Raw genomic sequence first — 139476 nt, 5'->3', positions numbered from 1 at the left:
GTCTAGTGTCCGTGCCATCTCAAGATCTCAATCCCCGATCTATCGTTGAGTTCAATTCCGAATCCAAATCCTTCCAAATCATTTTCCTTCGTAAAAGTCTATTTTGCCTCCCCCGGGGTCGATGGGCCGATTCCCTCTCGGCCCATCTCCCCCTCCCCTCCCCTGGCGCGCTCCCTCTCCCCCTTTCCCTCCGCTCCGCCCGCGCGTCCCACGCGCGAGCGCGAGAGCCGCTCGCGCCGAGCCGAGCCCTCCTTTCCGCCCCTTCGCTGCCGCTCCCCGCGCGTCGTTCGCGCGCGCGCCCGCGTGGTCCTCGCCCGCGTCGCGTTTGCGCCGCCCGGCCCCGCTGCCCTGCCGCGCCTGCAGCCGCTTGGCCCCACAGCCAGCGCGCGTGCTCGAGCCGCGCCTCTCCATCCGCCGCGCCCTCCCGTTGCAAGCCGCGCGCGCATGCCGAGTGGCCGACCGTCTGGTCGCCGCCGCCGTCACCCTCTGCCGCGCCAGCCCACGCCTGTCGCCCATGTCATCGCGCCGCTCCAAACCGCCCCGCCGTCATCGCCGTCGTCATCGCCTCGGCCCCACCACTCCGCGCGCAAGCCGCCAAGGGACGGAGGTCGAGCCCTCCTCCCTCTGCCGCGACGCCCCCGCTCTCCTCCCCCCTTTTCCCAAAGAAGAAAGGGGCGAGCCCCCCTTTCTCTCCCTCCTTTTTCCCCTTTTCCTCCCGCCGGCGTCATCCTCCCTCCCTCCTGTCGCCGTTTTGGCCGCTAGCCGGAGCGCCAGCTCGCGCCTTGACCGCCAAAGTCGGTTTCCAAACCGACATTGCCGCCCCCTATAAACCCAGGCGCCCTCCCTTCCCTTTTCTCCCATTCTTCCCTGTTTCTCGCCCGCGCCATTGCCGTCCCTCTCGCCGACCGCAGCCGTCGCGTGTGTGCCGGAGGAGCCAGTGCGCACTAGGACGCGGAAGGGGACTCCGGGCGCTCGTCTTCCTCCTCTTCCCCGGCCCGAGGCCGAAGAGATCCCTCCCGCGCCGTCGGCCTCTCGTCACAGCGCCCCTCCTCACCTCGGTGATGCCTCCCTCCGTTCTTCCTCCTCGCTCCATCTCCCCCCCCTTAGTTTTCGGTGGTAGCACGAGTAGCCTCCCCGTAGCTAGCCGGCGCCGCCCCGACCGTTGCCGTCGCCCGCCGTGTGCTCGCCGCCGTCGCCGCTCGAGCTCCGTTGCACCCGCTCGTCGCCAGCCTCGCTCGGCGTAGCTCCGCCCAATCCGACGCTAGCATCGGATTCCCGTGGCCGCGTAGATGCTCTCACCGCCGGGAATCGGCCCCTTGTGACCTCGTCGCCGTTTCCCTCTTCCCTCCCCGCCGGTTGCCGCCGCCGCGATTCGTCGCCGTCAAGCTTCCTCCGGCGAATCCGAGCCGTTGGCTCGTCTCCCCTCGTCTCGTGCAACCACCCGGTGTGCTCGCTTTCGCCGGTATCGCCGTGGTTCGCTCCGCCGCTCGCCGCTGTTGTCCGCCGTCCGTTCCGGCCGGCGTCGTCGTCTACCTACCGCCGGCCCGCGTGGCAGCCACGTAGGCGCCACGTCGGCGCCAGCTCAGCCGAGGTCGGGACGGGCCGACCCCGGTCAGCCCCTCCCGTGCGCGCGTTCCACCGCGAGCCGTGAGGCTGCGCGTGGGCCCGCCGCATCCGTTCCTCCGCAGACCGCGCGCGTGCACCGCGTCCCTCCCCCGCCCGCGCGCGTGCGCCGCGTGCTCCCTCCGCACGGTGAGCCGAGCCGCTGACAAGCGGGTCCCACCCGGGACCGCGCACGGTGAGCCCGGTCCACCGGCACTCTCTCTCCTCCCCTCCCGCGCGCGCGCACTTGGGCCGCCTTGGGCCGGCCGGCCCATTTAGCTCGGCCGGTCCGCTCCTTTTCCCTTGGGCCGCGCCCTAGCCGCCCGAGGAGAAGTCTATAATCCCTCCCTCTTTCCCTTTTCTTTTCTTTTTCTTTTCCAAAAAGGATTTAATTAAATCCTTTTCCTTTAGACCAAAAATCCAATAATCTTAGAAATTCAATATCTTCCCAACCGTAGATCCGTTTGACTCCGTTCAACTTCCAAAATTCCTCAAATCTCGAGATCTATCTAATGGCATGCTTAGAGGTCATTATTAGGGCTTCATTTTCGCCGTTTGTTGAGTTGTCCCGTTTCGCGTGTAGTTCCGGAGCCCGAAGACCCGCAGTGCGAGGATTTCGAGGATCAAGCTCCAGATCTCGAGCAAGGCAAGCCACCTTTGAACATCTTGAGCCTATACTTGAAATTTAATTATGTTGCTTGCAAAATATTATGCATTGATAGGATCGCACTTAATCTGTTGTCCCGTCTGGAAGGCAGATTGGCGGATCTACCTAGTTTGTTGCATTTCATCCTTCCTTTGTTAATTGTTATACCATGTTCCCTTGTAACCACCCAGTTGCGCCTCGGAAATCGTGCAATCTGTGCGAGTACCGAAGGGCGCCTTCAAATTTAAAATCTGAGCAACTTCTTGGGTAAAACTTGAGTTTTACAAAAGACTTGGAAAACCCGACACCTGGGTCGGTGCTTGTGAACTAAATGTGACGGAGCGTGGGGCTCCTCACCGGGAGACCGCGCAGGCCCCCCTTTGCCGATTCGGCCGGGGGCCCTGGGTGAGATTCTAAGCCCCTAGTCTGTGTGTGGAAGGTTCGCGAGAATGGAAACACACAAGACACGGGCGATGTATACAGGTTCGGGCCGCTGAGAAGCGTAATACCCTACTCCTGTGTTTTGGTGGATCTATGTATGAAGAAGCTACAAAAGAGCTGGAGAACCAGAGAGCTCTTACTCTCTCCCTCTCTGATCGTTCTGGATCCGAAAAAAAAATCTCCTTCCAATCATCCCCCCTTCTAAGTGGGCAAGGTCCTCCTTTTATACCTCAAGGGGATACCACATGCACCATCTCTCTCTTTTTGTGGGGACTTATCCTATCTTTTCATAAACAGACGGAGACTTGTATGGTTGCCGTCCGAATGACCTTCTGATGGGACGGCCCATACCTACCTCCACTTCCGCCGGAAGCAGGCGCGACGTGGGAACATGGCTGTCTGCTGACGACATGACCAGTGTCAGACCGGTCACAAATCGGTCATTCTTGTCCACCACGCGTCAGTTTATCAATCTGCATGTTCGCCCCCCTTCATACAATGTCTTGCTTGTAATGGTTAGGATGAAGCCTGGTATATATCTGACCAGGACCAACGTGCCATCTCCAGGAGCTAACACGCCGGCTCCGGCTAGGGACGAGTGCTTGGAGGCTCTCATCCTGACGGGATGGGGCGAGGCGTGCGTCAGACCGCCTGTCGCCACCTAACCCACGATCTGATCGGTCTGTGACTGGTCACAGACCGGATAAACGAGCGCGCTGCACTGCGTTACATGCGGCGTGACGTGCTCGTCCAAACCGCAATAAATGTGGTTAGGTGAGCCCCGCTATGCTCACCTACCCCATATACGCGGCGCAAAACCCACAAGGGGTCGGGGCGCCTCGGCCCTCGGGGCCGAGACGGGAGCGGTCCGACCCCTCGGGGAGACAAAGAGAAGGGCGGCCGTATCACCCTCGGGCCCGACCCCCCCCCGAGGGGGTTAGGCCACGTGGGTGATCGTGTCTGCCTCAAGTCTCTAAGTCATGATACTCCCGGTCCCATGTCACCGACAGTAGCCCCCGGCGTTATGCCAGGGCGATCGCCCTCCTTGAGGGAAGCGGTCGGGCGTGACGCCACTTCCTAAGGCCTGGTGACAGGTGGGGCCGGTCTAAAAATCGGGACAAGCCGGTTCGTTTTTCCTGGAGATATGGTGATGGCGCTTCGGTCGGCGAGCGTAATTAACGCGCGCACGAGATGTCCCAACTCGACTGCCACAGCCGCATATCCACCTCATGCACCGCAAACGGGCGAATGGGATTAGTGGAAGCGTGGGCGCGAGAAACGAGGGGGCAAGATAGGTGGCGCGAGAAACGAGGAGCCGGGCACAGCGTTAGCAAGGGTATAAAGTCGCCGAGGAAGAGATTTGCTTCCTTCCTCTCGCCATTATACCCCTTGTCTTCGCCGCTTGCGCCCTAACTCCTTGTTTCCTGTGCCCTACCTTCGCCACACGCGCTCGCTCTCAAACATCTCTTCTTCCGGCGTCATGGCACGGGGCTCCGCTCCGCTTGACGGTAGCGTGCTGCCGCCTTCCCGCATCGTGAGCGAGAGACAGGCCGGGCTGCCGCGCCGCTTCATGCCGGAATCTGCCACCGGCCGGGAGATAGTCTCGCTGGGCGAGGGATGCCCGGCGCCACGCTACCCGGGGCGGTCCGTCTTCTTCCTCCCTTTTGCTATGGCAGGGCTGGTTCCGCCATTTTCTTCTTTCTTCATGGATGTTCTGGAGTTTTACGATCTCCAGATGGCGCACCTCACCCCCAACGCGGTAATGACATTGGCCATCTTCGCGCACCTGTGCGAGATGTTCATCGGGGTGCGCCCATCCCTTCGGCTGTTCCGGTGGTTCTTCACCGTACAGCCGGTGTCACCGCCGTCGGTGATTGGTGGTTGCTACTTCCAGCCGCGGGGGCCGGTGCTGAACCGCTACATTCCCTGCGTCCTCCGCAAGAAGTGGGATGACTGGAAGAGCGACTGGTTCAACACCCCCCTCGCCGACGAAGCGCGCCTCCGACTTCCGAGCCAGCCTCCAGCGCAGGCCTCCAACTGGCGGGCGCCGGTAGATCTGGGAGATGGCTACGACGCCGTCCTCGACCGCCTGGCGGGCCTGCGATCCCAGGGGCTCACAGGGGCCATGGTGTTCGGCGACTATCTTCGTCGCCGGATCGCGCCACTCCAGCGGCGCGCCCGGGGCGCCTGGGAGTACACCGGGTCCGAGGATTGTATGAGGACCCACCAGGGGGTCAGATGGGACTGGGCTCCTGAGGACTTCAAGATAGTGGTCCAACGGGTGCTGAATCTCAGCTCCGTGGAGGCATCCCTCATTCCTCAAGGAGTCCTCCCCCTCTGCAGTGATCCAGACCGCGCCTCCATCCTGACCATCATGCAGGCGGTCGGGGCGTCGGAAGAGCGGGCTCCTCGAGGCCACGATGGCGCGGGCGGGAGCCGCAGGGGGGAACAATCTACCCCGGGAGGGGTCGTGCTTCTAGGCCCCGCGACGGGGGCCCGGGGAGCGGCCGCCCTGCCGACGCCCGGGGGAAGAGGAAGCAGGAAGGAACCCCTCCCCCATCTCCTCCCCGAGGGGGCGGGGCGGCGCGTGCCAGCAGCAGGCGCCCGGAGGGGGCCACGCCGACGTCGCAGCCCGAGGGGGAGCGGAAGAAGAAACGGCTCCGCAAGATGGGGGGGACAGAACCATCCCGGGGAAACCTCATTTCCCCTCCAAGGTGGTCGTTTAACCGACCCCCTCGCAGGTTCGTCCCACTCCCATCGTGGCCGTATTCATTCTCTCAACGCGAGTTTTCACTCATCCATCTTGTTTGTCTTCTGGTCTTTCTTCTGTTTCAGCGAGATCCCGTCGCGTCCCTCCCGCCATTCCAAGTCCGGCCAGTCTGAGGCCGAGGACCCGGCGACCACAGAGGCCCGGAGGCGGGAATCTGACCGGCGAGAAGCCGCGGATCGCCTTCGGGAAGCCGAGGAGGCCGCTCGGGAGGCCGCCCGGGCTCGCCAGACCGAGGAAGCCGCTCGGGAGGAGGCCGGACTCCGCCAGGCCGAGGCGACGACATCCTCCGAGGCGACCCGTGAAACTGACCGGCAAGAGGCCGCGGATCGCCTTCGAGAAGCCGAGGAAGCTGCCCAGGTGGCCGTCCGAGCTCGCCAAGCTGAAGAAGCCGCTCGGGAGGAGGCCAGACTTCGCCAGGCCGAGGCGACGACGACTTCCGAGGCAACTCGCGACGAGGCCGCGGGCGCATCGCTTGGGCCCACTCCCTCGTGCGACGCTCAGGACAAACCAGGTCCGGGGGACATCCCCGAGTCCGGCACGTCCATCGGCGGGCCAAGCCGCGCGGCATCCTCTTCGAGGCGGCTCTTCCCCACGCCTTCCGTTGCTCCACTGAGCGCAGAACCCCTTCTGCAGGCCTTGGCCGTCGCAAACACCACGGTGTTGGACGGGTTAAGTGCCCAGGTGGAGGCCCTGCAAGCAGAGCGGGCGGAGCTTGACGCCACATGGGCGCGTGTCGAAGAGGGGCGACGCTCGGTGGAGGCCATGGTGGAGGTGGGCCGCAAGGCACACCGCCGGCACGTCTCAGAGCTCGAAGCCCGTCGGAAGGTGCTGGGGGAGATCGCCAAGGACGTGGAGGAGGAGCGGGGGGCTGCCCTCATCGCCACCACCATGATGAACGAGGCGCAGGACACCCTCCGCCTTCAATACGGGAGCTGGGAGGCGGAGCTAGGGAAAAAGCTCGACGCCGCCCGGGGGGTCCTTGACGCTGCCGCTGCCCGAGAACGGCGGGCGGCGGAGACCGAGGTGGCATCTCGGCGGCGCGAAGAAGCCCTTGAGGCCCATGCCATGGCGCTGGAAGAGCGTGCCTGCGCCGTGGAGAGGGACCTGGCGGATCGCGAGGCCGCCGTTGCTATTCGGGAGGTCACACTGGCGGTGCACGAAGCCGCCTGTGCCGAAGAAGAGTCCGCGCTCCGCCTCCGCGAGGACGCGCTCATCGAGCGGGAGCGAGCTCTCGAGGAGGCCGAGGCCACGGCGCAACGGCTGGCGGACAGCCTGTCCCTCCGCGAGGCTGCGCAAGAGGAACAAGCGCGTCGCAATCTGGAAAGTGCCCGCGCCGAGAGGGCCGCACTGAACCAGCGGGCCGCTGAACTCGAGGCGCAGGCAAGGGAGCTGGATGCAAGGGCGCGTAGCGGCAGGGTGGCCACGGGCGACAGCGACTTAGCCGCCCGCCTCGCAGCTGCCGAACACACCATCGCGGATCTGCAGGGCGCGCTGGATTCGTCCACCGGGGAGGTCGAGGCCCTTCGCCTGGCAGGCGAGATAGGGCCCAGCATGCTTCGCGACGCCGTGTCCCGTTTAGACCACGCCGGGCGGCAGGCGGGTCTCTGGGGCGGGCGGACTGTGAAGTACGCCGCCAACCAGGGGGGCCTCGCCCAGCGCCTCTCGGAGATGGCCGGGACTCTCCAGCGGCTCCCCGAGGAGCTCGAGGGGACGATTAAGTCATCCTCGAGGGACCTCGCCCGAGGAGCGGTGGAGCTCGTACTGGCGAGTTACCAGGCCAGGGACCCCGACTTCTCCCCATGGACGGCGCTGGACGAGTTCCCTCCCGGGACCGAGGACGGCGCGCGCGCGCAGGTCCGGGATGCCGCCGACCATATCGTCCACAGCTTCGAGGGTTCGGCCCCTCGGCTCGCGTTCGCCCTCAACCCCGACGAGGAGGGCGATGACGGCGGTGTGGGCGACAGTGGCGACGAGGCTGGCGACCCGGGTGCATCGGAGTGAGCCCCAGGCCCCCGCCAATCTTTAAATAGTTTCTTCTTTTCTTCTTCCGAGGCCTTCGAGCCCCCTTCTTGTATAGACTAATTTAATCTGCAATCAAATAAAGAGGAAATTTTTTGTCAATTCTATTTGTTGTGTGTATGAGACGAGGATGTCTGTGCCGCGGTCCTTTTGTGTCTTGGCTTGAACAAGGGCTCGTGCCCAGGTCCTAGTCCTCAAATGGCTCGGGTCGGGGCTAGTGCCTGGGGAGATCCACATGTCGAGACTGGCCAGGCCGGGAGCGTGGTGACCGAGGGTTATGGGTGACCCGATTGTGGGTTTTTGCCGATTCCCCCCCGGAGTTCACTACGCCCCGGGGCACGGCTCGGTTCTGGGCCCCGTTTGGCGATTTTAGCCGACCCGAGCCCCCGAGGGCAGGATTGAACACGAGTGACCTATTTCAAGTCAAGATCCTTCAAAAGGAAACAACAGCACAGATACAACCTTTAGGAAATCGAAAATGCTTTTATTGAAATATAGATATAAGAGAAATAAGAATATGCATATGTGGTAGCCCCCGGCCAACCCTGCACGCCCGAGGGGGGTGCGGGGTTGGCCCGAGCCCGAAACCTGACACCCGATCCCCCTTTAGGGGTAGAAGCGATGAAGGTGTTCGATGTTCCACGGGTTAGGCAGCTCTGTGCCGTCGCCCGTGGCCAGCCGAACGGAGCCCGGCCGGGGGACGCCGATCACTCGATACGGACCCTCCCACATTGGTGAGAGCTTGCTCAATCCAGCACGCGTTTGGACGCGGCGTAGGACGAGGTCGTCGACGCAGAGTGATCGGGCCCGGACGTGGCGCTGATGGTAGCGCCGCAGGCTCTGCTGGTAGCGCGCGGCTCGGAGGGCCGTGTGCCGCCTTCGCTCTTCCAAGTAGTCGAGGTCATCTCTGCGAAGCTGATCTTGATCAGCCTTACAGTACATGGTGGCCCGAGGGGACCTCAGGGTGAGCTCGGATGGGAGAACCGCTTCCGCGCCGTAGACGAGGAAGAAAGGCGTTTCCCCGGTTGCTCGGCTTGGCGTGGTTCGGTTCGCCCAGAGCACCGCTGGCAACTCCTCGATCCACGAATCGCCGTGCTTCTTGAGGATGTTGAAGGTCTTGGTTTTAAGGCCTCTGAGGATTTCCGCATTGGCGCGCTCCACTTGGCCGTTGCTTCTGGGGTGGGCAGGTGAGGCGAAGCAGAGCTTGATGCCCATGTCTTCGCAGTAATCGCCGAAAAGTTCACTAGTGAATTGGGTGCCGTTATCCGTAATAATACGGTTAGGCACTCCAAACCGGGCTGTGATGCCCTTAATGAATTTAAGTGCGGAGTGCTTATCGATCTTGACGACCGGATAAGCCTCGGGCCACTTAGTGAACTTGTTGATCGCGACATACAGATACTCAAACCCGCCCGGGGCCCGCCTAAACGGTCCCAGGATATCGAGCCCCCAGACAGCAAATGGCCATGAAAGTGGTATGATCTGCAGGGCCTGGGCCGGCTGATGGATTTGCTTGGCGTGGAATTGACACGCTCTGCATCGCCGGACCAGGTCGACCGCATCATTGAGAGCTGTTGGCCAATAGAAACCTTGACGAAAGGCTTTGCCAACCAAGGTGCGCGAGGCGGAGTGGGCTCCGCATTCGCCTTCATGGATATCGGCAAGAAGCTCGACGCCTTGTTCCCGAGGAATGCACTTCAGGAGGATTCCGTTAGCCGCGCGCCGATAGAGGGTCCCTTCTACCAGCACGTAGCGTTTGGAGATGCGCTGGACGCGTTCACTCCCTTCGCGGTCCTCGGGTAGAGTCTTATCTGTGAGGTATGCTTGGATCTCAGCGATCCAAGCAATCAATCTAAGGGAGCTGGGAGCGCTCCCCTCGGGTCCCGAGGCCTGGACTCCGACGGGCCTCGGGGGCCTGTCAGGCGCGTCCGTCTCCCCTAAGGGGTCGGGTCGCGCCGACGGCTGGGCAAGCCTTTCTTCAAAGGCGCCCGGTGGGGTCTGGGCTCGCGAGGAAGCGAGCCGTGAGAGTTCGTCGGCAACCGTGTTATCCCGTCTGGACACGTGCCGAAGCTCTATCCCGTCAAAATGGCGCTCCATACGCCGTACTTGGCGCACGTAAGCGTCCATCTGCGGGTCAGAGCACCGGTACTCCTTACAGACCTGGTTAACGACCAGCTGGGAGTCGCCTAACACCAGGAGGCGGCGGATCCCCAGTCCAGCTGCCACCCTGAGTCCCGCAAGGAGTCCCTCGTACTCTGCCATATTATTGGTCGCCCGAAAGTCAAGGCGAACCAAATATCTGAGGACGTCTCCGCTCGGCGAGGTCAACGTGACCCCCGCACCGGCGCCCTGAAGAGACAGGGAGCCGTCGAACTGCATCACCCAGTGGGCGGTGTGAGGCAGCTGCGAGGGGCCCGAGCTGGCCTAGGGGACTGAGACAGGCTCGGGAGCTGGGGTCCACTCTGCCACAAAATCGGCGAGGGCCTGGCTCTTGATACCGTGGCGTGGTTCAAAGTGCAAATCAAACTCAGAAAGTTCGATTACCCATTTCACCACCCGTCCAGTACCCTCTCGATTATGCAAGATTTGGCCGAGGGGGTAAGACGTAACCACCGTGACCCGATGCGCCTGGAAATAATGGCGCAGTTTCCTCGAAGCCATCAGAATAGCGTAAAGCATCTTCTGGGCCTGAGGGTATCGGGTCTTGGCGTCCCGGAGGGCCTCACTAACAAAGTAGACGGGCCGCTGCACCTTTCGGTGGGGCCGATCCTCTTCGCTAGGGGCCACATCCCTGGGGCGCTCTTTGTCCAAGCGGCCTCGCGGGGTGCACTCGTCTTCTGTGCCGACGACCTCGGGGTCGGAGGACGACAGGGGCGGCCTTCCCACAGTGGCCTCGGGGCCGTCCTGGGGGTCGGGGGCTCCTGGCGTCGTCGGACAAGCGGGCAAAGGGCCAACTCCGGTCGTCAGGGGCCTTAGGCCACCGTTCGGCTCGGGGGCCTCTTCTCCCTGCTCTCTCCTGGGTCGAGTCGGCACAGGGTTAGCCTCGGGGTCAGAGGGCGATAGGTGCGGCCTTCCCGCAGTGGCCCTCGGGCCATCCTGGGGGTCGGGGGCACCTGGCACCGTCTGACAAGCGGGCAGAGGGCCTGCTCCGGTCGTCGGGGGCCTTGGGCCACCGTTCGGCTCGGGGGCCTCTCCTCCCTGCTCTCTCCCGGGCCAAGCCAGCACAGGGTGGGGGTGCGCGGAATGAGGATTGTCCTCATCGCGCTCCACAACCAACGCCGCACTAACCACTTGCGGGGTCGCCGCTAAGTAGAGTAGCAAGGGTTCATTTGGCTCCGGGGCGACCAGAACTGGGGGAGAGCTGAGATACGCCTTCAACTGAGTGAGGGCACGTTCAGCTTCCTCCGTCCAAGTAAACGGCCCGGAGCGTTTAAGGAGCTTAAATAAGGGTAGCGCCTTCTCTCCCAGCCTCGATATGAACCGACTTAGGGCGGCCATGCAACCGGTGACGCATTGCACATCCCTAAGCTTGCTGGGGGGGGCGCATCCGCCCTATAGCTCGTATCTTCTCGGGGTTGGCCTCGATGCCTCGGGCAGAGACCAAAAACCCGAGAAGCTTGCCCGCAGGTACACCGAACACGCACTTATCGGGGTTCAGTTTTATGCGGGCGGAGCGGAGACTCTCAAAAGCTTCCGCTAGATCCGAGAGTAAGGTCTCTTGGTTGCGCGTCTTTACAACCAAGTCATCGACATAAGCCTCAACATTACGTCCTATTTGGCTACCCAAAGAAATTCGAGTAGTACGTTGAAAAGTAGGACCTGCATTCTTTAACCCGAAGGGCATTGTCGTATAACAATAAGTTCCTATGGGGGTAATGAATGCAGTTTTTTCCTCATCCTCCCTAGCCATGCGAATCTGATGGTAACCAGAGTATGCATCTAGAAAACACAAAAGGTCGCACCCCGCTGTGGAGTCGACAATCTGATCTATGCGAGGCAGGGGGTAAGGGTCCTTAGGACATGCCTTGTTAAGGTCGGTGTAGTCGATGCACATCCGAAGCTTGCCGTTCGCCTTGGGAACGACCACCGGGTTCGCCAGCCACTCCGGATGGATGACCTCGCGGATGAATCCGGCCTCCAGAAGTCGCGCCACCTCCTCGCGGATGAAGGCTTGACGTTCCGGGGCCTGCCGCCGTACTTTCTGCCGGACCGGCCTTGCGCCCGACCGCACGGCGAGACGGTGCTCAATCACCTCCCTGGGGACCCCGGGCATATCCGCCGGTCTCCATGCGAAGACGTCAGCGTTTGCCCGCAGGAAAGAGACGAGCGCGTCTTCCTATTTGCCATCCAGAAGACCACCGATTCGTGTGGTCTTGGACGGGCCGTCGCCCAGGGCAACCTCCTTGACCGGGACCTCGTCGCACGTGACTATCCGCTGCCTCGGGGCGGCGGGGGCGGAGGTGCCAAGCCTCTCGTCGCCTCCCTCGGGCTTGGACACGGCGGTGAGGTGGTCCGCGCGCTGCTCCATACAAGCAAGCGCGACTTTGAGGTCGCCATGGACAGAGATGGGGCCACCGGGGCCCGGCATCTTCATCTGGAGGTAGGCGTAGTGGACTGCCACCATGAACTTCACCAACGCGGGCCTCCCTAGGACCGCGTTGTAGGGCAGACTGAGGTCCGCCACATCAAAGTTCACCCGCTCCGTGCGGAAGTTGGCGGATCCACCGAAGGTGACCGGGAGGTCGATATGACCTAGCGGCCAAGTGTGACCCGGCGTCACACCGATAATCGGCTGGGACGGCCGGAGCACCATCCCTGGGGCCTTGATAGCGTCAAAGGCTGCGGGGGAAAGGATGTTGAGGGCTGCTCCCCCATCAATGAGGACACGCCCCAGCTTCACATTGCAAACAGTGGGGGAAACCACCATTGCGATCTGTCCTCCCCGGGCAACGCATGGTGGGTGGTCGGTCTGGTCGAAGGTGAGGGCAACCTCCGACCACCGCGCCCGGCGCGTCGCCTCATGAGTAGGGGCCGCGGCCAGAAGCTCTCGCTTCATGGCCTTGAGGCTCCGGCGAGAAACGTGAGCACACGCTCCCCCATCGACAGTGGCAATGGTGGCCCCAGGCTCTTGGAAACCTAGGTCATCATCGCCGTCATCGATGTCCTCGGCGGGGGCCTTCTGCTTGGCCTCACTTCGCCGATTGCCGGAAGGAACCGCCGGGGACTTGCCCTCTCGGCGCTCCTGCCTCCTCTCCTCCTCCCACTTCCTCGTCCGCTCAGCCAAACTTTTGACTGCGCGGCAGTCCGCGAGGTCGTGAAGGGAGGTGTTGTGGACGATGCACCACTTGCCGGTTGGGCGCTCCCTACTGGGAGCGCCGGCCTCCTTCTTTTTGTCGCTCGCAGGCCTCCCCTTTCGGGTGGCCCGCGAAGCGCCCTCGACGGCGAGGACATGACCCTCGTCGTCGGAATGGGCTGACCTCTTCTTCCTCCTCCTGTCACGCCGCCCTGTCCGAGCAGCGGATCCGGGGGCGGCCGAAGCTGCCACACCGGAACCGGAGGGGTTCCAGGTCCATGCCTCTTCCTTACGAGCCACTCGGTCCGCGAGCTGAAAAAGCTCCGCGGTAGTCTGGGGCTCTTTGGAGGCGATCTTTTCGAGCATGCGGTTGTGCCGCACACCCCCCCTGAACGCGTAGATCACCGCGTGTGTAGGGATGCATGGTATGGTGTTGCGGACTTGACAGATCCGCTGAATGTATGAGCGAAGTGACTCATCATCCCTTCGCTGGACTGCATGTAAGTCCGCTTCTTCACCTGGGCGCGGATATGTGCCTTGAAAGTTCATGGTGAACTGTTGGCACAAATCCTCCCAAGAGTGGACGGACGCGGGTGGCAAGTTCATTAGCCAACCCCGTGCCTGTCCCTTCAGGGCCATGGGAAAGAAATTCGCCATGACCCTGTCGTCACCCCCGGCGGCCTCGATCCCGGTCGTGTAGACCTGGAGAAACTCGGCGGGGTTGACGCTCCCGTCATATTTTTCGGCGATGGTGGGCCGGAACCTTGGGGGCCAACGGACGTTCCGAAGGCTCGTCACAAAGGCTCTACAGCCGACACCACCAACCGGGGGCACGGAGGGCTGATCCCCGCGTCCGTGTTGATGTGACACTCCGGACGAGGAGGCGCCCTCCGTTGCGTGGGCAGCACGTCGGCCATTACGCCGGCGCTCGATACTGATGCGGGCATCCGGCCCCCCACGCAGATCTTTCTGGGTCGGAAGCACTGACGAAGGAGTGGCGGCCGAATGGCGAGCAACAGCCGCCGCTCGCCGCGCCCTCCGCCTTGACGATACGGAGCCGGTGGTAGCAGCGTCAGAGGTCTTGGTGGCGGAGGACCGCCCACCAGCACCTAGGCGCTGCCGTGCCGTCATGACCAAGTTGGCCACGTCGTCCAGCCAACGTTGGGCTGGAGACTCCGGGTCAGGGACAATGGGCGGGTGACGTAGGAGCGCGCCCGCAGCTTGGAGCGCGCCCTGGGGCGTGCTGCCGTCGCCGTAGACGAGGAGGCGACGCTCCCCATCTCGCCGCCCTTCCCCATCACCCGTGGATGTCGAAGTCGCGGATCCTTCGACCCTCTCGAGCGCCTCCTCCCGCCTAGGACTTTGGCGTGGAGGGGGCGGTGGAGTACGAGCTCGACGGCGTGGGTTTGGCTCCCCGTCGTCACCGCTAACACTCGGAGAGAGGTTGTGCGCCTTTGCTTGTTCAGCCATTGGGCTGAACAGGAAAAGCTTGGCGCACACGAAAGAGTGCGAGAGCTTAGAAGAACACACGCAGAACCCCCTACCTGGCGCGCCAGATGACGGAGCGTGGGGCTCCTCACCGGGAGACCGCGCAGGCCCCCCTTTGCCGGTTCGGCCGGGGGCCCTGGGTGAGATTCTAAGCCCCTAGTCTGTGTGTGGAAGGTTCGCGAGAATGGAAACACACAAGACACGGGCGATGTATACAGGTTCGGGCCGCTGAGAAGCGTAATACCCTACTCCTGTGTTTTGGTGGATCTATGTATGAAGAAGCTACAAAAGAGCTGGAGAACCAGAGAGCTCTTACTCTCTCCCTCTCTGATCGTTCTGGATCCGAAAAAAAAAATCTCCTTCCAATCATCCCCCCTTCTAAGTGGGCAAGGTCCTCCTTTTATACCTCAAGGGGATACCACATGCGCCATCTCTCTCTTTTTGTGGGGACTTATCCTATCTTTTCATAAACAGACGGAGACTTGTATGGTTGCCGTCCGAATGACCTTCTGATGGGACGGCCCATACCTACCTCCACTTCCGCCGGAAGCAGGCGCGACGTGGGAACATGGCTGTCTGCTGACGACATGACCAGTGTCAGACCGGTCACAAATCGGTCATTCTTGTCCACCACGTGTCAGTTTATCAATCTGCATGTTCGCCCCCCTTCATACAATGTCTTGCTTGTAATGGTTAGGATGAAGCCTGGTATATATCTGACCAGGACCAACGTGCCATCTCCAGGAGCTAACACGCCGGCTCCGGCTAGGGACGAGTGCTTGGAGGCTCTCATCCTGACGGGATGGGGCGAGGCGTGCGTCAGACCGCCTGTCGCCACCTAACCCACGATCTGATCGGTCTGTGACTGGTCACAGACCGGATAAACGAGCGCGCTGCACTGCGTTACATGCGGCGTGACGTGCTCGTCCAAACCGCAATAAATGTGGTTAGGTGAGCCCCGCTATGCTCACCTACCCCATATACGCGGCGCAAAACCCACAAGGGGTCGGGGCGCCTCGGCCCTCGGGGCCGAGACGGGAGCGGTCCGACCCCTCGGGGAGACAAAGAGAAGGGCGGCCGTATCACCCTCGGGCCCGACCCCCCCGAGGGGGTTAGGTCACGTGGGTGATCGTGTCTGCCTCAAGTCTCTAAGTCATGATACTCCCGGTCCCATGTCACCAACAAAATGAATTTCCAAAACCGCGGACCGGGGAACGTACCGGGTGTACGGTTTTCCCGCTCTCGCACTTAAGGACCGATTCCTTAGAATTTCATCCAAACATAAGACAAGTACGACCACATGGGTGGAATGGGACACCCCTGGCTGAGTAACTAGCTTATCAGGGGAGCCTTGATGTCGAGAGACATGTGGATTCGCCGGGGTGGTGTCGGGGAGGACCCCTGGGCTTCCTGGCACAGTATGGTCTGGAACCTAACCTGTTGTTGGTCTGGGACCCCTCTCGTCGGCATATGGTAAACCTGTATCGGCTTTGGAAATGCCTTGTCATGAAAGCTTGGAGGTCTCCCGACGTGGCTGATCCCCACGGGCTGGGTGATCCGGGTTAGTAATGTCGTGTGGTTAAAGTGTACCCTCTCTGCAGAGGTTAACAAACTGTTCGAACAGCCGTGCCCACGGTCATGGGCGGATGTGAGGTGATTCCTAGCGTAGTTTTGTTTGACTACTGCTTGTGAAATTGCTGTTGTGGAAAGGGGTTCGATGTTTGAAAAATCTGCAGCTGATGGGATCAGCTAGGCCCGGGTGGCCGTTTGAAAGTTGTAGGCCCGGGTGGCCGTTTGAAAAGCTGTTGGCCGGGTGCCAACCCTGAATCAAGTCTAAAGACCGATACATTGCACATACTCCGACCGGACGAGACGCACTGTCTCAACCGTGTCGTTTGGGAAGCACTCACTTAGTTGTTTTCAGAAAAGAGTTCAACTAAAATCAATTGCAAAAACAACGGCCTTTCCTTGAAGCCTGCATTAAACACTTATTTCCCTTGGCTTGCTGAGTACTCCCTGATGAGGACATCCCAACCGTGCATGCTACTTCAAGTACCAAGCAACCATCATCAAACACAAAGGATACAATTCAAGGTCCACTTACAAGAAGTCGTGCCAAGAAACTACAAGTTCAGGTGAATTCATTCCTAACTGATTTTAATTTCAGTACTTCTGAGAATGTTATACTACCTAAGTGTTCTACTTTAGTTGTGCTTAGGAACATACAACATGAGGAGGATGAAAGTGGATCGGTGGATTCTATCACTGGAGTACAGAACGGACCAGTGAAGCAAAACGGACCAACTGCAGTGCAAAACGGACCAGTTCAAAGAACTGCTCATAACTCTCAATTTACAGAAGCTATGGAAGTAAATGAGGACTCTTTGGAAAGCTTATCAAGTCAGCTTTCCAATGCCACCAATACCAAGTACTTTGGACTTCACACCAATGAGAACCAAGTACGTTTGTGAAGACTGCTCTGAAGGCCAGGAGTCTGCTGAGTCAGCACGTTGGTACAAGTTCATGTTCAAAACTGTACCAATCTACAATGTTTCGTGGTGCATGTGATACATGGTTCAAAACATAGTGAAGTTAACTTTCCAATGCAACTGACGGTGCATCATTTGGACTTCCCAAGTTGGAGTTATTGCCAAATTACTGAACACCACTCCAGAAGACCAACAGCCTCGCGAACCCACTTCAGAAGCCATTTCGTGGAGGCCCTTTCACATTCTTAGTATTTTCATTTCCATCTCGAATTCACACCTATCTAGCAGGGCTGTTGCTAGTATAAATAACCCCTAAGACCATTGCAAACTGAGACTTTTGATAATCCAATTCGGAACCCTTTGTTCAGCTGTGTGCTAACAAACCCCAGAGAGAGATTCTCTACCCCTTTGCTCTTGTGTTTTCCTTCGCGGAGATTACAGAAGCGGCCGCGTCATCGGCACCCAATCCGTGCTCCTGATCCTCGAGTTCAGGTTGCGTAGGTTGGTTCTTTGAGAGTGTGGTTGGGCGAATCCTTGGTTCAGGCTGTCGTATAGAGACGGTGGTTGGCTCCTTGTGCGTGTCGTCAGGTTGCACTAGTTATCGCTGCTTGCAGCAAGTTATCGGTCGTTCTTCGGCTAGTTATCAAGATCGATCCTACGTCGTGAAGATCGGGACAACAACCTCATCATCTGGTATCAGAGCCTCGGTTGCAACGGTAGGATTTTTACCCTTAGCTACATATATATTTGTGTTCGTCCTATCCACTGAAAAAGCCATAAAAATATTCTGCTATAGCCCTTTGTTTCAATCCGTTATTCTTGTGAGTTTAGTTAATTTTCAGTCCATTAGAGTCTTGTTTTAGTTGCTGATCATATTCTCCTTTGCGTGTCCTTTGAGCTTCTTTCATACATCTGCAAATCCATATATATATAAAAAAAATTCAGAAACCGGTATCATCCTTCGCGTAAACTTTGATCCTATCAAGTTAGAACGCTGACGGTCGTGTCTTGTTTCTACAAAAAGAAAAGTGTATAAGTTTCATATCTGTTCTTGTTCTTAGTTATATATATAAAAAAAAAGTTTATCAAAAAAAAAGAGAAGAAAGAAAAGTTACAAAAAAAAGAGAGAAGAAAAAGAGTTGAGGAAAGTTTGAGAAAGAAAAGTTGAAAGATCAGTTTGTTTATGTGCACATGTTCTGAATTTTATATCAAGTTGCACAATCAGTTTGTTATCTATCTTTTGGTGCAAAATTTTGCTTAGGTCTGATTGCAACACTTGCATCCTAAGCATACTCCTTGTTTGCATCAAAACTGAATTATCTTTGCGTGTGTGTTTGATCTATTTACGTTACTCATATCTTGTGGTCAGCACTAAGCATTTTGGACTGTGATTTAACTTTACAATAGCGAGAATTCAGATTGCATTCCTTGTAAAATATATCCCCACCAAGCTCCACAAGTAATCCACCGTCATAGGAACGCTGATCTTGCATTCTCCCAACCATCATTCTCAAGTTACCACCTCGCATTGGTCCTCTGTAATCTGCAGGGAACTCACTTGAGCTTCGGTAGAGAGGTGAGGTTGTGTGATTGCACATATATTTTCCTATTCCACATATTCCACAAATATTTGTTGCAAGCCATCACTAACTTGACAGGAAGATGGGTTCTAATGTTGAGATTGAGGATTGTGTCACCATGGCACAATTCAATGAGATGAAGCAAAGCATGGAGGCACTAACAGCCAATGTTCAAGCACTTATGAATCGATTGCCAGAGCCTCCTCCTGAAGATGCAAATGCAAGTCACCATGGAGAAGAAGATGAAGAATCCGAAGGAGAAGCTGCTGCTCGCCTTGCAAGAGAACAACGAAGAAGACGGAGAGATCGTGTTGTTGCAAATGCAAGAAGACCTCCACATCCTGGTCGTGGAAATGGTGGTAGAGGTGCTGATCGTGGAAGAGAACATGGACTAGAAGAAAGTGGGACTGACGAAGAGGTTGAACAGCCTCATCGTGATGATCGTCGTCACCGAGGAAATCGTGGGCGAAATCAGCCCAATGAAGAGAGATTTGGCAAATTAAAATTCATCATGCCCAAGTTTGAAGGAGGATCTGATCCTGAAGTCTATCTTACATGGGAGTTGAAGGTGGATAAAATCTTTCGTTTGCATAATTATTCTGAGCGGAAGAAAGTTGCCATGGCTGCTCTAGAGTTTGATGGCTATGCTCTAATCTGGTGGGAGCAAATGCTAAATGAAAGAGAAGAAGCTGGCCAAGGCGATGTGCGTTCATGGGCTGAAATGAAGAGAGAAATGAGGGCAAGATTTGTCCCTAAACATTATCGCCGTGATCTTTTTGACAAGCTGCAGAATTTGAAGCAAGGAAGCCTCAGTGTTGATGAATATTATAAAGAGATGGAGAAGGCAATGATTAGAGCCAATGTTTATGAAGATGAAGAGCAATCAATTGCACGTTTTATGTCAGGACTGCACCGCAACATTCAGCGTATTGTTGAATTTCAGCAGTACCGCAATCTTATTGAATTGGTGCATCAAGCTAGCAAAGCTGAACGTCAATTGCAGCAAGACATGAAGTCCAATAGAGGAGTGTCTTTCAGCACAAAGAATGCAGCAAGTGGAAGCAAATTCACATCAAGAGGTAGTGGAAATAGAGGTGCATTTTCTAGCTCAAGTGGTGGTGCACGATCTAGCAATTATGGTACTTCCAGTGGGAAAGATTTGGCTGCTCCAAATGAGAGGAAAAATGCAGCAAACACATCATCTACTTCAGTGGGTTCTTCCACCAAGAGTAGTGGAATTCAATGCTTCAAATGTGGTGGTCGTGGTCATGTTGCTAGAGAGTGTCCAAACAATAGAACCATCGTTGTGAATGATCAAGGAGAGTATGAATCTACTAGTGAGGAAGAACAAGAAGATAGTGAAGAGGAGAATAATCTTGAGAAGGATATCTGTGAATTTGAATCTGGTGCTGCTCTTGTTGTAACTCAAATTTTGAGTGTACAAATGAGTGATGCTGAAAATGGACAGCGGCACAATCTTTTTCAAACTAGAGCTAAAGTGCAAGATAAAGTTGTCAAGGTGATCATTGATGGTGGAAGTTGCCACAATCTTGCTAGCAAAGAAATGGTTGAAAAGCTTGGTTTGAAGCTGCTAAAACATCCTCATCCATATCATGTGCAATGGCTTAATAATTCAGGTTCTATTAAGATTGCACAAAGAGTAAAAGTTCCTTTCAAGATTGGTGAATATATTGACACCATGGAGTGTGATGTGGCACCTATGACAGTGTGTCACATGCTGTTGGGAAGACCATGGCAATATGATCGGTCATCTCTACATTGTGGTAGAACCAATCAATACACCATCAAGTGGAAGGGCAAGGAGTTGATTCTTAAACCCATGACACCGCAGCAAATTCTAGCTGAGCACTTGCAAAAGAGCTCTGAAGTGAGGAATGAGAGTGCAAAAGAAGGACAGAAAAATAATTTGAGTGCCCTCCACAAATCGGTGAGTGAGAGCCACAAGCCAAACATGAGAGACAACAAGAAAAGAGAGTGAGAGAACTTAGTGATGATAGCCACCAAATCTGAAATGAGAGATGTGAGGAGAAACCCAGAACAAGTATTATTCATACTTGTGTGCAAGGACACATTACTTTCAGCTAACGACTTAACCTCTGTTCCTAGTGTTGTTGCACGTGTTTTACAGGAATATGAAGATGTCTTTCCAGAGGAAACACCTGTTGGACTTCCTCCATTGCGTGGCATTGAACATCAAATTGATCTCATCCCTGGAGCTACACTTCCAAACCGTCCAGCATACCGCACCAACCCTGAAGAAACTAAGGAAATTCAAAGGCAAGTACAAGCACTTTTAGATAAAGGTTATGTTCGAGAAAGTTTAAGTCCTTGTGCTGTCCCTGTGATTTTGGTGCCAAAGAAAGATGGTTCATGGAGGATGTGTGTAGATTGTAGAGCCATAAATAACATCACAGTTCGCTATCGTCATCCTATTCCTAGGCTAGATGATATGCTAGATGAATTGAGTGGGTCTATGATATTTTCGAAAATTGATTTGAGAAGTGGTTACCATCAAATTAGAATGAAAATTGGAGACGAATGGAAAACTGCTTTTAAAACAAAGTTTGGGTTGTATGAATGGTTAGTTATGCCTTTTGGTTTGACTAATGCACCTAGTACATTCATGAGATTAATGAACCATGTCTTAAGAGCATTTATTGGAAAATTTGTTGTTGTGTACTTTGATGATATCCTAATTTACAGCAAGACATTGGAGGAACATGTTGCTCATATTCAGCAAGTTTTGGATGTACTCAGGAAAGAACAATTATATGCTAACCTTGAGAAGTGCACATTTTGTACAGATCAGGTTGTGTTTCTTGGTTTTGTTGTTTCAGGTTTAGGAATTCAGGTTGATGAATCAAAGGTGAAAGCAATAAAGGATTGGCCAACTCCTGAAAATGTAAGCCAGGTGAGAAGTTTTCATGGACTTGCTGGTTTTTACAGGAGATTTGTCAGAGGTTTCAGCACCATAGCTGCACCATTGAACGAGTTGACAAAGAAAGGTGTTGCCTTCCAATGGGGAGAACCGCAAGAGAAAGCTTTCCAAGAATTGAAGAAAAGATTGTCCGAAGGCCCCTTGCTTGTGTTGCCAGATTTCACTAAAACCTTCGAGGTTGAATGTGATGCAAGTGGGATTGGTATTGGAGGCGTTCTCATGCAAAATGGACAGCCCGTTGCATATTTCAGTGAGAAGTTGGGAGGAGCACAACTGAACTACTCGGTGTATGACAAAGAGTTGTATGCTTTGGTAAGAGCACTTGAAACTTGGCAACATTATTTGTGGCCAAAAGAATTTGTTATTCATTCAGATCATGAGGCTTTGAAGTATTTAAAGGGCCAAGCAAAACTGAACCGTAGACATGCCAAATGGGTTGAATTCATTGAAACTTTTCCATATGTTGTAAAATACAAGAAAGGTAAGGAAAACATTGTTGCTGATGCTTTATCTCGTAAAAATGTTTTGCTAAATCAACTTGAAGTAAAAGTGCCTGGAATTGAAAGCATAAAAGAATTATACCCTGCTGATCTTGATTTTTCAGAACCATATGCAAAATGTACAGCTGGAAAAGGATGGGAAAAATATCATATACATGATGGATTTTTGTTTAGAGCTAACAAATTGTGTGTTCCACATTGCTCTGTTAGACTCTTGTTATTACAGGAAACACATGCAGGTGGTCTGATGGGTCACTTTGGATGGAGAAAGACTTATGACATGCTAGCTGATCACTTCTATTGGCCTAAGATGAGAAGAGATGTTCAACGACTTGTGCAAAGATGTGTCACCTGTCACAAAGCTAAGTCAAAACTGAACCCTCATGGATTATATACTCCCTTACCTGTTCCTAGTGCTCCTTGGGAAGATATTAGCATGGATTTTGTTTTGGGATTACCTAGGACAAAGAGGGGGAGGGATTCGATTTTTGTTGTTGTTGATCGATTCTCTAAAATGGCACATTTTATACCTTGTCATAAAAGCGATGATGCTTCCCACATAGCTTCTCTATTTTTCAGTGAAATTGTGAGGTTGCATGGCATGCCCAAGACGATTGTTTCAGATCGTGACACCAAGTTTTTGAGCTATTTTTGGAAGACCTTATGGGCAAAGCTTGGAACAAGGCTGCTGTTTTCCACCACTTGCCACCCTCAAACGGATGGGCAAACTGAAGTTGTGAATAGAACACTCTCTATGCTGCTGCGAGCCTTGATAAAGAAGAACCTGAAGGAATGGGAAGAGTGCTTGCCACACGTGGAATTCGCTTACAACAGGGCAGTACACTCTACAACTAACATGTGTCCATTTGAAGTTGTATATGGTTTCAAACCACTTGCTCCCATCGATTTGTTGCCTCTACCATTGCAGGAAAGGAGTGACATGGAAGCGTCCAAGCATGCAACTTACGTTAAGAAGATTCATGAGAAGACCAAAGAAGCAATTGAGAAGAGGTCCAAGTACTATGCTGCATGGGCAAACAAGGATCGCAAGAAGGTGACATTTGAGCCTGGAGATTTGGTTTGGGTACATCTTCGCAAAGACCGCTTCCCACAGAAGCGCAAATCCAAGTTGATGCCACGAGGAGATGGACCATTCAGAGTGCTGTCCAAGATCAATGACAATGCTTACAAGATTGAGCTACCTGAAGATTATGGTGTTAGTCCAACCTTCAATGTTGCTGACTTAACACCATTCTTTGGACTAGAAGATTCAGAGTCGTCGAGGTCGACTCCTTTTCAAGAGGGGGAGGATGATGAGGACATCCCAACCGTGCATGCTACTTCAAGTACCAAGCAACCATCATCAAACACAAAGGATACAATTCAAGGTCCACTTACAAGAAGTCGTGCCAAGAAACTACAAGTTCAGGTGAATTCATTCCTAACTGATTTTAATTTCAGTACTTCTGAGAATGTTATACTACCTAAGTGTTCTACTTTAGTTGTGCTTAGGAACATACAACATGAGGAGGATGAAAGTGGATCGGTGGATTCTATCACTGGAGTACAGAACGGACCAGTGAAGCAAAACGGACCAACTGCAGTGCAAAACGGACCAGTTCAAAGAACTACTCATAACTCTCAATTTACAGAAGCTATGGAAGTAAATGAGGACTCTTTGGAAAGCTTATCAAGTCAGCTTTCCAATGCCACCAATACCAAGTACTTTGGACTTCACACCAATGAGAACCAAGTACGTTTGTGAAGACTGCTCTGAAGGCCAGGAGTCTGCTGAGTCAGCACGTTGGTACAAGTTCATGTTCAAAACTGTACCAATCTACAATGTTTCGTGGTGCATGTGATACATGGTTCAAAACATAGTGAAGTTAACTTTCCAATGCAACTGACGGTGCATCATTTGGACTTCCCAAGTTGGAGTTATTGCCAAATTACTGAACACCACTCCAGAAGACCAACAGCCTCGCGAACCCACTTCAGAAGCCATTTCGTGGAGGCCCTTTCACATTCTTAGTATTTTCATTTCCATCTCGAATTCACACCTATCTAGCAGGGCTGTTGCTAGTATAAATAACCCCTAAGACCATTGCAAACTGAGACTTTTGATAATCCAATTCGGAACCCTTTGTTCAGCTGTGTGCTAACAAACCCCAGAGAGAGATTCTCTACCCCTTTGCTCTTGTGTTTTCCTTCGCGGAGATTACAGAAGCGGCCGCGTCATCGGCACCCAATCCGTGCTCCTGATCCTCGAGTTCAGGTTGCGTAGGTTGGTTCTTTGAGAGTGTGGTTGGGCGAATCCTTGGTTCAGGCTGCCGTATAGAGACGGTGGTTGGCTCCTTGTGCGTGTCGTCAGGTTGCACTAGTTATCGCTGCTTGCAGCAAGTTATCGGTCGTTCTTCGGCTAGTTATCAAGATCGATCCTACGTCGTGAAGATCGGGACAACAACCTCATCACTCCCCGTACTCACCCTTGCTCTATATAAATAATCCCCCCTAGTCGCTGAAGAAGACGAAGCGGATCCTGCTGATGAGGAGTACTTCCAGGAGCAAGCCGGCTACGATGAGTTTTAGGGTTTCGGCCTAGTTCCCAAGTCGCGCCTGTGTTGTTTGGTCCAAGTCCCGGCTTCCGTTTCCCTTTTGTAATGCAGTTGTGAACTCGGGATCTGTCCGCAGCCCAACATGACTGTACATCTACTCTATAATAAAGAGACCTCTGTTGCTGTGATAATCTGTCTTCCTGTGATACCAGCACTGTGTCCTGGGACTGGTATCGATTAACAGGTTAAATTGGAGCGTCACGGGCTAGTTCCGGTCGGTACTAGTTCGGGGCGTGACAGAACGGCTGCCTGCAAAAATCATTTTAGCAGGCGGGGCTTTTGTCCGCCTGCAAAAATTGGGGATTTTTACCGTCGTTTGGGTACATGCGGAAGGTTTTGTCGCCTGCGAAAATATGTTTTGGCAGCCGGGAAAAAATGTTTTTCCAGTAGTGGTTATACCGGGGGTCATCGAATTCTAAAATTAATTTAGAAGTTTCAAAAGATATATTTTTTTTCAAAATTTGTGTAGTTTTTGCTAAATTTGAATAACTTTCTCTAAATTGGAATAGAAATTTCCCCATAATTTTTAATCACGCGTCCATCCTGTGGTGAGATTTACTAGGATGGAAGAAGAGAATAGGAGGCTACGCGGGCACATGTTAGAGCATGAAAAGAAAGAAAAAAGGAGTATGAAAAGAAAAAAAAAACAGAGAGAAGAGCCAACTTTCGAAATCTAGGGATCAATTCAAATAGTCGATCTGATGGTTTAAGGAAAGCTACATACGACGGTATACGATATATATGTCTGGATGAGCTTTTCAGTTTTTCATTTGGCTTCTGAAAGATACTAAAATCTTAGGGAACCAGATTATCCAGATTCTCAAAAGTTGGTTAATTAACCATCCGTAGCTTTTTAAAATCTTAAACTCATCAAAACACAACCATATATTCGTCAAAACACAACCATATATTCGACAAGCTTAACGAAGCCCATATTAATACACGCATGTATATCGATAAGGAGTATATATACATCCAGATGCGAATGGCACGACCCATTCGTCAAACGCATGCAGTCTCGCTAGGGACTCTCGGCGTTAATTACCAGTGCATCAGGTGCATGCACGCGTTGTCGCGGTCTGTGGAACAGTGCACGTGTACTCGTCGTGTACTATATATATATATATATATATATATATATATATATATATATATATATATATGGCGCGCGGTATGGCCCCTGGATACGGATGTACTTCGTACGTGGACTACTGTGTGGAAGGCATGGTCACGCCGGCCTCTCCTTGACCCGCCTCTCTCTCCGGCGAGCGACACTAATTAATTAACAAATAGTGTTCGTGTCCTTCGTCAAACACTCACTCATCGCCACACGTACACACGCGTACATATCCATCCGATCCTATCGATCGAATTATTGAGGTCTGTTTGAATCCAGACTAGAAACTTTGTCTCCTACTATTTTGATCCAGGAGAGCTAAGGTGGTCTTTGGTTGGAGGGACTGAGGCCCTGTTTCTTTCAGCTTGGGATTATATTGAAGTAGCTTATTATAATCTGGAGTCCAGCTTATTATAATCTGATAAGCTCATTTAGGTGAGCTTTTTCCAGATTATTGGGTGAAAAATTACCTACCATACCACCCCACTCCCTTTTTAGACTTACAAACCCAATAATCTAGGCTCTAATAATCTAGGAAAGAAACAACTAACCGCTTATTCTACTACATATTATAACAATCTAGCTTATAGTAATCTGGTTCAATAATCTAGATTATAATAATCTAAGCTGAAAGAAACAGGGTCTAAAGTGAGGCTAAACTTTAATCCCTCTCTCAAAAACATAAGTCGCCCCTCTCTTCCAAACACCCCCTAAATACACGTAAACTGAGAAAGAGAGAAAAGAGAAGATATCATTTTAATACCTTCAAGAGGGACTTTGCTGCATTCTTTGCTCAATGTTCCCAACACCTCTCCCTCGTGTTCCGCACGCACGTTTTTCAAACTGCTAAACAGTGTGTTTTTTGTAAAATAATTCTATACAAAAGTTGCTTAAAAAAAATCACATTGATCCATTTTTAAAAAAAAAGAATAACTAATATTTAATTAATCACGCGCTAATTGACCACTCTGTTTTCCGTAAAAAGGGAAGAAGTTCCCAACCCAATAAAAAGAACGCAGCTTAATAAATTTTAGTCTCAATATATACTTTTGGTCTCTTTAAATCATCTCTGTTAAGATTCTTAAGAGACTAAAATGAAGAGGGCTAATGATCCATCGTCCATGCATACATGCAGGTTAGGTCAAACAACGCGGCCTCTTGTCTCCTTCCGCGACCCCGGCCGCGGCCATCTCTATTCCGTGGTCTGTTGCGGCGCCCGCGCCGCGCAGTGCAGTGCACCAGCCATGCACCATCTATTCCGCCATGTGAAGCTGCGTACGTACGTACGTGGCCGGCCCGGCCGCGCGCTCGCGCCCATGGCTGACACACTAAATGCAACGCGCGCGCCCGCGCGGCGGCCGGCCGGTGGCGGTTGGGAAGACGACGGCCCGCGGATCCATCGATCGCCCACGCGCGCGCGCCGCGATTTTTACTGGTAGCTGGCTACTAGCTAGCCGTGTGCGCGCCCCGCCCGCAGCGCACCTACCACCAAGTCGTCCACACCAGCGACGACAAGCTAGCTAGGCGCGGGACACACGACGCGCGCGGCCGCAGCTGCTATACGACGATCCACGACGACGTACGCTGACCCCGCGCGTACGCGCACGACGACGCGCGCCCGCGGGATGCGCGCGGATGCGCCCCCCGGTCCCGTGGCCGTGGACGACTCGTTACACAGCGCGCGAGCGAGGGCGCGAGTAGAACGGTTGTTTTGTTCCGAGCCGCGCGCGTGACGCGTCACGCATGCACGTATCGTACGTATGGCGCGTCGTCATCACCTTGCTGCTGATGTGTGCTCTGATCAGTGTGCACGTGAAGAAGCGAAAACACGCGCGGATGATGAGCTAGTAGTACTTACTACGATCCATAATTTACCTCCGCACGGACCACGGGGGAGTACGACAGCGGAAGTCAAGCGATACGTACATATGTCGCGCTCAGGCGCGTGTGGTATACGTGGAGAGGGGCCGATCGAGAGGGTGAGGATTCTCTGAGGACGTACGTACGTACGCGAGGTGTCCATCGATCGAGGGATTCTAGAAGCAAAGCCCAGGATTACGTGCCTAACAACAACGGTAACACATGGCCGGCCGGAAACTCGATCGAGACGGATTAATTGGCTACAGGCCTGTTTATAATTTTATATCCCACCCTATGTCACATCAAACGTTTTAACACATATGAATATATTAAATATAGACAAAAAAAATACTCGTAACTAATTACACAGATTGCGACTAATTTGCGAGACGAATCTTTTAAGCCTAATTGCTCCATGATTTAACAATGTGGTACTTCAGTAAACATTTGCTAATGATAGATTAATTATGTTTAATAAATTCATCTTGTGGTTTACTGATGGAATCAGTAATTAATTTTTTAATTAGTGTCCAAACATCCTATACAACATCCAATATAATACTTAATGTAACACGTTAAAACTTTACACCACACACCCCCTACGATCACCCCATTGAAGCGATTCACTGAGTACATTATTGAGTGTTCCCGCTGCCTTGGATGAATTTCATGATGGCGATATTTGCTGTTCGTACCACGTGCGGGCGGCGGTGTGGGGTGCTGGGCTGGGCGCCTGGGCCTGATGACGGGAACGTTTGTGGGAATCAGCCGCTTAAGCAGTTTCAAGATGTCTTTTTGCCACGCTGGAGCTAGCATAGGATGCAGGAGTCGCCGCTTTTCACCGATTTTGCAGAAAGATGTGTTCAACATAACTCGATCAAACCAACGAACAGATGATTGGAAGCACAGCCATAACCCATTAGTGCTATAAGCTGCATGCCTAATCAACGGTTTAATGATCTGTCATCAATATTGCTACTTCCTCCGTTTCATAATGTAAGACTTTCTAGCATTGCCCACATTTACTTAGATGTTAATGAATCTAGAGACAGTATGAGAGCAATGCTAGAAAGTCTTACATTGTGAAACGGAGAGAGAGTAGTTTTTATAATATGCTTATGGGTTTATTAGTTGTTTTTAGGGCAAATAGCTAGTAATACGTTATATGAAGTTTCTCTTCGGGCTCAGTTTAGTCATTGAGGTTTTAAATCGTCCAAACAAATCTAAATTAATCATTTGGGTTAATATAGTCCTTAGACCTAAAAAAGTGTCACGTGAGTATGCCAAGTCATCCTTGCATGCAGTGGTATGAATGAAATGACAATTCTACCCTCATATATCATATAGAAAAGAAAGAAAGAAAAAGTTAAACATGTATGATCGTTTTAATTGTCACTTATGATTGCTGCAGCTAAGTATTGATCGCGTAAATTCCTTTATCGGCCAGTTATCCGCAACAATTCTAGGCCTAGGTTGGCCTGTCATTTTTTTTTTATTTTTTTAGGACATGTTCAGATTGTAGCCAAAATAAACCTTACAAAATTTTGGCAAGATGACAATATTACTAAAATTTTGACAGGATTTTTTTTGTATTTATCAAATTTGGCAACAAACTAAACGTATCCAAAATTTACAATTTTACTAAAAAAGAAATAGTATGGTTGAAACTGGTATCAAAGTGAACAGGCTCTTAGTTAAAGTGGGCCGACGGTAACTATCCTAATGTGTATTGGTTTTGACTTCCTGGAACCGAAGTAAAAGCGGCGTCGCTGGGGTGATCGAGCTGCCAATCAGCGGCGTCGGCGCTGCAGATTTTTTTTTTTTTTTTTTTTTTTACCGACGGAGGTCGCGTACTTGATCCACGAGACGCGCGTGCAGCCGCCGGCGAAGCAGCGCGCGCTGGGCGATGGCAGCACACGGTGGCTGGCTGATCGATCTCGCGCGTCGTCTCCCTGCTCGGCTACGTGCGTTCCACGTGTTTTTGTTCCTTCCTGCGCCAGTCTCTCCAAATTCGTGTAGTTTAGTCCGGCGAAAAAAAAACAAATTCGTTTGTTTTATGGCCGATTTTCTTTTTTTAAAATAAAATGGATCGCGGCATTGGATGCTAATCTTGTTCTTGTCTTCGCTCGATTTGATTAATTAATTTCATTGAAGACTTGGACGCACTGTACAAGTGCACTGCACATATCTCAGGAAATTTTTAACCGGGAGATCGACCGGAGATGGCGTCGCCGGCGCCGCCGCGCGTGTGCGTCACCGGAGGCGGCGGGTTCATCGCCTCCTGGCTCGTCAAGCTGCTCCTCTCCCGTGGCTACGCCGTCCACGCCACCCTCCGCGACCCATGTATAGTAACTGTTCATCACCAAATTATTCACCAATATATTGGCACCATTACCGCTCTCTTGGCCTCTTGCTACATCCATTTCCAACCTGAAGATTGAACAGTTCAGCCAAGAAAATTGGAGTGATTCATTCATGGCCAAACAGGAGAGTGACGCATTTGCATAGTGTCCTTGATTAATTAATGGCGTAATGCTCTCTGATTTCCCGTCAGGTGATCCCAAGAACGCCAATCTGGAGCGGCTTCAGGACGCGTCCCAGGCGGCCCCGGCGAATCTGCGGCTGTTCACCGCCGACGTGCTCGACCTCGACGCGCTAACGCACGCGGTTCAGGGCTGCGACGGCGTCTTCCACCTCGCGACTCCGGTGCCCGAGGATAAGATTGTCGATCCGGAGGCAAGTTTGATGCTAATCAATCTGCTACTGCTAATGCATCTTCAGTGTACTCTTAACTCAATATTAGAAAACTATCATTGATCGGTCGATCCAAATCCACAATAGTCCCGGTTTCATTAAAAACCAGGACTAAAAATAATTTTTTAATCCCGGTTTATAAGAGGAATATGACTAGTTGATCTTTAGTCCCTGTTGATTCCATGACAGACCGTGTCAGGGCCCTAAAATCTTTAGTCCCAGTTAGTAACATCAACCGGGACTAAAAACCTATTTTTAAGTCTCGGTTGATGTTACTAACCGGGAATAAAAATCAAAACGCTCTATATAATCCCTAATCCCTAGTACTTATCCTATTTTCCCGTCCACACAACAAACTCCTCCCTCTATCTCTATTTTCCTCTCTAACTTCTTATCTTTTTCCTTATCTCTAACTCCAAGCCTTCTCTTTCCTTTTTGTAACAGTGGAGAAGGTGGAGCGGCATGAGGAAGAGGGCGGGCCGGCCGGGCGGCGGCCTACGCGGCGGCGTGGGGGCCGCACGGAGACGGCCTGTGCGGCGGCGGCCAGCCAGCGCGGAGGGGAGGAGGGGAGGCGGCAGTGGCTGGCCGACTTCTTTTTTTTTTTACAATTTATGATTTATCCTGCAATGAATTTAATTTGTGTGTGATGAGAATTTGTGATGTATTTTTTAGAAATTGTGATGTAATGTTTTTAAGAGTTTGTGATGTATTTGGAGATGATCTATTTGAGGATTTGGAGATGTTATGTGATACGTGATGATTTGGATTTGGGATTTTTTGGTATAATTTAAGGATGGGGTGAAATCAATATTTAATGTTAAAAACAATGAAAAAGAGAAAAATAAAAGGAAAAAGATCTTTAGTCCCAGTTGGTAACAATCCCGGTTGGTAACTAAAGATCGATCTTTACTCCGGTTATTTACCGGGACTAAAGATAGTGATGGGCTACCAACCGGAACTACAGAGCATTTCTCCACCAGCATGTGTTACAGTACGGAATATTGTTCTGATAGCTCAACTGAAGCTTGTCCTGATTGCTCAACTAAGTTGCTGAAACTCTGAACTCACAATGTTTTGAATGTGCTTTAAAAAAAACAATGTTTTGAATGCATCCGTTGCAGTCAGAAGTGATTGATCCTGCTGTGAAGGGAACCTTGAATGTGCTGAAGGCTTGCTCGGTTGCTAAGGTTCAGAAAGTTGTTGTGATGTCCTCCAATGCTGCTGTTGATGTTAACCCGGACTGGCCGCCAAATAGACTCAAATATGAGAGTTGCTGGTCAGACCTAGCGCTCTGCGAAAAGAATGAGGTTATATATTTTGTTAGTACTTTTCTTACAAATAACTTATACTACCTCGGTTTAAATATATGATGTTGTTGACTTATATATATATATATATATATATATATATATATATATATATATATATATATATATATATATATATATATATATATATATATATATATATATATATATATATATATATATATATATATATATATATATATATATATATATATATACCTTTCATCTTATTAAAAAAAATCTATGTAAGAATTATTTATTTTATTGTGCTTTTTTATCATTAAATGTTCTTTAAACATGACTTATATTTTTAGCATATTTACACTAGATCTTTTAATAAGACGAATAGTCCAATATTATATTAAGAGTAAAATGTATGGCCGGTCCTTAAAGTTGAGCGCGGGTGTCACTTAGGTCCATAATCTTGTAAATTGCACATCTAGGTCCACCATCTTGTTTAAGTGACTCATTGAGATCCAAACCCCACATGACCAGCCCTGACCACCGACGTGGCACACCACGCAAGCACCAATTTTGCAAACAAACCCCTCCGCAACAGTAGCGCCAAGGACAACACAAAAAACCCCAAATCCTTCGTCGTAGTCATGCCACGCCGCCGCCGCTACCGACGGCGCCGCAAGCGCCAGTAGCAAGCAGCACATTAACACGACACACACGCTCGAGTGGAGACAGCGGTGGCGCACGAGAGACGACGAGGCCGAGGCCGAGCAAAATGCCTCTCCGTCTCCTCCTTCTCCTCGCGCGTTCGCCATTAGCCACCCCCCTCCTCCTTCTCCATGTGCGCTCGCCACCGGACACCCCCCTCATCGCGCACCACGGCTACGGGCGGCGGTGAGCAAGCGCGGCGGAGGGTAGAGCAGCGGTGGGCGAGCACACGGGGGCGGGCGGTGGACAGCAGTGTCACGGCGACGCCGGGATCCATAACATCGCGGCGGCGTTGGGATCCTGCTGCCGCGCTGCCCCTCACCAGCTCACCACCATGGCGGCATTGAGAAATGGCGACAGAGGAGTGGAGGACGACGACGAGGACGACGCTCGGGCGCTGGCGGCGGCGGAGGTTGCTCGGGCGGCCGTCGACGGAGCGGAGGAGGAGGTAGCGCTCCGCGTAAGCCATGTAAGCCAAACAACCCGGTCGGAGGTCCTTTAGACCTCAATGAGTCACTTAAACAAGATGGTGGAACTAGATGTGCAATTTACAAGATTATGGACCTAAGTAACACCCGCGCTCAACTTTAAGGACCGGCCGTGTATTTTACTCTTATATTAAAAAGTCAATTGTGCCATATCTTTAAAAACAGAGGAAGTAATACTTTCTTACTGCAACTGATTGCCACTTTGCCAGAACAATAAATATAAATCACTTTCAAGCAGCCGATTGTAAATGACTAGGTTCTGTCCATACAGATGTCTGATTCCTCGTTGGTTTTGCAACTTCAGCCTGCCCTTTTCATAGAGAATTTACACGATGACTAAACTGTGATATTTACTGCTTCCTGTTTGCAGGATTGGTATCCCTGTTGCGAAGATTATGGGCCTGTTCACTTTGATAAAAAAAAACTTACCAAAATTTAGCATTGCCAAAATTTTGGCAACTTACAAAAATTTTGGCAGGATTTCTTATATAGTTATCAAAATTTGGCAGTAAATTAAATGTAGCCACTTTTTTTTTGATAACTTTACTAAAGTTTGGTAAGGTTGAAAATGACGTCAAAGTGAATAGGCCCTATTGCTGAATAAGCGGCTTTCGAATATGCGAAGAACAATGGACTGAATGTTGTAACACTCTGCCCTCCGTTGGTTTTTGGTCCGATGTTGCAGCCTACGGTGAATATCAGCAGCAAATTCCTCATCTATGTGATGAAAGGTCCCTTGTTGGTGACTCCTCCATTTATTTCTTCTCGTTTATTGCCTGAATTGTTGCTTTTCTGATGAATACCCTGACAATGCAAGTTAGTTATGCTCCCTAACAATTAGTCAACTTGTGTTAATGCAAACCCTGTTACTAGTGTTGAAATGCATTTATTTGGTCCAGCCCAATGCTTTAGATGTGATTGCTTAGTTATTTCCTGTGGTTAGATACTTAGATGCACTTTATTACAACTCAATCAAGAAAAAAAATCCAAATAATGTGGTATGGCCATTATCTAGAATCTGTCTTGTGAGTGATCACTTATTTCTTTGCCTGCCCCATGTTTATCCTTGTATTCTTCAGATATAGCTGCTTGACCTTTTTCAGATGCTCTACAGTGTATAGTTGCAAGATGGGAATAATCATCCTGAGGCAGATTCTCTACAATCTACTTATTCATCTATTGCATGTGATTCCCCACTTAGCTCATTAATGTTCATAACTTGATATTACACGCTTAATATTGAATGGCAATGGACAAAGCAGTGTACAGCTCTACTTAATATAGCACCAGCGTTTGCTGGCTCGGTTTTTTTTTTTAAAAAAAAAACCAACAACAACAACAACAAGAAGCAGTGTACAGCGAATTCTGTGCTAAAACTGATGAATCGTGAAAGAAAAGCACTCTTACGTGTCACTGAAAGTTTTTAAAAATGTTTTGTGTAGTGCTGTAAATGTAAGAAGTGATAATTGTCTTGTCATGTTCTTGCCATTGTGCAAGCCATCATGCTACATTGCTATTAGCCTACTAGTTCTGACAATTTGTTTACTTCATTCATGGTGCTACACTTGACTCATCCCGATGCATAGATTCTATGCAATCTATTGCATGTGATTCCTACACTTGGCTCATTTATTGTAGATATTTCACGCCTGAATGTGATTGTGGTGGCACTGTCAGATTACAACCAACATTCAATGTGCCACTAAATCTTTAGGAAAATGAGTACGCAGTACTGAAAGAAACCTTACAGTTGTCTTGTTACTGTTGCAACCACGAATATTGCTAGTTACTAATACTTGGCAAAATTATTTTGTTTCACTGTAGTTTTGACCCTGTTAATTAGATTCCAGGAGGCCCTGATGTGATGAACAACAAACTGTGGCACATAGTCGATGTCCGTGATGTGGCCGATGCCTTACTTTTGCTGTACGAAAAACCAGAATCATCTGGGAGATACATTTGCTCATCAGATCACATCTGCACAAGGGATTTGGTGAACTTGCTGAAGATGTACCCAAAGTACAACTATCCCGAGGCCGAGTTTAGTTCCAAACTATTTCTTCAAACTTTTAACTTTTTCATCACATCAAAATTTTTCTACACACAAACTTTCAACTTTTCCGTCACATCATTCCAATTTCAACCAAAGTTTTAATTTTAGCGTGAACTAAACACACCCTAAATAAGTAGGTTAAATTTCCCTCATACCAGTTTCTGTCAAGACTCAAGACTTAGAACAACATGGAATAATCCTCATTGTGTCTTCAGTATTTGCATGGCTTGAACAAATCTTTAATTTGCTTCTACAGCATCCCTGATGTGGAGCATAAAGCGTCATTGACATCGCAGAAGCTGATGAGCCTGGGCTGGGCGCCAAGGAGGCTGGAGGAGACGCTCTCGGACAGCGTCGATTGCTACGAAAATGCAGGCATTCTGAAGATTTTGGATGGGCATCCTTGCCGACTTCCCCATCTCTTCAGGTTGTCTGCTGACAATTGAACCAGCTGCAGTGGCATATGCAGTGCTTCATATCGTTATGGTCTCGTCCTCGCAGAGCCTCAAAGTCCGGCAATATAATTAATGAAGGATCATCATGTAGTGATGATTTTCATGGTTCCAACTCCCAGCTGTTCCATTTATATGTCTTTTAGTATGGAACCTTTGATTCTGTGTGCATATGTTAATGATAATCACGACCTCTTGTTGTGTCCTTGTAGATGCCATGACGGCTGCGCTTGTCTTTTCCTTCTCTTCTGGCCCCCTTTTCTATTTCATTATTATTTTTCGAATAAGGGGGCAGGAGGACTGCCTCTTTTTCATTAATATTGGAGGAGAGAAATGGTTTATTTACATTCTTATCTATTTCAGTATGGGTTCTTCGTGATGGGCTTATATATGATTCCTGTTACAGGCATCCAATACCAGGGGCTCCTAACGCGTGCAGCTTCGCCGAGGACGCAAGTAGCATAACGTTTTATAATGAAATAATAAACAAATTATTAAGTTTAATATTGTAAATTTAGAGTTGACAGTTTTAAAAGTGGAACGGAAATATTAAGATTTGAGTTGAAATTACAATTTTTTTAGGTACAAAGTTTATTCTAAATTTACAATTTTGAAATAAAATTTCAGTTGAAAAGTCTATAAAATATTATCTTACTCAAATTTAAAAGTACTTAAAATTGTTTTTTTAAAAATAAAATCAAAATATACAAAAATAATTTTCAAATAAAAATTTCGAACAAGGGAAAATTTCATCTATAGTACAAACATTTTGCTAATACCAATAAATACCCCAAGATTCTCCTAACTTCCAAAATTACCACAAACGTCAGGTACCATTGACCGAAATAGACTCCGTGACTTTCCGAGACAAAGTTTCCTGCGCCTCCTTCCTCTTGTTATGCATCTTCTCTCTCACCAGTTGTCCCTTACCCTAAAATCGATTCAAGTATCCACAGCGACACCATAAATCCATCCCCAAGCCCGAAACCCATCCCCAAGCATCACCTTGCGCCATTGCCATAGATGTGGACTCAAGGCTCGAACAGAAAACTGGTGAACAACGAGGAAAAAGGGAGAAGATACGACAGATTAAAGAAAAGGGCGAAAAGACAACTCAGTCTTTGGAAAGTAGCGTCGTATCCCTCCCATTAATTTCGTTGAGATTTGTGGTATTATTTTGGAAAGAATAGGGTTTCGTTGTGGTATTTCTAGAAAGTGAAAGAATTTTGTTATATTTATTGGTATTGACAAAATGTTTGTGCCATAGATACAAATTTCTCTTGGAACAACTAGTTCAGTTTTTGACAAAAGATCGGTTGAACTAGGGAATTTGAATTCAATTCTTGGTTCGTGAAATTTGTTTGAAATCTGATGATTTTCAACTATATTTCACGAAAACCGATATACTACCCGCGCCCGGCATGGGAGACCATTTCGGAATTGTGATCCCGGAATTCTACAAGTGATGTAGAGAGAGGGACATTTAATTATTTACCACTCTTAAGACATGCGAGTTAATGATTTGTCACTCGATGTCTATGACATATGGGCCTTTATATGTTTATGATATGTGTTCAGTGGCAAAATCTTCTAGAACCACTCGTAAGAGTGGTAAATAATTAATTATTCCGTAGATAGAAGTGTTGAACCGTCTAATCTGTGCCATGCGATAGTATGAGCATTTGGGCTATATGACATGCAAATGCAATCCACATTACGAATGTGTTGGCCCGTTACAGTTTCACGTGAGGCCATGTGCTTTTTATGGCCGGTGAGGCCCAAGGGCTAGGATCTCATCAGACGATTCTGGGCGCCAAAAACATTTCATTTTTTAAGTAGCAGAGAGCCAGAGAAACATTTCATTGTACTGTTTTTTTTTCTAAGAAACTGTTTTTTTAGAAACTTCATTGTACTAAGGGTTTTTTAGACCTTCATTGTACTGTTTTGATCACCGACGGTGGCTCAATGAAGTTTCTAAAAAAAACAGTTTCATTGAAAAACCTCAAATTGGCCATATCGTTCCGTTCGAATCAGGGATTAAGCTAATGGCACGTAAAATGAGACAAGTCATTAACTAACTCACAATTAATTAACCAGAAAATAGAAACTTTATGTTAACTAGGAGTAGAAATTTGGCGCACCTGTTGGTGAGCCTGTCAAATTTAGCCCGTTTTGTATTACTTAGAATTATCATATAAATACCACACTTATCCTTTGTATTACTTAGCCAATTTAGCCCGTTTTGTAATTAATTTCAGAAAATATCTTATATTTGTGTGCCATTTTTTGTTGTTAAAAATATATTTGTTTTTCTTTCAAACTATAAATACCATACCTTCCACTGTGTTTGTAATTCTACTTTGTGATTATAACTCCCATTGTACTTTCACTGTGCTTTTTATGGAATTAGTTCAACTCCCATTAAATTTCTTCTAAGACTTGGAAGGAACACTTGATGGGTTATTAATTTGTAACTTAACACGTAATAGTAGATTTCTTTAATTGAAAAACCTCAAAATTCCCTTCACTAGCTCTCGTGAATCTAAATATTGGGGTTGGATCGATTGGGGCACCTTCCATATTCTTATTGGAGCTAGTGACATTCTTCCACATCGCATTTGTTCCCATTCTATTTATGTAAATCTCCTTCAGAATACAATAACGGAACACTAAGCAGTAAAATAATTAGTGAAGGGAATTTAGCTTCCAACTTTAACCTATATGATATATCGAGGTTTTCTTATTATTCTTGGAACCAGAAATCTTGACATTTCCCCTATTCAATATATTCTATTTTTTCGCATGAAAGATACAGTATAATTTTCAATAGATTTTTTAGTGATGTATGGAAGATAGAGAGTTTAATTTCTCTTCAAACATACTCAGGCCCCCTTTTATTCAAAGGAATTTCATAGGAATTTTAGAGGATTTCATTTCTATAGGAATTTTTACTACAAAGCCCTTTGAATCAAAGAAATGGACCCTATGGAATCCTATGAAATTCCTATGGAATGCCTCTTCCCATACAAGTTTTGAAGGAATTTTATCAAGAGGTAGAACCTCATAGAAAAAATCCTTTGAGTCTTTATCTCTCCTTAAATTCCTGTGTTTTTCCTGTGGTCCAATCAAACGGTCATTCCTACGTTTTTCCTGTGTTTTGCAATCCTCTGTTTTACACTTACATTCCTGTCAAAATCCTATGTTTTTCCTATTCCTCCGTTTTTTCATTTCTGTGATTCAAAGGGGCCCTCAGTGTTGGACTCATTTTGTTTTTTTTCATCATCTCAAACATAGAGACGTAGATAAAAATACTTGCTATATGTATGTGATTTATTAGATGTGATATTAGTAATTTTCAAGCAATTCAAAACGAAATACAAGCACTATATTTCTTTTCTTTTGATATTATTTTGTCGACTTCAATTGGGAACTTTTAGTAGAAGTTGATGGAGATATATTGTTGTTGTTGAAGCGCAAAGGAAACAATGCAAGAGAAGAGTATTTGGGACTTGTAGCCTAGAAGACTACAGAAGTCTGTGCTCTCAAAAGTTTTTTTTTTTCATATGACCTTTTTTTTTTACCTTAGTAGAATCCAAGATTTATCTCCAAGGTAAGCATGCCACGTGGTCCAATCATTTTGAGGGCAAGGCGCCGGCTTGAGAATGTTAGCTTTCAATTTCCCTGCAAACCGGACGTCCCTGTCGATGATGCAGTGTTTTACATCGTTTTGGCCTTTGGCTTTGGACTTTGGCCCTGTTTAGATACCACTAGAAAATTTTACACACTGTCACATCAAATATTTGAACACCTATATAAAGTATATTAAATATAGTCTAAAAAAATACTCCCTCTGTCCCAAAATATAAGAGATTTTAGAGGGATGTGACACCTTATAGTACTACGGATCTGGACAGGCTTTTTATCCATATTCCTAGTACTAGGAAGTGTCATATCCCTTTAAAATCCCTTGTGTTTTGGGATAGAGAGAGTAACTAATTGCACAGATTGCGACTAATTTACGAGACGAATCTTTTGAGCCTAATTGCTCCATGATTTGACAATGTGGTGCTACAGTAAATATTTATTAATGACAGATTTATTAAGCTTAATAAATTTGTCTCGCGGTTTACTGACGGATTATGGATTATATAATTAGTTTTTTATTAGTATCCAAACACCTCATACGACATCTTATATAATATCTGATGTGACACTTTAAAATTTTACACATCCCTACATGTAAACACCCCTTTATTGTGGAAAAATTGAGTGGCTGCCAAATGAGTCATCCTTTGCCGATGATATCTTCGTCAAATTAACCACCTTGTGGCAATGGACATGTTGCAACCAAACTCAGTACGTGCCTGCGTACGAAGCGACCTAGATTTTGACATGGCGGGGCAGCAGGAGCAACCGGAGATGGCGCCGCCTCCGCCGCGGCGGCGCGTCGTGTGCGTCACCGGCGCCGGCGGGTTCGTCGGCTCGTGGCTCGTCGAGCTCCTCCTCTCCCGCGGCTACGCCGTCCATGCCACGGTCCGTGACCCAGGTATATGTATAAGCTGTTCATCTCTTGCTCATTTTTTTTTCTCTTTTCCCAATCTTTGTACTGCATCTTTCTCGTCGGTTTCGGGGTTTCCTAGAGCGGTAACGGTGCAAAATGGAGAAAAAATGGACAAATTTTATCAAGTTATAATTTTTTAAGAAAAATTAGTTGATATGTCTGCCCCTGTTCTGCTGCTATACTGCTGCAGCTGCTGACTCTATTGCAGTCACGTTGGCTACTTACAGCCGTCAAATCAAGTTTGATGCCGAGATCAATCGCTACAGTAATTCCAATAAAGTAACTCGGTGATTTTTCGCTGTTTGCTAGTGTAGCAATGGCAAAACACTGTAGCACTACTCACAATTCACTGTTCCCCTCTGCCATTTACCCCCTGATGCGAACCCACCAAACAGACCCTCTGGTGGTTACCATTACTGTACACAAACAGTAAACCCAATTACCGTGGGTAACCGACGGTAAGAAAACTCATCATCTATTGCAAAAGATCAAAGAGCAAAGGAGGTGTTTTTTGACGGCTTAATCATCTGCACAATATGGGTGGAATTTGGCTTCAAAGATATCGAGTTTTCAATGGTGCATATGGTTCAGTGCAACAAGTAGTAAATTCCATCATCGCCATGTGCAAAGCCTACCAGGAAGCAAAGTTTGGTTAGATGTCTTTACAACTGTCTGATACTGTTAGTTACTTTGCATTTTCTCAAATTACTTATGCCCCTCACCTCTTTTAGTGGCATCTCTTTGTGTCACCCTGTTGGTTTGTTGGAACCATGTATGTTGAAATTTTGTTTTCTCTTGTATAATTAAGATTAAATTTCACTTCAGGCCACCTTTTGTTACCGATGTTTCACTTTGGACCACCCTTTAAGCAATATTTTCATTTTGAACTGGGTAAAATTGCCTTTGTTTCACTTTGGACCACCCAACTCTCTTCTCAAGCATATGAACGATCTCGATTACGCCGTCTCCTACTCGTCAATGAACTGCCACAGCTATATGTAAGACTATTTCTTCGACATATTACAAGTTGGATGTAGATGGATAAAAGAGTGAAGGTGGTCCAATGTGAAATAAAGGTAAAAATACACGGACCAAAGTGAAAACATTGGTCCTAAGGTGGTCCAAAGCGAAACATCGGTAATAAAAGATGGTCCAAATAAAATTAACTCTATAATTAAAATGGCAGAGCTGCCCGTTCCCTCAGAAAACAGAACTCATCTTTAGGTGCTCATTTTTCTTGTTCCCCTTTTGGATTGTGTTTCTCTTTTTCTTGTTTCAGACGATCCCAAGAACGCGTTTCTGAAGCAACTGGAGAATGCTCCGGAGAATCTGCAACTGTTCGAGGCCGACGTGCTCGACTGCGGCTCACTGACGGCGGCGTTCGCCGGCTGCGAGGGTGTCTTCCATCTGGCCACTCCGGTGCCGGAAGAAAAGATCGTTGATCCACAGGCAAGTAATCTATCTCAACAACCCAAAATCCTCTCGTGTTTTTGTCCCTCTGCAATCTGCATCTCTGCTTATCTTGTGTGCTAAACACGAGTATATATTCAGAAGGAGATGATGGCTCCTACCGTGGAAGGCACCAGAAATGTACTCGAGGCTTGCTCAGCTGCGAGCGTTCAGAAACTCGTCGTGGCCTCCTCCATTGCTACTGTTTGCCTTAACCCGAGCTGGCCTCAAGATATGCCGAAAGATGAGACTTCCTGGTCAGACAAGAAGCTCTGCATTGAAAATGAGGTTAGAAATCGCCAAATTAAGCACCAGGCATCCATGATCCATCCCAGAACACATGTTAACACCAGTGATTGCAACTTCGGTTCGAAATTTTTGTAATTTTGGACCCCACCAGCAAATCTATGTATGAACCGAAATTTTTTTTCAGTGCTACCGAAATCACCCAAATCGAAAGTGTAAACCCTGGTTAACACGTGAATGTGCACCTGAAATTGTTTAGATGTATCTAATCCTTTTATCCATGTAGTACTAATTAGTTCTTCAGCTCTTTTTATTTTGTGAGAAGCATTAAATAATTAAGTACTCCATCCGTTTCACAATGTAAGTTATTCTAGCATTCCCCACATTCATATTGATATTCTAGGCATACATCAATATGAATGTGGGGAATGCTAGAATGACTTATATTGTGAAACGGAGGAAGTACTTCTTGCTTCTTTGGACTAATATACTACTCTTCACTTGGTGTGTTGGCACTTGGCAGGATTGGTACTCTGTTGCCAAAATCGAAGCTGAAGAGATGGCCCTGGAATACGGAAAGAAAAATGGGCTTCATGTACTTACGATTTGTCCTGGAATTGTTTTTGGCCCAATGTTGCAGACAGTGGAAATCAACACAAGCAGCAAAGTGCTCCTCTATATGATTAAGGGTTCACCATTTTAATTCTTTGTTCTTTACAGATGATTGGACATATTATGGTCAAATATGTAAAAAGGGGCGAATTAAACTTTTATATGTTGCAAACTAAAAAATAGCAGATACAGAAATTTTTAGAGAAATTGTAGTTTGAAAATTCATGGAACGCAAAATCCATAACTCCATAATCTCCATGGGACAGATTCTTATACATGATAGTTTCTATAGCATTCCCTCCCCGCTGCTAACTATTTCATCCGTTTTAAATTATTTATCGTTTTATCTTTATCATGAGTCAAACATTTTTAACTTTAATCATAATTTTTTAGAAATTTATATAGTTTAAAAATATCATAATATTTATGTATTTAGATTCACCATAAGAAATACTTTCATAATACATAATTTTATATGCTGAAAACTATATAAACTTCTAAAGAAAATAATCGTCAAAGTTAAAAATATTTGACTTTGGACATAGCTAAAACGACAAATAATTTAAACGGGGAAGCACCAAGGATCTAAGAGCAAGTATAAATACTTCAACCTTCCAAGTTGATTTTAAATCTTGGACTTTGGTTTTAAGATTAATTAGTTTGATTGGAATGCAGGAGGAGACGGCCCTCACGTTATGAACAACAAATTCTGGCCCATGGTAGATGTCCGTGATGTTGCTGATGCTTTACTTCTAGCATACCACAAGGCAGGGCCATCTGAGCGGTACTTATGCACTCTAGAACAGATGGACCTGAAACATTTATTGGATCTGATGAAGAACATGTACCCTAACTACAATTATGCAGACAAGTAAGTGAAATCTCCTTATCATTGTGATCAGCATCATCCTATATATAATACCAGAGTTAGTCTCAACTCTCAAGGGTGTTTTGTGCAATTGTGCTCACGACATGAACAAGATTAGTTTGAGCAGCAGCTTTGTTGTTTGACAGGATGGTTGATGTGGATTACAAGGTCGAAGTGACATCAGAGAAACTGAAGAATCTGGGCTGGAACCCAAGGAAACGGGAGGAGACACTTGCGGACAGCATCGAGTTCTTTGAGAAGGCAGGCCTTCTAGATGGGCGACCTTGCCGGCTTCCCTATTTCGCTGTCCAGGAATGAACTGAAGATGGCCTTGGTCCCAATTCTCAGCTAATTAATCTTCCCCATTTACTAGTATGGATGCACCTTGTAAAAAAAGTTAATGCATGTTTTTTTTATGTATCTTGTACTGATACTTAGGAGGCCGGTATCATGTATACTTACAAAAAGTTGATCATAGCTACAGTTAATACCGATTTTTCTTTCATGCAGCCATGTCATATTAACAGTCCCATTAATTGCCCTAATAAATCAAAGCTAAAGTTAAAATTTAACTTTTCAAATTTAATTTGAAGTTAATTTTAAGATATTTTTAATGTGGTTTCTTTTTTACATTGATCTTTAAGTCATTAAAAACATATATATATATATAAGTTTTACCTATAAATTAATGTTTATTCGTAATAAACCGTTTTGACTTATCAGATAATATGAGTACCCGATGAGACCTAAATTATAACAACCGTTGGATGTTACTTTTGCATCTGGCTGTAATTAGCATGTACTGAATCACCAAGTTGCGGGCTTGCGGCTATCTTTAAGCCCTATCACCGTCAGTGGCAAGGTTTGCACCCCGGCGTCGTATCCTGCCCAGAAGCATCATTGATTAATCCACCTTAAGATATATCGGGCAGCATTCTTGGATAATATATTATGACTCCTCAGGAAAAAAAAATCTAGAAAAAAATGTGACCCCTTCATAACAAATCTGGATAAAGTGTTGTTTAAATTCGTTGTACTAGGAAGAGACAATCCGAGACGATCCTCTAGATTGTCTTTTTTTTTAATGGAGAGAGTATGTGTGAGGGACAAGTAGATATTTCTTCTCTTGCCCTCTTACTGTACAACCCTTCGCCCCGGTGAAGTCTGGGAGCCTATGGGTGTTCATATGTTTGGAGACGGAGGTAAGTGGTACGTTTGCGGGTCTATCATAGATTTTGGTGATGATCGGTCACACATAGTGACGATCGACCCAGTGCCATTTCTTTTCTCTGTTATATGTGTAGGCACCATTAGTGCATGGTGATGGGGAATATATCATCTAAATTAACAAATTCCCAATGAAATATTATATGCAGGTACTATTTAGGACAACTACAAATGTGTGATGAGAACAAGGAATCTAGAGACAATTAATGGTCATACAGACATCTGTCAACTTCAGATGGAGGTTTACAAATAGACTTGAATAAATGTTTATCTATTTTGTGTTGGTATTATTATTTCTTGTATAGTCCTTGATGTTTTTTATGCTCTCCGTTCAGTGAATTATGTAATAAGTTGCTGTAACTTGTTTGAAGCAAAGACGGAAAATCTTTTCATCATCTAAAAAATTAAAATAATTGACAAGATAGATTAATATTTGGTATATCACTTCACAACATGTAAATTCAAATTAAACTCTAGCTAGTATGTGTATATTCACATACATATGAGTATTTTGTTTTTTTTTTGCAATATAAGGATGTTAAATTTATACGTGTATATTTAATTTGTGAAGTGATATATCACATATTAATTATCTTATTAGAACTTATTTAAATTTTTATAATTATTTAGATGACATATATACAGCAAGAAACAAGGGAACATCTTCTGCAAGGATAAAAGCTTTTTTTTCCCCCACGATGGTGTGCTCTTTTTTTCTTGATTATAACCTTCCGGGGTAGTTTTATATATCCTTTTTATGCCATATCCATATGAAAGATCGCATCGTGCAAATTGGACATCCTTGTGGATGTACATAGTTTATGGCCAATTGGACATCCGTGTCCTGGTGGCATTGGACTTGAAACAAATTCTGTGGCTGCAAATTAGAAATGTCCTAGTCGATGATGTGTGTACATTCGTACACTTCATATACCCCCGTGGCGATGGACTTTGTTGCAACTTGCAACCAAATTCTGTGGCTGCGTGCGTACGAAGGGGCTTCGATTCCAATCTGATCAGAGCGGCAAAGTTCAACCGGAGATGCCGCCGCGGCGCGTGTGCGTCACCGGCGCCGGCGGGTTCATCGGCTCGTGGCTCGTCAATCTCCTCCTCTCCTGCGGCTACTTCTTCCACGGCACCGTCCGCAACCCAGGTTTGCTGCATCTTGCTTTAAACTAGGAAGTATATCATCTTGGTGTGATTAATTAGATGTGTTTTTCTTTTTAATCTCCTCTTGTTTTGCTGTTCCAGATGATCCCAAGAACGCGTTTCTGAAGCAGCTAGAGAATGCCACGGAGAATCTGCAGCTGTTCAAGGCCGACGTGCTCGACGGCGGCTCGCTGACGGCGGCGTTCGCCGGCTGCGAGGGCGTCTTCCATCCGGCCACTCCGGTGCCGGAAGAACAGATGGTTGATCCAGAGGCAAGTATATATCTATGCACACACCATCTGAACAACCAGAAACCTCTCGTGATTTTGCTTTCTGCAAATCTGCATATCTCTGCTGCTGCTGATGATGATGATGATGATTCTAAACACGATTTCGAATTCAGAAGGAGATGATGGCTCCTGCTGTGAAAGGCACCAGGAATATGCTGGAGGCTTGCTCTGCCGCAGGTGTTCAGAAACTCGTCGTGGTCTCCTCCATTGCTGCTGTATTCTTTAACCCGAGCTGGCCTCATGACAGGCCAAAAGATGAGACTTCTTGGTCAGACAAGAAGCTCTGCATGGAAACTGAGGTCAGAAATTAATTTGCCAGATTAAGCAACTTAAGGCATCCATCAAATGATCAAATCCCCATGTTAACACATGAATGTCACCTGAAATTCTTTAGTTAGACATGTCCAGTCCTCTCTTCATGTCACCTTCATCATACTCTCTTCTCTTCTTCGTAATTATAAGTCATTTTGATATTTTTCTTAGTTAAGCTTTGTTAAGTTTGATCAAATTTATAGAAAAATTTAGCAATACATAAAACACCAAATTAGTTTCATTAAATCTATCATTTGGATGTATTTTGATAATATGTTTGTTTTGTGTTGAAAATTATAGCATAGCTTCTTATAAATTTGATCGAGCGTTGTTACAGTACAGCGGTCGGTACCGGTACCGCCCGATACCAAAATCCTGACCGTTGGATCTGGCCCGATCCAACGGCTGGTAGAGTTTGGTACCGGGCTGTACCAATTCTGTCCCTGTGCAGTATCACGCGGAGAACTGAGGTGGAAGGGCAAAAACGTAACTTTGCGTATAATAACCGGATCGGGAGGGATGGACGGGCAGCTCGAACCCTAGAAGCGTTGGGATTCTCGATCGATCGACGCCGCCGCCGCCTCCTGGATCGACGCCGCCGACTCTTGGAGGTGAACTCAGCCGTCTCTGGGAACGACGACATCGACGCCGCCGCCTCCGGGAAGGACGACATCGACGCCGCCACCGCCGCCGGGAACGACGAGTTCGCTGCTGCCGTCGACTGCTTCAACGTCGCCGCCGCTACCGCCGCAGGGAAGGACGACATCGACGCCGCTGCCGCCGAGAAGGACGACATCGACGCCGCCGCCACCGGGAACGACGAGTTCGCTACCGCCGCCGCTTGCTTCAACGCCGCTGCCGCTGGGAAGGACGAGTTCGATGCCGCCGCAGCGGCCTACTTCAACGCATGCCGGAATCCGCCGCTCGCCGCCACTTGATTGCTTCAACGCATGGCCGGCGCCACTCTCTTCCGATCCTACCCATGCCGAAACGAACGGCAGATGCGTACTGGTACCGAGCAGTACCAGTACCGAGCGGTACAATTTGCTGGACCATAAAAAATCTTAATTTGATCAAACTTTAATAAGTTTGAGTAAAAAAAAATCAAAACGACTCATAATATGTAACAGAGGAGGGTGTATTTGTTTTTTGGCGAGCATTATTAATCAGTTCTTAATTAGGACTAATACTCTCTTGCCAAAACTACATGTGTTTTTTGGCGAGCATTAATTAATCAGTTCTCTACATGTGTTGGCAGAACTGGTACTCTCTTGCCAAAACTGAAGGTGAAGAGATGGCCCTAGAATACGGAAACAGGAATGGTCTGCATGTTGTTACGGTTTGCCCTGGAATTGTTTTTGGCCCAATGTTGCAGACTGTGCAACTCAACACTACCACCAAAGCTCTCCTCTATATCATCCAAGGTTGCATGATTCTCGTTTTTTTTTCTACTGATAGTAGAACTCATAAATCAGTAATCAAGATTATTTTCGTTGATGATAATACTAGTAGTAGAATACGACTAACAAACATAACAGTGCAGGAGGCCATGGCCCTGATACAATGAACAACAAATTCTTGTCCATGGTGGATGTCCGTGATGTCGCTGATGCTCTACTTCTGCATATGAAGAGGTAGGGCCATCTGAGCGATACATCTGCGCACTAGAACAAATGGACCTGAAGGATTTGTTGAGTTTGATGAAGACCATGTACCCTAACTACAATTATGTAGACAAGTAAGTCATTATCTAAAGAAAATGTACAAAAGTAGGTGCAATATTCCTATATATGGCTGTGTCAACATCAACCTATTATTCCAGAGCTTATCTTAATTTGTACTGGTGTTTTCTACTGCAAACATGAACACGGTTAATTTGAACAGCTCATCTATCGTTCGACAGAATGGTTGATTTGGATTACAAGGCCGAAGTGACATCGGAGAAACTGAAGAATCTGGGCTGGAAACCAAGGAAACGGGAGGAGACATTCGCGGACAGCATCGAGTTCTTCGAGAAGGCAGGCCTTCTGGATGGACAACCTTTCCGGCTTCCCTATCTCTACCGTATGGCTGCCTAGGAATGAACTGAAAATATGTGTAATAATAAGTTGGCATCAGGCCCGATTATCAGCTACTTCCTCCGTTTCATAATATAAGTCTTTCTAGCATTGTCCACATTAATATAGATGTTAATAAATCTAGGCATATATGTGTCTAGATTCATTAACATCTATACGAATATGAGCAATGCTAGAAAGTCTTATATTATGAAACGGAGGGACAAATTAATACATCCTCTGTTTCACATTATTTTTTTTATTTTGAATAAATTAATATATAGATTCACGTATGTGCTTTGTATATTTGTCTAAAATTCATATAAATACTAGTGAATTTAGATGAGGGATGAAGAGACCAGAACATAAGTGTTATCACTCACCACCAGCTAGCACTACTCCTTTTTAAAGAAGTACAGATGGTACATCCACCAACTCTACTTATTGTGGGAAGGAAAAAAAAAAGACAACGTACTAGAGAGCTCACATATTAGTAACAAATTTATGTAATAACAGGCTAATGATATTTTTTATTAATTAAAATCCCGTTGCAACGTGCAGGCAATATCCTAACGTTTAAAAAATAAGAATGCAGCGTGCATGTTTTTTACGTACTAGCAATATCAAATGGGGCTGGATTAGGCATTCCTATACTATCTACTATGTTTTCTTAGTAACTCCCCTAGTTCAGGATGGGAACGATGAAGATGCAAGCCCTGATAATACAGCATATTAATGAATTACATAAAATCAAACTATGTAATTGGCAACCGATGTTTATTGAGAAAATGACCAATGTTGGCACAAACGGTAGGAGAAGGGGAGACGGCACCCCTCGCGTGGGAGGGGACAGGGGAAAGGCAAAGCAGCAATGCGGCGAAGAAACTAGCGGCATCGGCCAAGCATGAGTGTAGGACGAGATGCATTTGTTTGTGCCAAATGCCTCGCCTTATCCTGTCATCCATCAATACGACCTCACATTCATCCATCCCTTATCTTACAATGATAAATGACAGTCTTACCCTTTCATCTCCCCTTCATTAAGAAACATCACTTAGGCCTTGTTTGGCTAATGGGATAGGGAAATAATTTCCCACCCATCAGAAGACATCTTTAAATCATAATCATCCATTCTCCCTCTTCCCATTATCCAATCTCAATCCCACCCGCATTTTCCATTATCCAAACACATCCTCAAAGAATTAAGTGGTACTCCGTAGCTCAATGTACATACCTTTGCCAACTGTTGAATCCAAAGCAACAAATGACCACGATTTTTTACCTCCTCACCCTACTAGACTGTAAGAAAACTCATTTTTTATACATGTATTATGCATGAGTATGATGGCCAAACAAATAATTTAGGCATGAATGTGAGGTTCTATGAAACATTTTTCTCTAAAACTTGGGGTTTCTTAAACCAGGTTACAAAACCTAGAGTTTTGTTTCACAAATGCCCCAAAACAGTAAAAACCTATGGTTTGTTGAAATTTGCATCAGAAACACCCTGACTTCTCCAGAGTTGCTGGCGACTGCCGATTGACTTCATGCTCCACTCACCACCACATTTTTTTTTCCAAAAAATCCGAACGGAAACAACCACCTATCTATCTCATAAACGCGCCAAAGCAGATAAAATACGGTTTGCGATGATTTCTAGGGAGGAATTTACTTGGCCGGCCGGGATCCGGTCATGGTTTTCTTGTCGACTTGCGCATTAGAGATTAGTGGTGTGGTTTTCTTATCGATTTGTGCATTGGACACCATCCGGTCGGCCGGCGCCATTGGAGGAGGAACATGGCGGCGATGGCGTCGCCGCCGCCGCCGACGAGAGTGTGCGTCACCGGCGCCGGCGGGTTCATCGGCTCGTGGCTCGTCAAGCTCCTCCTCTCCCGTGGCTACGCCGTGCACGCCACCCTCCGCGACCCGTGTAAATCAAAGCTGCTACCCATTCCGATCGATTCGCGTGTATATACATCGTCGTTGCTGTGATTGAGCTGAGGGAATTTGGTTGTGTGCTGCTGTGTTTTGTGGTTCAGGTGATCCCAAGAACGCTCATCTGAAGCAGCTGGACGGGGCGTCGGAGATGCTGAGCCTGTTCAAGGCCGACGTGCTCGACGCCGGCGAGCTGTCCGCCGCCATTGCCGGCTGCGAGGGGGTTTTCCATGTCGCCTCTCCCGTGCCCGGAGACAAGATCGTCGATCCTGAGGTAAAGATCTCATCATTCATCAATCATCACCCCTGTGCTTCAGTTCAGGCTTTCAATTAAAGTGTAGTAGGATCAGTAAATTAGTGTAAGAAGACTATTAATAATTGTATTAATTTAAAATTAATTTGCTATAGCATTTGAAATGGCATTAACTCCAAAAGAATCAAAATTACTGTCAAGACTTGTCTGCCCAATCTGCTCACTTCCTTTTAGAAGGGTTTTTTTTTTTTTTTTTTTGCTTTCCACTTCCTTTTAGAAGTTGACTGCCATAAGCCACTGGCAGACTGGCTCACTGTTTATATTGATGTCCTGCTAACTGTTTGAGCACCAGTGATTCTTCATGGTTTAATCATAACATATCAGTGCAAATATCCAAATCATGCAGTTAGAAGTAATGGCTCCTGCTGTAAAGGGAACACTGAATGTTCTTGAAGTTTGTTCGTCGTCTAAGAAGGTTCAGAAAGTTGTGGTGGTGTCATCTACTGCTGCAGTTCATTACAACCCCAATTGGCCTCCAGGTAAGCCCAAAGATGAGAGCTGCTGGTCGGACAGAAAGATATGCATGGAGAAGAAGGTTAGTAATGTCAGAAATTAGAGCTTCATGTTGTTGAACATTTGTTTTCTTATTTTACTGAGGGAGGAACTAAAGTTCATCATTTTACAAAAATTTTTTTTTGAAATTTTCATTTTTACAATTTCTGTGTTTCAGGAGTGGTATAGTGCTTCCAAGGTTATCGCTGAAAAGATGGCTTTGGAATATGCAGAGAAAAAAGGTCTAAACGTTGTTACAGTCTGCCCTTGTTTAGTTTTTGGTCCACAGTTGCAACCAACTGTCAATACCAGCAATGAACTCCTCATCTATATAACAAAAGGTTTCCACATTATCTCTCCATTTGTTACTGTTTACTCTGAGGATTACCACTTACCAGATGAAAATTGTTTCATGCCCTTAATTGGGAAGTTTTCTGTTTTTGTGCACCACTTTATTTTATACAATTCATCCTTTTGACAGCAAGTTCAGACTTCAGACTGAAACATTTTCCTTGCCTCTGTTCAAACTGCGACAAATTTCATTTCAGGAGGTCCAAACGTAATGAGGAACATGTTGTTGCACATAGTAGATGTCCGTGATGTGGCTGAAGCTTTGATTCTGGTATACGAGAAACCAGAATCATCTGGCAGATATCTTTGCGCACCGTATCACATCAGCCCAAAGGCTACTGTGGAGTTTCTCAAGAACATTTACCCCAACTACAATTATGTAAAGTGGTAGGTCTCTGATCACTTCTGCTAATATCGTACTCCCTCCATTTCATATTATAAGTCATTTGAATTTTTTCTTAGTTAAAAGTTTGTATAAAATATATAGTAATATTTTACATAAAATAAACATATTATCAAAATATATATTCAATGTTAAATTTAGTGAAACTAATTTAATGTTATAGAGTTTGCTAATTTTTTCTATAAACTTAGTTAAACCTAAAGAATTTTGACTAGAGAAAATATCAAACGATTTATACTATGAAATGGAGGGAATACTCTTATGTTGCATTGGCATGGCTGTTTTTAAGAAACTTTCTTTGCTTATGCAGTAGTGCTGAAGTGAATGGCAAGACTGAAATATTTACACCAATTTCGTCAGAGAAATTGAAGAGCCTGGGCTGGAAGCCAAGGAAATTGGAGGAGACACTCACAGACAGCATTGAGTACTATGAAAAGACAGGAATTTTGCAGGATGCTGGTGGAAGACCTTGCGTTCTGCCTTACCTTTTTCACTTTCTTGTTGAGAACTGAGCACTTCAGGAGCTGTGTTTTCTCTGTATGCTTGAGACACTAGCACTGAATATGTGTGTGTGGGAATAACACAAAAGGCCTATCTTGGCACGACATATAACTTCCATCAATCCTTCAGTTCTGCGGTGACAGTATATCTTTCAGTACAAAGTAACGTGTTGTCGCCAATTAAGCTTATCCTGTTGTGCTCCTATGCTAAATGCGTACACCTTTCATCTCATAAAAAATAAACTTCTGGTTACTAATTTGAACATAAATTATATCTAGATTTGTAGCTAGAAGTTTTTTTCTTTTTAATAAAGAAAGTATTCACCTCTGAACATTGTCTGCTGGTTGAGATTGTCATTTTGTGTGTAATTTTGACTGAAAAAATATTACTTTGACAGTTGGTCCTCTATAAACCATCCTGCCTTCATTGGAAACTGTTACTTTTTTTCACTTATTTATGTTAAAATCCTTTTCTTGTGTTTCTCAATAATGCTTTTTTTCTGTGTGCAGTAAAATAGTGGTTTTGAAACTTTTCCATGTCTCCAAATTCCATAGAAACAAATATAACATTTATTATTACCTTTGTTTCATATTGTAAGTTGTTGTGACTTTTTTTTTCTAAATCAAACTTTTTTTAGTTTTGATCAAGTGTATAGAAAAATGAGTAAAGTGTATTGGCGGTTCTTAAACTTGTAGGGTTGTGTCATATAGGTCCCTAAACTCTCAGAATGTATTTCCAGGTCCCATAATTTGTCAAAGTGTATCATCTAGGTTCCAAATTAACACATCCCCTCTAGAATCCTACGTGGCGCTGATGTGGCAATGCCACATGGACGTGACGTGACCTTTTCTCTTTTTTTCTTCTTTTCTTTTTCTTTTTCGTTTTCTTCTCATTCTTCTTTTTTCCCTTTCTTCTGCACGGGTCACAGAGGAAGGGAAAAAAGAGAAGAAAAAAAAGAAAAAGGAAAAAAATTAAATGGGTCCTATTTGTCAGTCAAAATAATGTCACGTCGTGTCCATGTGGCATGCCACATCAACGCCACGTAGGATCCTGAAGGGGTTGTGGCAATTTAGGACCTAGATGACACACTATGATAAGTTCTTTGAAAGTTTAGGGACCGTCCGTACACTTTACTCAAAAAGAGTATTTTGATACTTTTAACACAAAACAAAAGAAACTATTATAATATGTTTAATGTTAGATATAGTGAAACTAAGTTAGTGCTATAAATATTACTATAAACTCAATTAAACTTATAAGAATTTTGACTTGAAAAAATCAAAATGGCTTATAATATAAAACGGTGGGAGTGCTACGTTTTACCTAATCCTATGTACACGTTTCTACTCGTTAGATGTTGTAGTACTAGAAACTCAGCGTGCCAATGATATAGCTTGTGCATATCTTTTTCATATGTTATTAATAATTAGGAGTTTAGAAAATATTTTAAATTTTATCTTTTTTGTTAATACTATTTAGGGTTCTTTTGTTGTGTAAAATTATAATTGAATTTTGTATTGAATGATAAAATATGTGATTATATTTGTAACGGTGTTATAGGTTTTGTTTGCAAATGTATAGAAATCTTGCTATAAACAAATACTAGAATTTAGGACTTCTTTGGTACAACTCTAGATCTAAAATTTTCAGATTTGGGTATTCGCAGCTCCACAAATCAATAGATTTGGATCTATGATTGAGTTCATAATATTTGGATAAGTCATTTTGTTTCTATTTTAGATTAAATTTAAAATTTTAAACCACTATAATTTAACATACAAACTTCAAATATGTCGTGTATCTAAGATCTAAAACTGTACCAAACAAAACCTTAGTACCGGTATCTATGCCGTACAGGGGCGGATCTACAGTATAATCATCGGTGTCAGGTGACACCGACGACTTTCGGCAAAAGCTATAGCAAAACTGTTTATCCATATATTATAACATTATGTTCTAAGCATAATTAGCATACCATGACACCGATAGACACGTTATAACACTAACGAACCAATTTTCTGGATCCGCCACTGATGCCGTAACAAAATCTATATTTGATGGTACCATAGTCTCACCAGCTCCACTGATAATTGCTCCTCTATTGAAAATATTTTAAGACCCCATCGATTCTTCTAAATTGGGAATTCCCATTGTTGGTTTGCAATTATCTCCTTTGTGTGTACGATAGATCGAGTGATGTATTATAGTGGCCCAATTCTCCTTTTCTATTGTTTTTCTTGACAGATCTTTTTTTCTTTCTCCATCAAGCCGAGTGTGGGAGTCTGGAGATGGTTTGGCAAAGTGACCACATCTCGGTGTCATTTTTTTCTCTCAATAAATCCCGATATTTATTTGCAAAATGAAAGGCACCACGTTGCCCGATCAAAACTTGCAAACACTGTCAGCATTAGAGCAGGTGCAATAGCAGACTATAAGTCAGCTATAAACACATACTCTCTCCGTCAAAAAAAAGTAAATCTAGGACTGTATGTGACACATTAATTCTAGTACAATATGTTACATCCACATTCTAGTACACATTCTAGACATGTTCATATTCGTAGTACTAGAATATGTAACATTCAGTACTAAGTTGGTTTTTTATGGGACGGAGGGAGTATTGAGAGGATAAATGAAGAGAGATAAGAGCATCAAGTAGTCAGCTGAATGTAACATCCTGAAAATTTACTGTTTTCTAATTATGCATCATGCCAATTCTTATGTTCTTAATAACCTTTTTAAACCTAGGAAAATATAATTAGAGAGACCTCCAAAAATTAACTTGCGTAGAATCTCTCTTTGCTATTTAAAATATTTCGTGGTTTTTATTCTAAAAATTGATCTTATTAAACCGAGGTATTTACTTTGATTTGATTTTGCACCTTAAACCTTCTTTTGTAAAATTCCTCTATTTCAATTCAATTAAAAACCCTTTTATGAATTATGGTCCAAGAAACCTTCTTATATTACCCTTGAACCTAAACCACCGAAATTCTATTTCTATTGGAATTAATTGTTAACCCATCCTTTGATCTTAAACCTATCCTTTGATTCTCGATCAAAATATCCAAATTCCTCCTTTTGATCTAGCCGCCAATTTAATTCATGTGGCTTGATTTTCTTTTCGGCACAAGAATAATATTATTATAAATATTGTGAATAATTGCTCTTGTGCTAAGAAAATAGATTTTATCCTTCTCATTCAAACTTTCTATTAGCCACAAAATATTTCTCTAAACCCATACCACCCATTGTGGGGATAAAATCCTATTTATTTTCTCTCTTTATTTTATTACCATACTCCTAGAAATATATTCAAATTTAGAGCCATATTATTTATGGTGTTGAATTCCTATTTGAGTGCTTCCAAATAAATTCCCTTAAACTCCACCCCTAAAAATATTGCACTCAAATAAACTAGAAAATATCTCTTTTAGAGATTATATCCAAATATAATTTCCTTTCAATTTTTCCAATTCAAATTCTATTAAAAACTCACAACACAATTCTTTTGGGCCGGAATTCCCTCCTCAGCCCACCTTCCTTCTCAGCCCAACCAACACAAGTCCATATTGCCTCCCTCCTTCTTCCTCCTGTGGGCGCGTATGCCGGCCACAGTGCCGCTACCGCCCACAGTATGCACGCCGCCGCCGCCAACTTGTGCCGACGGCGACGCCGTGCCGTGTTCGTCCTCCTCCGCCGCCCAAATCCGTCGCAGCCGGCCGCGTCTTCCCGTCGCCGTCGCCGTACTCTATTCCTCCACGCCGCCGTAGCCATATCCTCCTTCGCCTCCTCCTCTGCGAACCGCCATCGGCAACCGACCTTCACACCCTATAAAAGGACGACGAGGCCGCCCTTTTCCTACACACCCATCCGAGCTTTCTCTCTCCTCCCATGGCCGATCGTCGACACCGTCGGTCGATCTCCCCATCCATAGCTCCTCCTCCCCTCTCCTCGCACCACCGGCTTTGCCTCCTTCCGGCGAGTCCATTTCACCCTTTTCCCCCTTCTCTTCCACCTTGAATCAACCCATATCTCCTAAACCGTAGATCCGATTCCGATGAAACTTGGGCCTAAATTTATCTAAATTCAAAATCTACATTTTGATACCAAATTTGCTATTTTAAGATTTTATTTGAATTTCCTTAATTTATTCAAATTTAATTTGAATAAATATTTGATTTAAACTTATATATGCCTTTCAAATATTTCCTTTTATTTTCAAAATACCCCTTTAGCCACTAAAAGCTGCCGGTTAGAACTTTACACCTTCTATGTGGACGTCAGTGCGATCTACCAGTCCCGACGTTGAACAGTTGGTTGTAAAGCCCGACAAAACCTAAACCTAAGGTCGAAGTGCTGCTCCTGGCACCTTACTCCTTAATACGCATAATGGTTGGAGCTTCACTATTCCCTCGATTTCTATAACACTTCCACGAAACCTACACCCACATCATATTCCTCTAGCCGATATACTGTCTATCGACACCGGCTAGAAAAGATATCAAATCTAATCGTTATGCTCCAGCAACGACGAGCAACCAAACCCTAGCCAATACCTTCCTAGTTAATTCCAGTCATCACCCAAATTCCAAACTCGCCTATCCACCACTTACCTAGAATTTATATATATAATATAGAGTTAGCTAATATGTTACCCTACTCCACATTCAACTCAAATATAACCAAACCCTAGGTATTATACTACCTAAACCTACCACTAGCCATATACCAACTAAACCAGTTCAATTATCCAATATACATTCTATCCCCTCACCAGTCAAAGTCTTCACATAAAGTATAAGCAACCTTAGTTGCTTAAACCCCTCTCCACCTTAGCCTCCGATCTACACATGAAATATTAGCTTATACCTTATAGAAGAGATAGATTATATCCTAAACCCTAGCCCTCCTAACCGTTTTTCTCTTTCTTGCTATTTTATGGCGTTTATTGAATTTGGTTCTTCCTCTTCTTCAGTAGAGTCTATTATATTTGGATGGTAACCTGTGGTATTTCGAGCATCGGATAATCAGGTTGCCTATCTCGGATTTATTTGCGCTGGAGCAAGACAAGTTATTATTCCTCTCCTTTGAGCATAAATGCCCTATATTCTATATCTTTATTCTATGCATTAGTCATTCATGATTTCGAATGCATAACCTGAACATAGGAAATCAGATATGATAGCTTTTGCTTAGCCCTGCCTAACTAGACTGCATAAAATATAATGAACTTAGATTGGAACAGTATGGTAGAAAATGGTTGATTTCCGGGTGGCTAGTACTGTTTCAACCGACATAAGACTGCCCAAATACTTATGAAGAACGAACGGATACGACCACAGCTCTAAGTGTGGGTATAGATCTAGTATTATGTTATTAACAAGGTGGTACCTATATATAGTGGTTCTTTTTAAGTCCTTGCGCAGGAGGAAAACTTATGCCGAGCAGGGCAATATTGTGATATTTACCGAGGCGTAGGTAAATATTTGTTTGAGATAATTTATGATGACTAGTCTGTTTGTGAACCCTGATTGCGATGACATGGTGTCATACAATCAGTCCTCTCTAAATACCCCGGGAATGCCAGAGCTCCTCTCGCTGCTGATAACGTCACGTTCAGAGCGTATGGGGACTAGAGTTCATGGAACAGGTACCACAATTGTTAGTAATCTAATACTAGGCCATGATGAAACTGATGATTATCAGCAAGTCGTGGGCTATGGGTAAAGCGTACATTTACTGCAATAAAGTATAAATGAATCTATTTGAATAGCCGTACTCACGGATTGAGTATCGAGACTCATATTGTATTTGGTTAGAAACTTAATTCCAAACTTTATTAAATAATGTTGCATCTAAAACATTACAGGCTTTCTTCCTCTATATTCTCAGCCTTCTGCAAGTAAACTTAATTCTACTCATATATTACCATTCCATTCATTCATTATTGATTAATATAATAGCTTGTTGAGTACGTTGTACTCACCCTTACTTCAACCCCCTTTTTCATAGTCCATTTGATGTTCTTGCCGAAGCCGGGAGTTCAATCATATAAGTTAGTCTCATTCTAACTTAGTTCTCAAGCATATATTAGATAGATGGTTTAAGTCTATAGCAAAACATTAGAGTTGGCTCATCCTGTAGCTTCTACTGTGATAGTTAGCCACAATCATGTAAATATCCTATTATTTTATAATTACATCTCCTTTGGAGCCTTATCAAAATGTATGCAATGAAGATCCAGATTGTTGAACCTATATCAATCTACTGATCCAGGGCTTGATACAGTCTAAACATGTTGGTTACCGAATCATTAGTTTTGGGACCCGACACTGAACCACAGACTACAAGATATAATATGCGTATGACATGTGGGGCAAGGTACTATTTGTGTAGCATATGTTTATATGTAACTATTATATAAATTGGCTATTAAATTGTCTATAAATGATTTAGAGCTAGTAGTTGGCTATACTATTAAACTTGCTCTTAGAATATACTTTCTCTATCCAAAAATCTAAGACTTATTTCTTTTTTCACCAAGACTAAAGAGCAATTAATTTATTCACCATGATAAAACTAATGAACATGAAAACCATTAAGTACTAAACTGACTTTTTGGTTCCAATAAAAAAATAATTTTTTATTTAGATTTTTGGAAAAATCAAAAGGATGAAACAAGTGATAGACTTTTGGATGGATGGAGTACGGCACACCATCAGCCGCCCATCAATTATTAGTAATCTGCTCATCGTGGCGGCTGCGCGCGAGTTTCCTAATCTAGTCATCTGCCGAGTAAACAAACGCTTGCACAGTTGCAGCAGTGGACTTAATTTGCTGCAGCCTGCAGCTGACGCTGCATACGGAGGTGCAGTGGTGGCAACCGGAGATGACGCCTCCTCCGCCGCCGCCGCGGCGCCTCGTGTGCGTCACCGGCGCCGGCGGGTTCATCGGCTCGTGGCTCGTCAAGCTCCTCCTCTCCCGCGGCTACGCCGTCCACGCCACCGTCCGCGACCCACGTATTCTTGATTTCTTGTTCTGTTCTTCTTGTCAGTTACAGTAGCACCTTGTGCTGCGTCTTCTTATATGTGGTTTAATTTCTTTATCCATTTTCTTGTTCCAGATGATCCCAAGAACGCGTTTCTGAAGCAGCTGGAGAACGCCCCGGAGAACCTGCGCCTGTTCAAGGCCGACGTGCTCGACGGCGGCTCGCTGACGGCGGCGTTCGCCGGCTGCGAGGGCGTCTTCCATCCGGCCACTCCGGTGCCGGAAGAAAAGACGGTTGATCCGGAGGCAAGTATCTATTCATAGACACAAACACACACACTGTCTGAACATTCAACTCTTCTGCAATCTGCAATTTTGCTGATACTGCAATATCTGCTAAACACGGTTATATATTCAGAAGGAGATGCTGGATCCTGCTGTGAAAGGCACCAGAAATGTGCTCGAGGCTTGCTCTGCTGCGGGTGTTCAGAAACTCGTCGTGGTCTCATCCATCGGTGCTGTTTGCTTTAACCCGAGCTTGCCTCGAGACAGGATCATAGATGAGACTTGCTGGTCAGACAAGAAGTCATGCAAGGAAAATGAGGTCAGCAATTGCCAATCTTTTCTCCATCCAATAGTATTTCCTTAATCATCAGTTCGTTTAAAAAATTTCTAGGAAGTACTAGCTAAGAACAATTTATTTGTTGAGAATTATGTTGCCAAACTTAATTAAGAATAGGCATATAGCAAGAGGAGAAGTAGAGTTCTGCAGCTAACAGAAAGAAGGTAAAAATACAGTCCGCTTAGTTACAGCTTAACACTTCAGAGTTCAGAAAACTGCAAAAAGAAAAAAAATACTCTTTAGTCCTGCATTGACCACGCTAAGTCTACTTAATTAAGCTCCTGCACTACTAGGGTAGCTAGGATTAATTTATGAACCTCCCCAATTCTTCTGTTGGCAGAACTGGTACTGTCTTGCCAAGACAGAAGCTGAAGAGATGGCCCTGGAATATTCAGAGAAAAATGGGCTGCATGTCATCACAGTTTGCCCTGCCCTTGTTCTTGGGCCCACTGTTGCAGACTGTGCTACTCAGCACCAGCAGCAAAGTTCTCCTCTATGTCATGAAAGGTTCACCTCACCCTCTAATGCACTATAGTCTCTGCAGTTTTTGTTTGTTCTGGTGGCTGGTGCACTGATTCCATCAGTTTTGGTTGCAATCCAGGAGGCCCTGATGCAATAGGCAACACATTCTTTCCCATAGTCGATGTCCGCGATGTCGCCGATGCTTTACTTCTGGTGTACGACAAGGCAGGGCCATCTGAGCGATACATCTGTTCTCAAGAACAAATGGACACGAAAGATTTTTTGGATTTGATGAAGAGCATGTACCCTAACTACAGCTACACATTCAAGTAATTTCCATCCTATCATTGTACCACTACCATCGTCAACTAATTAGCAACTAATTATTCATGTCAGAGAAACTGAAATGACATCAGGTTCGTTGCATCAGCATCACAAGATGAACACAATTATTTTTTGCAGAGTGGTTGATGTGGATACGAGGGTTGGATTGACATCAGAGAAGCTGAAGAAGCTGGGCTGGAAGCCTAGGAAACTCGAGGAGACGCTTGTCGACAGCGTTGAATCCCACGAGAAGGCAGGCTTAGTAGATGACGAACCTTGCCGGCTTCCCTATCTTTACCGTGTACCAGATGCTCAGGAGTGAACAGCCGCGGCGCTGTCTTGCTGCTACTGTTCTTGATCTAATTGTCACTGAAAAGAAAAATGTTTCCAATAATACTGTAATAGATGGGGGATCAGGTGTTCCTGTCCAGTGTCCACATTATCATCTGCTCTGTTCCATTAATGAATTGATTCAGCCTGTGATCAATGACACAGTTTACGCCTGGCAAAAATTGAATACACCTGTAATGTAATTATTTAATCCACCCTGCGCCCGATTAAGCAATGTTTGATGCTAGTAGCAGAGCAGCAGCAGCGGACTTTTGTAGTTTTTTTTTTTTAGAGAAGGATGGACTTTTAGTTTCCTGTTGCAGCCGAAGCGGCATATATACGGAGGGCATCTGTTGGCGGCAGGCAGGGCAGGACGGATCGGGAGGGAGACGAGACGACCACCGGAGATGACGACGTCGACGTCTCCGCCGCGGCGGCGCGTCGTGTGCGTCACCGGTGCCGGCGGGTTCGTCGGCTCGTGGCTCTGTGTTTTGAACGGTGTTTCCTCACCTGTGGTCATGCCATAACCTGTTGGCACTTGCCCCATGTTACCCTTGTTGCAAGGTCATTCTCCAAGCTCTTCAAAGTGCATTGTTGATAGTCCACATCCTATTCCAAACTAACACATCCCACAGGTTCGGGCCGCTGAGAAACGTAATACCCTACTCCTATACTTGATTGATCGACTAAGGAATATAGGCGCTTGAAACACAGAACTAAGCGTGAGTTAGCCAAGGAATCGATCCCCCCTCACCAGGCCTGGACTTCCTTTTATATCTCAAGGGGCTGCCATATGGGCCTAGAAGTCTGTCTAGGGGTGAGAGAGGACACTCTTTACATTAAATGCCTTTTTTTTAGCTTGACTTGGAAGCTACACGCACGGGCGCCGCAGTATGGGGCCCATCAAATCTAACCGGCTGGCACGAGGGACACTCGTTTCATTCATCATTTAATGGGTGAAGACTTTTGGGTCCTTACTTGCGCCAAGAAACGAAAACCTTGCTCTAACCGGGCAGACGAATCGACTCCGGCTGATGATGAGGGGCTAAAAACCCTCTCATCATCACGATGTGACAGGGATGCCTGACATGCAACCAGGCACACTACCCTGGTCCCATCGGTCATTCAACCGGTCACAGACCGGTCAGCGCACCACGCGCCGCACTTAATGCGGCGTGGCGCGCTCGCTCATGCCGCTTAAATGTGGTTAGGTGGGCGTTGGGGACGCCCACCTAACCCTGCACATGCGGCGTCATAGAGAGGGGGTCGGGCAACTTGACCTTTAGGCATGGAGGGGACGGCTGCCTCCTTACCTCGGGCCCGACCCTCCTTCGAGGGAGTGCCACGTGGTTACTGGGGGAGCCTCCTCCATATGGTCCTGATACCCCCGGACCTATATCACCGACATTGTTCTTTGTTTGTTTCGCATGTTCTTTGTTTCAGATGATCCCAGGGACGCGTTTCTTAAGCAGTTGGACATGGATCTGGGGAACCTGCACCTGTTCAAGGCCGACGAGCTCGACGGCGACGCTATGACAGTGGCGTTTGCCGGCTGCGAGGGGGTCTTCCATATCGGCACTCCGGTGCCAAAATACGAGAGGGTTGATCCACAGGCAATAGGTGTCACTGACATGTGAACCCTGTTATGTTTTATTTTTGAATGAATCGACAAGCTGCCAATTTCATTGAAAAGAGCAGGAGTAAACTTTACAAGTGTGAAAAAAAATCAAGGCTCAGGACCTTCGGTCAGAGCAATTAAAAAGAAAGCCAACTACCATGATCTCTCGCGCTTGTCAAGGACCACGATTCGGGGCCTCCTCTTTGATTTTAGCCAGAAGCCTACCCATCGATAGCTCCTTTTGCTAAAAGGTTTTGCGGTTCCTTTCATTCCAGATTTCCCAGGCTACCAGAAGCGTTATTGTGCGCAGGGCTTTCTTTGGAGCGTCTTTTGTATTTGCGGTAGCCTCCCACTGCTCCGACACCGTCGAAGCTTGGTGCCACAGGCTAGGGTTCAGTGAACCCCGATATGTGTAACGTGCGTCATTGACACGTAGGTCACTAGGTCTTGGTCTGGTGCAAGACTCACGTGTTAGTTACACCTACTGCATATGCAGCAATGGAGAGGATACGTGTCCGGCAAGTTTATATTTGTGCAATCACTCTTCTACTATTCTAAAATCTTACAATCTAGCTGTAGCTGGTGATCATATATACATGCAGAAGGAGATGATGGTTCATGCTGTGAAAAGCACCACCAATGTGCAAGTGTGGTGTGGGATCCTCTATAATACTACATATGTATGTAGTAGGTACATGTCACTTATATGTGAACCCTAATATGTGTAACGTGTGCCATTGACATGTGGGTCACTAGGTCTGGGTCTGGTGCAAGCATGACTCAGATGTCAGTTATACCAAATGGCGGCTTTCCTCCTCCCCTCCCCCACCCCCACCAGCAGTGCCGCTGCTCCCGCTCCCCCTCCGCCACAGCTCACGGCGCCCTACCCCCGGCCAGCGGAGCTCCTTCCCCGGCGGGCAGCGCCCTCACCCTCATCTCCGGAAGTGGCTTGGTGACAACATCCTCCTCGTGGCACATGGCGGCGCGCCCCGCCAGCCGCGACGGCCTCAGGGCAGCGGCCTGCTTGGCCTCCGATGAGCAGTGGCCCTAGTGATTTAGTTCTTGTGATTTAATTTTTTTTGGAATGATTTTGATTCATTGTTATTGAATTTATGATTTTGTGATCCAGTTTCTTTCGTTTCCGTGCATATTTCTTGGCTCAGATGGATCGGATTTGATCTCCTGTACGTGCGTACGGGACGGGAGTGACGAGATCTCTCCGGACTGACGAACCAAAAATTTGGGAGGGACGGATCGCACACAGAAGAGTAAAAGAAATCATGCGTACGGTCGAAAATTATGTGACAAAAGGAAAGTTACTGTTTTTTAACTAGTTAAGATAATAATAAAAATACTAATCATATTTTTTTAAATAAAGACAGGCTATCAAGAGCTGGACACAGAAACCCAAACTATAGTTATATTGGGACGGCGGAGGTAGTAAACGGTATCAGGTCGCCCAATCAAAGCTTGCAAGCACTGTCAGCATTAGAATATAAGATTTGTTCAGCACTCAGCACACTACCAGCCGCCCTTCTACCAGCCGCCCTTCAATTATTAGATCAAGTTTAATAATATAGCCCTCTACTAGCTCCAAAATTTAAAACATCATCTATAGTCAATTTAATAACTCGCTCATACAATAGTTAGCTGTAGAAACATACTACTCCCTCCATCCACAAAAGTTACACATATTACTTTCGACACCAAGACCAAGAAAAAATTAAATCACCTTGGATGTTACAAAATCAAGTAGTGAATGCAAGCATGCAACCAATGAGTATTTAGATGACTTCTTGGGTTCTAATAAAACATTTAATTTATCTCTTCATTTAAGTCTTTAATGCATAAAGACTACAAATAGGAACAACTTATTTGGAAAAACTAGAATGTGAAATAGGTGTAACTTTTGTAGATGGAGGGAGTAAATCATTAATGTATAATCCACCCACCTCTTTCACATAGCTGGCTACAAATCTATAGCCCACTTCTCTCCTCTCATCTCTCTTCCACACAAGCACAAATTTAATGTGGCAACTTGTATAGCCCGCTTATATCACCTTATTGTACTCACTCTTAGAGCAAGTACAATTAGAGTAAGTACAATAGCAGCCTATAAGTCAGTTACATATTTTGAGGAGATATAAGAGGAAAGAGAGGAGCAACATGCTACAGATTTGTAGCCAGCTGCAGCACGAACTCAAAGATACATGTGTATGAGAGCAGGTACAATAGCAGACTATTAGCCAGCTGTAAACATATTTTAATGAGATAAAAAGATGAGAGAGAAGAGCAGCGGGCTACAGATCTGTAGCCAGCTGTAGCGCGGACTCTAAGACGCAATATGTGTATGACTGGTGGGACCATATATTAATAGTATAGTAAGCAACTATTGTATGAATTGATTATTAGATTGGCTATAAATGAATTGGATCTAGTAGTGGGCTATACTATTAAACTTGCTCTGATATGTGGAAACATGTATTAGTTGTATAGTATATGTTTATAGGCAACTATTATATAAATTGGCTATTAAATTGGCTATAGATAATTTGGAGCCAGTGGTTGGCTATCCTATTAAACTTGCTCTTAGTAATATGCTCGTCGTGGCGGCTACGCGCGAGTTTTGGCTATGTTCGGGAGGTGAGGTTGGGAACTCATTTTCTACCCACGCAAAATGAAGCGACACAATTTTTTTTATGATTAATTTATTATTTTTTTAAAAAAATAAATTAATATGATTTTTTAAAGCAATTTTCGCATATAAACATTTTTTAAAAAATACATCATTTAACCGTTAAAAAAAGTACGTGCTGAACACGAGGAACATCGTCGGAAAGGTGGGGGAAAAGCAGTCTGCTGATTAAACAAGTGCTTAGAGCAGGTACAATAACAAACTATAAGCCGGCTATAAAGGAGGTAAAAGAGGAGAGATAAGAGTAGCGGCCAACAAATTTATAGCCAGCTGCAGCACGGACTCTAATATACATGAGTGTATGATAGGTGGGACCAGACATTAATTATGTAGAATATATTTATTGATAATTATTGTATAAATTGACTATTAAATTGAATATAGCCTGATTTAGATTCATACTTGGCTGTACCATTAAACTTGCTCTTAATGGACACATCGAAGCACAGTTGCAGGCTTGCAGCAGTGGTCCAGTGGATACGGAGGTGGTGGCAACCGGAGATGACGCCTCCGCCTCCGCCGCCGCGGCGCCCCGTGTGCGTGACCGGCGCCGGCGGGTTCACCGGCTCGTGGCTCGTCAAGCTCCTCCTCTCCCGTGGCTACGCCGTCCACGCCACCCTCCGCGACCCAGGTCTCTTCTTGAGTTCTTATTTTTTCTGTTCTTTCCTAGTATCCTCTTGTGCTGCATCTTCTTGTATGTGGGTTTCTTTATCCTTTTCCTGGTTTCAGATGATCCCAAGAACGCGTTTCTGAAGCAGCTGGAGAACGCTCCGGAGAACCTGCGCCTGTTCAAGGCCGACGTGCTCGACGGCGGCTCGCTGACGGCGGCGTTCGCCGGCTGCGAGGGGGTCTTCCATCCGGCCACTCCCGTGCCGGAACACAAGACGGTCGATCCGGAGGTAAATACTCCATTTACACACACACTTCTCTGCAATCTGCAGTTCTTCTGCTGATCCTATGTTTGCTAAACACGATTGTTCAGAAGGAGATGCTGGCTCCTGCTGTGAAAGGCACCAGAAATGTGCTCGAGGCTTGCTCTGCTGCGAGCGTTCAGAAACTCGTCGTGGTCTCATCCATCTGTGCTGTTTGCTTTAACCCGAGCTTGCCTCGAGACAGGCTCATAGATGAGACTTGCTGGTCAGACAAGAAGTCATGCAAAGAAAATGAGGTCAGAAATTGGCCTCTCTTGCTTTTCTCTATCGTTAGTTTTTCCTTGATTCATCAGTTAGTTATTAGGGATGATTGCTAGAAAGTAGCTAGGATTAATTTATTTTGAGCAAAATGTTGCCAAACTAGTGTTCTACAGATAGCAGCTTAACACTTCAGAGTTCAGACAACTGCAAAAAGAAAAGGGGGAAAAAAAGCTCTTTTAGCCTTTCGTTGGATTTCCTGGTTAATAGTAGCTAGGATTAATTTATGAACCTCAAATTCTTGTGTTGGCAGAACTGGTACTGTCTTGCCAAGACCGAAGCTGAAGAGATGGCCCTGGAATATTCAGAGAAAAATGGACTGCATGTCATTACGGTTTGCCCTGGCGTTATCTTTGGGCCACTGTTGCAGACTGTGCTACTCAACACCAGCAGCAAAGTTCTGCTCTACATCATGAAAGGTTCACCTCACCCTCTTTTCTCAATGGAGAGAAACTAGAGCACGCTATCCCGTCCGAACGGCATAGTTAGACCTTGTTTAGTTCCCAAAATAAAAACTTTTCACCCATCACATCGAATGTTTGGATATATGCATAGAGTATTAAATGTGGATTAACAAAAACCAATTACACAATTAGCCAGGAAATTGCGATACGAATCTTTTAAGCCTAATTGCGCCATGATTTGACAATGTGGTGCTACAGTAAACATTTGCTAATGACGGATTAATTAGGCTTAATAAATTCGTCTCGCGGTTTACTGACGAATTCTATAATTAGTTTTTTTATTAGTGCCCGAACACCCCATGCGACACCCTATATAATACCCGATGTGACACGCCAAAACTTTACACCCCTGAATCTAAACACTCCCTAACTTTCAAGCTTCATGTATAATTTTGATAGATGGGACGACTACAGAGCTAGGCCACATGCTCTGACATGCCTATGTGCTAGGTGGCTTGGATGGAGTCGGGCCAATATGTAATGGATAGATGCTCTTCGTTATTTCTTTTTTTTTATAAAATAGGGAATGAGAGCTAGGCTGACCAATTAGGTTGAGTCACCTAGATTGATACATGTGATGATACTAATATTTGGAGATACATATCATGTCTATTTGTATCAAACTTGTTGGTGCTCATGGGTATCTGACATGGTAATTATGTCCTAGATATGGTACCGTATTGGACTTGGTTACTAGGTATCGGAAATGGTATCCATAGGTATCAGACCTGAGGTCTCAAATATGGTACCATAAGTACTATTAGACTTGGTTACTAGGTATCAGATATGGTACCATAGGTATCAGACCTGAGGTCTCAAATATGGTACCATAAGTATGGGACTTGGTTACTAGGTATCGGATATGGTACCATAGGTATCAGACCTGATACCTAGGTACCGGATATGGTATCCACGAATACTAGACTTGATACCTAAGTATCGGATGTGATACCCACGAGTATCAGACCAAGTACGTAGGTATTGAACATGGTACCAATAGGTATCAAACATGGCACTTATTGTATCGGATATGATACTTATGGGTCTCAGACTAGGTACCTAGATATATATCAAAGATAGTAATATAGGTATAGTATCATGTTTGGTACCTAGGTACCGATTAATTGAGATGAAAATTAGAAGGTTTCATCTTAAAAAAACAAAATCAAAAAATAAGAAAGAAAAGGGGACAATTTAGTGACTTTCCCCTCATCGGTGCTGCTTCAATAGTACAACGTAACAAATTTCTAAAAAATTTTGTAGCTGCATGCCAAGCTAGGGTCCATTTTATATGTGGACATCAATGGAAATCCGGAGGGCCCATGTCATCTCATCCGCACATATTCAACATGGACCCTACTTCTCGTCATTTTTTATCTTCCCGAGCTATCCGTATGAGAAGTGGAAAGTTGCTTGTGATTTGTGAGAATGCATGTGTCAGATCATATGCAAGCAGGGAGCAGGTTCTATTAAGGCCCTGTTTAGTTCTCGAAAAGAAAATTTTTAGGAATTACATCGGACGTTTGACCGGATGTTGGAAGGGGTTTTCGGACATGAATGAAAAAACTAATTTCATAATTCGTCTGGAAACCGCGAGACGAATCTCTTGAGCCTAATTAATTCATCATTAGCACATGTGGGTTACTATAGCACTTATGGCTAATTATGGATTAATTAGGCTTAAAATATTCGTCTCGCGATTTTCATGCAAACTGTGCAATTAGTTTTTCTTTAATCTATGCATGTGTCTAAAGATTTGATCTGATGTTTTTGGGAAAAAAAATTGGGGAACTAAACCGGGCCTAACTATACCGTGCAAACGGTATCTGTTTTCTAGCTTTTCTCAATGGTTTATAGTTTCTACAGTTTTTGTTTGTTCTGGTGATTGGTGCACTGATTCCATCAGTTTTGGTTGCAACGCAGGAGGCCCTGATGCACTAAGCAACAAATTCTTTCCCATAGTCGATGTCCGCGATGTCGCCGATGCTTTACTTCTAGTGTACGACAAGGCAGGGCCATCTGAGCGATACATCTGTTCTCAAGAACAAATGGACATGAGGGATTTGTTGGATTTGATGAAGAGCATGTACCCTAACTACAGCTACACAGCCAAGTAATTTGCCTTGTATCATTATCATCATCAACTATCCTATTCATGACAGAGAAACTGAAATGACATCAGGTTATTGCATCAGTATCACAAGATGAACACAATTATTTTTGCAGAGTGGTTGATGTGGATATGACTACGAGTGTTGAATTGACATCAGAGAAGCTGAAGAAGCTGGGCTGGAAACCTAGGAAACTCGAGGAGACGCTTGTCGACAGCGTTGAATCCTACAAGAAGGCAGGCTTTGTAGATGACGAACCTTGCCGGCTTCCCCATCTTTACCGTGCACCAGATGCTCAGGAGTGAACAGCCGGCGCCGTCTTGCTGCTACTGTTCTTGATCTAATTGTCACTGAAAAAAAAAGTTTCCAATAATACTGTAATAGATGAGGGATCAGGTGTTCCTGTCCAGTGTCCACATTATCATCTGCTCTGTTCCATTAGTGAATTGATTCAGCCTGTGATCAATGACACAATTTATGCCTGGCAATAATTGAATATTGTCTACTGATTAAGATGGACAATTGTGTGTGTAATTTTAATATATCCGCCACCCGATTAAACAAATGTTTGATGCTACTAGCAGAGCAGTAGCAATGGACTTTTGTAGTTTTGTGTTGCAGCCGACCCAGGCATGGACCTCTCGATCGACTTCTTGCTGATGTTCATCTTTTTCGGCTTTTTGCAAACGCGCAAAAAGAATTGCACGTCAGTATATTTGCTTATGTTCATCGATCTTTTCCTTTGTTGTCAGGTCAGGTATGGTGATTATACGTGTTCTTGTTTCAGATGATCCCAGGGACGCGTTTCTGAAGCAGCTGGACATTGGCTCCGGGGAACCTGCACCTGTTCAAGGCCGACGAGCTCAACGGCGACGCTCTGACGGTGGCGTTCACCGGCTGCGAGGGGGTCTTCCATACCGGCACTTCGGTGCCGGAAGACGAGACGGTTGATCCATAGGCAAGTGTGGAGTGGGATCCTCTACAACACTACATATGCAGTGGGTGTCACTGATATGTGATATGTGAACCCTGATATGCGTAACATGCGTCATTGACATGTGGGTCACTGGGTCTGGGTTTGGTGCAAGTACGACCCACGTGTCAGTTACAACTACTGCATATGCAGCACCGAATAGGATACGTGTCCGATAAGTATATATTTGTACAATTGTGAAAGGACATGTAGTCTAATGGTTACAGTGACCTGAGTGGCGCTCTAAGGTTCTGAGTTCAAATCTCCATATAAACGAATTTTAAATTGGGTTATTTGAGGGGCTAAGTTTCCAATTTAAAAAAAAAGCTTTTAGATTTGGTTATTTAAGGGGCTAAGTAACTAAATAATGCATATATCCGATTGTATGTAGATGCTGGATAAAAAATACCCTTCTCTAAAGAAATATATATTTGTACAATAACTCTTCTACAATCTTACAATCTAGCTGGTGATCATATATACATGCAGAAGGAGATGATGGTTCCTGCTGTGAAAGGCACCAAAAATGTGCTCGAGGCTTGCTCAGCTTCCGGTGTTCAGAAACTCGTCATGGTCTCCTCCATTGGTGCTGTGTGCTTTACCCGAGCTGGCCTCAAGACAGGGTGAGAGATGAGACTTGCTGGTCAGACAAGGAGTTCTGCAGAGAAAATAAGGTCAGATATTGCAAATTAAACTGTTCTTCGTGCAGCATTAATTTATCTTTCGGGGACTAATTTATTGACCTCCAAATATATTCTTGTGTTGGCAGAACTGGTACAGCTTTGCCAAGACCGAAGCTGAAGAGATAGCCCTGGAATATTCAGAGAAAAATGGACTGCATGTCATTACAGTTTGCCCTGCCCTTGTCTTTGGCCCACTGTTGCATACCATGCAACTCAACACCAGCAGCAGAGTTCTCCTCTACATCATGAAAGGTTCACCCTCAAAGGCACCCTCCTCCCTTCGTCCTATGATAAATCAATTTGTGTAAAGGAATATGAATGTATCCTATGTTTAGATTCGTGTACAAAAGTCAATTAATTTTAGGACGGAGGGAGTAGTTTCTAGCTTTCTAATACGTATTTCCTCTTGTACGCTGACTAAATTAGTTTTGGATTTTTGGTTGCAATCCAGGACGCCCTGATGTTATGAACAACAATTTTTGGCCCATAGTGGATGTCCGTGATGTCACTGATTCTTTACTTCTAGTGTATCATGTATGACAAGTCAGGGCCATGTGAGAGGTACATATGTGCTCAAGACCAAATGGACATGAAGGATTTGGTGGATTTGATGAAGAGCATGTACCCTAACTGCAGCTACTCGTTTAAGTAACTGCAGCTACTTGCCAAATTTTGCCAAAACCTCAGGCCATACACCACCTAACTTTAACTTACCAAAATTTGGTATTACCATAGTTTTGTAAGTTGTTTTTTTCTCAACGAAGGGAACAAGCCCTAAGTGTTTTGTGCTCAAAACATGAACACGATTTGAGCAGCTCCTCTCTCTCTGTTTTTTTTTTCCTTGGTCAGATTGGTTGATGTGGGCAACAAGGTCGAATTGACATCGGAGAAACCGACAAAGTTGGGCTGGAAACCTAGGAAACTTGAGGAGACGCTCGCCGACAGCGTCGAATCCTACAAGAAGGCAGGCCTTGTAGACGATGAACCTTGCCGGCTTCCCCATGTTTACCGTATGCCTGATACCCAGGAGTGAACACTGAACTTGTCACTGAAACACATTTTTTCAGTAAATGTGTTTTCTGTCCTCATTCTCAGCTGCTCTGCTCCATTCAGGATTCAGATGCAGCTTTGTGCTCAGTGTATATGCATCCGTTTCAGGCTTTCATCTCAACCTGTTGATCCGTGGAAAACTGCTTGTGATTTATAGCAGTCATTTCTGATGCTCTATGCAGCAGCAGGTAGCACTTCTTCAAGAGAAGTGTTAATTCCTATGGTCTTAAAACTCCAGCACGGTAACTAACGGATGGAGAGTTTATTTCTGAGAAACAGTTTGATAAATAGCTTATGAGATTTTGAAAGAGCTAGTTTCTAGTTCATTTTCTGAATTCTATAGCTGCAGAGTAATTTGGGTGAGATTTGCTTCTATCCAACAAAAGGTACCTCGAGGTACCAAATCGTTTTCGATCGTTGGATCTAACAATGTCCTGTCCAGGTAGATCCAATGATCGGAAACGATTTATTAGCGTGAGGTACCGTATCTCGAGATATTTTTTATTGGACCAGAGCAAATCTTGTTTGGAAAAGCTTCTAACAATCACAACTTCTTTCATAATCTTCAGCTTTCCAAACAGACCCTCGAATGCTGGTAAACAAAAATTCAGTTAGAGAAGAGAGGGTTTGGAGGCCTCAGAAAGCAGAGGTTCATCTCGTGTGCCTTGCAAGTGAGCACAAGAAAGTCGGCCATAGTGAGATGGATCATGGAATTTATGGGCCAAATGTTGAGCTGGGCCTAGGAGATTTAATGGGCTGCATTGCTTGAAATCTTCATCATTGGGCAAATGTAATAGAGCTCGGAATTTTCATGCTATTCGATTCGGTGAGAGCATCCAAAAAAAATGTATTTTTTTTCAAAAAAAAAAATCAACTTTCTACCGATCTGACCCTAAGCGGCTAGACCCGAATTCGGTATAACCTGATCAGGGTATTCTTTCAGTTCTTCCGTAATATCTGCGGATTGAAATCAAACTTCGCTAGATGCATTTGATTTGTTTTGTTGCATTCTTCATCAAGAAAAACACTACTACCAGTATTCCTTCGCAAGAAGAAAAAACAAATTCAAACAATTATTCTGACTTCGCCACCTATCGAGAGCTAAGATGCGGTCTAGAACCTTCTCCCCACGACCCCCGACCCCCGGGCCCACCGTCAGTCACACAACCCGACCCCACCGAAATGACGGAAATGCCCCTGGCCGCGCCTTTCTTTCCCCTCCTGCAAGCCAGAGCCGCATCCCGCGAGGGGTTTAAGAGCGAAGCCCTCGCCGCCACCCCGCCTAGGGTTTTTCCGGATCTCGCCGCCGCCTCCTCCTCCTCCTCTCCACCTCCGCCGCCACCACCGCCGCCGCCATGGCCATCGGATCTCTCATCGCGTCGAGGCTGGCCAGGTCCACCGGCCACGCCCTCGCCTCCGCCGCCTCTCAGGTTCCACCCCTCTCTGCTCTTCTTTCTTTTCTTGGTGAAGTGGTAATATTATTTTGGGATCTGTAGTGTTGATTTGCCTGCGTGCGATGGTTGAGGTGATCTCATGTAATGTATTTTGTTTGTTTGATTGATCTGACCAGGCTCCGATGGCCCGTCACGCGGCGGCGTCTCCTCTGTTGTCCAGGCTTGGATCAGTGGCTCGTGCGTTCAGGTAATTTAGTAGTCGTCTTTTGTGTCGATCTCAACTGCTCTTCTTTGTGCTTGATGGGTGGTTGATTGGATTCGCTCTGTGTACAGCTCAAAGCCTGCCGCCGCGGATGTTATTGGGATCGATTTGGGAACGACCAACTCGTGTGTCTCCGTTATGGAAGGGAAGGTGTGGTCTTTTTTTTCTTTCCCTGTTCCATTCGAAATTTGTTATCTTTTCTTGTTTGTAAAACAGTTGGTGCCTGATTGGTGCCTGATTCAGTAGCATATCTTGAATTGGTGCCTGATTCAGTAGCATATCTTGAACTGCAATATAGTTGTTGAATTGGAACAATTTGTGATTAATAGGATATTCTGAATTGGATCAATTTGTGATTAATAGGATATTCTGACTAGTCATGATATTCTTTTAATTGGATAGTGATACATTCAGTTATTAGTGAATTATGGATGCTTTAGTATAGTAGTGATGAATATAGTTGTTGTGTGGAATTAATTTGTGATTAACAGGATGTTCTGACTTACTGTTACATTCTTTTAGTTTGGTATCTATATATTCGGTTAATATTGAACTAGCCATGCTTTGTTATAGAAGTAATGAATCTGTTTGTGCAGACACCACGAGTGATTGAGAATGCGGAAGGCGCAAGGACGACACCCTCCATTGTTGCCAAGAACCAGAATGGTGATCTTTTGGTTGGCATAACCGCGAGTCGGCAGGCAGTGACCAATGCCCAGAACACGGTCCGTGGGTCTAAGCGCTTGATTGGTAGAACTTTTGATGACCCACAGACTCAGAAGGAAATGAAGATGGTGCCTTACAAGATTGTCAGGGGACCTAATGGTGATGCTTGGGTGGAGATGGGTGGGCAGCAGTACTCCCCAAGCCAGATTGGTGCATTTGTTCTCACCAAGATGAAGGAAACTGCAGAGGCTTTCCTTGGCAAAACTGTCTCCAAGGCTGTTATCACTGTCCCAGCTTATTTCAATGATGCTCAGCGCCAGGCTACCAAGGATGCTGGTAGGATTGCCGGGCTAGAGGTGATGAGGATTATCAATGAACCCACTGCCGCAGCTCTGTCATATGGGATGAACAACAAGGAGGGTCTGATTGCTGTATTTGACTTGGGTGGTGGCACATTTGATGTATCAATCCTTGAGATCTCCAATGGAGTTTTTGAGGTAATTTTCTTTCTCATTGCATGTTCATATACTCTAAACCTAAGCATATCTGTTGAACATGTGTGCTGATCATAACTTTTTGTACCACATGTGTGCTGATCATAACTTTTTGTACCATTTTCAGGTCAAGGCAACCAATGGAGATACTTTCCTTGGTGGTGAGGACTTTGATGGTGCATTGCTTGACTACCTGGTTAGTGAGTTTAAGAAGTCTGACAACATTGATCTGAGCAAGGATAAGTTGGCCTTGCAAAGGCTCAGGGAAGCTGCAGAGAAGGCCAAGGTCGAGCTTTCCTCAACCATGCAGACTGAAATCAACCTCCCCTTTATTACTGCTGATGCCACTGGTGCAAAACACTTCAATATTACCTTGACCAGATCAAAGTTCGAGTCTCTTGTGCAGTCTCTCATTGAGAGAACTCGCATCCCCTGTGTGAACTGCCTGAAGGATGCAGGCGTATCTGCAAAAGACATTGATGAGGTTCTACTGGTTGGTGGTATGACGAGGGTGCCAAAGGTTCAGGATATTGTTTCTCAGATATTCAACAAGACACCAAGCAAGGGTGTCAATCCTGATGAGGCTGTTGCCATGGGAGCTGCCATTCAGGGTGGCATCTTGAGGGGTGATGTGAAGGAGCTCCTTTTGCTGGATGTCACTCCCCTCTCCCTTGGTATTGAGACTCTTGGAGGCATCTTCACAAGGCTAATTAATCGGAACACAACCATTCCAACCAAGAAGAGTCAGGTCTTCTCCACTGCTGCAGACAACCAGACCCAGGTTGGAATCAAGGTGCTCCAGGGTGAGAGGGAGATGGCCACAGACAACAAGCTTCTTGGTGAGTTCCAGCTTGAAGGTATTCCACCAGCCCCAAGAGGTATGCCTCAGATTGAGGTCACATTCGACATCGATGCCAATGGTATTGTCAAGGTGTCAGCCAAGGACAAGTCCACTGGCAAAGAGCAAGAAATCACTATAAAGTCTTCAGGCGGTTTGTCTGAAAGTGATATCGAGAAGATGGTGAGGGAGGCTGAGCTACATTCTCAGAAGGATCAGGAAAGGAAATCATTGATTGATCTGAAGAACTCTGCAGACACCACGATCTACAGCATTGAGAAGAGTGTCAGTGAGTACAAGGACAAGGTTCCTGCTGAAGTCACCAATGAGATTCAGTCTGCTGTATCTGATCTAAGAGCAGCAATGGCTGAGGATGATTTGGAGAAGATCAAGCAGAAGCTTGAGGCTGCAAACAAGGCAGTTTCAAAGATTGGAGAGCACATGCAACAAGGTGGCGGTGGCGGCAGTGGCGGCGGCAGCAGCAGCAGCAGTGGTGGTGACCAGACTCCTGAGGCTGAATACCAGGATGCTGCTAAGGAAGCTAAGATGTAGATTTGATCTACATCTAGTTTCTACCTTTTTTTGTTCATGTAATAGGAAGTTGACATCTTACCCACCCCTGGTTTCTTAGGTTTCTAAGAGGGTTGCTATACCTGTAGCTTTTTTGGGCGGAGAATCGCTGATAAATTGTGAGCGGGAACAAACTCATTGGTTAATTGAGCCATCCACGAAATATTTCATTATGTTTCGTCAGATGTCCAGCTTGCTCAGTATTTGCAGTGCTGTTAATCTGTTGTGCATGCTTGTGCTCCCTGATTTCTTTCTCATGTTCCTTTTGTTCATGATTTTTCTTTTTCCTTTTCCTGTCATCTGTTATCGAGCTCTTTCGTTCAGATGATTGTTATTTGCAGTAGATGTCTTCTTTGTGGGTTCTTCGGTTGTCTGAGATATGAGAAATAGGCAATATATCCTATCAGTGGAACAATCAGTTGTAGGAAACATATACTGGTATCATGGACGAGGCCGCTGCTAGCTTGCTCCTAGTCGCTGAAGATGTGTAGTTCGGCAGTGTATCATAACAACTCACGGTGCTAAAATATGCGAAACATAAGTTCAGAGGTTACAAATGAAAAGATCCGAAATATCAGAAAATTCAGAAATATAGCTGGTACGTCGCTCTTCCCACCTGCATCTTAGTTTTACCTGCACTGATGCAACATACTGAAACGTCTGAATGATCAACTACTACATCTGAATGATAACTTAAAATGATCTCACCTGTAAATCATTTCATCTCACTAACAGGTGCTAAAAGATGCAACGTGCTGAAACCTCTGAATGAAAACAAAAAACAATTGGTGCTCCAAGCTGCAATTATCATTACAAGTCAACAAATTCTACTGCAGCTAGACCTGATCACATGCACAATAGCATACTACCGAATGGGGAATGCATTGTGGATCGTGATCACTCGAGATTTACTCAACCATTCAGCTAGTCCTGACCACATGCACAAAAACATACCGAATGCTGAACAAAACCGAAAGCACACAACCATCAGTACAAATATAATTTAACACCAAATAGGTTCAGTTAACACATGCATCTGACAGAAAATTCAAGTTCAGTAAGGAAAATCTCGAGTACATCCAAGCTCAGATCATTAAGATAAGATATGATGCTAATTTAATCTAGGGCTACCAGTACAAGATGAGAAACATGGGCCATTGCAAACAGCAACTAATCCAGAGATCACACTTGTGCAGCCTCCCTTTCACGGTTCCACTGCTCAATTTGAGCTCTCCTCTCCTCGCTACCATCCCTGACAGGACTCCTAGTCCTGGACCTGTGCCGCCGCCTGCTGCCATCGCTGTCGTAGCTGCTGCGGTGCCTCTCGCTGCTCCTCCGGCTACCTCCACGGTAGTAATCGTGGCTACCTCCACGGTAGTAATCGTCGTGGTCCCTGGACCGCGATGAGCTCCTCCGATCATAGTCCCTCCGGTAATGGTACGGGCTCGGGCTGCGGCTCCGGCCATGGCTATGGCTTCTCCGGGACCTATGCAGGTGCCCAAACAACCTCTTCCTCAGGTCTCTGCCGATCTCCTTGACGTGCATGAAGTTGCAGTACCCACCACGGTTGCAGCTGTTCTCTTCATATTGCCGGCAGGTGGCCTCCCGGAAATCGGACACCGGCGAGAACTCGACAATGATAGGACGGCCGGAGTAGTACCGCCCCGTCAGCGCCTGCAGCGCTCTGGCGGCCTGATCCTCCTCCCTGAATTGAACATACACATTGCCGATCATGTGGTCGGCGAAGTTGTCACACACGTGGAGGCTCTCGATCTCGCCGTACTTGCTGAGTTCCTCAAAGATGTCCTCGTAGAAATCCTCGAAGTCGGCCTGGATCTTCTCAGGGTCGATGGGGTTGCCCTGAGCATCAATTCCAGGGGTGATCATGTCCGGACGCAGGTACATGTTGGAGAGCAGCAGCGTCGGCGAGACCGACGGCTTGTTGTGCAGGCGGGAGCATCGGTCGCCATGGCGGCACGCGCCGATCTTGAAGTAGAAGGGGCAGTTCACGCGGTCCTTCTCCGTGCCAAAGATGGAAGCGAGGTGCTCGGCCATGGATTCGCTTCGCCGCTGAAAAAGCTAGAGATTTCTCTGTTGATATACACCACCACAAAAGGGTCAGAAATTGCACACGCAACACACAAGCAGCTAGGGATTAGGATTAGCCAAGAAACACATCGAGTATTTGAAGCCAAGGACAAGAACTTGATTTATAAAGGCATCCACTGCTACTGCAATTCCGAATTCCGGTTCCGAAACCTTCAAAATAACAGCACTTAAAATTTTCGTATTCGGATCAATATTGACAGAACGATAAATCAATTGGAAGGAGAGCTAATCCATATCTTATTTTCGCTTCGGTACAGTTTGATTTCGGCATGATTTTGTGTCAAGATGAACACCCTAACTTCCAACCTGATAAGAATCGATAGATAGATAATAAGACACGCAAAAATACAACATCAATCAATCCATCCATCACAACCGAGAGAGGAACAGTCAATCCAAATCCGAATCAAATCTACCACTACTACGCTAACCGCTGTGACATACGCAATCGGACGCGGGAAACGGAGACGGAGGAGGCTTACCGGAGATCTGCGCCGCCGTCGCCGGAGGGGAAGCAGGAGGAGGAGTACGGACGAATTCGGTGGTGGGTTTCCTGCTTCGAGTAGCGTCTGGAAGCGCATATAAAGGCCTTCCAGGGAAATCCAGCCGTCGGTTGTCGTATGGACGGTCCAGATGCGCTGGACGGGAGAATACTAGAAGGTTCCTGCTGTTGTGGGCTTTTTGGGTTAAGCTCGTGGGCTGGGCCGGTTCTGAAAGATTCGGGGTAGAAGTTTTGGGCTTTGACATGTTCAGGCTTTGTAGCCCATTAAAGCCAAAGTAGTTATACTTCTTGTGAGTATTATTCGGAGAGAGCTACAAATCGGACGCCCGATGATATAAAAAAAATAGGACGGTCAAATGTTTCAGTTGACCGTTGGTGCAACATTACGTTATACATGGTGAAACAAAAAAATCAACCTCTGAAACATATAAAAATTTTGTGAAACACAATTAGAATACATGGTGAAACATATTGCTATCACGTATGAAACATTAAGTTCTTATTGTTTGAAACATATGTTTTTCTTTCATCAAAATATAGTCATGTGATATCTTATTGTAAAGATTTAATTATAACAAATTCAACGGTATGATCAAATCACTCATCGCATAAATAGTTTGGAAGAAAAAGTATTTTTAAGATCACTAAATACATGCATACATGTATGGTGTGGGGAGAAAGCCAATCGAATGGCATGAGAGAGTAGTGGCGTAAACATCCCATACTTTTTCTCGGTCATTTATGAAACATTAGGTTATATATGGTGAAATAAAAAATTCAGTTATCAAAACATTTAAAATTTTTTTATGAAACATAATGAAAACATGTGTTGAAACATATTGCTATCGTGTCTGAAACATTAAATTTTAACGGATTGAAACATATACTTTTCTTTCATCGGAATGTAATGATGTGATATCTTGTTGTAAAGATTTAATTATAAAAAATATAATAGTGTGATCATATCATCGATTGGATAAGTAGTTTAGGAGAAAAAAATATTTTAAAGATCATTATGTCATGTAATGGATATATGAAGTGGATATGGGGATAGTAGTTTGTCCATCCGATTTTTCACGATACGTCAGACGTCCGATACTAAGCGTTTCTGGTATTATTCAAACTTTCTCCATTGGAAACTTCTTTTTTTTTAGTTCGTTGTATTATTATATTTTTGCACCCTAGCATGTATAATTCTATATCATAGTATTATACAATTTAAAATATTCGAAGGTTTATTGATGAAATAATATTTCCTTTGTTCGCTTGAGTAGCTTTGTGATCCTGCTTGATGAATCTCTATTCGAAGATTCTTGTGTTTTCATGTTCTGTATATGTATTCATAGCATAGTTTTGTGTTAATGATATTCTTATGTTTTTTCAAACTTGCATTTCGAATGAGCACTTAGTCATTCATTTTATTCAAAGAAAATATATAATAAGAATATAAGTCATATGTAAAATACATTTAATTATAAAACAAGTCACAACAAAATAGACAGTACTCTCTGTCCCAAAAATAACTTAGCATCTACGCTTTGTCCCAAAATAAGTTTGCTCTCGTCCCTTTAATCTACCCTTGACTAGTAAATCGATAAATTTTATTCTTTCAGGACACCCTTACCTATCACTTAGCTACCAGAGACAATTTTTTTACTCTATCTTATTTTTGAACACCTATGATTAAAGATAAAATTATTATTTTTTTGGACAAATAGAGTATTTACATTGTTCTTTTGTACTACTATCTTTGTCTCTAAATAATATAATTTTAGTCCAATAACTTAAGTTTCTCATTTTCTCTTCGTATTACATATATATAGTATTTTTTAATCTCTTTCTTAATATAACTTTGACTAGCTAAAAACGGAAGGAGTAATAATAAGACGCAAATGGACAAACCTCATATGAAAAAAAGTCAACAATATCAATACTAATAAAAGACAAAACATGACAAGATATCAAGATAATAATCACCTGTATCAGATAAGCCGAACCCTCCTTGAGTCACCGGCACGCATACACGGCACGTTTCTGCGGAGATCGATCCCACACTTCAAGACAAGCTTCGACGACTTTGAACTCGAACGAGCAATATATATATAATCTTCAGTGAGAAAAGCCTCAGAACCACACCCTCGAGAGCCCGAGCTGGAGAAGAAGAGAAGAAAAGGCGGCCACGGAATCGTCGGCCGCCGCCACCTCCGCCGCCGGCGCAGAGCTCCGCCGGTATCGGCCAGGTGGCTCTTCTCCTCTCTCGGAATCGAAGGCGAGCGCGCGCTTTAATTTCTTCATCTCCCTCCATCTTCTTCATTGGCGGCGGCGGCGGCGGTTTTGCGGCGGCGCGTGCAGGCCAGCAAGAACGAAGCTAAGGTACGCGTTCCAAGCCCTCCTCCCGTCGTCGACCTCCTCCTCGGCCGCATGATCCCGGAGGAGATCTCGATTCCGACGTGTGCCCGCGCGCGTTGCTATCTCCTATCTGCATCTGTTTTTTTTTTAAAAAAAAAAAGAAGAAGAAGAAGAAGAAAAATTGTTCTTCAGTCAAAGCTATAGTACTCTCCCTATTGGAGTGTGCTCATTCGATCAGTCATCAGTCAGAGCTAGATGATTGGCAGATGTAAGCTACAGTTTAGTTTGTCAGTAAATAGTATAGTACAGTGCAAGCTCCATCGTCGGCGACGATCAGATCAGGCTACTGATGGCATTTGCTGCACGGCTGTGCGAATGAGCTGCATGCACTTGGAGTTGATGTTAGAGTTTGTTAAAATTAAGTTTCCATATGAATTAGGCTAGGAATTTAGGATTCCTCCCTATTCTCCCGATTCTGTTTCTGTAAGTCGTTTAGAGATAAGGTAGTCGAGCTCTAGTATTTTGTACAGTTGACTGACTCCTTGGAGTTGTTTTGATCTTGCGCTTTGCATTGACTCAGTTCAAAGCTGTTTTGATCTTGCACTTTGCATGGATGAGCATATCGATATAGGGGTGGATCGAAACCATGTGAAGTCTGAAACTCTGAAGCTCATTTCACATGCTCCTGTAGTGTTCTTCTCCTTTGGGAGAATCTCAGTTACCTGCTCTTTTTAAAAGCTAATCTTGTGATACTTCGCTGCATCAACTTCTTGTAGCCTAGTGGTTGCAGTGACCTGAGCAGTACCTTAAGGTTTTGAGTTCAAATCTCCATAGAAGCGAATTTCAGATTGGGTTGAATTTCAGATTAAGTTGTTTGCGGGGTTAAGTTCCTAATTTAAATGGCCGCATATATCCGGTTGGATGTAGATGCCGGGTAAAAAATACCCTTCTCTAAAAAATAAAAAAAAAATCAACTTCTTAGTTTATTTATCCTCTAGCCCTTAGTTTTTCTTCCTTGTGGTAGACTGGTAGTTCGCCCTTCTTCTTGTTTGGTTTCGCATGTAGTAGAATCCTTGGAGACAAGGAAGAAGTAAAACTTGTTTGGTTTCGCATGTAGTAGAATTATTGGAGACAAGGAAGAAGTAAAACAGTTGTACAATTTGCAATCTCTGTACCATGGACATGACATTTGGTCCAATAATGGTCCTTTCTCATCATTGTAGCAAAAAAAAACGTTTTTTATTTTAGAAGTTTATCTTTTAGACGATCAAATACGCATTTCTCGACATGAAACATGAGAACTATTATTAGTTGCGATGCACTTAGCATGTTTGATGGTTTTACTTTTCAGGACAGGGAACAGTGACTGCTTGTTGAACTAAGCTACAACAATCATGGGCCTCCTGGAGCTCTTTATTACAGCATGTGTGCCGGTTCTGAACATGCTTCTGGTTACTGGTGTTGGATCATTCCTGGCAACTGATTTTGTTGGCATACTGAACAAAGATGCACGGAAATATCTAAACAATGTAAGTTGTGGTGATTGGGGTAAATTCAATTGTGCAAAATTGTAGTAAATATTTTGCTAATACAAGCCATACATCATCTCTGAATAAATAAACTTTTTTGCCTGCAGATAGTATTTTATGTATTTAATCCATCTCTTGTTGCGACCTATTTAGCACAAACAATCACATTGGAAGGCTTGGCTAAATTGTAAGTCTCCCATGTTTCTTTGCCAAACTGTCATTGAACAACTGAAATAAAACAATTATTTTCTTTTTACCCACAATGCAGGTGGTTCATGCCTGTGAATATTCTTCTTGCTTGTACCTTTGGGTTAATCCTTGGATGGATCGTGGTACATGTCACCAGAGCACCGGCTAGGCTAAGAGGCCTCATTTTGGGTTGCTGTTCTGCTGGTAACTAGGAGTTCCTCTGCTCTTGTAAATCGACAGCACATATCTTTTAAAATTCATGCCCTTATAGTAGATAAACATAGTACAAATCCTTCACATACATATTTATTGTGTGGATGTTTGGGCCCATGTATGTTAGTGTGGAAAACTCTTTGCTTTATGAAGTGCTAGCTTCTCATGCTTATGCAAAGCTCCACTTATAGTTATAAAACTCTTATATTTATTTTCTGTTGGTTATTCCTCTGGAGTTTATAGTACTACTACAAATCAATGTCAATCTGAGTATGCAACGCATCATGCAAGTGTCATTGTCAAAAACATTACCTCTTCATGGATAACCAAATGGAAAAGCTGAGAATCAATTGTATGTATACAGTAAGTCATTACCAGTACCAGTCCAATGATCCAATCTTAAGGTGTCCCAGCATCCCACTAGGCCATTATTGACACAATTCAAATCAGCCAATATGAGTACAACAGACAAGGCTGTCTTTATATTTCAGATGGTATAGATCAGGTAGTCCTGTTGGACCATTGTACTAGCCATAATACTGATAACCAACCACCTCTGCTGGACTTGAACCGTACATGTAACAAAAAGGAGATCTTAGGACAAGATCATGATTGAACATGTCGAGGATTTATAACATTATTTGTACAATATTTTCTGCCAACATTGAATGGGACACTTTAGAGGACTAACTGAACTTGGACAGTTACACCTTACTAAGAGTCTGTAGTCAATTGATACTTGATAACATTGAATGGGACAATTTAGAGGACTAACTGAACTTGAATAATCACACCTTAGAATACTACAACCCTCGTTTTGTTTCTTCCGGTGCCTAACGTTGATCATTTCCCTTGGTTGGATGCAGGCAATTGGGGCAATATTTTTCTCATCATCATTCCTGCTCTTTGCAAAGAGAAAGGAAGCCCGTTTGGAGCACCTGATGTTTGTCACACTTATGGATTAGCGTATTCTTCACTCTCAATGGCTGTAAGGCTATATCTGTTTTTTGTATCTAAAATATTCTGCAGATAGTCGATGCAACTGTCTTATGTTTGTGAGCTGTAATTGTGATTAAGAACACCGGTGTCACAATCGTCAGTGATTTGCTGCAGCTTGGTGCTGTCTTTCTGTGGACTGTCGCGTATAACATTATGCGAGCCACTTCAAAAGTGGCTGATGAAGGTAATGCTCGAACAAATGATACAAAAGTATCCAATTCAGGGAGCAGTACAGGAACAGCGTCAGAAGAGAATTTATCAATCCCAAACGATAACAATCAATGCACACTCCCTTTGATATCCAATTCAAGTGTACCTTCAAGCAAAACTAAGGTCTCTTAATGCTGGAAGAAATATTTACCTTTTACAAGTTCAAGTTGTACACTGTTTTAGTGCACAATGTTGTTATGACAATTTGTTGAATTATAAACTTTAAATTTTCATAGGTCACATTGTCAGAGAGAGCGAAGCGATTTGTATCATCAATGTTCGGAGCAATTGACTTCAAGAAGATCTTTGCTCCTTCAACCATTGCTGTGGTATGCTGAGTATTACAAACTTTAACATTGTGTTATAAAACTATGCTGAGTATCATTTTTCATTTTGTATAGATTATTGGGTTTATAATTGGAGGAACGCCTCTAATTAGAAATGCTATTATCGGAGAAAACGCTCCTCTTCGTGTCATTCATGAGTCAGCTGATCTAATAGGGTAACACCTCCACATCATTTCTATTGTTTTCTGAACATTCTTCATGGTGTTCCAAATCCTATTGATCAATGATAATGCTGCCTTTTTCTCTTCATTTTGTCCTTTTGGATTAACTCCGATCTCTAATCATTTTTACGTGTTTTTTTTTCCTGCACAGTGGAGGAGCAATTCCATCTGTCACACTGATAATGGGAGGGAACCTCCTCAATGGTAAGCATGCTACTATTCTCACACTAAACAACCTGACAGAAATACCAGTACATTTTACTGACGAAAAGAACAATGCCATTAATCTGATGACCTGAAACATTAACTCTTTTTTTCCAGGATTACGAGGAGAAGCAAGCGTCCAGCCTTCAGTGATAGCGAGCGTAATCGTCGTCAGATACATTCTTCTCCCTTCGCTAGGCACCTTGCTCGTCAAATCGGCGGTTCACCTGGGCCTCATCCACCCTGATCCCCTCTACCAGTTCATCCTATTGCTTCAGTACGCCGTGCCGCCGGCGATGAACATTGGTAGGAAAGAAAGAATGGAATAATCTTGAATACGTAAAATACATGGCCGGTCCTTAAACTTGAGAGCAAATGCTACTTAGATCCATACACTTGAAAATTGCACATTTAGTTCTACTATCTTGGTTTAATGGACTATAGTAGGTCCAAATCTTATTTGACCGGAGCTGACCGCCGATGTGGCATTCCACGTAGGCAACACATTTACAGCCAGCCCCCTGTAGCAGCGAAGAATTGCAATTTGCCCCTTCGTTCTACGGTACCACCCTAGAACCCACGAAAAAGACGAGGGATTTTGTGGGTTTCAAGGTGGCACTGTAGCGCGAAGGGGCAAATCGTAATTCTTACCCCACTCATCTTGAATCTTCATGTCAACTGAAGAATTAATACTGAATCTTGGTGTGTGTGTTTTTGGTTCAGGGACCATCACGCAGCTGTTCGGCGTGGGGGAGAGCGAGTGCTCCGTCATCTTCGTGTGGGTGTACGCCCTCGCCTCCGTCGCGGTGACGGTGTGGTCGGCGTTCTTCATGTGGACGCTGTCGTGATAGATCGATCGATCGATCGGACGCCGCGTGCCGGCGTGAGGAGGTTTCAGGGGGTTCAGAGACGACGACGGCGAGACGTACGGTGCGTTCCTCCGGCGAGACAGGATGAAGCGACCGGGCAAGATGACGCCGGCGAGAGGGCGGCGCGGCTGCTGCTGCATCGCATTTGCGTCGCTGGAGAAGATGCAACGCGACATCTAGCTAAGGCAATTCATGGCGTTCGTGTTCGTTGTCTCATTCCGAGCAAATAATGTTGTGATTTGTATTACTATCTGTAATTCGGCGTGTGTGTTTGCCGCCACATTTTGGCTAAATTAATCGATATTTGGGCCGGGCCGGGATGGCCCAGGATCCAGCGAGAAACGGTTATCCGCTAAGTCCACTCTGACTCCCTTAAATACAGGTCCAATCTGATTCGTATCCCTAAACTATAATACTGAATAATTTGACCCTCCCAACTATTAAAACCAGTATAATTTGACTCTTTCAATGGTTTTTGCTGACGTGGTGCGTTGACCTAGTCCAATATGTTAGAGTCAGCATGTGGGGGCCACGTGTTAGTGACTCTTCTCTTCCTTTGCTTATGTCTCCTTTTAATCATCATATTTCCTCTCGGCTACATAGCATCTGCAGGATGTAGTGGGGCAACGGCGGGCGACGGTAGGGCAGTCCTCTAGGCACCCGGCTACAATGAGCCCTCCGTCACCAAGTCCACTGCCGTAGCATGCCCCTCGCCTAGAGTAGCATGGTCATGGGCACCGTCATCATGGAGCTCAATGCCGTGGCGCCTGCCGGTGGCGTGGCATGGGAGGTGGGAGGACGGAGGGACTAGCGCACGGAGACGAGAAGATGGAGTTGGGTGGTGGCCGTCGGTTGGCAAGTCTCCTCGAGCTCGTCCACTATCATGAGCTAGAGAGAATAGATCCCACTGGATCTGCGAACACAAAAAGGAAGCTATCGTGCTCTGGTGAGGTCTTCCACGCATGCTGCTCCTCCCTACTTCTCCTCCCCCCACCGACGAGTCCCACCCTCTCCCTTGACCCATCCCGTTGCCCCTTGCCATTGGTTTCCGCATGTTCCTCTAGTGTGAGCATTGCCTTCCCCCGCCGCCACGATGTTTCGGAGGCGAGGGGGCGGCAGATGGCTGCCACAGTGCTCACGAGCCTCGCGTAGCGGTGTTATCTAGCAGTGGCCACTGTAGAAGTTGTACCTTCTTCCTCCTACCACTGGCAGTGCTCCCCGCCGACTGTCGCTCGACGACCACGCCCTATGCTGCCTGCCTTCCGCATCCTCTGCCACTCACCGACCGCATCCTCTGCCACTCACCGACCGCATCCTCCACCGCCTCAGCTAATCCCTCCACCTCCTCAATTGACGACGATGCCAGGGTGAGGCTGCCCGCCCCCTTCTTACTCTTAGGGGTGAAAACGGTACGGAAACTTTTCGGATTCCGGGCCTGTTTTCGGAAACGGAATCAGCCGGTCGGAATTTTTTCGGAATTTCTCAGAAACGGAATCGAAAACGGAAATATTTTCTCGGAAACGGAATCGAATATGATAATAGCAGTTTCCGTCGGAACTCGGAATCGGTCGGAAAAATTCCGGAAAAATTATCGGAATTTCCGAAGTTAAAAAGGCCCATAGAATCAATAGTCTATAACTCGTCCCCAAGTTTTAAGCCCAACCCAAATCGCGGCATCTACCCAAATAGTGGCTAACCCTAGAGGAGAGAGACAGCCACACGGCATCGCAACTTTGCGAGACCGCGAGCCGGCGGCGAAGCATTGCGCTCCGCCCACCGCTAGCGCCCACCGCTGGTCCGCCGTCCTCGGCTCCTCGCGACCTCGCCCCTACCGTCTTCGCCGTCTCGTACCGCCGCCATCTCGCGACGCTGTCCCGCCGTTTCGTAGCGCCGTCTCGCGGCCGCGGCGCCGTCCCACCGTTTCACCGCCGCTACCACCACTGACGATGACGCCACAGCCACACCAAGGAGCCGACGACGCCTCGCCTCGCAGTCGCAGCAGCCAGCAGCCCAGCGGCAGTAGCCAACAGCCCAGCGGCAGCAGCCAGCAGCCCAGCGACGAGCCGACGAGCCTAAACCATTGATTTGATTTCTTTTGTGCTGTAGATTTATGATGGAATCATCAAATGCAAGTAGCTGTTTTGTGATTGATCCAAGTACTGTACTGATGGATTGATGTGTGCTGCTGTTGTGTGATGACCGAAACAATTGATGAACTATGTACTGATGATGGAGTGATAGCTCATAGCAGATTAGCAGTATAGCACTGAATAATAGTGTATACTATATATCTTATAAAGGGTGTTTTGATGTAATTTTTTTTTTAAATATTTGTTATGCAAATTATATGAAGTTATAGAAGAATATATTTTGCTGTTGTGACGATTTCATATAATTGTGTTTTATGATGAATTGTTGACTGTTGAGACTTGAGAATTGGACTTGACAAAAGTTTGAAGCTCAGTTTGAGGGGTTTTTGTATTCTGATAAATTTCCGTTACCGTATCCGCGCCGGTTCGTTTTCGCTCCGTTTTCGGTTTCGATAATATTCGTTTCTGGGGTTTCCGATTCCGATTCCGAAAAAAATATGAAAACGAAAACGATAAAGGTTGTTTCCGTCCGTTTCCGTACCGTTTTCACCCCTACTTACTCTTACCACAAGCTGTGCTCCCCGCCGATCGTCGCCTGATGACCACATCCTCCACCGCTGCGGCGGATCCCTCCCCCTTCTTCGGCGGCGACGATGCTAGGACGAGGCCGCCGGATCCAGACTTGAGCTACGTGGTTGCGCAGCTGCGCCGCCCATGTGGGAGAAATTGCTATGGTTGGGGAAAAGATAGAGACTAGAGAGTGGAGAAGGGGACTAACACATGTGCCCTACAATTTTTTATTTTTTCTTCTTTGTGACTTACATGTGGGCCTCACTTCCATTTTGTGATTAGGGTGCCATGTCAGCACAAGTCGGACTAGGTCAACATGCCATGTCAATGAAAAGCACTCTCAAAACCATCGAGAAAGTCAAATTACACCGGTTTTAATAGTTGGATGGATCAAGATATCCGGTATTACGGTTTAGGGTTATGGATCTTTATAATTAAGGGACTCCAAGTGGACTTATTTCTATCCACTAATGGAGTGAGCTACAGCTACCTGTCTGATTGGGCTAAACAAGTGCAGGTTTGCGGTGCAGCTTCCTCTACCCATCAGGCCATCAGCCCATTTCCTTTATTTTCTTTTAATCTTTTTTGCGTGGGATCAGTCTATTCCTTCCAGGCATGTTTTTTCTAAGGTGAAATGAGGACGATGGCTAACAGATGATCGATCTGTTTATAAAATAGATAAACATTATACTCCCTTCTTTTATTTATATACGACGTTTGTTAGTTCAAAAATGATCTAACTATCATCATGGAGTATATAAGTGGAAGGGGAGAGTAAATTATAAACCTACCAGGTACAACCTTTCGTTTCAGATTATTTGTTGTTTGGCAAGCTTCACACCAAAAAATGCTTTGGAACGTGATATTTTGATTAAAAAAATCTGAATACTAGGATGACAGATAATCTGAAGTGGACGAGTAGTTTAGAACTAAGGGTCTAAGCAATGTATTTCGTACAAATATTTCTTTTTCAAAATTGTAATTTTAGAAACGTAGCAGGAATAAACGAATAGATCCGGCAAGGACATTCGGAATTTACAGAGGTCCGGACAAATCCTCGATTAACATCTAGTAGTAACATATACCCGTTACCCGTTCATTTCTGATTGAGATGCAGATTATATCTCGATTTCTATAGCACGATTTTCAAACTGCTGAACAATACGCTTCGTTAAAAAACTTTCTATATAAAAATTGCTTTAAATTATCAATTAAATTCAACTTTAAGTTTGTAATAATTAAAACTCATACTTTCTCGTCTGCATACTATTACTTCAGCTTAATCTTAATTTTTATTTTCATCTAACTCGAATTGGGCCACACTCACATGGCCTCTGAAGACTGAAACAACAACTACTACGACGACGATCTTGCGGCGGCTTGTGACTGTAACTATACTGTACTGTACTGTACTGTCTTCCCCGGATCGGAGGCGATGGAGCAGAAAACAGTTGGCGACTTGGAGAAAAAGGACATTCATTGACGACGGCCCTACGTTGCTCATCTCATGAGTGATTGCATCCACGGGTTCATCCTTTTCCTCTTGGAAACGCCTTTCATTACTGCTGCTACTTGCGACTGCCCTCTTCACTGCCGCTCGCATTTACTACTACTCTGGCTGTGTTTAGTCTCTGAAAAAAGCTAAAAATTTAGGGAAAGTTGAAAGTTTAAAAAAACAAGTTAAAAATTTATATGTGTAAGAAAGTTTTAGATGTGATGTGATGTGATGGAAAGTTAAAAGTTGGGGGTGAACTAAACACGGCCTCTCTCTCTCTGTCAAAGATGTTCATTGAAGTGGTGAACCTAGCTAGGAGTGTCTACGACTAGGTTGGCCGCATTGAAAACACATTGGAGCAGATGATCACAAGGAGTCTTCAGTCAGGGTGGTAATTACTCCTTCAGCAGCTACTGTGTTAAATATAAACTTTTAGGTTATAGGTTATTTTGTAGTAGTAAAAATAAGTGGCGGAGCCAGGATTTTCGTCATGGGTTCAAACTCTGATTTGGTGGCGCTATAAGAAAATAGTGATATTTATCAATAAATTATCAAACTAATATATATTGTATTGATTTGTGAAAGTTGAAATCTTTCTTCATGCAAATGACTTTTTAATTTTCTTGAATAGCTCTTATTTGTGTATGAATTATAAGTACATTTTTGCAGTATTAAAATTATATACTAGTATTGTGTAAAACATTTTGGGGGTACAGACGTACCCACCTAGCTACCTCTCTCAGTGGCAAACGTTAAGATAGATAGAAAAGATTTCATTGCATTTATCTTATTGATTAATTTTGAGTTTTGAGTTGCTTGGATTTCTCTACTGAGCACCTGATTGCCTAAAAATATTTGGATTCCTGTATAATGGAGTCAATGTCTCAGAAATATTTATATTATGTATTTGATTCCTGTACATATTTATATTTAGTAACAGGTAGAGTAGAGTCTATACTCCCTAGGTGAAACGAAGATTGTACCGTTTGTTGGGAGCTTTGTCGAAAGATGATTGATCTTTACACCGACAAACCAATAAAAAGCCGGGAGCTCACGAGCAGAAAAAGCAGCAACACAAAACTTTGAGGTTAAAAGTAAAACCGTAGATAAATTTACAGTTCATGAGCAAACAAAATTGCAGATGAACAAACTAAAAGGGCTTTAATTTTGTGTCATGTGCAATAATCGCATTTGAGCTTGTATTAATTTGGTCAAATGAGATATGTAATAGCAGTCTAGTGGTATTAAAATCAGGAACGGATTGTTAGGTTACAAGGCTCCAAAAGCCATCATGGATGGCCGGCTGTTGTGAAAAAAAAAAAGATAAGTGGAATTTATCAAATTTCAGGGGGAAGCTCACATGGGGGGTGAGCCCTCCTTCCTTGCTGCTTTCCCTTTCTCTTTCCTTTCCTTCTTTTCCAGTAGTAATCATGCTTTTGTTTTTTCCTTTCTCTTGTGATTTGACAATAACCCTCTACTTAAAAGAGTGTCCATTTCTTCTAAACATAAAAGACTGTTACAGTTTGCTGTATTGCATTAATGCATTTTGTTTTATTTTTATATGTGTGGAATTGACATGCCAATTGGCTCCACCATAAGTCCCTACACTATTGGTGTGCTCAATTGAAGCAACAATATCATATCACTTTAATTGAGTATAGCATTTTTTTTCTCCTTTACCTAATAGGACCAATTTCTTGATGAGGGTGTGACTCAATAGTGTGTCACCACACTAGTATTTGTCAATAAGTACATAGTTTCCAACAAATGTCTGCCTAACAGGAGAAAATGCTCTACTACCTAATTAGCATGCGCAATTGTGCATACCCCCTAGACACAAAAACACACCCTTCCTTTATTTTTCTTCAGAAAAATATTCAGAACATAAACAGGAGAAACAGTCAATATAAGTGGTCGTTTTTTCTCCAACCTTTTCCAGTTTTCCCCACCAATAATTGATTTGCAAGGCAACAACACCACACCACAGTGGAGGAGGATTTAGAACCACACATCTACTCACTGTCGTCTCTCACTTAGCATGTTAAAATAACAAAAAGATTCCATCCATTCTCTAGCATGAAGAAGATATTTTTTTCCTTGGAAATTTGTGGCTAAATCTTGTTCTTATCTTCTTCTCAATGCTTGCTTCAAGAAATGAAAATTTATTTTACAAGGGTTACTTTTGATAAAGATTTTCTTTTTCTTTCTTTCTATCTCATGGATAAGCTTGGCCGCACTAAAACAGAAGAAAGTCAGAAGGTGAAGATACACGAAAATAGACGGCTTGTTTTTTGTATTAAAGAGAAAAGGATGGCGTGTATGGCCATCAAGAAAAAAAATATATTGGAGCAAGTTACAATGCTCATTTGTTCTCACTTTGCTTTGCTGTTTATTATGGGAAAAAAGTGGTCAATAAGTGCACGCAAACATCACAGTATGCAATGGTTGCACGCTTTCGGCAAGAGAAATATTTCACACTAGAAATTACAGTGAATTAATGTGTATGTATCTAAAGATGATTATGACACTTACAAATATTAATTCTGAGTGATCCTCTTCACCCAGTTTTATTGAAAAAAAAAACATTCTTTGTCTTTTGTTTCTTGTTGAGCATTTTGTTAGTTTTCACAAGTAGGTTAGGTTATGTTAGCTTGGACTTAGCTAATCCCTGCAGTACAAAATTAATCTGAATTGTGTACCCAGCCAAATAAATTATCTGAATTAATTGGTTTTTTTTTGGGAATATGAGTACTGACATGAATTTTTTTATACATGAATTGATCATAATAATCACGTCCATCTTGCTTCAAAGTTCATTTTGTAGTGAATTCCTTCTGTTTTTTTTTCTCAAGGAAAACACAGATAAACACTGAGTATATTGATATATTCTTCTCACTTTTCACGGGAAAAGTTCAGTATATTCTTGCTGGCTCCAGTGATAAGGTGTCAGCAGGATGCAGAATTGCAGATGCATCCAGTACAATTTCATCGTTTTCTCCGTGTTTTGCTCCACGTAAATAAATTCACCATCTTCATTTTTCTGTACCAATGCAGTTAATACGTGCAAATGTGTTAGCTGAAGTCACTGCTTGCAAAACTGAAAATAGTGAAGTCACTCTGCTTTAATTTTTCTCTGTACAGATGGAGCTCATTCTGTCACACTCACACCTCCTCAATGTACCATCCTACTATTTTGAACAAAAATATTTATTACATCTCAACTGCCTATTTATGTTGAAAAAAATACTAATATATATATTCCAAACAATTACTTGTCATGTCAGACTGGTGTGATAATCCAAACCAGTACCTAAATTGCGATTTCTCAGCATAGCACATCTGTATTATGGGATCAGTCTAGAGCTTGGACGGCAATATATATATATATGCAACAACAATAACAGCCCATCTCACAACGTCAAGGCGTCAAACAGGGATTAAATAGTTACTTCCTCCGCCTCCAAAATATAATAATTTCTAGCACTTAAAATTTATCCTAAAATATAATAATTTCTTCACCAATATTTATTTCTCAACCAATTATAATTATTCACCATTCATTTTTTTCTCCTACCCTTTTTAACCAATCACATCTTCCTATTTAACTTTGGTTGTGTGTAAAATTGGAAGTTGGAGGTACTTAGGGGTGAACTAAACACGGCCTTTGGCTACTTTCTTAATAATCGTTTTTAACTCTAAAACTTTTTATATTAAGAGGAAGATAGTATCAAACAGTAAACAAATTAAAGTTTTTAGAATGAAAAAATCTACAGACGGCGATAAGGACGATGCAAACGACACGTGGTGGACAAGTTTGATAAAGAGTGGTGGTATAAATAAAGTGCAGAACTTTATTCGATTTGCAGGCTAATTCTTAGCAGGCACTCAATCTCTCCTGCTTAGGCCCTCCTCTTTCTTTTTCTTTTTGGTAATTCCAAATAATTATTATTCCTCTAGTGACTGCAATTATTTCAAAGCATCATGGACATGAGAAAATTCATGTAAATATACTCCATTTACTTTGCCGTGAAGATGGAGCATTGCATGGGACAAGAAAAGCTAGAAATTTTGGGTGCAAAAATGGGCCATGCCTAGCAATTGGTACTGCTTGTGTTTGGATCTTTAGGGGAATAAAAGTGCTCGACTTAATGATGCCGTGTCCTATTTCGATTTCGTTTCTTCATCAAAAATTAAATCCGGATTTGTTGACCTGGTCCAGGGTTGTGGTGCCGACTTTTTCTTTCTTTTTTCTTTTTTTGTGTCACCTAGCAAAATACTAGAATGGCTCAGGCTAGAATTTCCTTGTAAATTCGTTACTGGAATGGTCTTTGTGGTCTACACACTATGATTATGTTATGTGTGAGGAGGAAACTACATCAATGATGTTTTTAGGACTGCATAACTTGGTTGGTGATTCATCTTCTTTAATTTGAAGAGTATTGATTTTACAAATTACAGATTTATTATGTCACAACAACTTTTCCAAAATAAAAAGAATTGGTGCGTTTGTAGGAATCTCAAGTGCCTTGTCCAGTTCATACAATTACAGACTCCGATGGTTTCACTTTAATATTTTTTTGGAAAACAAAATGTATTGGCCACACGATTTTTTTTTCTGTTTTAATTTTGAAATCGAGAGCGGATGCTCAGAAAAGCGAATGCCTAATGAGCATATGAATGTGTAATGCCTAATGAGCGAAAATCATTTTAAGTTTTCAAATGATTTTTAGCTATTCACATCCTACTATTTTGAAACATAGAGCAGTTACTAAAACACATGAATGCGTAATGGCTAGACACATTTGGTTGGTACAAATAACGGGTTATGAGCTTCCTTCTTTGGTGAATCGATAAAATCGAAACGTTCATATGGCATATATCCATTCACATACTGCTATTTTGAAATAGGGAGAGGGTAATAAAAAATATGTGAATACGTAACGGTTGCACATATCCGATTGGTACAAAGCTTATGGGTTAAGAGCTTCCTTCTTTGGTTATGTAAATCAACAAACTGAAAGATTCAAATGATATATAACCATTCGCATCCCACTATATTACTTCACCATTCCACCCACATTCTTCATCTCTCCCAGCAAATTCCATTTCAATCTATGTTACTACATATCTACTTTGTAGTGTCATAGAAACCTGTGGTTCACTTTGCAGGGGATGTTACGGAGAAATCACTAATACAATATTTATAGACTTTTCTAGGTATCTCTTATCTCACCACTATATAATATTATTGTATCTTGTTGTTATAACCATGTTTTTATCATAACTCTGCTGGTCAACAACGATGTTAGAATTATCTATGTTTTACAATTATTTTCATAGGATCTAAGGACGAGATATAGTGGTTTCTAAGGAGGATATGTGCGACTACTGCTCCCTATTTCATTGTCATCATTAGTATTCTTGGATTTTTTTTCTCATAGTCGTGACTTTTTCATGCCATATGATTTATAATTAAATGATAAAAATATTAAATCATGTGATGGTAAAAAATATTAAATATTACCTCCTGTATTTTTACAAGCATACAAAGTGTACATGTGAAGGCATATATATTTACATGTAATGACATACCAGTTTAAAACATCAACTTATCATGTTTTTCACCTCAATATGAATCTGTTCAAAACAAAACTTCAAAAGGCATGCTCTTTTGTTTTATGAGATGTTGCAAGACAGTTGGCATGTGCTTGGCTGGAGTTTGTGGGCAGATTGGAAATGGTTTTGGTTAGGTCCATGAGCACAGTGAAAAACAAACAGAACAAAAGAGGAAGATAAAAAAAAGAAGAAGAAATACATAAGCAGATAAAGCCAAGAGCAAAGGAAGGACACAAAGTAAATAAAATAAAGTCCCCTGGGGTCAAATAAGGTAGACCCTTTACCAATGCAATCCTGACGTGCTTCACCTCACCTGCTCATTTTTTATTTCCCAAATTATAAAACCTTTTCTTTTTTGTTCCCCAAAGATTACGTGCTAGTAGGGGCGTTAAGAAAAAGGAAAAGAAAGAGAAGGAAAAAAAAAACGGAGAGAGAAAAATTGGAGAGGCGGGCGAGTTAGGGGAATTTACGTAGGAGACAAGCGAAATCCCTAAATTTTCTCTCCTCTCCTCGCGAGTTGTTTTGAGTGAGTTTCTGCGAGTGCTCTTGAGCTTCCATCTTTCCGCATAAGGCTTTGCAAGCTTTGCTCTAGCCTTTTTTTTTTTGTTCAGATTATTTTCTTGCGGTTTGTTCTTAAGTACTCGCTAGTGTCCCTAATTTCCTGGTAATTTCTTGGTAATTTTTGGCTGCTTACTTTGCTCGAGCTGGGATCTGTGTTTCAGTGCTCACTTGCTAAATCCGAACCAAATTAAACCTTGGATTTTAAAACTCCTTCCAGCTATTTTTCCGTTTTTATTTGGGAAATTGTGGGTTTACCATTTCTTCCTCCGATTTTCTTTTCCATTTTCTCCCCTCATTTGAGCTTCCTTCTCACCCATTCCAAGAAATCACCATCCTTCCGCTGTAAAATCGTTGAAAAAAAAATTGTTCCACAGCTTTGAGCAGCGCGGGGTTTATGGTGGTTTTTGCAGCTCTCGTCTTCTTCCTCAGCTCGCCTTGAAATTTCGGTCCAAGAAATCACTGAGCTGAGTGAGCTGCTGAGCTGAGCTTCTGCGAGAGAAGGTGTGGGAATGATGGAGGTGACTCAGGTGAGGGCGTCGTCGGAGATGGCGGGAGGAAGGGAGCCGTTCGTGCTGCCCAAGAGCCCGCCGGCGGCGGCGCCTGCGCCGCCGCCGCCGTCGTCCGGCGGCATGCAGAGCGTGCGCATGGCGTACACGGCGGACGGCACGCCCATCTTCGCTCCGGTGAACTCCGCCCCGGCCCCGGCCCCGGCGGCGACGTACCCGCCCGCAGGAGGCAATGGCGCGGCGGCTCTCGACGCCGGCGAGCCGGTGGTCAAGAAGAAGCGTGGCCGGCCAAGGAAGTACGGCCCCGACGGCTCCATGTCGCTGGCATTGGTGCCCGTGTCCACCGCGGCGGTGGCGGCCTCCGGGCCTTTCTCGCCGGCGGCTGCCGCGAAGTCGCCGGACGCCGTGTCGTCGGCGCCGCCGCCGGGGGCGAAGAAGAGGGGGCGGCCAAAGGGCTCCACGAACAAGAAGCACGTGCCCTCTTTCGGAATTGGAGATATCGGTATATCACTATATCTCTAAACCTATAATACTATTCCATTTTTTGCTAAATTTTTTGTTATTTTGTTATGTTCAAGAAGAGGAGATGAAGTTTTAGAGGAAACTCATTTGGTTTTTCATTTTGTTATTGTTTGTTTAGAGGATAAAAAGTTACTGTCAGGAGTACTTAACTCTGCACTTGCTCAGGTTTTGCTGGCTGTTTTTACTAGATCTGAGATGATTTACTGTATGCAGATTATTGGTTAAGTGGTTAGGAAACCTTTTCTTTTGTTTCTAGCATGGAAGGGAACCCTTCTTTAGTGCAAAATTTGAATAGGAAAGTTTGGTTTTATTTTTTCAGTAATTTTTGTGCCACTTCGTGGTTACTCTTTAGCTGTTACATTACTGAACTATGATTTTTATGACTGGTGTTTTGGAATGTGTCTTTTTCACTTCTTTTCGAGGTCAGTAAATGTGTTTGATCATTATTGGTTGAATTGCAATTTGCAGGGTCAGCAGGAGCTGGATTCACACCTCATGTTATTTTTGTTAAAGCTGGAGAGGTAAAGCAATGTTCAGTCTTTGCTTTCTGTTTTTTTCTTTTCATCCATCTACTTGCTTTTGGATGCAACATAGGACATTTGGTTGTTGTTGATTGTGTTGCTGTCTTGATCAGATTACTGGTTTTTATTGTCACTTGAGCACATACTAACACCTGGGCATTTTTTTATCTTGTAGCTATTAATTCCAATTAAATGTGTGAAAAAAATATGGTCTCATGCTAACATAGTTCCATTTTACATTTCTACGGGTGAGCTGTGTCTTTATGCATGGTGTATGAATGGAATTCTATCTTGTGAGATCTTCAGATTTTTTTTAACTACAGTACCCATTATCTTAGTTATTGTACTTTACATATCACAAGATTATATGCTATAGAAGCACTTGGCAAGTTTTGGTTGTGTGTAGATACAAGGATAAGGGTGCAGAAATCAAATATGGACAGTCTTCTAATTGGAAATGACTTGAATTCTACATTTCAGGATGTATCTGCAAAGATCATGTCATTCTCCCAGCATGGAACTCGTGGAGTATGCGTTCTGTCAGCAAACGGCGCCATATCAAATGTGACACTTCGGCAAGCTGCTACTTCCGGTGGAACAGTAACATACGAGGTATGTGCTTCTGACCGTCAGAAGATATCGAGAAAATCTATTTTCAACATCAAATGCAACCACTGCATAAGCTGTAAATACTAATACAAGAGTTTGTATATGGTAAAACTGTGGGTGTTAATGAATTATCTAGCTCGAGTTTTAGGTTTGTGTAGAATTACCACAGTGGAAATTCTTATTCCTCCGTTGAAGAATAAACCAGGAAACCTTCTTATTTTCTGTGAACAGGGACGATTTGAGATACTGTCGCTGTCCGGTTCATTCCTTCTATCAGAGAATGGAGGCCATCGTAGTCGAACTGGTGGGCTCAGTGTTTCTCTAGCAGGCCCTGATGGTCGCGTCTTGGGTGGTGGAGTTGCTGGACTTCTGACAGCTGCTTCACCAGTGCAGGTATTCCCCCTTACATCAACCATAAACTTCTAGAAAATCTCTCTGTATGTAAGTTTGTTAGTTATAGTTTTATGATCTTGTCTATTTTTACTAACTACTATAGTATATGGTTTGCTGAAATTCATTCATTGTCTTGGACTTCCTTTGAAGTTTTTTGGCTTTCATGTAGTTTTCGAAAAGGAAATATTATCTGAATGATGCTAGGTGGACATCTTTGGATTTTTTATAGAATATTTACTTTTGAAGCTGTAGCTTATGTCAGGTTGTTCTATCTTCTAAAGTGTGTGACACACTACTACAGAATGAACAATTATGTGTTACACACTATGTATAATGAACAATTACCATTCCTGTGTCCACAGATTGTGGTGGGAAGCTTCAACACCGAAGGGAAAAAGGGGCCAAAGCTGCATGCTCCTTCAGACCCAATGTCTGCACCGCTAAAGATGGTGCCGATGAGCGGGACGGGGCCAAGCAGCCCGCCATCAAGGGGCACATTGAGTGAATCATCGGGCGGCCCGGGGAGCCCGCTGAACCAAGGTGTCACGGCCAGCAACCATGGCCAGCCAGGGCTACCCAGCTTATCCTGGAAGTGAGCTCCTCCTCCTCATCATCATCAGTGACCAGACCTTGGTCCCGTCTGACCGCCGTAGAACTTGCGAAAGGAAATGTCGTGGCGGTGGTACTCGAGGTACTCCGGTGCGACGCCATGGATCCTAACTAGCCCCCCTATCTAGTGTAATGTCTGAACCTGAATCAGGGAAGAAAACTGTAGCCGTTGCATCTCTAGCTAGCTCTTCTGGTGTAGGTGCTGTTACTATTGGAGACTAGACTCAATGTGTTATTTAGGTGGTTAAATTGTTTTTTTATCTTCCAGACACCGATGAAAAAGCTCATTGCTTCTATGTAACTATGTTGGCATGTTGCGGTTAGCTTGTGGCTCAGTTCTTTTACCTTCTGGTATGCTCTCTCTGTGTGAAGCTGAAAAATGTTCTGCACATTTTTCATTTTTCTCTGTTGCTGATGCTAACCCATTTGTCACTGTATGTCTTGCATTGTGTGACTGTCTGTGAAGTTGGGAGATCATGTGTTTTCGGTTGGCAAGGACATGCCAACAGAAGAGGCATCTCTTTTATGCCGCATCTCAGATGCTGATACTTTGGATTCTTTGGAACATTAGAAATTAGCTCAATTTCTACCAAAATCCTCAAAAATGAAAATTTTCAAAGGAGGTCATAGGTAGGATGAAAATAGTCACGAAAATTCTCAACCGACCGACTAAAGCCCGTTTCTTATTTGTACCTACCAAACCGTCGGAAACGGTAAAAGAAAAAGGAAAATGAAAATGGTAAAAATAGAAATGAATTTATGTGGTTATATTATATAGCCATGTTAAATTAAATATGTGATTTTGATTTTTTGATATTTTCTATTTTTCTAAACCATTTCTGTTTCCGAGAAAAGTATGGTTACTAAAATGGTCGAAGGACGAAGATGTTTTCCCAACCGTTTTCATCCTGCTGGCTTGTTGCAAGTTTACAAAGAGTACGTGTTCACTTGATGATTACGGTTTTCTGGAATACGTTTTCTGCGGGCTTTCGCAGTCGAAAGCGTACGGACCCAGGAGAGTTGCTGACTCAGCAGAGGCTGGGCTCTCTCCCACGACGAAACGAGCGGCCCACGAAAATTTCGCCGCGCCGCGGCCGCATCGGAGCCCTAGCCCAGCCGCCGGAGTCCGGCGCCAGCGGCGGCGAGGCGGCGAAGTGCGGGGGAGGGAGATGTCGGTGCGGATCAAGGCGGTGGTGGACAGGTTCGTGAAGGAGCTGCAGGAGGCGCTGGACGCGGACATCCAGGATCGCGTCATGAAGGAGCGGGAGATGCAGAGCTACATCCAGGAGCGGGAGCGCGAGGTCGCCGAGCGGGAGGCCGCCTGGAAGGCCGAGCTCTCCCGCCGCGAGGTCGGTGATGATCTGATGTTGATGATCCCCTTCCTTTGCTTCCCCCATCACTCCAAATCCGCCCCTGTTCTTTCTTCTTTGTTTTTTTTTCTTTTCTCAGTTTTTGGCTTAAAAACAAGTCAAACAACTAAGCGGACAAGGATGTAATGCCTTATTAGATTTTTTTTTTCAGTAGTTTAGCTCCTATGCCGATAGGAATCTGACTACACTGCTAATGGTGAAGAATTTCATTTGGTGGAACTGCTGCCAAATGTGAAGAATATGCATATGTAGACTAGAGTGTATGAGTAGGATTGCCGTATTATTTATGAATACCTTCTCAAGGTTTCAATTTTTAAGGATGAATAGGTTTGAATCATGTTGTGAGAGAACAAAATCTTTCCTAGATAATCTAGACCTGTGGGTTAGTTCGTGGTACATTTGGGATCTTTCCTCAATAGTCATACCTGCTTCATCACATGACATGTACAGTTACATGAATTATATTATGTCAACCGAAGTTTATTGCATACATTTTGGCTTGTTTCTTCTTTACATGTTTTGTTGGCGTTCCTATTATCATGTCGTTTTGTCTCAGTAGTCAGTATGTTACCCTCCTCCTGTCCATCGATTATGGTGTGTCAGCAAGTCCCAAAAATGGCTGAATCCTTTCATAGTTCCATTCAGAGACTACTATTGAGATATAAGCAATATGGCTGTGTTGGCGGATTCTGATCTTAATTCATTTGGATAAATGTTTTGCGTATGGAAGGCTATGTTGTTGGTTAAGAGATTTGTTAAATGTTGTTGTTCTGACTGTAATAAGGTAATCCTATTTGATAGGGGAAATTTAAACTCCCAGTCACTTGATTCTTGCCTATCCAAAACAATCACTTGGTTCCATTCTGGTTAATTGTCAATTTGTCATGCCGAGTGATTTTGGACCCTGTATTAGTGCAGAGTGACCTGTTACCATTATATCTTTGCCAGATTAGTAGAAATAATAAGTTGAGAACACATTCCTCTTTCAGATGGTTTGAAGCTTGAACAAACTTGTTTTCACATATAAGAGTGAACTATGCTTGATGATTTTACTCATATTTATTTATTCGCAAATGAAATGACAAACTTGTTTTGACAGATAGAGTGAACTATGCTTGACCTGCAGCATGACTTGATCCAATTGCATGTTTCACAGGCTGAGATTGCGCGGCAAGAGGCAAGGCTGAAGATGGAAAAGGAGAACTTAGAGAAGGAAAAGAGCGTGCTCATGGGCACTGCTTCGAATCAGGACAACCAAGACGGTGCCCTCGAGATCACTGTTAGCGGTGAAAAGTACAGGTGCCTTCGTTTCTCTAAGGCAAAGAAATGAGATATGAACTTAGGCATCGAGAAGTAGTTGTGTAAGACAGATTCATGGTAATGGTAAAACCTTATTTTGTTTCAAATTGGATTCTTTTGTACAGGGAATTCTGAAACGTGCGTAAACTCAGTAAAATATCCATAGTAGTTTGGCTACATGCCTTTCATACTTTCATATTTGTATGCATTTTGGGGGTAGTTCCCTTAACAGCTGCAATCAGGTTAAGATCATGGAAGCTTGCTTTGCCAGTTGATGCCTACTACTAAATCCCAGCTACTATGTTGTTAACAGGTGATTGCCAATTAGAGCAGCTATATATCCGTTTATGGGTACTAATTGTCTAATTGGCCAGAACATAGAACTAGTCTTGTGATACTGTGTCGGTATTCCAGCACTCTGTAGTCTGGAATCCTGGCTGCTGTTAAGAAGCTGTCATGGCCCCTCATTACCAGATGCCAACTTCTGAAATCCAAAGCATTGCCGTTCATAACCAATGATTTGGAAGAACTTGTTCTGATACTATATTATTATTATTATTATTATTATTATTCATCTCCCAGCCTTTTTTGTTCCTAACAAAGATCAAGCCCAGCAACTGGCACACTAATAGGTTTGATTTGATCAGGTCACCAAATGCAATCAAACAGCCTGTACTTCTGCTCTTTCCCAGCTTGATTATACGCATCCGGAAACAATGCCAATATGCCTCCCATCTCGGATAACAACGCCGTGTTTAGTTCCAAAATAATTATTCAAACTTTCAACTTTTTCATCACGTCAAAATTTTTCTACACGCATAAACTTTTAACTTTTCCATCACATCGTTCTAATTTTAACCAAACTTCTAATTTTGATGTGAACTAAACTCAACCCAAATCTTTTGTTTTAGCAGTAGTACTAACACGGATTAGAGCTCACAATAAAATTATTAAACTGCCTCTGGTGGTGGACCCACCTGGCAGCTGGAGTAGCACCGAACAGGTCCTCCTCCCCGACGGGTGGGTCCCACATGCCAGCTGGTCCGGAAAAACACATTTATGATGATGTGAAGAGTTTATAAAATGGAAAACACGCGCGCACGAGTCGGAAGAGGAGAGGCGCGTTTTTGGAGATGGGTGCGATCGCGTACCGGAGGCTGACGGCGTGCGAGAGCCGGCGGCGAGGAGGAGGGGACGGCACGGCGGTGGCGGTGGCGGTGGCGGTGGCGGCGGCCGCCGCCGCGGCGAGGGCGTGGTGGGCGGCGGTGAGGCGGGCGGCGGCCGCGGGGCTGTACTGCGCGGCGGGGCGGCGGCGGCGCGCAGCGAGGAGGAGGCTCGCCGCGCCGGCGAGGTACGAGTACGACTCGGACAGCTACGCGCGCAACTTCGACGACGGGGTGTGGAAGGCGGAGGAGGGCGTGGTCTGGAGCGCCGGGGCGGCGGCGGCGGCGGTGGCGTCGTCGTCGTTGGCGGCGTGCAGGCACGCCGCGATCGTGCCATGCCCAGTGAACTCTGAATTGTTGATCCCTCTGTAACTGTAGCTTATGCTTAGCAATTGGATAATTTGAACTCTGAATTGTTGATCCCTTTGTAAATGTAGCTTATGCTTAGCAATTGGATAATTTGTTTAGGATTGATTTCCTGGAGGATGTTAGGCCAGTTTTGACTGCACCGTGTAATGCATTTTCAGTTTTTCACCCAAGAAAAAAAATTCAGTTGGATGGCCAAGGTTTGAAAAATGGATGGTTTATAGGGAAAAAAATAATAATGAGATTTAGATTTGACTATTTGAGAGTACAATTTTGGGCCTAAAGGCCATATCAGGAATTAATGACTGGACCTGTCATTAGGCTTTCTTAGACCATCATGGAGGGATGTACTCACGAACTAAGAAGGTGGTGATGTGCACGGTAGAGTCCAAAACAACAAACTAAACAATTAACTTATGCACATGTGGATTATTACGAAAATAATCTTCTGAGAAAACAAGAATTTGCTTCGCAAACGGTGGATTATGAACATATATGTTTCTAAAATATAAAAGATTCTATATCTTTTTCATAGAAAAAAAAGTCTAAGAAATGTCATTGACAATCATTCAATTTCAAGAAATGATATCGACGAGTGTGAGTGTCATGAAATGTCATCGTACAAACAACTTGTTCTATAAATACCATCATCATTAGGATTCCGTTGGTAGCCCTCCGTTAAGTGCTATAGGATGAATGATGTATTTAACAACGCGGATGGTCGACGATGACATTTCTGAGAAAAGTCGCTTATACAATGATATTTTACAGAACTCATACTTATCGATTACATTTTCTTGAAATTGGGTGCTTATCACTAACATTTCTTGGATTTTCTCTTTTTATAAATCAAACTATTATAAGTGCTACCAGGTTTTGTTGAGAAAAATATTATCATATGCTATATAAAAAAGTAAATTATGAAATATATTTCACAATAATTATTTTCATTTAATAACATAAATATTATTGTTATTTTCTAAATTTAATCAAACTTAAAATAGTTTAACTTAAACAAACATAAAAACCCTTATATGAAACGGACGAATTATATTATAATAAACCTGCACTAGAGTGAGTAGTTTGGGCAGTCAATTTTATCAAATCCCAATACAACATGTTCTCATTTTACCTATTTTCAATTTTAATAACTTCATACTTTCCTAAACTCCAATGCAATAGTTATTTTAAAAATAAATTTATTTTGAAATAAATGTAACGAACAATAATTACTTTAAAATAAGTTTATTTTAAATAAATGTAAAGAGCAATAATTGCTTTAAAAATAAATTTATTTTAAATAAACATAGGAGCTAAAAATAAACTTATTACAGGTAGGAAAGGGAGTAAGGAAGGAGAGTAAAAACGGTCCATCCAGCTAGAGAGCCATCCAACCCAATTCCGTCCCCCTTCCATTTCCGCTTCCTCCCCACAATTCAATCCCGCCGCCGACGCCCCCTCCTCCGAAATGGCGTGACGACCTCCGCCCCATCCCCCAAATCCCTCACCTCCGCACTTCAAAATTCCCCACCTCCACTGCCGCTATCCTCCCGCAACCTCACCAAATCCGGCGAATTCCCCCATCGACCAAACCCTAACCCTAGGTGGCCGGCCATGAAGGCGTCGATCAAGTTCCGGGACGACGACCGGCCGCTGGTGCGCGCCAAGGTGCCCGTCGGCGTCCTCGGGCTGCCGTTCCTCACCGGCGTCTCGGCCGGCGGCGGCGGCGACTCGCGGGATCTCCGCTTCGACCTCTCCACCGCCTTCGCCTCCGGCCCGGCGCTCCGCCTCTCGTACCGCCCCAACGACCCGCTCCAGCCCTTCGCGCTCTCCGTCCGTACCGGCCTCGGCCCGCTCGGGTCCCCCGCCCGCGCGCCGTTCGCCATATCCGCCGAGTTCAACCTCCTCTCCTCCAGCCCGCCGGCCTTCTCCCTCCTCTTCAAGCCCCGCATCGGCGACTTCTCGCTCGCCAACTCCGTCATCTCCCCGCCCGCGTCCGCGTCCCCGGCCCCGCCGCTGCCGCCGCCGCCGCCGTCGCACAAGCTGACCGACCTCGCCAACGGCGGCGACGACCACAGGGCGTTCTCGTTCAGCGGGAACGGGTTCGCCGCGAACGTGGCCGCCGCGGGGAAGAGCGGCGGCGGGGTCGGCGCGCTGCTGTCCGGGATGCGCCTCACGACCAGGAGCGTGCTGCCGCTGTGGAGCAAGGCGAGCCTGCGGTTCCAGTGGGGGCTGCGCGTGCCGCCCGAGCTGAAGGCCGCCCTCGCCGACGACGGGTACGGCCGCAAGGCGGGTAACCTGGCCATCAACAAGTTGCCGCTGCTGGTCATGAACAAGATCACAATTGAGCACACGCTGCGGAATCCTCCACATTCCGATGCCGACAAGGGGAAGAAGAAGGATGCGCCGGAATTTCAGACTGAAGGGTTCTCGCTCGTCAAGAGGCAGCTCGAGGTGCTCAATGCAGAGAGCATCATGCTGCGGCGTACCGTGGAGGACCTGCGTGCCGAGATCGGTGGAAATAGAGCCGCCTCAATGCCCGGTAAAGGCGACGCCCGAAGGATGCCGTCGTCCCTGGCACCACCACCACCACAACCATTCCTGGCGAAGCCAGATCGCCACGGGAACGGCAAGGAGATGGTGGACAGTGGACCGAAGCCGGTGTCGAATGAGGCGAGCGAGGAGTTGAAGAAGGCACTGGAGGCTCGCCGGAAGTGAAGAAGTATCAGAATTTGCTGAAATTGCAACCCCCTGCAATACTGCAACTTGACATGGCTGCTTGGTTAAAATTTTGCGCTCAATAATACATTTGGTAGGTGCAGTTTGCTTCCCCAGGGAAGCAAATGGAATTCTCATAAGGTGATGTAATAATCTCGCCTTATTTTCCAGGCCGTTGCTTGTGCTAGACTGCTACTAGTAGTATTATTTATCTCCAATTCGCCATGTATAAACTCGCTCTTTTGTTAGTTGAAGTTTCAGCTCCATTGAGATGTATGAAACGCTTTAGTTTTCCAGATCATCCTTATTACAATTTCAATCCATATGATCATTATCTCTGTGCTTGTACCTTTGATCAAAGTTCCTAAACAAAAAATTGATGATAAACAGAGTGCCAGCTTTTGCATTCGGCATGAATGAATTTGAGAATTTAGGGAATACTAGTTTGAAACTATGAATTCTGACGAGTGGCATGCCCTGTTCGTTCAAATCTTTTTCTTGTAACCGCACAGTGAAGACACGGGTTCAGCACGGAAGCAAGGACAGGTTCATTGGCGAATCATCAAGGAGGCCCAGTCAAACAGTTCACCCGTACCAATCCAACGCAGCCGATAATCCGGGCCAAAATTATTCAGATCCCACGTGTCAGCTCACGGGCTAATCCGCATCCTGATGAATTCTTGGCATACTTTATAGGATCATGCACCTTCAGGATCAAGCATTTTGTTGCCGTCCGTGTCAAAAAAGAAAGAAAGTGCACGGTCTGACTTTGCTTAGATCGTTTACACGTTTACTGTGAATCAATTTTTTTCTAAAAAAAACTTACTCCCTCTGTAAAAAAAATAATAATAAACCTCGTACTAGAATTGGACATATTACAACGAATTGGATATAGAGATATATCCTAGTATAACGAATTTGTACATAACGAGTTTATTTTGGGATGGAATTATAGTACAACAAATCTGGATATGCTGAGTTTTTTTTTATAGAGAGAGTACTGCGTATCAAATTTGCGGTTTGGAATTAGAGCAAGAATTTTCTCCTATAAGGCCTTGTTCAATTTAGAGGGGATTGAATAGGATTGTAGGAGATTGAGGGAGAATAATTTCACGCCACAATAGATGTGAAATAAATCTCCTCTAATCCCTTACTTATAGGGATTAATGGAACAAGGCCTAACAAATAAACACGGTTTGTTGCGACATTTGCGTCTCATATATAGTACGGGATAATAGTATGCGCAATCAGGGGCAATATGGGGATCGTACAATAAAAAGAAAGGCAGAAGGTGGGCCCCAGTTTGAAAACAGCACGCTCGCCTTCTCCAAAACACCCCCCTGAGAAACGCGAAATTGTCTTTTGGGTGCGCGAGGCCGCCGCGCGCTCGAATCACAGAGGCAGAGGCTATCTATCCATCCCATCCATCTCTCCGAGATAAAAATCGAACAAAGAAGCGTGCGCGAGCGAGAGAGAAGAAAAAGGGGGGAAGCAGCCGCCGACGACGAGAGCACATGGCGGACGGATCGGACGGCCCCGACGTGTCTCCGGCGGCGGCGGCGGCGGCGGGAGGAGGAGGTGGAGGTGAGATCTGGGGGACGTTGGAGGAGCTGCTCTTGGCCTGCGCCGTGAGCAGGCACGGCACGGGGAGCTGGGACTCCGTCGCCATGGAGGTGCAGACGCGGAGCCCCCTCGCCGCGCGCCCGGGCCTCACGCCCACCAGCTGCCGCCTCCGGTTCCGCCACCTCCACCGCCGCTTCTCCGTCGGCGGGGCGGCGGAGGAGGACGACGACGACGAGGAGGCGGAGGAGGGTGGCCCCGACGCCTCCGCCGCGGACGGGTGGATGGACGAGCTCCGCCGCCTCCGCGTCGCCGAGCTCCGCCGCGAGGTCGAGCGATGCGATCTCTCCATCGGGTAAAAAACACTAAAACACCAGAAGAAAAAAAAAATCTAATCACCAAATTCTCTTTCAAAAAGCCTCTAAACCGCGCGTTTCATGAGCCGTCTGATGCTGATCTCTCGGTCTCCAATTATTGAATTCTTATTAAATAAATAAATAACTATTTTATTATTATTATTTTCATGTCTCAGAACGCTACAGACGAAAGTGAAGCGGCTGAGAGAGGAGAGAGAACAAAGCATCCACGGCGGCGGCGGCGGCGAGGGGAAGCCGGAGACGGCGAACGGCGACGAGCGGCTGTCGAGCGAGGAGCCCGGCCGGTCGTGCAGGGAGTCCAATTCCACAGATCTGAAACCCGCGGCGCGCGCCGGTGACCATAGCGTCAAGGCGGAGGAGGAAGACGAGGACGCGGCGGCGGCGAAGCAGCAGGCCTCCGGCGAGTCGGTGGCCGCGTCGAAGGAGAGCAGCGACCTGCGGAGCTCGGCCAGCCTGCGCCGCCGCCGCCGCTACAAGCCCGGCGCCGACGAGGACGCCGACGGCGAGGAGGCCTCCGCGCTGCGGCCGCCCTCGCAGTCGCCGTCGTCGTCGTCGTCGTCGCAGCCGCTCGCCGCGCTGCTCGACACGTTCGCCGCCAGGTTCGGTCCCCTGCTCGAGCGGCTGCACGAAAGCCAGGTAAAAATGAATTTTACCGCTCATTTACAATTTACCCTTTTTACCCTTTGTTTTTTACCGCCGCCGGTCAAAAGTTAGGGGAGGGGTAAAGAGGGGAATTTCAAACGATATGTCAGAGGGTGGGACCCATCCGTAATTAACGGGGGTCCTCTAGATTATTATGGATTAGATTAGGGCCACGCATGTGGCATGATGACATAGCACTAGCACTAATCCGAATTACGTGACCAGAAAAATTCGTGTGCGTCATCGCTTGCTTATGAATTCGGGTTGGTTTGTTGTGTGGTAGGTAGGTGAGACGCATGTGCACACCTCATATTTTTTGTGTCCTTCGAACGAACGCGAAAGTTTCAAATCGGATTAGCTCATGGTGAATTTGAAAGTTCCTAGTTTTTTGTTCGATTTTTGGTTTGAATCATTCTGCGTGGTTGGTTGGGTGCAGCGTAGCAATCAGTTGGGCGGGTGGGGTGCCTTCCAGCCAGATGCCCCCACAGATATTTTCTCCTTTTTTTTTCCTTTTTCTTTTTCTTTTTTTTCATTTTTTTTAAAATCCACTTGCAGGAGAGCGACGCGTACCGTGGCGCGATCAGGCGCCACGTGGACATCGAGATGGTGCGGCGGAGGCTGGACGCGTCGCCGGCCGGTGGCGGCGGCGGCGGCGCCGCCGCCGCCGAGTTCTACCGCGACCTCCTGCTGCTCTGCGCCAACGCGCTCGTCTTCTTCCCGCGCGCCGGGCCGGAGCGCGGCGCCGCCGCGGAGGCCCGCGCGCTTGTGTCCGCGTCGCTCCGCCTCCGCGAGCCGAAGCAGGAGCCTGGCACCGCCGCCGCCGCCGCGGTGGCGGCGGCGGCCGGGTCCCCTCCGGCTGAGGATACGCGGAGAGCTGAGGGCGTCGTCTCCGTCGGCGGCGGCGGCGGCGGCGCTGGCATCGTCGGGTCGCTGATCGAGAAGGGAGGGAAGCCGCTCATCGTTTGCCGGAAGCGGAGCTCCATCGCGAAGGCCGCGGCGGCGGCGAAGAAGGAGGAGAGCGCGGAGAAGGGTGAGGCCGCCGAGGAAGGGGAGGGGAGCGACGACGGCGAGAAGAAGGTCTCCGTGTCGGCGTCAGCGAGCAAGGACAAGGCGTGGGGGTTGAGGACGAAGAAAGGCCGCGGCCCCGGCAAGAACTCGGCCAGCGTCGGTGGCCGGAAAATGGCCAAGCTCTCGGAAGCGACGGAGGCAGCGACCGACGGAAGCAAGAAGCCCGACAAGAAGATCGCCGCCGACGCAGCCACGCCCGCCAAGAAGCGGAACGCCGTGGACTTCCTCAAACGGCTAAACCAGGGCTCGTCGCCGTCGAAGAAGAAGAAGAAAGGCTCACCAATGGGGACACGGAAGCGTGCTGCGGCGGCGACGTCGCCGGAGCAGCCGCAGAAGACGCGTAAGGGGCCCGGCAGGAAGGATGCCGGCCGCGGCGGCTCCAAGAAGGGCGGCAAGAGCGCCACGCCGAAGAGAAGCGTGGGGCGGCCACCGTCGAAGCGAGGTGCCGCCGCCGCAACGACGCCGCCGCCGTCGAAGAGGGCCAAGGTGAACCGGTCGGAGAAGACGGCGGCGACGGCGACGGCGGCGAAGCGGGGTGGGAGGAGGTAGAAATTTGCCAATTTGGGGGCAGTGTAGTGTAAGCTAGTAGAACAGATGTGACCTGTAGCAAGTAGCAAAGGTGGATAGTTCAAGGTATGAGTAAATTACGTAGTTTTGCGTCTGCAGCATTTGGAGGCTAATGTATTGCATTCCGTAGTCGACTAACTGATCGTCTGTCTTTGTAGCAACACCATTGATCACTTGCAAATTGCTGTTTGAATTTGTCGTTCCCCATCACCATGTGTTTGAAGCAACACCATTGATCACTTACAAATTGATGGTTTGAATTGATCGTTACCCATCACCAGGGTCTCACTCTCACATCGTTTGGTTTATTCCCTTCTCAATCTCAAAATTTTGGGTTTTTTTTTTGAAAGAAAAACAAATCGGCTTCAACAGTTCCGTATGCCCAAAATTGAAATCCACAACCACATTCATATTTCTCGCTCTCTACGAGTTTAGTCATGGTTGCTCCCTCCCACTCCATCAATCTCAAGGTGCTAAATTTTAGAAATTTTTTTAAAGATCGGCTCCAACAGTTACCCTATGAAGAAATTTAAAATTGAAATCCATAACCCCATGCTTCTCAGCTCTCCACAAGTTAGGCGTGCCCGCTCTCCGAAGGTGTTACTGTTCGCGGGAGGGGATCGGGGACAACTGCGCCCACGCAGGGATGGGAGTAGGCTAACGGTTTTGTTGGTGTGAAAGTCGACCTACTTTTTTTATTTATTACTGGAAGATAATTTTTAGTTATCTTATAAAGGAGAATATATTCACACCTTGAGAATGCAATTCGTTATCCTTCTTTAAATGAGAGAAGGAAAAACACAAAATGGTGCATTGAATGAATGCAGTTAAAAAAAATGCAACGTTGAAATCAAGATGAGAGGAAAAGAGAAGGAAAAAAAAATAAATGGTGCATTCAAAGAACACAATTCAGAAAAAAAAATGCAACGCTGAAAAGGAAAAGAAAGTTCTATGCACAATGCAGAAAAGAAAATGCAATGCTGAAAAGGAAAAGAAAGAAAAAAAATGCAATGCTGAAAAGGAAAAGAAAGTTAAATGCGGTGAGCGTGGATCGAACACGCGACCTTCAGATCTTCAGTCTGACGCTCTCCCAACTGAGCTATCCCCGCATTCATGTGCCCTAAGCATTAAATATGGTCTCTATAGTTGTTTACCTATCACAACCTGATCACTGGAAAGCAAGATACAGTCTTCGTTTTCACGTTGCATTCAGGTGGAGTTTACAAATCCTGCACTAGAGAGACAAGAAGATTGGAGATGGTGGCAAAGGGTTTAACAGTTTTGGAATGTTAATAGTCAGATTAGAGTTCCTTCAAGTCTGTTAGGGGGCAAATACAGCCACCGTTATCACCGAAGGAAAAGCGCTCTGCGCCTTGTGACCTGAACTTTTCGCAGCCTAAAGAAGAGGCCCTATCAGGGACATGTTCAGTACATCCACTTTTGGCATGCCAAATTGCCAATGCCCCATCGATGATTTTCCTTTGACCGGTGATCTACACAGGCGCTTCACAAACACAATCTTCAAAATCCAACACTTTGCCAGTTGTTACCAACAAGCAACGCCGTTCCTGCCCATGTGATCACCAGCAGAAACCATTTGGGCCCCGACAGCCATATCTTCTGTCATATACAATGACTAGTTAGAATAATAGTTGATAGCTGTAACAAATTTGAGGCATCAGACAAGGACGACACAAGTGGGTGGCCAGTACTACGAAAGACTGACAAATTTTCGATCAAAACATACTGAGTCACATCCAAAATTTCTCAATGTTTGGGCAGAATTTGAAGTTCCAGGTTTCACTCTTTCTAATTATTTGGTTGTGCATTATAAAACCAAATATACTAATGTGGCTAATACTCATCACCCTTCAAAGATACTGTTAACAGTGCAAGTAGAGTCTGCCAGTAACTTACCACTTTCACTATCTGATGCATCGTCAAGTCTGGCTATAGCATCGAGTAATGACTGCTCCTGGTCCTACAAGGACAACCATTTGACCTCACAACTCTCAGACGAAGGATATCTATAAGGAGCTTTTCTCCATCATACATAATTCTGTAGAAAACTGCATAACAACAGACAAGCCAACTCACTTGCGAAAGTTTCTTGGCCTTTTCGATCTCACCCACATTTGGATTGGGTGAGATCCACCTCATTTTGTGTATAACACTTAATCTTCATCTTCATCTCACCTACATAAGTTTTAAACACCACCAAAATCTGTATCTTATTGAGAAAAGAATTTTGTTCTTGCACTGCTTATTATCTGATGAATCCAATTGATCTCTGGATGGCAGTAACTGATCGCTAACTGAATTCTGGTTTGTGTACCTTGAGGCACATGTTGAGGCAATCTCTGCAGAATCCTGCACGGATTTGAGCGGTTTTATTGCTGCTAACACATGCATGTTGAATGCAGAACACAAGAACGTCCTTTACATGAAGTGAATAAACGAGAATCTGATGCAGAAGCTAGCACACGAATTTCATGGCGATTTCTATAGATATATGCAGGTGGTCAAGTTCAGTGCAGATCATCACAGTAGCTTGCATTGCTGCCAAAAAAAACCCTAAAAACCCAAGAAAATGGCCAATGCAACAGTAGTAGCCTCGTCGTGGATTCCACTGCTCTGCCTCGTCGTCGTCGTCCTGTCCGCCTGCACCGCCGTCTCGTCGGCGGTGGAGTGCAACGGCGACGACCGCGCCGCGCTGCTGAGGGTGAAGGCGCAGCTGGGCGACCCCGTCAGGCTGTCGTCGTGGCGGCCGTCGACCAACTGCTGCGCGTGGGAGCCCGCCGTGTTCTGCTCCGGCGAGCCCGGCCGCGTCACCGGGCTGGCGCTCTTCTCCCTCGCCGGCGTCGCCGCGCCCGTGCCGCCGGCGCTCGGCGAGCTGACGGGGCTCGCCGTCCTCCAGATCGCGTCCGTCCGGGGCATGTCGGGGCCCATCCCGCCCTCCTTCGCCAACCTCTCGCTGCTCGAGGACCTCGACATCACCGGCACCTCCATCTCCGGCCCGGTGCCGGCGTCCTACCTCGCCGGCGCCACCAACCTCCGTACCCTCGTCATCGCCGACAGCAGGCTCGCCGGGCCGATCCCGCCGTCCCTCGCCGGCGACCACCCCAACCTCCGGTACCTCGACCTCAGCGGCAACTTCCTCACCGGCGCCATCCCGCCGGGGCTGGTGCACGGCAGCTTCAGGTTCTTGATCCTCTCCCACAACCAGCTCACCGGCGAGATACCGCGCTGCTACGGCGACGTGGACACCGTCGACCTCTCGCACAACCGCCTCACCGGCGACCCGTCGCCGCACCTGTTCGGGATCGCGGCGCCGGCGGCCAAGATCGACCTGTCGTGGAACGAGCTGGCGTTCGACATGACCGGGGTGAGGTTCCCGCACCACCTCAGGTACCTCGACCTCAGCCACAACCGGATCACCGGGAAGGTGGCCAAGTCGCTGATGGACGTCAGGCTGGAGCACCTCAACGTCAGCGACAACGAGCTCTGCGGCGAGATTCCGGCGGGGAGGTTCATGGCGGCGCACGGTGCGGATTGCTACGCTCGCAACAGGTGCCTGTGTGGTGCCCCGCTGCCTCCCTGCTGCGACGGCGGCCTGTAGAGTTTAGAGAGTAGAGAGTCAGAGAGATGGTAGAGCTCGATCTACACAGTGTGACAGGCATTGTACGTCCATTGCTGACTGGCTGTTGTTATATCTGAACTTGTCGACTGCTTTTGTTTCTGTGCTTTTGGAAGAATAATTAACTATTTGCCACTTGGTGCTAAATTATTTACCACTGGATCCACATGTCATAGACACATGAGGGCTCACATATCATAGACAGTGAGTGACAAATAATTAATTGCTACATCTTAAAAGCGGCAAGAAGTTAAATGTCCCTTTTTGGAATGATCAATTAGGATAGGAAAGCCCAAACGTGGCTGTTGAAACCGTTCGTCGTCCGCGAATACTTACATAGTAGACTCACCCCAACGCGGAGGCTCTTTCGGTGGGGCATTTAACTTTTTACCACTTTTAAGATGTGGCAAACTGGCAATTAAGAATTTGCCATTCATAGTTTATGAAATGTGGGTTCCTATATGCCTATAACATGTGAATCCAGTGACAAATTATTAATTGCCACTTGTAGGAGTGATAAATAGTTAAATATCTCCCTTTTGGTCTCTCTCAAAAACTATGCGACTATCTTATAAAGCTACCATAAATTCTTTTAAAAGAAACTTTCAAATGTAATCATAAAAAGAATAAATTTCATAAAATTACATGTATTTTGCACAAATCTATCACAAAACAAACTTATCTCACGAAACTATAGATTGAGTATCTCCCTTATCACATAATTATAGGTTTTAGCCTCTTGCTTGTAAAAGATACACTTTGGAAAAACAAATGGCATGGACATATTCCACAAGATCAATTTCAAATCTTATTCTATTTTGCAAAAGAAGACGACATGTCTGCACTCTTTAACTCACACGACATATCTGAGCTCTTTCACCTCCCTCTCTCAACTCATGCTGCACATTAGTGGTCTGAGTTACATTGCATCATACCGAACACCTCTCTAACCAGCAATCACGATCAATGGGTATACAATTGGAGCAATACGAAAAAAATATCAAAGAAGGTCCGTTCCCTCCTCTTCGCTCATCTACAGCCAGAAATACCAATGACACACATCTGAAAGAGTAAATGTACTGCAAAACTTGAAGTATTTCTCTGGCTACTCTTCATGGATCGCCTAAACACAAGAGATCTGCTTCAAAGAAAAAAAATTCAAACTAGAGTGATAATTGTGATAGTTTATAAAATTTTGCCAAAAAAAACTGTGTTTAAAAGATAGGAGTATACCATAAAAATGAAAAGGAACGTGGTTCCCCTACATGTAGGCCCATGGGGACATTGTAGGCCGGAAGCCCAATGCCCTTTCAGCTTTGTCGGACCCTCCTCATGGGCTTCATGAATCATCCCCCAGTAAATTCCTGTGATCCTGTCCTTCCTTTCACTTCACCCCCCCCCCCCCCCCCCTGCATCCGCATGTGACCGTGACGACGACGACTGCAAAAGAAACGAGACGAGAGATTAGCTAGCTCCTCCGTGATTTCCCCTCCTCTCCCCACTGTCGTCGTGCCGACCAAACTGACAGATCATTGGAGCCCTCCCCTCCTCCTCCACTGTTCGAACACGGGCGCGCGCGGCCACGCGCTGCCGCAGCAGCAGCAGCAGCAAACCCACACCACTTCACGTACGCGTACGTACGCGCGCGCGCGCGTATGATGGTTGGTTTGAAACCGGGAAAGCGAATCGGCGATCGCGCGACGAGCGCGTCTGCAGGCGTTGGCACGAGGCTGTCGGCCGGCCCGGCGCCAGCAGACGCGGCAGGCAGGCAGACACACCACCACCACCAACACCACCAACGCTGCCGCTTGCCTGCTTTGCTCGCCACTCGCGCTCGCTCGGTCGCTGTACCTACGTAGACTCGTACGTACGTTCTCGATATCTTCTGCGAGGCTGTTGAGTCAGGATCCAAATTCATTTTCACACGGCAGTATGTATCGTCATACTTTTAGAGGTTTTACCTTTATATATATATATATATATTGTAAGTCGCCGTTCAACGTTGTAATCTCATCTGATATAGTGAAGATTTGCTGGCTGGTATCCATGGCTCTCTCTTTCCTATCTTAGAATGGTTTTTCATGTTAAATCTCGTATCTTATGTGATTAATCTGTTGTTATTCATCGTTTATCTGCCGATCGTTCCTAACGGAGGCGAGAAAGGGAAAGCACGTCACAGCAGCCAGCGCCGCCCACACCCACACCCACACGAGCTGAAGCTGAAGCTGCTGCTGCTGCCCCTGTACCTCTCGCTGCAGCATGTTTCAATTGGCATGTCACGATGGCAGGCAGGCAGGCAGCGGCGTAAATGAATGAGTGCATCTGCTGCTGCCGCGGCATGGGCTCGGCAGCGCAGCGAGTGAGTGAGGAGGAAGCCACCGCCCACCGGCGGCGTCTTTCCGTGCGCCGGACGCGACCGTCGCACCACCACCAGCACCAGCAGCAGCATCGCATGATGCGTCGTTGGTGCGGTGCGCGCCTTCGCTGCTGCTGCTGCCTGCCGGCCGCTTCCCTTTTTCTCTCCAAAAGAGAACGTTTTTTTTTTTCTTTGACTCGCATGCGAGAGGGAATCGCGTTTGGTCGGGTGTTGGAGAGAAGTGGTTCGTTCCGTTGATATTTTCATCTTCCGTGACAGGCAGGACCATCAACTAACCACACCGTATCACTGCACTGCACATCTGTACATCATTCACAGAGAAAATCACCAAGAAATAGCCAAAAAAGTGGCCCATAATTAGCATAAGTTCCACTACATGCAATTTGCAAACAGCCAGTGTACCTGCACCAGTGCATTATTACACAGTACACTGGTGTTTCTGTGTGGCTGCACAAGGTGGCCCACAGGTCTGTGATACATGCAATAAACCCGGTTTTGTAGCAGCACCAGGTATTGCTCGAAACCATCACCGATTCGATTCGTCCATCGGGCAGAGATGGTAACTGGCTTCTTACGGCACATGCATTTGGTGGGTGTGTACCACCTAGGGGTGAAAACGGTAACGGTAATTACCGGCCGACCGACGTTGGTTTTCGACTTTCTACCGGCCGAGCTATATAGAAATGGTAATCGACCGAAACAAAAATGAAAATGGTAAAAAATATGGAAATGAAAATGAAAATGGTTTTGCTGTTATACCGATCGTTTCCGTATTTACCGTATTCTCGCGGAAATTATCGTTTCTTATAATATGGTAATTACCGTATTCTAAATATGTCGATATTATAGGACATGTCTATACTTGACCCATAGCTTATAGATTGAATGACTCTTCAATAAAATCTCTAACTTTTGTACATGGCTAAAATGAAGTTAATTTATAATTTATATAGTATAAGCTTGAATTTATGTATATATATAACATACTTATGTAAAGTTAAATATATGTTTTTATAGTTTAATGTTTCCGTATTTGTTACCGGTTTCCGATCTGTACCGACATGTTTCCGTCCGTATTGTTCCGTTTCCGGTTTTCCGATATTTCCGATATCGTTTTCGTTTCTGACTTTACCGTTTCCGATTTCGTTTCCGAGAAAAAATATGGTTACGGAAATGGTTGAGGCTGTTTTCCGATCGTTTCTGACCGTTTTCATCCCTAGTACCACCAAATTAAGATGCCAGGGTTAGCTACTGTTTCTTCACCGTTTCATCGATCTCGCCCTTTCACCAAACAAGAAACCAGCAGGTGTATCAGCAGTGTACATATGTACTGAGCCAGGGGGTGCATTTCATAATTTCTGTGTCTGTATAAGTTAGAACTCGCCATTGTACACACACTTGTACTCTTATTACATCTCGCAGTAAATCATCAATAGTTTAATAGGGCCAGACACTGGAGCTCTACGAATTTCATCCTGGTTGTAACAGGAAAAAACCTGAAACAGAGATTCCACTCCCAAAAAAAAAAGAAAGAAAGAAAGTAAGCGAGCATCAGAAATGCTTTCACTGTGCTATTGCTGTACCTGAGGGCCGTACATTCCTGCTGCACGTTGTTACCACCGGCAGCCAAACCAAGCAAGCAAGCAAACTCCCATCTCCATCTTTTCTACTTCTCCTATCTCTTTACAGTCTCTCTCTCTCTCTCTCTCTATCTGCAGAAATGGTGTAGCCAGTTCTTCTTCCTGCTGTCTCTTGGTTCCTCTCTTTTCTGTGTGCACAAACTCGTGTAGTCTTGTGCACGATCTCAAGCTCTCGACTCGATCTCGCCGCCTTCTTCTTGATATCTGAATCCCCTCTGTTCTTTCTCTCTCTCTTGTTCATGTCCTGGTTGGTGGTTCTTGCCTGATAGCAATCGTAGAATAGCTCAGCTAGCTAGTCTCTGAAGATCTCTTTGCTGCAAACTGAAACCCTCTTATTAATCCCGGAGGAAAAGGCTTGTCGAGGGAAGTTTTCGGATTGCCAGACATCATAACAGGTCAGTACATATTTTTGTTCTTGTTCTTGATCGTTCTTCTGATTTCCAATCTCTACTTACCTAGTTAGTACTCGGGATGCTCATGCTCTTGAGGTAGTTATGACTTTGGATTGAAGTTCTAGACAGTGGATAGAAGATTACAGGACATGAATGAGTCTGTTCACATGGTTCTTGCCTTTGTGTTAGGTTGTTCCAAACTTCCAATAGTATTTCTGTGGTTGGTTCTCCTTTTGTATCCATCAAACAAACTTCTTTTCCCACTGTAATAATAACTGGCTCAAATCTTTCACCCCACAAGCCTCAAACATGTGATGCTTATAGGCTTGCAGCTTTTAGCTGTAAGAATCAGTTCTTCGTATTCTTTCACACGAGCATAGATGCAAATCTAGTCAGCTATTTGAGTTTGTGAGTTGTGACTAGTTGAAACTAGCAGCACACATATTACAGATAAGTAGAGAGAGAAAAAATATATCCTAACTTCGATTTGTTTATCATATTATTTTGCAGTTACCAACTTAAACATCACCACCACCTCATCCCCTGTTTGTTTGGTTCGCCTGGATGGGAAGGCCGAGGGGTGGGAAAGGCAGGAAATCCACCGAAGCTGCGAAAGCCGACGATGGCAGCAGCAGCGGCGGCGGCGGCGAGGAGGTGATCCCGGCGTACAAGAGGAGGGGAAGGCCACAACAACAGAAGCATCACCACCTCAAGGACGACCACGCCGCCGGCGACGACGAGGACGAAGACGACGACAGCGTCGCCAAGACCGAGGAGGAGGAGGAGGAGGAAGAACACGACGACATCGCCAAGATCGACGACGACGCCGCGAAGACGACGGCGGCGGCGGCGGCGGCGCCACAAGCCAGCAAGGCGGGGTCGTCCAAGGCCGCAGCTCAGAACCCGGGGAGGAAGAGGCGGCGGCAGCTGAAGCGCGGCTCCGACAACAGCAACAGCAACAGCGCCTCCGCCATTGAGCGGCGCCGGAGGAAGGACGGCGGCGAGCCGTCGTCGTCGCGGCAGCAGAACGGGTTCCGGCAACACGGGAGCCGGCGGAAGAACTCCACGCCGCGGAGAGCCGCCGAGGCCGGAGTGGGGTGCAAGTGATGGAAGTTTCTGAAATCTTTGATCGGTGATCACCATTTGTTACATGTAGATGAAGTTGTCCATGGTGACATCTCTGCATTAGCGCACACCAACATGCTAGTACTATGTATGTATGGCTTGTGAGAATGTGTGCGAATGATAAGCTGCCTAATGGCAGTAGGTAGTTATATATATTATAGCACCTAGTTTGTTTACTAGCGGTTTAGCCTAAAATTCAGTAGCTTAGTCCTAGTGTTTAAGATTTTTTGACAGTATGAATTAAAGAGACTTTGATGTCAGACAATACTATATTAAATGGTAAGTACTAGTGTACTCCCTCCGTCCTAGTATAATATAGCAACCTATTACCGGATGTGACATTTTATAATACAACGAATCTAGACAAGAAGCATGTTCAAATTCATTGTACTATAAAGTGTCTTATCCGGTATTAGATTACTATAGGGACTACCTATATATTTGTCGACAAATTTTTCCCCAAAAATTTGACAGATGTAATTATAGTACAATCGTAGTGTAATTACACTGTAACTTATATGTAATTACACTGTAACTTACACGTAACTACAGTGTAACATATATGTAAGTTTCACATAATTTTGAATCGTTAGATCTATTACAAGATTTATTTTGGTGAGGAAGAAAACAAATCATAGCACACACATGTGTGAAAGAATTTGTTCCCACGATCTCCATTTTACCGAAATAACATGTTACGGAGAGATTTTTGAAAGTTAAATACAAGTTACACTATAGTTACAGTGTAATTACATGTAAGTTACAGTGTAATTACATTACGATTGTCCTATAATTACATCTGTCAAATTTTTGGGGAAAAATTTGTCGACAAATATATAGCAAAATCGTTACTATATTATAGGACGGAGGAAGTATCAATTAATTTCGGAAATGCTAAACACCGGTATCCCGTTTGGGCACGGTCGGGACGGGACAGATTTTCTAGGAATCACCAGAAATCATCACGAGCTTATCCGAGTCCCGCTCTCAACAGAGACACAACGTTTCTTGTGCTTATCCGAGTCCCCCACTCACAGTTCTCTCACCGTGGGCATGGCGCGTGAGATCTCGCTGGCGCCGACGGCGGCGGTTGCGGCGGTGGAGCCGGCGGCGGCACCTGCTCGCGTGTAACGCTCCGCTTTTCGTGAGTCATTAAAAACTAACTCGGCAAAATCCTAATTGCGAAAATTTCCGTTCTTTGTGTGAGAGTCTAAATTGTGCCAGGGATCTCAATTTAATCCCGTTGTTCCCTCTCATCGGAATCAAAATCCTCCACCTCGAAAATTCCTTTTCCGATTCGAGTCTCTGAAATCAAATTCTGAAATTCAAATCCTTCCTTTGAAATCCTCGCCAACTTCTACGAATCCAGAATTATTCAAATCCCGCCTCGAATCCTTTCTTTGACTCCACCCTATGTTCCCGAGAACAAATACCCAAGTATTCCTTTTGAATCCTTTCCATGACTTCTCCTTGAGTTTCCCTTGATACATCCCTAAACCCTCGAGTTCGAATATCAAAATAGAATTCGAATCCAAACCCTAAATCTCTCCAATTCTATCCAAATCAGTTTTCTCTGTAAAAGTCTACTTTACCTCCCTGTATTTTTGGATGGACCGATTTTCCTCCCCCGGCCCATTTCCCCTCCCAGCCCATCATCTCCTCCCCCCCCCCGCACGTGCGCTGCACGCGCCGAGAGAGAGAGGCATCGCCTCTCTTCTACCTCTATCTTTCCTCGCTCTCTCTCTGCTTCCTTTCTCTCTCCCCTCTCGCCGCGCTATGCACCGCTGCTTAGCCGATTTCCCGCCGTCGCCGCCCAAAACCTCCACCGCCTTCGCCCATTCCCGCGCGCGCCTCGCGAGGTGGCCGACCGGCCGGTCGCCGCCGACGCCATGCGCTGCCGCCTTGCCCCCGCTCCATGCCAAACCGACCGCCGCCGTCATCGTCGACGTCATCCTTGGCCCCCGCCACTCCACGCCGCACCCGTCCAAGAGTGGGAGAAGCAGCTGCTCTCCCTCTCCTCCTCCTCCTCACTCTCCCTCTCCTCATTATGGCAAGGGACCAAGCCCCCTTTTCCCTTTCTTTTTCCCTTTCCCGACCACTGCCGGCGTCACCACCTCTGCGCCGCTTGACCGCTCGCGCCACCCGCCTCATCTCCTTGACCGCGCCAGCCCGCGCTCCAGCGGTTCGATTTCCGCTGCTCGATCCACCGCCTTCGCCGCTCAACACATCCACACCGTCGCCGCTTTCGCACCGCCCACGAAACCGCCGCTACCGCCAGCCGAGCACTTGACCGCCAAGGTCAGTTCTCCCCTCCCCAAACCGACCTCGCCTCCGCTATAAAACCAAGCCACCCCTATCCCCTTCCTCTCTCGTTTTCACTCGCCTCAGTCCTCACACCCACCGCGCCATTGCCGCCGAACCACCGTCGCCGCCTTGTTGCTGCTCGTCCCGCTCTCGCCGTTGCCGTCCGTTGCCGAGCACCGGAGGAGCCGGTGCGTGCGTGGACGCGTGACGAGGAGCTCCGGGCACCACCTCTCCCTCCCTTCTTCCCCGGCCGCGCCCTCTCGGTGCCGTGCCGTCTCGGCGTCGCGACCACCTCGCCGCGACACCGACCGCGACGCCAACGCTGCTTCCTCTTCGTTGGTGAGATCCCCACCATAATACTCCTCCTGCCGCGCGATGCGCCGCGCCCGCCGCCGCTCGCCATAGCTCGCCACGCGCTCTTGCTCTGCCCCGGAGGTCGCTCGCTGTCGCCATGACTCCCTAGGCTAGCTCGTCGCCGCCCGTGGCTTGAAACGAGTTCCCGGAGCCGTGTAGAAGCTCCTTCCCCGGTGAATTGGACTCCCGTTGCCCCGGCGAGATTTTCCCCTTCTCTCCGCCGGCGAAGGCCGCCGCCGCAATCTGCCGCCGTCGGCCCTTCTCTCGCCGATTCCTTGCGCCGTGACCCACCCCGTGTCCTCTTGAACCTCCCCGGCGCGCCACCGCGGCCGCCCGCCTCGCTGACTGCGGCCGCGCCGTGCCACCCATCCCGCCGCCGCACGGCCGCCGTCGTCAGCCGCCGTGTCGCCGCCTCTCCCTCATCCGCACCGTTGAATCATCCCACCTTGACCCCCTCTCACTTCCGGTGCCCGCCGCCCACTCCGGTTCGCCGCCGCTCGCCGGAACTCGCCACACGCCGTGAGCCGTCGGATTGGCCGCCCGGCCTCCTCTCTCGCCGTGCCAACGTGGCTGTCCACGAGGACGCCACATCTACCTGCCCGGCCCCGCGGAGACCGGTCAAAGGTCTCCCGGTCCACCGATCCAACGCGCCGCCTTGCGTGCACCCCGCTCGCGTGAGCCGTGTCATCGCCTTGTGGGTCCCGCCTTGCGCCCGACTCGGTGGACCGCGTCCATCGGCTTGCGTCGCGTGGGCCGCGCCTCGTTCGGCCTTGGGCCGCCTCCCTCCCACGCGCCGGCCCGCTCGCCTCGGCCGCGCCCGCGCATCTCTTCGGGCCGCGCCCCTTCGCTCGGCCCAAGTCCAATTAACATCCCTCCATCCTTTTCTTTTTCCAGGGATTTGATAAATCCTTTTTCCTTTGTCCCATAAATCAATTCCCTATTCCAAAATTCCATAAAACATTTCCTTTGGTCCCGCATGACAGTGACTGTCAATAATATTCTTGAGAATATTATTTCTATAAATTCCATAAACCATTTCTCCTATTCCAGAAACTCCAATTAAACTTCCAAAATTCATATCTCCCCAACCGCTCGTCCGATTGACTCCGTTTCACTTCCAGTAATTCCGTGAAATTGAGATCTATTTAATGGCACTACTAATTAGTCTAAATAGGATCTTTCTTTTGGTCCTTTGTTTAGGTTTTCGATTGTTTGCGTATAGTGGCGGTTATCGGATTTTCGTCGATCGCGGGTTTTCTCGAAGATTCGTGAAGCTTCGTGAAGACCTTGAGCAAGGCAAGTCACCCTTTGATCAATTGCTCCTATAATTGGAAAGTCATTATTATTTTGTTTGCAACTTGCATCATTAGAATCACTCACGTTTAACTTGCTTGGCCTCGGTTTGCATGCCAAACCGACGGACCTACCCAGTAGTCGCACTAATTCCTGTAGGTTGTACCACCCTGATTCCTTGTCGCTCCACCCTTGTGGTACCTCGGTATTCGTGCTCTCTGAGCGCGTATACCAAATATCCCACATACACCGTTGTTTGTCGAAAACTTGGGAAATGGGTTTGTGAAGCCTTCAAAACCCGACATGTGGTGTCGGTGTGTTTGAAAATAAAATGAATTGTGAAAACTCACGATGCGGGGGTTGTGCCTATGTGGCACTGTCCCGTATTCGCATATAAGGACCGATTCCTGTGGGAAACTCATCAAACATAATCAAAGTGCAACCACAAGGTGGAATGGGACACCCTGGCTAGGTAACTAGTCGGTTCAGGGAAACCTCGCATGCCAATAGTTGGGAACGCCGGGGCGAGGTCGGACAAACCGGGTTCCTGGTAAGGCAAGGACGAGAAGCTTGCTCACTTACCGATCAAGGTGGTTGGAGTTGATTTGTGAATGCCTAAAATGGCCTATGCTTACGTGAGGATTTGATCCTTCTATATGGCATGAGGTAACCCTGGGTTGGCTTGGGAAAGGCTTTGTCGCGAACCTCTGACACCGGCCAGTGTCTGGAGTAAGTTCGTGTCTTGTGGGTAAAGTGTACCCCTCTGCAGAGGTTAACTAACTGTTCGAACAGCCGTGCCCACGGTCATGGGCGGATGTGAGGTGGTTCCCGTTGCGTAGATTTGTTTGCCTGTGCTTTGTGAAAAGTTGTTGTGGTGTGGGAATCGTAACCAGAATCAGCCTATGTGGCAGATGGACGACCTGAGTAGTCAGAAACGAATCTGTGTGATTCGGGATGTCTGCGGGCATCATAGACTAGGCTTCCCGAGTGGAAGCGGATTGTTGTGCTGCTGGGCAGCTGGACTCTGGAAGTCCGAGAAAATGAAAAAGGCTCTGGGAGCCGATTAATCAAGTGGAATGGCTCTGGGAGCCGAGAAGTAATGATCTGACTCGGGAGGTCGGTACATTACTAAATGAGCTGTTGAAAAACATCCCTTAAAGTCGAATCGAGACGTAAGTCTCTTTTCAGCCCAAACTTAGGAAGAAATAAATCACTTAGTGATTTCAAAATGTCTTCAAATAAAAGATTTGCTAAACAACCTTGCCTCTCTTCCAAGCTTGCATTAAACACCTAAGTTTCCGTGACTTGCTGAGTACGAAAGTACTCACCCTTGCTCTATATAAATATATATATATAGTTCCTCCGCCCTGAAGAGAAGATAAAGTGAAGATTAGGGTTTCGTCCTGGTTCCCAGCCGTCGCCTGTGGTGTTGGGTGTTAGACCGTTGGTTCCGCTGCTGCTGTTGTTGTTGGTGTTCGCCTCGTCCGTGTCGTCGGTTGTATTCTCGGGCTGTCTGAGCTGCAACCTAAGTTAAGGTAAATAAATCCTCTATCTATTTTAAGGATTCCTATGATTCATATTTGTCACCGTGGGTACCAACACTATGTCCTGGGACTGGTACCGAGATCGCGGTTTCGTAGGAAGCGGTTCACGCCGTTTTCCCTACGACACGCTCCTGTCAGGTGCCGTTGTACGGCGGTATCAGATTGGGGTGTGACATCGCGTCCGCCGACGACGGCAGCTCCACCTCTTCAGTGTCGCCGCCGATGCACACGAGGTCAGTGCGGGAGAGCGGCGTGAGCGTGGTGGTGGCAGCTCCACCTCTTCAGTGTCACCGCCGATGCACACGAGGTCAGTGCGGGAGAGCGGTGTGAGCGTGGTGGTGGCGCCGACGCTGACACCCACCGCGTTTTCTTTGGTTGACAGTCTCCATCAACAGGAGGTTCTTCATTTTCTTGCTCTAAGCAGTGTCAGACGATACATCGATCGAATCAAATGATATGAACTTATCCATGTCCACTCCATGTACATATATTTGATCTGGAAGTTGACGGAAGCAAATATCATTTCCCCATATATGAACAAATGAAGTGTATTACATGGGTGTAGACTTTTTGTGGAGTAAATACCAGCCATGATACCGAGGAGGATCATGGCACTTCCCAAGTATCACATGATCGTACTTAGTTATAATCTGTGAAACCCACAGGAGCCATGATACCAGTCATGATATTGAGCAGAATCATGATACATCTCATGTATCACATGATCCTTCTAAGGTATCATCTATGAAACTTGATGATACCAGACATGATATCTGAGAAGAATCATGATACCTCCCACGTATCACATGATCCTTCTAAGGTATCATCTATGAAACCTGATGATACCAGACATGATATCTGAGCAGAATCATGATACCTCCCACGTATCATATGATCCTCCTAAGGTATCATCAGTGAAACCTGATAATACCATACATGATACTGAGGAGGATCATGATACATGATACCATACATGATACATGATCATGTGATACCTCCTAGGTATCACATGATCATCCTCAAGTATCATACGTGAAACCCGTAGGAACCATGATACCATGCATGATATCTAAGTAGGATCATGTGATACATCATAAGTATCACACATAATGATACTTTTGATGTATCATGTATGAAACCTTCAGGTATCACACAAGATGATATATACCTAGCGAGGGATCATGCGTGAAACCTTCAGGTTTCATGATACCGAGAAGGATCGTGAAACCTCCCAAGTATCACATGATTCTACTAATGTATCATCAATGAAACCCGCAGGCACCATGATAGCAGTCAAGATACTCACTGTCTTGATGGTGTTACTCTCATTCACAGATTTTTACTGCCTATCACCTCGATTCTTAAACCGGGCCTTCTCAGCATGTTGTCCTCCCACTGGTGTCAAGTTCATTGATGCAAGCTTTCTCTGTCAAACCTTGTACTATTTTGATTGTAAGATCATATCCTTGCAAAACACGATTCTGAGGATGTTTCACCAGGAAGCAGAAGAGCCGACGGACGGCGAGGGTGCCGCTGGAAAGAAGCAAGGAATGGCGCGCGATTCCGATGAGGTTTCACCGGGATGCAGAGGAGCTGATGGACGATGCTCGCGGCGGTGGAAGGAAGCGAGGAATCGCGCGCTTTCTAGGAGGATTCGCCATGATGGGGAGAAGCCGGTGGATGGCGCGCGCGCTGGCGGGAGGAAGCGAGTAATCGCGCGCGGAGGCGAGCGCTTCCGAGGAGGTTTCTCCAAGATGCAGGGAAGCCGGCGTTTGGCAAGCGCTGGTCGTCATTCTCATTTTGCTGCAATGCACGCAGGTGGCGGATGACAGTTGCTCAGAGCGATGTCATATCGGTATTAGAATCGTCCCGTTTTTGAACGGGATTCCGGTATATAGCATCCCCCATTAATTTTGTGAAGGGACTTCACCTTGAGAGATTGGTTGCTTCCATGTTCGTTGTTATGCACGGCATCTGTGTGACTGTGTTTTTTAATTCAAAAGAAAACCACAACTGCAGTTAGTCAAAGATGGTTTTCCACCGGACTTCAGTTTTTTAAAAAATAAACCTCCAAAAAGCTGAAAAACTAGCCTTCCAAACACCACTTGCAAGAAGAGGTGCGAGAGAGAGCGCCATTGGAAAAAAGATCCACTTATTCTTTGTATAACCCACCGCTGTGAAAAAGTGCTGGCTCAATTGACAGAAGAGGTAGATATGAGACTTCCTATGCAACGCCTCCCGAAAGGATACGATGTCGTCCGACTTGAAAATTTAACAAGGTTTTTCACTGTGAATGTCCTGCTAAGAAGATAGTGAGGTCCGTCAACAACGCTCTAAAGAGTGATCATGGCACTCGTTGCCATTGCTAGCCAAGAAGTCCTTTGAGCTAGGCTTTTGTTTGTCAGCTGTCGCCTAGCCACCCTCTATAGACACTGCCACATTGCTCCACTAGCATCCACTACTGTTGGCGTGAAGACACCGATACACCAACACTCATCCGCTAGCTAGCCTTCGCCTATCTTTGCATGCCAAGCACCCCCTACATGCCACCACCGTCATATCGCAGCTTGAACCGTCACGAGGGTCGACCACAAGCACCCTTCCCCAGTGTTGGTGTGTCATGCCAACATCAACATTGCCAACAGGAACCATCATATCGCTCTATGGCGGGCCAAATCGTGGTAGAGCCGAGCACATCGCTCTCCTCACGCGTGCATTTGGTCCATCACCTTTGACATTGTAGACCGCCGCCACCTAAACCGCCATCAACCATATCATCTTAGGGGCCAGGCACACCCGTCCTTGCCTAGCAAGGATTTGGCTCACACCGCCTTCGATGGCCCACCTCTCTCCTCCTTCGCGTGCTGTGGAGGGTTGGACGCTAAATCCAAATCCATCCACCCATCATCACCACTATCGTCGAGGTCTATGCCCTGTCGTGCGTTCTGTAGATATAGGTGCCAAATCCAAATCTAACCACCCATCATCACCACCGTCGTTGAGGTCGAGAAAGGGCGTAACATCCCTTTCTCCATGGTCACAGGATGTTGCATCGCCTCACTCCAGGTTGCATGTTGCGTCGTCTAACACAGGAGAAAAGTCCCTACCAGATATATCATTCTTGATGTTGTTTGTGGAGAGAATGTTTTAATCAGATCTAGTGAAAATAGGTAAATTGTGCGTACCATGGACATAAGAGCTTTTATCGATGACTACATTACAAGTTAGCTTTCGCTAGCGGTTTTCTTTTAAATGTCGGTTCATACGACTTCCAAAACATCCTAAATTGATCAAATATTAATAGTTCACAAATCGTAAAGTTCAGCTAGGGCTGATGTTTCGTAAATCCATAGGTCTATGCATAGTACTCTCTCTATTATAAAATATAATCTAAAAAAACATCCTGGTTTTCCACAAAGTCAATATTTGAACATTTTGACTAATAATTAAACTAAAAACATATTATAAAATGTAGTATCATTATGCTCGTATTTGAAAATATTTTCATATCTAGTAATTTTGTAATTGTTGATAATATATTATAAAAGAAATTAATAATCAAAGTATTGGAAACCATGCAAAAAGAGAGAAGAAATATGTTGATAATTAGGAGAGTTGACCGAAATTTTCTGTTAGTCTCTTAAGAAAAACCACCACATCTCACTTCTTAAACTGCCTTTCTCCGTTTGTTTACTTTGTTTTCTATCTATTGCAATACAAAATGAATTGCCCACATTTTCTTATCAGTTTAAGCTTTTGTGTTGAAACTGATCGGTGCATACAACTCAATATGGTATCAGAGCCAAAGGACTCAAGTTAGAATCATGGCTAATGCATAATTAAATAAAAGTTGCAACCCACTTCTATTCCACGCTAGAGGCTTGAGACGGCCTCGCATGAGAAGTGCTGGAATATAAAGTGAATTGCCCGGATTTCTTCATCATCTTAAGCTTTTGGATTGAACTGGTCGGTGCATACAACTTGATACTACCATTCACATTCATGTAGGTATATAAGTGATAGAGATCATAGAGTAGGCATTTACACGGCAGTAAGTTCAGAGAAAAAAAAAAGAGGAGCAAATGGAAAAACGTTACATTTGGGCAATCTGATCTAGTGGCCTTTACCAATTGGGCCAATGCACCAAGCCGCTTCATGCTGGTGCGAGCTTAAAAAGCCTGAGATCAACAGTTCAGAGACCCAATAAGCTTTTTCTTTCAAAAAGACATTAACAAACAATGAGGCTATTGGGCTTGTCCAGACATGGGCTACTTCATTCGATGGACATGGAGTTTTGTACAGGAACGACAGATCAAAGAAAGAAAAAAAGGACACACAAAGATTACAACATATGGCTAATTACCGCACGACCAAGCTACTACATACATTAGGGCAGCAAACCAACAATGTACTATAGCACCGTGATGGTGGCCTCCACGCGCTTCAGCAGCCGTGCTCGCTTCTTCGCGCCAGGATCGTTGTTGCCGATTGAACAATCTGTTGTCCCTTTTTCCTTTGAGATCGATATGCTCCGGTGCTGTAGTGCTCTCTGTTAATGATCCGAACCGGTTCATTATTAAAATAACTTTTAACAGTGATTTGGAGTAGCTTTGTCATTTACGTTTTTCTTCTGTCTATCGTGGTCATCCATTCCGCTGGCATCGCTAATTTACCATCGAAAAAGCTAAAAATAAGAAGAATAAGGTTTAGTCAATGCAAAATAACGATTATACCCTTTTCACACATATTTTTTAAAACAATAATGCCCCTTCATATTTCTACTACCGCTAACTGGGGTGGTAGTAAAAGTAGATCCAAATCTTTGATTAAATAAGATCAACGGTTCAGATTACTTTCTACTACCAGTAAAGAGCACCATATTCACGCTAAAAAAACACAGAGAGAAATCGACCAAGTTGCGAGGATGGCCACTATGTCGGGAGCCGATGCCATATATGTTTGGCAATATTTTCTTTTCATTTTGTCGCACCAAAGGAAGCTAGCTTATTGGTGAAAATCTAAATAAGTTAGATTTTTTAGATTAAAATTTTATAACTATATATTCTCATAATATGGGCGAGAATATGAACTGTTTGAAGTACGTGGAGATTCTGGTAGAAGTTGTTGTAGTTCCTAAACACTCCCCAAATAGATCCTAGTATGATCCACCAAAGTTAGAGGGATTTCGAGCATGCTATAAGAATGTGGCGGATGGTTTTCTTTTGTTGATCATAGAGTATGCAATTACTGAGATTAGGTAATCCTCTCCTTCTCATCCTATCGTTTGTCACAGATCATCGGCGTGCAACTAGCCCAAGTGAACCTGCAGCGTGAGGCGCTAGTCAAGTAGGCTTTCTCTCAGATTGGCATAGCCGGAAAGTCTTTGATCCTATGAACAGTGCTTAATTTGTATGTATGCCGACCCTGACGCAACAGGCATCGATCTCCATAGCAAAGCATCTCGTTGATTGTGAGAACTAGTCTTGTGCCGTTCCGCCTTGCCCAGAGATTCAGTTATTCAATGATTGCTTCGACTCATCCATGGTAATCTGTGATCCAACGGTGATCCAGCAAAGGTTCGGTATCCGTCCTTTGAAAACATGGCGCCCTATCGGAATAATGGTATCGCCTTATACATTCTCTCCCTGTTGACAAAATTTTGGCACCAAACTCAACATCACAAAACCAACTTTAAACGATTTTCCATTAAAAAAAACAGTGAAACTCATAAGTTCAGGAGAGGCCGAGCATGATGATGGATGGACGACGGAGTCCTTCTCGCTCCCGTCACTGCTACTATTACTGTTCCCCGTCCTCCCACAAGGTACAGGCCCAACAGGAGTAACAGACCGAAAAGAAAACACGCAGCCCAGAAAACGTACACAAACAACAACACACGTAGTACGTGCACGTACCCCCTAGCCCAACTGTAAATGCGACCGAACCGGTAACCCCTTCACTTCCGTGTGCCATCCAATCCCCGTAGTACTCCGCAGTAGTGGATGGGGACCCCGGCCAGCCGCCCTCCGCTGGGCCGGCCGCACGCACGCACGCACGCAGTAGCATCACTGCAAATGGGAAGCCCAACCAACCAGCCAGCCAGCCGGGACAGCTAGCGCGGGGGGGGGGGGGGGGGGGGGGGGGGGGGGGGAAGCTGCTTTTCCACGCGTGCGCGTGGTCGCGCGGGGACACCGGCGTGTGCGCCATCGCGCAACACGGGCTACGGCTACGACGCGAGCCGGGCGTGCGGGCGATGATGGGGGGTGGGTGGGTGGCGTACGTGTCCGCGTCGTGGGCGCCGCCGGGCTCAGCACGACGATTGAGATTGGGAGGAGTGGGATCATCTGGCTACACATGTGGATGTACGCATCACGAACAGGGGTTAAGAGAGTGCTACTTGTGTTAGACCTATCTCTATCTGGCACGTAAACATCGTTCGTGAGTTGGAGAAAGCGAGCGCCGAGGCTAACGTGAAGGACGATGGAAATCCCAAAAGTACCTCTCACACACATGGTCTGTCCTTAAATGTTCGTGGTCGCGGCAACTACTGTTGTACGCTGAATTCTCAGCCTGTGAAACGTTACACAAGATTATCCTGATCAAACAAAAAAAAAACTCTTGCATTTATCAGTGGAAAACTCTCGGCCTATCAAAATCCAAACCAACCCGAAGTCACAGAGCTACAGTACTCGTGAGGGATACAGTCACTGCAGGAGCCATGTCACAGCTTCTCGGCCCAACAAGCAAGAAGCAAAGCAAGCACAGTCACAGGCACACAGTGGGAGACACTGCTCACAGGCATACTCCAGTCTCACAGCCACTCACCCCGTCCGTCGCCAGCATACACAGCTACACACGCAGCAGCAGCAGCAGCTGCTCACACACAGTACGTGTCACCGGTAGCATCAGCAACAGTTCGGGGGAGCACCAGCGTCCAACGAGAGCCCACGGCCTCCTCCTCTCGTCTCGTCGGCCTGTCTCGAGTAGTAGTGGAGTACTCGCTCTCGCTCTCTCGGCGATCCGTCACGTTCTCCTGTAGCCGCGACTTCGCGATCCGGCCGATGCCGACGGCCGGCGACCCGGCCAAGATTCGTGTGCATGGTGCTGTCCCCGGCACTGCACTCCCCCGCGCCGTATTACGTCGGTGTAGACGACGTCACGGTGAGTAGCCAATCAAAGTAGGGATCGCACGTACACCTGCCATGGCACCACTGTGGAGAGAAAGTTTTGATGCTTGCTAGCGGTAGCATGTATACGGCCGGGAAACCGGAGGATCACGAGTTCACGACATGTCGATCGTCCCTGCAAATAGGATTAGTCTGGGCCAGTTTAGTTTGGTGAAATAAAAATTTTTAGTTGTCATATCAGACGTTTGATCGGATGTCGGAAAGGTTTTTCGGACACGAATCAAAAAATTAATTTCATAACTTGCCTGAAAACCGCGAGACGAAACTTTTGAGCCTAATTAATCCGCCATTAGCATATATAAGTTACTGTAGCACTTGTGGCTAATTATAGACTAATTAGACTCAAAAGATTCGTCTCGCGATTTCCATCATAATTATGCAATTAGTTTTTTTATCTACATTTAATGCTTCATACATATCTTCAAAGATTTAATGTGATATTTTTAGGAAAAACTTTTTAGTAACTAAACAGACCCTCAGTCAGTCCGTCAAGTCGATCAGTGGGGGGCTTCTGTTTGGGAGTCGTCGTGAGTCGGGTAGCTGTGTAGTACGTCGGGGCGATAGTTCTGCTAGTTTTCTGTTGTAACAGGAGCATATGCGTTTTTTAGAAGGGCGTGGGTGATGTTCTCGGAAGGGCGTACTGTGCACACATCTGTCCTAAAATGTTGTTGTGTTACATCCAGAACTAAGTAAAAAAAAAGTTATTGGCTAGGTTTGAACCGAGATCGGTGCCTTCCTCCCAGCGGCTCCCTACCAGCTAAGAAGCTTAGGGCTTATTTAGGGGAGTTTAAATTTCTGAGAAACAGCTGGTTGGTAACAACTTCTGAGAATCTGGAAAAAAAATTAAGTTTTCCTGCTTCTGACTTCTACTCCCTCCTTCTACAAAAAACCTCAATCTAAGAGGGGACGTGACCCCTCCTAGAACAACGAATCTGGACAAAGGGTAGTCCAGATTCATAATCTTAGGAGGGGTCACATCCCTTTCTAGATTAAGTTTCTTTTGGATGGAGGGAGTAGTTTATTGTCTGGATTCTACAACTATAGTTTCTCAGAATCTGTAAAAAAAAAGGATTGTTTGGAGGGATTGTTTGGAGGAGTTGTATCAACTAGAAACTACTTCAAACAGACCCTAAGCATTGTTTTATCAAAAAATAAGCAACACTAATCCTGTCTAGAATTTAATTTTAGTAGGTGGTGAGCTCATATGAATTCTAACCCATGTAAGTGACTACGCTAGTAGCTCTCTATCGGCTAAGCTATGCACCGTTCTAGAAAGAACTCTAACGACCAACGGAAAAACTTAGTACGGAATATTGAATAACTAAAAAAAATGAGTGTGTAAAAAATCGAGCACTAGATTAAAATGCACACCCCGACACTATATACGAGCAGCAAGTAAACTTAAAATATGTATAAGAATTCCGAGGAAGAGCTTATTTTTGAGACGGTGAGCACCTGGCTTCAAACCTTGGTCAGTAGCTTACTGCTGGCTGCTCCTTACTCACTCGCACATACTTCCTCTTTTGGCTGCTCTTTACTCACTCTCACAGGTTGTGTTTATTTCGTATGTCAATTTTTTTAATTATATGAACACACATTCAAAGTATTAAACGTAGATTAATAATAAAACAAATTACAGATTCCGCTTGTAAACTGCGAGATGAATTTATTAAGTCTAATTAATTAGGCTCAAAAAGATTTGTCTCGTGATTTACATGCAAACTATGTAATTGATTTTTTTTTCGTCCACATTTAATGTTCCATGCATGTGTCCAAATATTTGATGTGACGAAAAAATTAAAAGTTTGAAGAAAAAATTTTGAATCTTAACACGGCCACAATCTTTCTGTATCAAAAAAATAAATAAATCCTAGAGATTTGAGTTTTTTTTAGAGAGAGTAGATAATTTTTACATTGATTTTAATTTTGCCCACCACCAGGATGTCTCACTCACACACACGTAAACCCAAACACTATATTTGTTGTGAGGAAACTGGATATGATGTTTCCATTAATATGTACTACAGACTATGACTAATACAGTATTCTCACAAGTGAATGGCCTATATCATGGACTCAACCTTATTTTCCCACCTGCCGCAACTCTTCTATCTCTACCTAATTGAAACATTGATACTCTTACTTTCGTCATCCAAAAATATTTGGTCTGTCGTATACGTACTCACCCTCGTCCGTCATCTTCGGCCTTGTTTACCATGTCACATCAAACGTTTGAACACATACATGAACTATTAAATTTAGGCTAAAAAATAACTAATCGCATAGATTGCGACTAATTTGCGAGATGAAACTTTTCGGCTTAATTGCTTCATGATTTGATAATGTGGTGCCATAGTAAACATTTAGTAATAACGGATTAATTAAGCTTAATAAATTCGTCTCGCGGTTTACTGATGGATTCTGTAATTAATTTTTTTTATTAGTGTCGAACACCTCAGACGACACCTTATATAATACTCAATGTAACACGTCAAAACTTTACACCTGATCTAAACACCCCCTACGAGTCCGAAGCACGCGCGTCGTTCTGTCTGTCGTTCGGGCCAAATAATTTGTGCACTAGAATCTGTTTCGTTTTCAGATTGTTCGCAGTGGGGAGATCTTGCGCAATCAGCTATGCGCCATCGCGAGGCCAATTGCGGGCGGACCTGTGCAGCGGCTGCATTCGCTACCGCTCTCCCTCGTCAACTAACCGATCTGCTCCTGCCGGCCCAGCCAACGACCTTGCGGCGGCCGTGGGGATGCAAAAGCTTTTCGGTTTCTGTCATCATCGTCCCTTCGTCCATGTACCCGGAGTTTACCACACACAATTTTTCATCTGTTTTCCAACTTCCAAACCGACCCGACACAAATCCATTCCCCAGTGGAACAAGAATGGGGTCGCCGAACACACAGTCAAGTGGGTTTATGGGTGATGTCGTCTGTGCTGGCGGTCGACGGGATCGACCATTTTCAATCAAGTGGGAGGTAAGGGCGTTTATCCGTTTGCTACCATTTTCAACTATGTCAAATTTTAGCATTTGTAAATTTTAATAAGGCAGCAATCCAACTAAATTCCAAATACTGTACCATACCTACTGTACAAATATTTAGTGATTACTAGAAACTTCTTCACATAATACAATAATATTTGACAAAAGTAGCAAATTAACTAAATTTTGGTGTTGATAAAAGTTGGTAAGATTTATTTTACATTAAAATAACGAGCCCTAAAGCAACTAGCCATCATCAAAATGCGTACAACCTTTGACCCTTACTAGAATGTGTTGTCCTGAAACGGAACATCTGGGTAGCGACAAGAGGGTTTGCATCGGAACTTTAATAATATACACATCATCACAAAACTAAATTAAAACTGCCAACTTTTGTTATTAGTGGTGTCCTTGCATTGTGTTTTAGAGCATTTTACACATGTCTTTGTTGTTTATACGTCCCCTTGCCTTCGGAGCGTACGACTGTGGTGGTGTTTGGATCCAGGGACTTAACTTTAGTCTCTTTATTTAGACACTAATTTAGAGTATTAAATATATACTACTTACAAAACTAATTATATAAATGAAAACTAATTTACGAGACAAATTTTTTAAGCCTAATTAATCCATAATTAGAGAATGTTTACTGTAGTATCACATAGGCTAATCATGGATTAATTAGGCTCAATAGATTCGTCTCGCGAATTAGTCCAATATTATGAAATGGGTTTTGTAATTAGTGTATGTTTAATATTGGAATTAGTCCAATATTCCAAGTCCCTGTCACATCGAATGTTTAGACACTAATTTAGAGTATTAAATATACACTAATTACAAAACCCATTTCATAATATTGGACTAATTCGCGAGATGAATCTTTTGAGTCTAATTACGCCATAATTTTGACAATGTGATGCTACAGTAAACTTTTGATAATTATGGATTAATTAGGCTTAAAAAATTCATCTCGCGGATTAGCTCTCATTTATGAAATTAGTTTTTTTTATTAGTTTATGTTTAATACTCTAAATTAGCGTCCAAACATCCGATATAATATGGGCTAAAAAGTTTTTAGCCCCATCTAAACACCCCTCAGTAAGGGTATCAAACTGTGATGCGTGCCATCATCAGCCTTCGTTTGGACATGACGGGAGTAGCGACGGGAGCAAGGTTGCCAGTAGTACAACTTGGTTCTGAAGTTGCAACAGGGGAGCAGATCTCAGAACTAAAACTTGGTCCCTGTCTGGAGATTCTGAGGTTGCAATAATAGGGGGAAGATATGAGAACCAAGTGTTACTACGTACATTTATCTAGCCGTTTCAAACTCTAAACTAAAAATATAGGCCGTTTGAGAGTGTTAATTATTCTCAGAGTAAAGCTGCCAGAAACTCTCTAGGGCCTTGTTTCTCTACGTTACTTAATTATACTCTCTTAATTCTAAATTGATCTACATATTTATATTTATTTATTAAGTCTATTCGTTATTTGTGCATTGGAGTAAATAGACATTGATACATGCATCCATGCTCACAAGCATTTATAACCCACATGCAATATCTTGATTTGCTATTGGCTACTACATCCGTCCTAAAATAAGTACAGCCATAAATATCCATAATTAGCGCTTTGACCATCCGTCTTATTTGAAAATTTTATGAAAAATATTTAAAAAAATTAGTCACACATAAAGTACTATTCATGTTTTATCATCTAATAACAATAAAAATACTAATCATAATCTTTTTTCAAATAAGACGAACAGTCAAACGTTGGACATGAATAGTGCTAAAACTGCACTTATTTTAGGACAGAGGGAGTAGAAAATAGTGGGGATGGTGCATGCATTGAGTTTATTGCTAGAGTAAATATAGTATGAGAGAGTTATTAATTTTTCTTGATCTTGGTGTACCTACGAAATATGTAGATCAATTTGAAATGGAGGGAGTAGAATAGTTTGGTTCGTTTCATACTAAAAACTTCGGTAACAAGCCTGGAGTTACTAAAATATTGGTAATACCAATAACTTATTTAATTAACGCAGATTCTAGTATACTCTCTCCGTATTTTAATATATGACGCCGTTGATTTTTTAACCAACTTTTGACCATTCGTCTTATTCAAATTTTTTATGCAAATATAAAAATACTTATGTCATGCTTAAAGAACATTTGATGATAAATCAAGTCACAATAAAATAAATGATAATTATATAAATTTTTTGAATAAGACGAAAGGTCAAATATTTATCAAAAAGTCAACGGCGTCATACATTAAAATACGGAGGAAGTACATGTTTTCTTTTGTGCTAATATAAAATCATGATTATGAAAACTAATACTCTAAATATCACCAAAATTTTATAGGTGTAGTTTATTAATGAAGTGTTTGAATTTTAAAGAGCATATTTAGTTTCCTGCTATAAGTCGCCACGAGAAATACTATACATGTCATATATTATTACCATGTGTTGGTTATTACAACTATAACAATCAATACTTTACTAATTTATATTGTCCTAGTATATGATATACTATCATACACTCAGTTTTGAGCCAAACTTAGGCACTTTGAGTCGCGACAGCCAAATTAAACAACACCTAAGAGCATCATCAATGAAGGTTGCCCAAAATTATAACCCCTAAATTTTTCTTGGAAATCTATAATGAGAATTTAAAGATTAAAAGTTATACATCTCACCGAGAGAGAGCATACACTCAGCTCCCTAAATTAAAAAGAATAAGTTTTACTTTGGGTCATCTTTAACCATTTTTTTAATTTTGAACTAGAAATCTTATCTTTGTACCACCTTGGATCACTCTCAACTCTTTTATCTATCTACATCAAACTATATCATATATCAAATAAATTTTCTATATAAAATGGTGGGAGTTCATTGACGAATCGGAGCTAGCATACTCGAATTCGTTTATATACTTGAGAAATGAGTTAGGGTAGTTCAAACTGCAAAAAAAAAGATTACCTATTCTAAAATAAAAACATTGGTTAAAGTGTGATACAAAGCAAAACACCGGTATGAAAATATGGCCTAAATTCGTTGTTCCCCTCTTCCCACGAGAGCGCATCCCTCTCTTCGCACAATCAGGACTAAGAGCAAGTGCCCTCCAGCCGATGTAGAGAGCGAGAAATACATATTTGGGGATTTTAATTCATTGGCATCTACGTAGGAAAACTTTTAGAGGTTTTCTTTTACATAGAAGCCTAGTTTTAGGATTAAAAAACATATTAAGTTTATGCTGGTAATGATAAAACACTCAGTTTTAAAACACTCATGTTTATAACTAATTATTATAATTTCTCAGTGGTAGAAGTCTATGGAGAATTTGTGAATTTTAAGATAAGCTGACTCAATTTTTAGATTTATTCATACTGCATATGATAGGGGCAAAAGGGGTGTTTATAAGGTGGTGTTTGGATCTAGGGACTTAACTTTAGTCTCTGTATTTAGATATTAATTTAGAGTATTAAATATAGACTACTTACAAAACTAATTACATAAATAAAAGCTAATTTGCGAGACAAATTTTTTAAGCCTAATTAATCCATAATTAGAGAATGTTTACTATAGCATCACATAAGCTAATCATAGATTAATTAAGCTCAATAGATTCGTCTCACGAATTAGTCCAAGATTATAAATGGGTTTTATTAATAGTCTATGTTTAATATTTATAATTAATTTCCAAACATCTGATGTGATAGTGACTTAAAAGTTTTAGTCCCACCAAGACAAAACACGGTCTAAATTTATAGAGACGACAGATGAGAGCGTGTGCGTGAGTATCATGTGTGAAAATTAACATCCCTAATGAATTCCGAGGCAATTCCAAAACTTCACCACCAGTGGAAACTCGGGCTCAAGACGAAAGATTCTTCAGCAATGGTAACACGCCAAAGGCGTAACTCGGCCCCAGGCAAAGGACCAACGGTTAAAAGAAAACCCAATAGCCGTCTTGTCCAACTCAAAAGTGGAAGGCTAGAGACCAATTAAGCAGGCAAGCACGTGCATGCTCCATGCCTCCACGCATGAAACCCTACGCTTCGTTAATTTCAACCATTTCTCCCAACAACACTGCAGCCCCTATTTGTCCACATGATTTTAGCTTGAGGGAAGGGAGGCACTCCTAGTACCAGTAGACCACTGAGGCTAATTAAAGTGATTAAGGAATCAAAAATCCTAAAATGTCAGCTCTTATCCTTGTACTGGTAAGTACAGTACACTAGTATAAAAATATATATAAGGCATGCATGCTTGCTAGTAACACATTGTATAACACCATTTTTTTAATCTGTGTAGTACTACTCTCTCTGTCCCGGATTTTGAGTTTTTATTTGCATTGTTTAACCACTCATTTTATTTAAAAAAAATTGTGCAAATATAAAAAACAAAAAATTATGCTTAAAGTACTTTGAATAATAAAGTAAGTCAAAAAATAAATAATAATTTTAAATTTTTTTAATAAGACGAGTGGTCAAACAGTATAAGTAAAAACTCAAAATCCCTTATATTATGAGACGGAGGGAGTACCTTGGATATGGAAAGAAAAGAATATGGCAGATACCAATATACGAAATACTGTTACCTTATTTCACGCTTGTTAATTCATACAATCTCAATTATTTTTACTATTGATTAATCTGTTGTCTAAATTATTTTCTCTCTTATTTTATAGAACCACGTCACCTCAATTTCTTTTTTTTACATTTG

The 139476-nt window shown here is 45.3% G+C and overlaps 14 protein-coding genes, 2 long non-coding RNA genes, 1 other non-coding gene and 3 pseudogenes across 23 annotated transcripts; 17 read left to right on the top strand and 3 right to left on the bottom strand.

Annotated features, from left to right (window-relative positions):
* Nucleotides 1-29262: 29262 nt before the first annotated feature.
* Nucleotides 29263-35115, top strand: LOC9267816 (cinnamoyl-CoA reductase 1-like; annotated as a pseudogene).
* A 4256-nt stretch (nucleotides 35116-39371) lies between these two features.
* Nucleotides 39372-43340, top strand: LOC9266201 (cinnamoyl-CoA reductase 1). The gene is made up of 6 exons (XM_015795702.3): nucleotides 39372-39645; nucleotides 40940-41109; nucleotides 41212-41397; nucleotides 41879-42044; nucleotides 42643-42838; nucleotides 42982-43340. The coding sequence occupies exons 1-6, from the start codon at nucleotides 39432-39434 to the stop codon at nucleotides 43151-43153; spliced, it is 1104 nt and encodes a 367-aa protein (XP_015651188.1). The 5' UTR covers nucleotides 39372-39431; the 3' UTR covers nucleotides 43154-43340.
* A 1631-nt stretch (nucleotides 43341-44971) lies between these two features.
* LOC9270429 (cinnamoyl-CoA reductase 1-like) lies at nucleotides 44972-48163 on the top strand. Of its 4 annotated transcripts, none has more exons than XM_026020369.2 (6): nucleotides 44972-45215; nucleotides 45314-45483; nucleotides 45615-45800; nucleotides 47072-47237; nucleotides 47357-47551; nucleotides 47698-48163. In XM_026020369.2, the coding sequence occupies exons 1-5, from the start codon at nucleotides 45104-45106 to the stop codon at nucleotides 47449-47451; spliced, it is 729 nt and encodes a 242-aa protein (XP_025876154.1). In that variant the 5' UTR covers nucleotides 44972-45103; the 3' UTR covers nucleotides 47452-47551; nucleotides 47698-48163. The 4 variants fall into 4 exon arrangements, with proteins under 4 accessions (XP_025876154.1, XP_025876155.1, XP_015610688.1 ...); XM_026020370.2 differs by having other exon boundaries at nucleotides 44995-45215; nucleotides 47717-48163; XM_015755202.3 differs by lacking the exon at nucleotides 47698-48163 and having other exon boundaries at nucleotides 44995-45215; nucleotides 47352-47551.
* Nucleotides 48164-49365: 1202 nt separating this feature from the next.
* Nucleotides 49366-52044, top strand: LOC9268397 (phenylacetaldehyde reductase). 2 transcript variants are annotated; one of them, XM_015755123.3, is made up of 6 exons: nucleotides 49366-49800; nucleotides 49910-50079; nucleotides 50465-50653; nucleotides 50789-50852; nucleotides 51159-51348; nucleotides 51675-52044. In XM_015755123.3, exons 1-6 carry the CDS (start codon nucleotides 49668-49670, stop codon nucleotides 51874-51876), a joined length of 948 nt encoding a protein of 315 aa, XP_015610609.1. In that variant the 5' UTR covers nucleotides 49366-49667; the 3' UTR covers nucleotides 51877-52044. The 2 variants fall into 2 exon arrangements, with proteins under 2 accessions (XP_015610609.1, XP_015610608.1); XM_015755122.3 differs by having other exon boundaries at nucleotides 50789-50951.
* A 6582-nt stretch (nucleotides 52045-58626) lies between these two features.
* LOC107276451 (cinnamoyl-CoA reductase 1-like) lies at nucleotides 58627-60808 on the top strand (annotated as a pseudogene).
* Nucleotides 60809-65351: 4543 nt separating this feature from the next.
* On the top strand, nucleotides 65352-69193 carry LOC9272624 (cinnamoyl-CoA reductase 1). Its single transcript, XM_015755213.3, has 6 exons — nucleotides 65352-65537; nucleotides 65636-65805; nucleotides 65889-66074; nucleotides 66350-66515; nucleotides 68484-68673; nucleotides 68787-69193. The coding sequence occupies exons 1-6, from the start codon at nucleotides 65408-65410 to the stop codon at nucleotides 68974-68976; spliced, it is 1032 nt and encodes a 343-aa protein (XP_015610699.3). The 5' UTR covers nucleotides 65352-65407; the 3' UTR covers nucleotides 68977-69193.
* A 110-nt stretch (nucleotides 69194-69303) lies between these two features.
* LOC107278867 (cinnamoyl-CoA reductase 1-like) lies at nucleotides 69304-71456 on the top strand (annotated as a pseudogene).
* Nucleotides 71457-72615: 1159 nt separating this feature from the next.
* LOC9270165 (heat shock 70 kDa protein, mitochondrial) lies at nucleotides 72616-75784 on the top strand. The gene is made up of 5 exons (XM_015756297.2): nucleotides 72616-72807; nucleotides 72948-73018; nucleotides 73105-73183; nucleotides 73630-74196; nucleotides 74321-75784. Exons 1-5 carry the CDS (start codon nucleotides 72733-72735, stop codon nucleotides 75581-75583), a joined length of 2055 nt encoding a protein of 684 aa, XP_015611783.1. The 5' UTR covers nucleotides 72616-72732; the 3' UTR covers nucleotides 75584-75784.
* Nucleotides 75785-76562: 778 nt separating this feature from the next.
* On the bottom strand, nucleotides 76563-78256 carry LOC9268567 (splicing factor U2af small subunit A-like). Of its 2 annotated transcripts, none has more exons than NM_001404859.1 (2): nucleotides 78193-78256; nucleotides 76563-77692 (listed from the first exon to the last, which is right to left on the bottom strand). In NM_001404859.1, the coding sequence occupies exon 2, from the start codon at nucleotides 77654-77656 to the stop codon at nucleotides 76784-76786; it is 873 nt and encodes a 290-aa protein (NP_001391788.1). In that variant the 5' UTR covers nucleotides 77657-77692; nucleotides 78193-78256; the 3' UTR covers nucleotides 76563-76783. The 2 variants fall into 2 exon arrangements, with proteins under 2 accessions (NP_001391788.1, NP_001391789.1); NM_001404860.1 differs by having other exon boundaries at nucleotides 76563-78016; nucleotides 78193-78253.
* A 2082-nt stretch (nucleotides 78257-80338) lies between these two features.
* On the top strand, nucleotides 80339-85638 carry LOC9272362 (protein PIN-LIKES 3). The gene is made up of 11 exons (XM_015757009.2): nucleotides 80339-80585; nucleotides 81913-82090; nucleotides 82198-82277; nucleotides 82359-82483; nucleotides 83359-83480; nucleotides 83606-83824; nucleotides 83938-84030; nucleotides 84103-84203; nucleotides 84361-84413; nucleotides 84531-84719; nucleotides 85137-85638. The coding sequence occupies exons 2-11, from the start codon at nucleotides 81956-81958 to the stop codon at nucleotides 85259-85261; spliced, it is 1242 nt and encodes a 413-aa protein (XP_015612495.1). The 5' UTR covers nucleotides 80339-80585; nucleotides 81913-81955; the 3' UTR covers nucleotides 85262-85638.
* A 9786-nt stretch (nucleotides 85639-95424) lies between these two features.
* On the top strand, nucleotides 95425-99097 carry LOC9269918 (AT-hook motif nuclear-localized protein 10). 2 transcript variants are annotated; one of them, XM_015756988.3, is made up of 6 exons: nucleotides 95425-95579; nucleotides 96025-96622; nucleotides 97111-97163; nucleotides 97644-97775; nucleotides 98004-98165; nucleotides 98528-99097. In XM_015756988.3, exons 2-6 carry the CDS (start codon nucleotides 96124-96126, stop codon nucleotides 98759-98761), a joined length of 1080 nt encoding a protein of 359 aa, XP_015612474.1. In that variant the 5' UTR covers nucleotides 95425-95579; nucleotides 96025-96123; the 3' UTR covers nucleotides 98762-99097. The 2 variants fall into 2 exon arrangements, with proteins under 2 accessions (XP_015612474.1, XP_015612473.1); XM_015756987.3 differs by having other exon boundaries at nucleotides 95425-96622.
* Nucleotides 99098-99804: 707 nt separating this feature from the next.
* Nucleotides 99805-101724, top strand: LOC9267449 (uncharacterized). The gene is made up of 2 exons (XM_015755240.3): nucleotides 99805-100123; nucleotides 101301-101724. Exons 1-2 carry the CDS (start codon nucleotides 99944-99946, stop codon nucleotides 101472-101474), a joined length of 354 nt encoding a protein of 117 aa, XP_015610726.1. The 5' UTR covers nucleotides 99805-99943; the 3' UTR covers nucleotides 101475-101724.
* Nucleotides 101725-102360: 636 nt separating this feature from the next.
* LOC107277391 (uncharacterized) lies at nucleotides 102361-103078 on the top strand. The gene has a single exon (XM_026020357.2). It carries the CDS (start codon nucleotides 102577-102579, stop codon nucleotides 102976-102978), a length of 402 nt encoding a protein of 133 aa, XP_025876142.1. The 5' UTR covers nucleotides 102361-102576; the 3' UTR covers nucleotides 102979-103078.
* Nucleotides 103079-104364: 1286 nt separating this feature from the next.
* On the top strand, nucleotides 104365-105991 carry LOC9271668 (uncharacterized). The gene has a single exon (XM_015795731.3). It carries the CDS (start codon nucleotides 104587-104589, stop codon nucleotides 105688-105690), a length of 1104 nt encoding a protein of 367 aa, XP_015651217.1. The 5' UTR covers nucleotides 104365-104586; the 3' UTR covers nucleotides 105691-105991.
* Nucleotides 105992-107047: 1056 nt separating this feature from the next.
* LOC9269664 (uncharacterized) lies at nucleotides 107048-110111 on the top strand. Its single transcript, XM_015756880.3, has 3 exons — nucleotides 107048-107605; nucleotides 107783-108263; nucleotides 108825-110111. The coding sequence occupies exons 1-3, from the start codon at nucleotides 107205-107207 to the stop codon at nucleotides 109884-109886; spliced, it is 1944 nt and encodes a 647-aa protein (XP_015612366.1). The 5' UTR covers nucleotides 107048-107204; the 3' UTR covers nucleotides 109887-110111.
* On the bottom strand, nucleotides 109346-112117 carry LOC136351756 (uncharacterized). The gene is made up of 2 exons (XR_010734894.1): nucleotides 111822-112117; nucleotides 109346-111524 (listed from the first exon to the last, which is right to left on the bottom strand). It is a non-coding gene; the product is annotated as an uncharacterized lncRNA (long non-coding RNA).
* On the bottom strand, nucleotides 110941-111013 carry TRNAF-GAA (transfer RNA phenylalanine (anticodon GAA)). The gene has a single exon. It is a non-coding gene; the product is annotated as a tRNA-Phe (tRNA).
* Nucleotides 112118-112120: 3 nt separating the features above from the next.
* LOC107278071 (polygalacturonase inhibitor 1-like) lies at nucleotides 112121-113695 on the top strand. Its single transcript, XM_015756881.3, has one exon. It carries the CDS (start codon nucleotides 112495-112497, stop codon nucleotides 113521-113523), a length of 1029 nt encoding a protein of 342 aa, XP_015612367.1. The 5' UTR covers nucleotides 112121-112494; the 3' UTR covers nucleotides 113524-113695.
* Nucleotides 113696-117395: 3700 nt separating this feature from the next.
* Nucleotides 117396-119376, top strand: LOC9268976 (chromatin modification-related protein EAF7). Its single transcript, XM_015756882.3, has 2 exons — nucleotides 117396-117953; nucleotides 118461-119376. The coding sequence occupies exon 2, from the start codon at nucleotides 118515-118517 to the stop codon at nucleotides 119055-119057; it is 543 nt and encodes a 180-aa protein (XP_015612368.1). The 5' UTR covers nucleotides 117396-117953; nucleotides 118461-118514; the 3' UTR covers nucleotides 119058-119376.
* A 2003-nt stretch (nucleotides 119377-121379) lies between these two features.
* Nucleotides 121380-123166, top strand: LOC136351926 (uncharacterized). Its single transcript, XR_010735217.1, has 2 exons — nucleotides 121380-121718; nucleotides 122934-123166. It is a non-coding gene; the product is annotated as an uncharacterized lncRNA (long non-coding RNA).
* Nucleotides 123167-139476: the final 16310 nt, after the last annotated feature.

Source organism: Oryza sativa, chromosome 9, assembly GCF_034140825.1.
Source record: "Oryza sativa Japonica Group chromosome 9, ASM3414082v1".
Classification (NCBI taxonomy): domain Eukaryota; kingdom Viridiplantae; phylum Streptophyta; class Magnoliopsida; order Poales; family Poaceae; genus Oryza; species Oryza sativa.
This window is presented reverse-complemented; position numbering and strand designations above follow the sequence as displayed.

Coding starts and splice junctions, on each gene's coding strand:
- LOC9270165 (XM_015756297.2), top strand. CDS start 72,733: ATGGCCATCGGATCTCTCATCGCGTCGAGGCTGGCCAGGTCCACCGGC. Junction 73,019..73,104: donor TCAGTGGCTCGTGCGTTCAG/GTAATTTAGTAG, acceptor CTCTGTGTACAG/CTCAAAGCCTGCCGCCGCGG. Junction 73,184..73,629: donor TCTCCGTTATGGAAGGGAAG/GTGTGGTCTTTT, acceptor CTGTTTGTGCAG/ACACCACGAGTGATTGAGAA.
- LOC9269918 (XM_015756988.3), top strand. CDS start 96,124: ATGATGGAGGTGACTCAGGTGAGGGCGTCGTCGGAGATGGCGGGAGGA. Junction 96,623..97,110: donor TTTCGGAATTGGAGATATCG/GTATATCACTAT, acceptor TGCAATTTGCAG/GGTCAGCAGGAGCTGGATTC. Junction 97,164..97,643: donor TTTTTGTTAAAGCTGGAGAG/GTAAAGCAATGT, acceptor TCTACATTTCAG/GATGTATCTGCAAAGATCAT.
- LOC9268976 (XM_015756882.3), top strand. CDS start 118,515: ATGGGAAGGCCGAGGGGTGGGAAAGGCAGGAAATCCACCGAAGCTGCG.
- LOC9271668 (XM_015795731.3), top strand. CDS start 104,587: ATGAAGGCGTCGATCAAGTTCCGGGACGACGACCGGCCGCTGGTGCGC.
- LOC9272624 (XM_015755213.3), top strand. CDS start 65,408: ATGACGCCTCCGCCTCCGCCGCCGCGGCGCCCCGTGTGCGTGACCGGC. Junction 65,806..65,888: donor ACAAGACGGTCGATCCGGAG/GTAAATACTCCA, acceptor ACGATTGTTCAG/AAGGAGATGCTGGCTCCTGC. Junction 66,075..66,349: donor AGTCATGCAAAGAAAATGAG/GTCAGAAATTGG, acceptor TTGTGTTGGCAG/AACTGGTACTGTCTTGCCAA.
- LOC9269664 (XM_015756880.3), top strand. CDS start 107,205: ATGGCGGACGGATCGGACGGCCCCGACGTGTCTCCGGCGGCGGCGGCG. Junction 107,606..107,782: donor CGATGCGATCTCTCCATCGG/GTAAAAAACACT, acceptor TTCATGTCTCAG/AACGCTACAGACGAAAGTGA. Junction 108,264..108,824: donor AGCGGCTGCACGAAAGCCAG/GTAAAAATGAAT, acceptor ATCCACTTGCAG/GAGAGCGACGCGTACCGTGG.
- LOC9268397 (XM_015755122.3), top strand. CDS start 49,668: ATGGCGGCGATGGCGTCGCCGCCGCCGCCGACGAGAGTGTGCGTCACC. Junction 50,080..50,464: donor ACAAGATCGTCGATCCTGAG/GTAAAGATCTCA, acceptor CAAATCATGCAG/TTAGAAGTAATGGCTCCTGC. Junction 50,654..50,788: donor AGATATGCATGGAGAAGAAG/GTTAGTAATGTC, acceptor TCTGTGTTTCAG/GAGTGGTATAGTGCTTCCAA.
- LOC9270429 (XM_026020369.2), top strand. CDS start 45,104: ATGCCGCCGCGGCGCGTGTGCGTCACCGGCGCCGGCGGGTTCATCGGC. Junction 45,216..45,313: donor CGGCACCGTCCGCAACCCAG/GTTTGCTGCATC, acceptor TTGCTGTTCCAG/ATGATCCCAAGAACGCGTTT. Junction 45,484..45,614: donor AACAGATGGTTGATCCAGAG/GCAAGTATATAT, acceptor TTTCGAATTCAG/AAGGAGATGATGGCTCCTGC.
- LOC9266201 (XM_015795702.3), top strand. CDS start 39,432: ATGGACATGTTGCAACCAAACTCAGTACGTGCCTGCGTACGAAGCGAC. Junction 41,398..41,878: donor AGCTCTGCATTGAAAATGAG/GTTAGAAATCGC, acceptor GGCACTTGGCAG/GATTGGTACTCTGTTGCCAA. Junction 42,045..42,642: donor GCTCCTCTATATGATTAAGG/GTTCACCATTTT, acceptor ATTGGAATGCAG/GAGGAGACGGCCCTCACGTT.
- LOC9272362 (XM_015757009.2), top strand. CDS start 81,956: ATGGGCCTCCTGGAGCTCTTTATTACAGCATGTGTGCCGGTTCTGAAC. Junction 83,481..83,605: donor ATTCTTCACTCTCAATGGCT/GTAAGGCTATAT, acceptor GATTTGCTGCAG/CTTGGTGCTGTCTTTCTGTG. Junction 84,204..84,360: donor GAGTCAGCTGATCTAATAGG/GTAACACCTCCA, acceptor TTTCCTGCACAG/TGGAGGAGCAATTCCATCTG.
- LOC9268567 (NM_001404859.1), bottom strand. CDS start 77,656: ATGGCCGAGCACCTCGCTTCCATCTTTGGCACGGAGAAGGACCGCGTG.
- LOC107278071 (XM_015756881.3), top strand. CDS start 112,495: ATGGCCAATGCAACAGTAGTAGCCTCGTCGTGGATTCCACTGCTCTGC.
- LOC107277391 (XM_026020357.2), top strand. CDS start 102,577: ATGGGTGCGATCGCGTACCGGAGGCTGACGGCGTGCGAGAGCCGGCGG.
- LOC9267449 (XM_015755240.3), top strand. CDS start 99,944: ATGTCGGTGCGGATCAAGGCGGTGGTGGACAGGTTCGTGAAGGAGCTG. Junction 100,124..101,300: donor CCGAGCTCTCCCGCCGCGAG/GTCGGTGATGAT, acceptor CATGTTTCACAG/GCTGAGATTGCGCGGCAAGA.